Source organism: Lycium barbarum, chromosome 9 (assembly GCF_019175385.1).
Source record: "Lycium barbarum isolate Lr01 chromosome 9, ASM1917538v2, whole genome shotgun sequence".
NCBI classification, from domain to species: domain Eukaryota; kingdom Viridiplantae; phylum Streptophyta; class Magnoliopsida; order Solanales; family Solanaceae; genus Lycium; species Lycium barbarum.
Window position 1 is genome coordinate 30048599 of NC_083345.1, and position 144179 is coordinate 30192777.

General features: G+C 36.6%; 4 protein-coding genes and 1 long non-coding RNA gene across 5 annotated transcripts; 3 read left to right on the top strand and 2 right to left on the bottom strand.

The window, feature by feature from the left end:
* Positions 1-36339: 36339 nt before the first annotated feature.
* LOC132610943 (ribosome-recycling factor, chloroplastic) lies at positions 36340-43357 on the bottom strand. Its single transcript, XM_060325350.1, has 11 exons — positions 43127-43357; positions 42944-43058; positions 42185-42254; positions 42014-42109; positions 41279-41376; positions 40777-40888; positions 39139-39180; positions 38115-38171; positions 37992-38042; positions 37644-37700; positions 36340-36952 (listed from the first exon to the last, which is right to left on the bottom strand). The coding sequence occupies exons 1-11, from the start codon at positions 43206-43208 to the stop codon at positions 36935-36937; spliced, it is 798 nt and encodes a 265-aa protein (XP_060181333.1). The 5' UTR covers positions 43209-43357; the 3' UTR covers positions 36340-36934.
* A 5870-nt stretch (positions 43358-49227) lies between these two features.
* On the bottom strand, positions 49228-76682 carry LOC132611374 (uncharacterized). The gene is made up of 3 exons (XR_009571610.1): positions 75771-76682; positions 66064-66134; positions 49228-49702 (listed from the first exon to the last, which is right to left on the bottom strand). It is a non-coding gene; the product is annotated as an uncharacterized LOC132611374 (long non-coding RNA).
* A 7696-nt stretch (positions 76683-84378) lies between these two features.
* LOC132610072 (chemocyanin-like) lies at positions 84379-86485 on the top strand. Its single transcript, XM_060324323.1, has 2 exons — positions 84379-84744; positions 85885-86485. Exons 1-2 carry the CDS (start codon positions 84555-84557, stop codon positions 86313-86315), a joined length of 621 nt encoding a protein of 206 aa, XP_060180306.1. The 5' UTR covers positions 84379-84554; the 3' UTR covers positions 86316-86485.
* Positions 86486-86992: 507 nt separating this feature from the next.
* On the top strand, positions 86993-88887 carry LOC132610607 (mavicyanin-like). Its single transcript, XM_060324922.1, has 2 exons — positions 86993-87381; positions 88342-88887. Exons 1-2 carry the CDS (start codon positions 87210-87212, stop codon positions 88722-88724), a joined length of 555 nt encoding a protein of 184 aa, XP_060180905.1. The 5' UTR covers positions 86993-87209; the 3' UTR covers positions 88725-88887.
* Positions 88888-131262: 42375 nt separating this feature from the next.
* On the top strand, positions 131263-133527 carry LOC132610951 (probable inactive patatin-like protein 9). The gene is made up of 2 exons (XM_060325358.1): positions 131263-132451; positions 133094-133527. Exons 1-2 carry the CDS (start codon positions 131531-131533, stop codon positions 133313-133315), a joined length of 1143 nt encoding a protein of 380 aa, XP_060181341.1. The 5' UTR covers positions 131263-131530; the 3' UTR covers positions 133316-133527.
* Positions 133528-144179: the final 10652 nt, after the last annotated feature.

Genomic DNA, 144179 nt, shown 5'->3' on the forward strand with positions numbered 1-144179 from the left:
TGTCAACTGCACAGATTCAGTTTTGAAGGCATGAATAATGCTCAATGTTCTCAACATCTCATCAATAAACCCTTGTGGGTCTTCATCCGGCTTTGACCCGAAAAACTCCGGAGGATTCAAACTCATAAAATCACGGGCTCTAGTACTAGTTGCCCGATCACTTGAACCCGTAGTCTGCTGCTGTGCCTCGGCGGCAACTAACTGCGTCAATAAATGGATAGCCTCGGTCATTTATTGACCCCAAGCAACCGGTGGGGGAACTAGAGCTGAAGCTCCTCCTTGTTCTTCTACATTGGGCAGGTTGGAGGAAGTATTAGATGGGGCCTCATGATATGACTCGCCCTCTTCTACATTTATTGACGGCTCTCTTTCTACCTGCCTTTTCGTCATAGTCTTGCCCTTCTGGGCGGCTGTAGCTTTTCCTTTTGGCGGCATTTCTGAAATCATAACACACTATTAGGGAGGAAAGGATCTTATAATACAGCTCTATCGCACGATATCGTAAGATGAAAGATGGTCATTTTTCCTAAATGCCCTGTAGCCTCCTGTTTATTAGTGTGGCGCGCAACACACTATAAGCAAGACTCTACTAGACACGGCTCATAGACACTTCTTAGGACTGAACCGCTCTGATACCACTTTTGTCACGACCCGGCTAGGGGCCATGACGGGTACTCGGGGCTAACCACCGAGCACCACTTATTCTACTACTCATCATACTCATTAAGCGTTCCTTTATCAAATTCATACACAAATCATAGAAAAATCATTTTTCGTTGGAAACATAATTACTTTATATATACATAAGCCCTTCGGCTATCAAAATAATACATACACAATAGTAGCATCGTGAGACCATACTACCCACACATGCGTATCTACGAGCCTCTACTAGAGTGCTAGACATATGGACGGGACAAGACCCCGTCGTGCCCAAAATACATACATATATATACACAAAAGAATCAACCAAATAGCACCTTCGGAATGATGGAGTGCTCCTGTAGATCTGCTGATGACTTCTACGAGTCTGGATCACCTCCCTGTCTACCTGTGGGCATGAACACAGCGTCCAAAGAAAACGGACGTTAGTACGAATATTGTACTGAGTATGTAAGGCATAAACAATAATGATATATCAATGAAATACGGAGACATCGAGCGAAGAGCAATTTGTAACTGACTGTCACTTACAACTGAAATAATGCATGCTAACTTACTTCATAATCATCATCATATCATGTATGTATATATGTATAAGCTGCCCGTCTATATAGGTACGGTGTGATAATCAATAGCCTGCGTCCAGGCCTCCTGCGTCCAGGCCTCCCGCGTCCGGGGTACCATCTCATGCCGCCCACTAGTTGTGTCTGCCCATGCCATCTAGACATGGTGTATACGCTGCCCGCCTTAGCAGTGTCTACCCGGCCATATAGGTGCAGTGTAATATCATCAACATGTACTCATCATAATGCATGCATAGGAACTCAAAGACAGTTATACTTTATCGAGGTGACATAAGGTCGTGAATCCTCGATTCCATTATGGAACATTTATAAGCATTCTGCCTCACCTTGAAGGAAATAGTATATAAGGTGAGTGTATACCATAAACAATATCATTAACTTTATAGGAACATCATATCTTGAACTCTAGAATCTTTAGACTTAAGATCATCATCATCATTATTGGGCTCGTAATGCATCTCTTATCTCATTTGGCTATTCATGAACATAGACTCTTAGTTTTCCGGAATGTAGGAGATTCATAGAGAAGAAGGAAAAATCATGCCATAGAAAGAAAGGACTAGCCTCACATACCTTTTCGTCTAGCTACTCTATCGCTTGAACGTTCTTCTTCAATATTCACGTTACTACCTTCAAGAAAGTTCATACTTGTATTAGATAATCAACAACATAAGCGTGTTTGAATTAAAGCTATAGAAAATTGAGCAGCATCTCCTTTGTTTCTACTACTTCTCCATATAATATATCAACTCCCAAACGTCTATAATAACATTCATAATATCATCATCGATGACTTTAGTCAAATTCATCGTTATCCAATTCCTACAATTTCCTCTCAAGGTCACCCATAATCATAATCATACTACCACGTTACATTCATTCTCATCTAATGTTTCTCTCATGCTCTTAACATCATTCATAACGTAACTACAATCAAAACATATCAATATTCATGATTCGTTTTAATCTACTATTCACAATTGCAACTAATCTTATCTTTTGTAATCCATTTTCCATCTTCTTCCATAAGACACGTGTTTCAACTTTTCCATACCTTAAACAACATGGAATAATCATGAAACTCACCTTTGAATGCGTAGGAACGGGTTTTGGGTGGCAATACTTTACTTGAAGAAAACCCTAGCTTCAACTTCCAAGAAATTTCTTGACTCTAGCAACTCCAAAGAGCTTCCTTGCACTCTATTCACTTGAATTTATGGTATTAACCTTTGATTTCCCCTTATATTCTTGAAAATGATATGTATGGAATATTCTAGAAGTTTGGAGAGAAGTGGAGAAGTGGAAAAGAATGAGAAAATAAAGTCGGAACATGTATTTATAGTTGCAACTTAATCAGTCCGTCGGGACTTATACAGACCACTTATACGGTCCGTATAACATTATACGGTCCGTATAAGTGTACGTGGTTCGCCACCATGGAAAACATTGTTGATGTTGGGTTATACGGACCATTATACGGTCCGTATAAAATTTCACGGTCCGTATAATGTGGTCGTGTAACTCACAGTTTTTCCGAAGTTGTTCTCGTCGTTTCGTTTGATCTCCAATCCTTACACAACCTTCTTAACACTTGTTTAGTACTTCATTAATGATCTAAACATCCCTATAACTCGCCTTCAAGGCCTTACCAAACAATTCTTAATGCAATAATTTACGAAACCTTTCCTAAACCCCACTTGTACTTCACTTGTCCTTATAAATCCTTATTTCATCAATTCACATAACTTCAAAATCTTAACGTATGCATTCTAAGACCATTAATTATTCGTCTTATAGTCTTAAGAACTTCCTGTTATCCTTAAGCTCGCAGTGGTTCATTCACTAGACGACGACATGAAATTTCCAAGGTGTAATAGAAAGAAGACCAAATGACCCTAGAGAAATTCTTATTGGTGAAGTTAGTCCAAATCTGGGCTTTGATGAAACTACTACTCCTGATATAAGATTGAAAGGTAAGGTTGCTGGGGATGAGCCAGTGTATGTCAGTTCTGATGCATATAGTGTTAAATCAAATACAAATGATGTGTCGGGGTCAAGAAGGGCTAGGAGAAGGATAGCTACGGACTTCTGTAGGCGTCGTAGGCCTTGGCCAAGTCTTCACAGCTTCAATTTTCTGAGTGTCAACTCGAATGCCATCATCTGAAATAACATGACCCAGAAATGTCACAGAATTCAGCCAAAACTCGCACTTTGAAAATTTTGCATATAATTCTCGGGTTCGAAGAATGCCAAGAACAATACGTAAACGATCGACACGTTCTGATTTTTTGCTAGAATACACCAGAATATCGTCAATGAATACTATTAGAAATAGATACAAGAGGGGCCTGAATATATTATTCATCAGATTCATGAACACTGCCGGAGCATTTGTCAACCCAAACGACATCACTCGGAACTCATAGTGGCCATATCTCGTTCTGAAAGCTGTTTTGGGAATATCTTCTTCTCTAACTCTCACTTGATGATAACCCGACCTCAAGTCTATTTTAGAAAACCACTTGGCACCCTGTAGTTCATTAAACAAATTATCAATCCTTGGGAGAGGACATTTGTTCTTTATTGTCACCTTATTCAACTTTCTATAATCGATACACATTCGTAGGGAACCATCTTTCTTTCTCACGAACAAGACTGGTGCTCCCCATGACGATGAACTGGGGCTAATAAACCCCTTCTCAAGCAAATCTTTCAACTGTGCCTTTAATTCTTTCAATTATGCCGGAGTCATTCGGTAAGGAGGGATAGAGATAGGCTTAGTGTCCGGCAACACATCAATAGCAAAGTCAATCTCTCTTTCGGGAGGAAGGCCTGGAAGTTGATCTAGAAATTCGTTCACTACCGGAACGGATCGGAAAGTTGGCGACCTTGCTTCGGTATAATGAACTCGGACTAAGTGATAAATATAGCTCTTAGCTATCATCTTTCTTGCCTTAAGGTAGGAAATAAACCTACATTTTGGAGATGCTCTGTTACCCTTCCATTCCAGCACGGGCTCCCTCGGAAATTGAAATCGAACCACTTTCATTCGGCAGTTAACATTAGCATAACATGAGGCCAACCAATCCATACCCATAATCACATCGAAATCTAACATTTCCAGCTCAATTAAATTAGCTTTATTCTGGCGGTCGCATATCACAATTATGCAGTTTTTATACACTTGTCTAGCTATCACGGGATCACCAACCGGAGTAGATACCTCAAAAGGTTTTATTGACTCAGGTTTCACCCCAATACGACCGGCAACATACGAAGTAATATAAGATAGGGTAGAACCCGGATCTATCAATGCATACACATCATGGGAAAATACAGATAATGTTCCTGTAACCACATCCGGGGAGAACTCGAGATCCTGTCTTCCAGCTAAAGCATACACACGGGGCTGAGTGGCACCTGAAGTGGATGCTCTACTTCTGCCTCTACCTCGACCTGCTGAAATCTGGGGAGTCTGCCCTAGCGGGCGCACTGAAGAAGAACCAGCCGTTGATCCTATGGGCTGAACCCCAACTCTACCACTCACTGATGGGCAATCTCACATCATATGCCCAATCTGGCCGCAGGTATAACAAACATCTGAACCTTGGCGACACTTTCCAGAATGTAATCTACCGCACTGGCTACATCGCGGTACTGGGGGTCTTCTCTGGCTATAATCTCCCCCAAACTGAGAATTTGAGACCCTCAAACTCTGACCCTGTCCTGAACGAAAGGAGAGATCAAATATCCTACCTGCAAACCGTGCAGGTGCACTAGTCACCGACTGGCCTGAGTGTCTAGAATGTGTCTGCCTTGATGCCCCTCTATAATCACTTCCTGCCCCCATAGATCTGGCCCTCTTGCTTTGCCTTCTAGCTATATCACGATCACCCCTTTGCGGAGGTTGTTGTCCTTTTAAATTCTGGGCATGGGCTTGTATTCGAGAAATATCCATCCCATCTTGCAACGAAGTCGTCAAACAATCCTTAAATACATGTGGCCCTAAGCCACTCACAAATCGGTGCACTCTATCTCCCATATCCGCCACCATAGTTGAGGCGTATCTAGCCAATGAATTAAATAGAAGGCTATATTCCCGGGCACTCATATTTCCTTGTTTTAGATTTAAGAACCTATCCGCTCTAGCTCGGCGGACCTCGGGTGGCAAATAGTGGCGGATGAAAGCATCTACAAATTCTTACCACACGGGAGGAGGCGCATTTTCTTTTCTTGATGCTAGCCAATTATTGTACCACAATACCGCTACATCTCGGAGTCTATAAGATGCCAACTCCACAGATTCAGTTTCGAAGGCATGAATAATCCTCAATGTTCTCAACATCTCATCAATAAACCCTTGTGGGTCTTCATCCGGCTTTGACCCGAAAAACTCCGGAGGATTCAAACTCATAAAATCACGGGCTCTGGTACTAGTTGCCCGATCACGTGAACCCGCAGTTTGCCGCTGTGCCTGGGCGGCAACTAACTGCGTCAAGAAATGGATAGCCTCAGTCATTTGTTGACCCCAAGCAACCGGTGGGGGAACTGGAGCTGAAGCTCCTCCTTGTTCTTCTACATTGGGCAGGGTGGAGGAAGTATTAGATAGGGCCTCATTATATGACTCGCCCTCTTCAACATTCATTGGCGGCTCTCTTTCTACCCACCTTTTCATCATAGTCTTGCCCTTCTGGGCGGCTGTAGCTTTTCCTTTTGGCAACATTTCTGAAATCATAACACACTATAAGGTAGGAAAGGATCTTATAATACAGCTCTATCGCACGATATCTTAAGATGAAAGATGGTCATTTTTCCTAAATGCCCTGTAGCCTCCTGTTTATTAGTGTGGCGCGCAACACACTATAAGCAAGACTCTACTAGACACGGCTCGTAGAAACTTCTTAGGACTGAACCGCTCTGATACCACTTTTGTCACGACCCGGCTAGGGGCCATGACGGGTACTCGGGGCTAACCACCGAGCACCACTTATTCTACTACTCATCATACTCATTAAGCGTTCCTTTATCAAATTCATACACAAATCATAGAAAAATCATTTTTCGTTGGAAACATAATTACTTTATATATACATAAGCCCTTCGGCTATCAAAATAATACATACACAATAGTAGCATCGTGAGACCATACTACCCACACATGCGTATCTACGAGCCTCTACTAGAGTGCTAGACATATGGACGGGACAAGACCCCGTCGTGCCCAAAATACATACATATATATACACAAAAGAATCAACCAAATAGCACCTTCGGAATGATGGAGTGCTCCTGTAGATCTGCTGATGACTTCTACGAGTCTGGATCACCTCCCTGTCTACCTGTGGGCATGAACACAGCGTCCAAAGAAAACGGACGTTAGTACGAATATTGTACTGAGTATGTAAGGCATAAACAATAATGATATATCAATGAAATACGGAGACATCGAGCGAAGAGCAATTTGTAACTGACTGTCACTTACAACTGAAATAATGCATGCTAACTTACTTCATAATCATCATCATATCATGTATGTATATATGTATAAGCTGCCCGTCTATATAGGTACGGTGTGATAATCAATAGCCTGCGTCCAGGCCTCCTGCGTCCAGGCCTCCCGCGTCCGGGGTACCATCTCATGCCGCCCACTAGTTGTGTCTGCCCATGCCATCTAGACATGGTGTATACGCTGCCCGCCTTAGCAGTGTCTACCCGGCCATATAGGTGCAGTTTAATATCATCGACATGTACTCATCATAATGCATGCATAGGAACTCAAAGACAGCTATACTTTATCGTGGTGACATAAGGTCGTGAATCCTCGATTCCATTATGGAACATTTATAAGCATTCTGCCTCACCTTGAAGGAAATAGTATATAAGGTGAGTGTATACCATAAACAATATCATTAACTTTATAGGAACATCATATCTTGAACTCTAGAATCTTTAGACTTAAGATCATCATCATCATTATTGGGCTCGTAATGCATCTCTTATCTCATTTGGCTATTCATGAACATAGACTCTTAGTTTTCCGGAATGTAGGTGATTGATAGAGAAGAAGGAAAAATCATGCCATAGAAAGAAAGGACTAGCCTCACATACCTTTTCGTCTAGCTACTCTATCGCTTGAACGTTCTTCTTCAATATTCACGTTACTACCTTCAAGAAAGTTCATACTTGTATTAGATAATCAACAACATAAGCGTGTTTGAATTAAAGCTATAGAAAATTGAGCAGCATCTCCTTTGTTTCTACTACTTCTCCATATAATATATCAACTCCCAAACGTCTATAATAACATTCATAATATCATCATCGATGACTTTAGTCAAATTCATCGTTATCCAATTCCTACAATTTCCTCTCAAGGTCACCCATAATCATAATCATACTACCACGTTACATTCATTCTCATCTAATGTTTCTCTCATGCTCTTAACATCATTCATAACGTAATTACAATCAAAACATATCAATATTCATGATTCATTTTAATCTACTATTCACAATTGCAACTAATCTCATCTTTTGTAATCCATTTTCCATCTTCTTCCATAAGACACGTGTTTCAACTTTTCCATACCTTAAACAACATGGAATAATCATGAAACTCACCTTTGAATGCGTAGGAACGGGTTTTGGGTGGCAATACTTTACTTGAAGAAAACCCTAGCTTCAACTTCCAAGGAATTTCTTGACTCTAGCAACTCCAAAGAGCTTCCTTGCACTCTATTCACTTGAATTTATGGTATTAACCTTTGATTTCCCCTTATATTCTTGAAAATGATATGTATGGAATATTCTAGAAGTTTGGAGAGAAGTGGAGAAGTGGAAAAGAATGAGAAAATAAAGTCGGAACATGTATTTATAGTTGCAACTTAATCAGTCCGTCGGGACTTATACAGACCACTTATACGGTCTGTATAACATTATACGGTCCGTATAAGTGTACGTGGTTCGCCACCATGGAAAACATTGTTGATGTTGGGTTATACGGACCATTATACGGTCCGTATAAAATTTCACGGTCCGTATAATGTGGTCGTGTAACTCACAGTTTTTCCGAAGTTGTTCTCGTCGTTTCGTTTGATCTCCAATCCTTACACAACCTTCTTAACACTTGTTTAGTACTTCATTAATGATCTAAACATCCCTATAACTCGCCTTCAAGGCCTTACCAAACAATTCTTAATGCAATAATTTACGAAACCTTTCCTAAACCCCACTTGTACTTCACTTGTCCTTATAAATCCTTATTTCATCAATTCACATAACTTCAAAATCTTAACGTATGCATTCTAAGACCATTAATTATTCGTCTTATAGTCTTAAGAACTTCCTGTTATCCTTAAGCTCGCAGTGGTTCATTCACTAGACGACGACATGAAATTTCCAAGGTGTAATAGAAAGAAGACCAAATGACCCTAGAGAAATTCTTATTGGTGAAGTTAGTCCAAATCTGGGCTTTGATGAAACTACTACTCCTGATATAAGATTGAAAGGTAAGGTTGCTGGGGATGAGCCAGTGTATGTCAGTTCTGATGCATATAGTGTTAAATCAAATACAAATGATGTGTCGGGGTCAAGAAGGGCTAGGAGAAGGATAGCTACGGACTTCTGTAGGCGTCGTAGGCCTTGGCCAAGTCTTCACAGCTTCAATTTTCTGAGTGTCAACTCGAATGCCATCATCTGAAATAACATAACCCAGAAATGTCACAGAATTCAGCCAAAACTCGCACTTTGAAAATTTTGCATATAATTCTCGGGTTCGAAGAATGCCAAGAACAATACGTAAACGATCGGCACGTTCTGATTTTTTGTCAGAATACACCAGAATATCGTCAATGAATACTATTAGAAATAGATCCAAGAGGGGCCTGAATATATTATTCATCAGATTCATGAACACTGCCGGAGCATTTGTCAACCCAAACGACATCACTCGGAACTCATAGTGGCCATATCTCGTTCTGAAAGCTATTTTGGGAATATCTTCTTCTCTAACTCTCACTTGATGATAACCCGACCTCAAGTCTATTTTAGAAAACCACTTGGCACCCTGTAGTTGATTAAACAAATTATCAATCCTTGGGAGAGGACATTTGTTCTTTATTGTCACCTTATTCAACTTTCTATAATCGATACACATTCGTAGGGAACCATCTTTCTTTCTCACGAACAAGACTGGTGCTCCCCATGACGATGAACTGGGGCTAATAAACCCCTTCTCAAGCAAATCTTTCAACTGTGCCTTTAATTCTTTCAATTATGCCGGAGTCATTCGGTAAGGAGGGATAGAGATAGGCTTAGTGTCCGGCAACACATCAATAGCAAAGTCAATCTCTCTTTCGGGAGGAAGGCCTGGAAGTTGATCTAGAAATTCATTCACTACCGGAACGGATCGGAAAGTTGGCGACCTTGCTTCGGTATAATGAACTCGGACTAAGTGATAAATATAGCTCTTAGCTATCATCTTTCTTGCCTTAAGGTAGGAAATAAACCTACATTTTGGAGATGCTCTGTTACCCTTCCATTCCAGCACGGGCTCCCTCGGAAATTGAAATCGAACCACTTTCATTCGGCAGTTAACATTAGCATAACATGAGGCCAACCAATCCATACCCATAATCACATCGAAATCTAACATTTCCAGCTCAATTAAATTAGCTTTAGTCTGGCGGTCGCATATCACAATTATGCAGTTTTTATACACTTGTCTAGCTATCACGGGATCACCAACCGGAGTAGATACCTCAAAAGGTTTTATTGACTCAGGTTTCACCCCAATACGACCGGCAACATACGAAGTAATATAAGATAGGGTAGAACCCGGATCTATCAATGCATACACATCATGGGAAAATACAGATAATGTTCCTGTAACCACATCCGGGGAGAACTCGAGATCCTGTCTTCCAGCTAAAGCATACACACGGGGCTGAGTGGCATCTGAAGTAGATGCTCCCTCGCTGCCTCTACCTCGACCTGCTGAAATCTGGGGAGTCTGCCCTATCGGGTGCACTGAAGAAGAACCAGTCGTTGATCCTGTGGGCTGAACCCCAACTCTACCACTCACTGATGGGCAATCTCGTATCATATGCCCAATCTGGCCGTAGGCATAACAAGCATCTGAACCTTGGAAACACTGTCCAGAATGTAATCTACCGCACTGGCTGCATCGCGGTACTGGGGGTCTTCTCTGGCTATAATCTCCCCCAAACTGAGAATTTGAGACCCTCAAACTCTGACCCTGTCCTGAACGAAAGGAGAGATCAAATATCCTACCTGCAAACCGTGCAGGTGCACTAGTCACCGACTGGCCTGAGTGTCTAGAATGTGTCTGCCTTGATCCCCCTCTATAATCACTTCCTGCCCCCATAGATCTGGCCCTCTTGCTTTGCCTTCTAGCTATATCACGATCACCCATTTGCGGAGGTTGTTGTCCTTTTAAATTCTGGGCATGGGCTTGTATTCGAGAAATATCCATCCCATCTTGCAACGAAGCCGTCAAACAATCCTTAAATAAATGTGGCCCTAAGCCACTCACAAATCGGTGCACTCTATCTCCCATATCCGCCACCATAGTTGAGGCGTATCTAGCCAATGAATTAAATAGAAGGCTATATTCCCGGGCACTCATATTTCCTTGTTTTAGATTTAAGAACCTATCCGCTCTAGCTCGGCGGACCTCGGGTGGCAAATAGTGGCGGATGAAAGCATCTACAAATTCTTACCACACGGGAGGAGGCGCATTTTCTTTTCTTGATGCTAGCCAATTATTGTACCACAATACCGCTACATCTCGGAGTCTATAAGATGCCAACTCCACAGATTCAGTTTCGAAGGCATGAATAATCCTCAATGTTCTCAACATCTCATCAATAAACCCTTGTGGGTCTTCATCCGGCTTTGACCCGAAAAACTCCGGAGGATTCAAACTCATAAAATCACGGGCTCTGGTACTAGTTGCCCGATCACGTGAACCCGCAGTTTGCCGCTGTGCCTGGGCGGCAACTAACTGCGTCAAGAAATGGATAGCCTCAGTCATTTGTTGACCCCAAGCAACCGGTGGGGGAACTGGAGCTGAAGCTCCTCCTTGTTCTTCTACATTGGGCAGGGTGGAGGAAGTATTAGATAGGGCCTCATTATATGACTCGCCCTCTTCAACATTCATTGGCGGCTCTCTTTCTACCCACCTTTTCATCATAGTCTTGCCCTTCTGGGCGGCTGTAGCTTTTCCTTTTGGCAGCATTTCTGAAATCATAACACACTATAAGGTAGGAAAGGATCTTATAATACAGCTCTATCGCACGATATCTTAAGATGAAAGATGGTCATTTTTCCTAAATGCCCTGTAGCCTCCTGTTTATTAGTGGGGCGCGCAACACACTATAAGCAAGACTCTACTAGACACGGCTCGTAGAAACTTCTTAGGACTGAACCGCTCTGATACCACTTTTGTCACGACCCGGCTAGGGGCCATGACGGGTACCCGGGGCTAACCACCTAGCACCACTTATTCTACTACTCATCATACTCATTAAGCGTTCCTTTATCAAATTCATACTCAAATCATAGAAAAATCATTTTTCGTTGGAAACATAATTACTTTATATATACATAAGCCCTTCGACTATCAAAATAATACATACACAATAGTAGCATCGTGAGACCATACTACCCACACATGCGTATCTACGAGCCTCTACTAGAGTGCTAGATATATGGACGGGACAAGACCCCGCCGTGCCCAAAATACATACATATATATACACAAAAGAATCAACTAAATAGCACCTTCGGAATGATGGAGTGCTCCTGTAGATCTGCTGATGACTTCTACGAGTCTGGATCACCTCCCTGTCTACCTGTGGGCATGAACAAAGCGTCCAAAGAAAACGGACGTCAGTACGAATATTGTACTGAGTTTGTAAGGCATAAACAATAATGATATATCAATGAAATACGGAGACATCGAGCGAAGAGCAATTTGTAACTGACTGTCACTTAAAACTGAAATAATGCATGCTAACTTACTTCATAATCATCATCATATCATGTATGTATATATGTATAAGCTGCCCGTCCATATAGGTACGGTGTGATAATCATTAGCCTGCGTCCAGGCCTCTCGCGTCCGGGGTACCATCTCATGCCGCCACTAGTGGTGTCTGCCCATTCCATCTAGACATGGTGTATACGCTGCCCGCCTTAGCAGTGTCTACCCGGCCATATAGGCGCGCTATAATATCATCAACATGTACTCATAATAATGCATGCATAGGAACTCAAAGACAGCTATACTTTATCGAGGTGACATAAGGTCGTGAACCCTCGATTCCATTATGGAACATTTATAAGCATTCTGCCTCACCTTGAAGGAAATAGTATATAAGGTGAGTGTATACCATAAACAATATCATTAAATTTATAGGAACATCATATCATGAACTCTAGAATCTTTAGACTTAAGCTCATCATTATCATTATTGGGCTCATAATGCATCTTTTATCTCATGTGGCTATTCATGAACGTAGACTCTTAGTTTTCCGGAATGTAGGAGATTCATAGAGAATAAGGAAAAATCATGCCATAGAAAAAAAGGACTAGCCTCACATACCTTTTCGTCTAGCTACTCTATCGCTTGAACGTTCTTCTTCAATATTCACGTTACTACCTTAAAGAGAGTTCATACTCGTATTAGATAATCAACAACATAAGCTTGTTTGAACTAAAGCTATAGAAAATTGAGCAGCGTCTCCTTTGTTTGTACTACTTCTCCATATCATATATCAACTCCCAAACGTCAATAATAACATTCATAATATCATCATCGATGACTTTAGTCAAATTCATCGTTATCCAATTCCTACAATTTCCTCTCAAGGTCACCCATAATCATAATCATACTACCACGTTACATTCATTCTCATCTAATGTTTCTCTCATGCTCTTAACATCATTCATAATCTAATTACAATCACAACATATCAATATTCATGATTCATATTAATCTACTATTCATAATTGCCACTAATCTCATCTTTTGTAATCCATTTTCCATCTTCTTCCATAAGACACGTGTTTCAACTTTTCAATACCTTAAACAACATGGAACTATCATGAAACTCACCTTTGAATGCGTAGGAACGGGTTTTGGGTGGCAATACTTCACTTGAAGAAAACCCTAGCTTCAACTTCCAAGGGATTTCTTGACTCTAGCAACTCCAAAGAGCTTCCTTGCACTCTATTCACCTGAATTTATGGTATTAACCTTTGATTTCCCCTTATATTCTTGAAAATGATATGTATGGAATATTCTAGAAGTTTGGAGAGAAGTGGAGAAGTGGAAAAGAATGAGAAAATAAAGTGGGAACATGTATTTATAGTTGCAACTTAATCAGTCCGTCGGGACTTATACAGACCACTTATACGGTCCGTATAACATTATACGGTCGGTATAAGTGTCCGTGGTTCGCCACCATGGAAAACATTGTTGCTGTTGGGTTATACGGTCCGTATAAAATTCCACGGTCCGTATAACGTGGTCGTGTAACTCACAGTTTTTCCGAAGTTGTCCTCGTCGTTTCGTTTGATCTCCAATCCGTACACAACCTTCTTAACACTTGTTTAGTACTTCATTAATGATCTAAAAATCCCTATAAATCGCCTTCAAGGCCTTACCAAACAATTCTTAATGCAATAATTTACGAAACCTTTCCTAAACCCCACTTGTACTTCACTTGTCCTTATAAATCCTTATTTCATCAATTCACATAACTTCAAAATCTTAACGTATGCATTCTAAGACCATTAATTATTCGTCTTATAGTCTTAAGAACTTCCTGTTATCCTTAAGCTCGCAGTGGTTCATTCACTAGACGACGATATGAAATTTTCAAGGTGTAATAGAAAGAATACCAAATGACCCTGGAGAAATTCTTGTTGGTGAAGTTAGTCCAGATCTGGGCTTTGATGAAACTGCCACTCCTGATATAAGATTGAAAGGTAAGGTTGCTGGGGATGAGCCAGTGTATGTCAGTTCTGATGCATATAGTGTTAAATCAAATACAAATGATGAGTCGGGGTCAAGAAGGGCTAGGAGAAGGATAGCTACGGACTTCTGTAGGCGTCGTAGGCCTTGGTCAAGTCTTCACAACTTCGATTTTCTGAGTGTCAACTCGAATGCCATCATCTGAAATAACATGACCGAGAAATGTCACAGAATTCAGCCAAAACTCGCACTTTGAAAATTTTGCATATAATTCTCGGGTTCGAAGAATGCCAAGAACAATACGTAAACGATCGGCACGTTCTGATTCTTTGCGAGAATACACCAGAATATCGTCAATGACTACTATTACAAATAGATCCAAGAGGGGCCTGAATACATTATTCATCAGATTCATGAACACTGCCGGAGAATTTGTCAACCCAAACGACATCACTCGGAACTCATAGTGGCCATATCTCGTTCTGAAAGCTGTTTTGGGAATATCTTCTTCTCTAACTCTTACTTGATGATAACCCGACCTCAAGTCTATTTTAGAAAACCACTTGGCACCCTGTAGTTGATTAAACAAATTATCAATCCTTGGGAGAGGATATTTGTTCTTTATTGTCACCTTATTCAACTGCCTATAATCGATACACATTCGTAGGGAACCATCTTTCTTTCTCATGAACAAGACTGGTGCTCCCCACGGAGATGAACTGGGTCTAATAAACCCCTTCTCAAGAAAATCTTTCAACTGTGCCTTTAATTCTTTCAATTATGCCGGAGTCATTCAGTAAGGAGGGATAGAGATAGGCTTAGTGTCCGGCAACACATCAATAGCAAAGTCAATCTCTCTTTCGGGAGGAAGGCCTGGAAGTTCATCTAGAAATTCATTCACTACCGGAACGGATAGAAAAGTTGGCGACTTTGCTTCGGTATCATGAACTCGGACTAAGTGATAAATATAGCCCTTAGCTATCATCTTTCTTGCCTTAAGGTAGGAAATAAACCTACCTTTTGGAGATGCTCTATTACCCTTCCATTCCAGCACGGGCTCCCCCGGAAATTGAAATCGAACCACTTTCATTCGGCAATTAACATTAGCATAACATGAGGCCAACCAATCCATATGCATAATCACATCGAAATCTAGGAGATGGCAGGGATTACACAGTGATATCAGACATGTAAAAGGTATGACAAATGACTTTATTTTTCTTCATTTAGTTTCTATCCATATTTTTCTTCATATATAACTGTTTCTTATCATTTGTAGGGGCTTCAATCAGCTATGAAAGAATTGTTACCACTGATGGCGCATAGGATGTGTCTTGCACACATCCTAGCCAACTTGGCAAAAGAATGGAGAGGTCTTCAAAGAAGGAACCAATTCTGGAAGCTTGCAAAAAACACCTTTGAGGGAGAGATGAAGATAAATCTGGACAAAATGAAACAGCTTGGTACTACCCAGCTTGATAAGGATATTGTTGCAGATTTACTCTACTGCCCACCTGAAACTTGGTGTAAACTGTACCTTAGAACTGACATTAAGTGTGATAGTGTGGACAATAATATGTCTAAGAGCTTCAATGCTTAGGTATTAGGACCAAGGCATAAAACCATTATCATTATGCTTGAAGAGATTAGAGTGAAGGTAATGACTAGAATAGGTCGGTTGAGTCAATTTCCAAAAACATGGTTAACCAATAGATCTCCTATGGCACTGAGGGTACTAGAAATCAACATAAAGAAGTCTATGGAATGTAATATTGATTTCAATGGTGAGAGAGGGTTTGAAATTAGTGATGAGCCATATCAACATATTGTTGATTTGAAAAATAAAACTTGCAGCTGTAAGGCCTGGATGCTCAAGGGAATACCATGTCCACATGCCCTTGCTACCATATTATATAAGAAGTATGAACCCATTGACTTTGTTGATAGCTGCTACAGTAAGGAGACTCACTTCAGGACTTACTGTCATTTTCTTCAACCAGTCACCAATATGAAAATGTGGCCTGAGTCTAATAACCTCTATGTTACACCACCAGTTGTAAAGCCTATGCCTGGCAGGCCAAAGAAGGTTAGGAGAAGAGAAGCCAGTGAGACAAGAAGATATGGTAAGTTGTCAAGAAAAGGAGTTGAGATGACTTGTAGCATTTGTCATGGTAAAAACCATAACAAAAGAGGTTGTCCTTTGAAGGTATGAACTTTTAAATTACACTATGTTTTTATACTCTTTGTAGTAATGGTTTGAATTTGACACTATAGTTTTAATACTCTTTGTAGGATTCTGGTAGAACAAGCTTTGGTAATGGACCACATATTGCTACAGCAGCTCAACCAAGCTTTGGTAATTGACTAAGTGACTTTGCTGAATCAAGTGTTGCACCTGAAACAAGAACCAGGACTACTGTTGTTGCACCTGCAAGAGCTAGGGGAAGGCCAAGAAAGCCAACTCCAACTTCTGAAGCACCAACAAGAACTAGGGGAAGGCCAACAAAGTCAACTCCAACTTCTGAAGCATCAGCAAGAGCTAGGGGAAGGCCAAGGAAGAATCCATTAACTTCTGATGCACCAGCAAGAGCTAGGGGAAGGCCAAATACTTCTAATGTACCAGCCAGAGCAAGTGCAATGCCAAGAAGTACTTCTTAAGCACCAGCAAAAGGTATGGGAACAACGAGGACAACCATTACTTCTAAATGGTTTGAAAATGCAACAAGTTATGCTGAACCTGTTGCACCCAATGCACCTGTTCAACCTGATGCTTCTCAGTCTAATGTGAGTAAGTCAAAACCAAGAAAAACCTCTCAAGCTTCTAGTACAACACCTGTTAACAATGAAAGAGGAAGAACAACCCCTTATAAAAGGCCTAGGACAGTTGGAATGGGTATATTTGTTGCAGAAAATGGATTTACAACACACAATGTAAGTGCTGAATTATAGGTAAAGTTTTATTTGGCAAGTGAGTTTACTAACTATAAACAACTATTTTGCTTTGTCTACAGCATGGCTTGCCAAGTAGTAGGATAATAGGCTGGTCCAACAAAGCATATAAGGTCAGCTGATGTTACTAGGGACCTTGGTCACAAAGCAAGGACTGGAGTGAGGTGGAAGGGCAAAGCAGCAATGACATCAAGGCAGCTTGAAGATATGAGGGTAAAGAAAAGGAAAAAAATGACAACAACCCAGAAATCACAAACAAAGGATCCATGAAAGTAGTGTTAATATGTTGGTAGTTGCTAGAACAAGCTAATGTAGTTGGCAGTTTTTGCAATTTTTTTATAAACAAACTAAAGTAGTTGTGGTTTAGATGTTTGTTTTGTGACATTATGCTTCTGCACTTGAATGTTGCATCATCATGAATGTGATGCACCACTTTTGAACAAACTTATATTGGTGCACTGCTTTATATATGCTAAGGTCTATTTGTATTATGAAGCTCTATTTCTTTTTGCATGAACTTATGTTGGTGCACATGTTTAATGTCCAAAATGTGTAGTTAATGGTAATGGAAATGTGGTCAAGCATTTGAACGAATTTAATGGTGGTCACTAAATGTGGTCAATCTTTTGAATGGATTTAAAGGTGCTCAACAAGAGCTAAGGTAGTCGGGGGGTAACTAGTTGGTAATTTAATGCAAAACACATTATAAATATAGGCTTTCACTCACAACTCACACTCACACTCACAAATCATACAAGTCTTCCAATCTACCTCTCACTCACACTCTAATAGTATCAAATTCCCTTCTAGGTAGCCTTTAACATGAGCCTTAATTCGAAAATGATAGCATATTTTGAGAAAAAATAGACCAAATCATATGTCGAAAATGATGATTTCGTAAGGCTTAATTTCAACATCTAATTTATTTTTTATTTTCAATTGTTTTTTTAGTTTTAGTAATAACATGTTTTTTTGCAAATCCTTCCAAGTAATATTTTGGAATTTCTCCTAGACATTGACCATGAAGCTGTTGTAATTTTTGAAAGAGGTGCATATAACATGGAATACAAATTTGGTGCAAATATGCGCCTCTATCAAGGATGGAAAGAATTTACCGACGCTAACAGATTGAGGACAGGGGATGTATTGTGTTTCAAGGCCGGTGACGCTGCTAGCGACCGCATAGCCTTCCTTGTTAAAAAGCAGGAGATCATAGAGATAGATTAGATTAGGTCTCCGTGTTTTCAATTTAAGTAAGGTTTATGTTGGTTCACATGTAACACCTTTGCTTTCTAAATAAAAGGGATTTCATTCATCAACTTTCAACTTACATTAAACACAAAACAAAAGAAAACTACAAAGGACTTCCTAACTTACATTAACCACTACACAAAAGAAAACTACAAAGCACTTCCTAACTAACATTAACCACAACACAAAAGACATTTTTCCAAGCACTTCCTACCTTAAATTAAGCACAAAACTAAAGCATTCAACTTTAAACATACAAGAACCAATATGGCAATTGGTCATGACAAGTCTTTGCATATCCTCGCATTAACCAATTGATCCAACTAGCAAAACAAATCAAGATACAAAATTTTAAAATCATATTAAAGCTAAAGTTGTTGATCCCCTTCTTTTTTACTTTTATCTCTTTTGAATTTTCAATTTCGGGCATATTGATCACACTTGATTGTTCTTCCATCTCCTTCATTTTCTTATCACTTGAGGCAGATTGTTCTTCCATCTCAATCTCCTTCAACATCTCAGCAATTTTGGAACTTCCATATCCTTCTTCCATCTCCTTAATTTTCTTCTCCTTTGAAGCTAATTCTTCGTCCATCTCCTTCATTTTGTTCACCAACTTTGGAATAATGTACTTCGATCTTTCATAAACTTTGGAAAGATCCCTCCATTGAAAATATTTACAATTCTTCGAACCATAGTAGGGGCAAAACCAATATCTTCTTTCAGGATTGTTGTCGGACCAGGAAGTCTTTAATGGGAGCAAGAGACCATGACTGCGTCGCACCTCGGCATTCAACATTGGATCTTCGTTGTTCATACAAAGCTTATTTCAATCCAATCTTTTTTCTTCCATAGCTAACCCTCATTTTTAAACAGAAATTTGGGGAAAGAAATTGTAAAAATACAATCTTACCTCTTCAAACATAAAGAAGATATTTAAACATAAATTTGGGGAAGAACTCAATGTGGAAGAAGACAACAAGCTCTAGCCATTGTGGGGATTTAAGATTGGATTTGGGTTACTAAAAGACGTTATTTAGACAGCCATGTGGCAAATATAGACTGGTCCATTTAGTTTCTAGCTTCTCTTACGCGCTGAAAGAGAGTAGGCTCACTTGCTTGTCTAGGTCACCACATAAAAGCGTAAATAATACACAAAAAATAAGCTCAGGGGGGTCTTTGGTGTGTTATGGAAACTTTGGCCATAGTTTGAGTGTGTTTTGAACCCTTTTCGCTTCTACATACATAAAAACCCCACAATTATTTTTTCTCCTTTTGCCTGCATCGATCGAATTAGATTTGATCCATATAGGTGGTGATTGTTGTGTGACCTTTTTGTGGATAAAGAAAGGGAATAAGTGCACAAATAGCTGATTTTGGGGAATCCTTTAAGCTCTTGAAAGACAATTAGTGGTACTCAACAAATAATCCTATATCTGTGGCAATATGGTGTATGCCACCTAACTATAAAATTCATAGTCCACAAAACATTAGCATATGCCATTAGTGCAGCATTGGATACATAAAAAAATGAGGACTTTCAATATACGATGTTACCTTATTTTGCTCCGGGCAATCCAACACAAAATGACCTATCTTGTGGCAGGAATAAAATGTCATCTTGTTTTATATCAAACTTTTTACTACCCCATTTTTCTCTCTTCCTAAATTGAGACTTACCTTTCTATCGGGCTTATCATATCCCTTCTTCTTCGAAGTCTTCTTTTTCTTATTCCTTTGCTTAGGATTAAAAGTCCCAGCAAATTCAGCTAGAAAGGCTCGCTCAGATGTTCTAGTTGCCTCACAATGCTCATAATCAAGAATAAAATGGTGCTCAAGGTTTTTAAAAGACCTGATATTCATTGTGAGTCATAATGACCTTCGTGTACTGCCAATTAACAGGAAGAGATCTTATGATAGTTTGCACTTCATGTTCATTAGATAGGTTATGACCAGATAATATTAATTCTCTTATTTGATATCTCTCTTAAATGTTGTCTCATTAGAGTGTTTGGGTGCCATTTACAATTGTCAAACTTGATGGTCAACCTCTTAAGTTTTGTCGCACCACCAAAGTTATCTTTTAGTGTAATCCACATAGCTTGAGACGCTTGATAAGATTCAAATTCACACATGAGATCATCGATGATATTGCTTAGCAACGTTAGGTGAGCAATATTACAATTCTTTCTTTTTCAAGCTTGAAAAACGTCAAGGTTTTCTCATGTTATTGGGTGTCTTCACCTGCCGGCTCAATCATCACATGATTTAGAGTCTCCAAAAACTCTTGTTCTTCAAGGATGTATTGAATCGTTTGGTACCAAATGTCATAATTATCACTATTCAGTTTTTCACCCTTTGCCAATTCAGCAAGGATAATCTTTAAAGCTATCTAATAAACTTATCTCTACACACATAAAATACATAACACATATAAGCACAAACACAATATTCATATATGCGACAAAACTACATCTAAATTAAAATTGGTGTACTATAGGTCATGTTCGATAGTCAACGTTTATCTTTGTTCGATAGTCAACGTTTATCTTACTTCCTCACATCAACCTTGAGCATAACAATATTTCTTTAGAGCTAAGTGCATATTAAATGATAATAATTCTAAATGGACAATTTTCCTAGCATTTAATATAATACTATATCTCATAAGATTTTGAACACAAACTATAATCATGAACTTCATATATTTATTTTAGAGAAATAAATAAACATACTCATGGCTTAGTTAAACTCTAAAAGAATTATATGACCAGCATATATCAACAAATATATAATACCCAAAATAAAAGTTTAGCACGACATTTTTTGCTCTATCGATATTTTTCCATAGAACTTTTGAATTCAAAAATTTCAGATTGTATTTTTTCAAGAAACAAACTTTTAACACTCGTATCTCCTTCATTCGATATCGCAAAATTTACAGATAATATATCGTTTAAAATTTTTAAAAAAATGTTTCCAGTGATATATGAATTGTAAACATCATAAGCCTGAAGAGGGAGCATATCGCAAATATGGGCGTTAAAGCCGAACTTTCAGATTTTTTTTTTTCTATGGACAACCAACTTTGGACACTCATATCCCCTTTGTTTGCAGGGGCGGATCAATGATATTTGGGGCCTAAAGCAAAACTTCAATGAGAGGCCTTAAAGTTTTTCACTAGAGAAGAAAATTCATACATAATTTTATTTGACATTAATTTCTTAAGAATATATATTTGATTTTTCACCGGCTTCTTCTTCTTCTTCCTGGATTTAATTCTCGTCTAACTCAATTATATTGGTGATTTGTTCACCTACAATAAATTCTCCCATGTTTTCTGATTTAGAATCGTTTTTGTTTATTAAAAATTATTTATCAAGGGCTCCTTTTCGGGATTGTATTAAAAATTCAATCTTTCTCTGATTTTTTAGAGTTCTGAAATCCAGATTCATATTTTCAAGTTAACATAATTAAATTCTAGAAATAACAAAAAAGACAATATATACCATAAAGAAAAATATAAAAAATAACAAATTTTAAATGCCAAATATTAAAAATATAAGAACAATCAAACCAGTTTCGACAATAAAAATGTAATGACCCTCCCGATCATTATGGGAAATCTAGGATCACCCTATCAAATAAAACCTTCCCAAGGGTAGAACGAGCTGATAGAAACTCAAATGTAGAAGTCTAAGAACTGAAAACTTGACTTGTTTATGATTATTGTTTGGTTGTGTTTAGTACATTAGGGGGTGACATAGGAAATTAGATCTCCATCGGGGATTCTGAGGCCATAGGTGAGTCTGCATGACGTTTGCATGTTTGGTTTTCGCTTGTGAGGCCTCGGATGACGTGTTGCATGGTAGAGTGAAAAATTGTTAAAATTAGCGAGCCTACTGGCTTAGGGGTACCGCTGTGGCGGAAGAAGCACCGCTGAGGTGGGCCACTGTAGCGACGGGCCTTTCGCCGCTACGGTCAGCTGGGAAATGGGGTGTCCGCTATGGCGGGCACTGGACTGCTGTAGCGGGACCAAGCTCGCCACAGCAGAGGGACGGTTTTGGTGTAGTCCGCTACGGCAGGCACTTGCCCGCTATAGCGAGACCGCTTCAGCGACGGTTGGACAGCCGCAGCGGTCGATGGGGACAGAATCTCGGTTTTTAAATACTTAGTTCCGATTCTTTATTCATAAAACTCCAAAACAGTTCCCAACAAGCACATAGGGCGAAATTCTAAGCTAGGCCAAGAATACTCTTGAGAGGTAAGTCTTAACCATTCCTTCCTTCATTACGCTTTCATCTTTAAGATTATCATCTTCTTCATGGGTCTACAATGGTGAATTGGGAATAGTAACCCTAGAACTTAATAGACTTTCAATAGTTGGTGGGTTATGATTGTTGTTGTGGGGTTATCATCTAGAGGCTTGGGTTGTCACATTCTAATCGAGAATTGAACCATTAGAGACATGAACTAAGTGAATTGAGACTTAGGGTTTCATAAAAACGGTAGCTTGACCATAGAAACTGCTTTTAAGAGATAACTTGGCTGAATAACCTTATAAATCGATATTTGTGATTGCTAAGGCCTATGTTAGATTGATTTACACCTAGAAATCATTCACCTATTAGAATGTGGGAAAAGGGAAGGGTGTTCATTGAATTAATTTTTTGACTAGCGTGATTGTGACTTATTTAGCATCTCAATTGCTAGACTTTGAGCGTTCCAAGGTATTACGGAAGGGAAAGGCTATAGCGGAGTAATTTGCATTGTTCCAGTTCTACAGTTGAGGTAAGTTAGGGTCTACTTGAGTTCGACTTTGATTAGTTGATTGTATGCATTGTGAAATTGATAGGATAAAGCATGTCTAGTCTTCAGGCATAATGTGTGTGTTGTCGAAATTCCTATATATTGTTGATTGAGTGATTATGTGGGCTTAGTGCCACTATTCAACATATTGCGACCTACAGGTTGATGATATTTGTGGTGAGAAGTTAATATGATCTTCTTGGTGAAATTGATGTACAAAATGATAAATCGATTATTGAAAGCGATGTGATAACAAATATGTATGTGTGTATATATATATATATATATATATATATATATATATATATATATATATATGGAAAGGCTCATTTGATCGGGGGTGAGGATGAGACCTAGATATGAACAGGCACATTTGATCGGGGGTGAGGATGTGGCCTAGTTGTGAGCTCGTGGTCCGAGGTTCGTTCCGGAACGAATGGTACATAGACACCATGGGTACCCTGTAGGTCATAACTATTGGGCAATGATACCAATTAGAATGTGTGTACACGAGTGGTCAGTGTACTGAGTGTTGAGAATGTTGTCGATAAACTTATTTCCGTTGTTTGCTTCCATTGACTTGATTCTTGATATTATTGGGTGACTTGATTGTTAATATCATTGGTTGACTTGTTGTTAGGTTATTTGATTATGTGTTATTGACTAGTCGGTCTATTTTATTGATTTTATGATTCATGCATGATACTAATCTTAGTCGGCCTATGATATCTACCGGTACGTAGTGTTTGTATTGATACTACCTTGCTGCATTCTTTTGAGTGCAGATCGCGATCTACAGACTGCTACCCGCCCTCATATTTAGCGTTGATGCCATTTGCTGACGGCTGAGTGTGAGTTTTTATCCATGTCAGACAGCCCGAAGATCTTCTTTTTCTAATGTCTATTTCCATTCGAGACATTGATGGTTATTTATTTCAACATTCCTTAGACATGTTTTGGATTAGAATCATTGTACGGTGACTTTCGGATTTTGGGGTTGTAATCGTTAGGGCTTCCGCATTTACGTTATTATTTTATGGCATGACTATTTATTGATTTATCTTGTGTTTAACTGTTATGAATTGGTTAACTAAAAATGGACTTGAATGAGTAGACGGTTAGGCGTATTGGTTCGCCCACTAGGAGTTAGTGTGGGTGCCAGTCATGGCGGGTTGGGTCATGACAGAGTTGGTATCAGAGCTTTAGGTTCATCGATCTCATCATACAAGGATATGTATAGTAGAGTCTTGCGGATTGGTACAGAGATGTTTGTACTTATCTTCGAGAGGCTACCGGACACTAGGAAAATTCCCTTTTCTTTCTTTCTTTCTTGCTACTTGATTCCAATTGGTATTTGGATGATTCGAATTGGTATCTGACTATCCTTCATTCTCTCTCAGATGGCGAAAACACGCGCAGTAGCAACCAGAGGTAGAGGTGGGGGTAGAGGAGTAGGTAGAGGGGCAGCACTGGTTGGGGGCGGAGTCACAGCAGTTGATCTCGTGCCTCCAGTGGCTCTTAATGAGGTCGTGGGAGATGCAGCCGCACCAGCTCCGCCAGGGGCTGCAACTGCTCCAGGTATACCAGATGCGATGGCTCAGGTGTTGAACTGGTTACATGGGTTGGCACAGACAGTAGCGATACCGGTCGCTCCAGCAGGTAGGGGTGCAGGGATAGTAGCCCAGTTCCGGACAGAGTTCAGGCTCCAGGAGTTCAGCATACCGTAGCTGTGGTTCCTCGTTTGGATAAAGTTCCAGGTTTTGAGGTATTTTCGAGGCCAGTTGCAGGGTCGGTGATGACCGGTAAGGAGCATGATTTATTTTGAAGGTTCACTAAATGGAACCTCATGTATTCTATGGTTCTGAGTCAGAGGATGCATACGAGTTCATTATAGATTTTCATGAGAGGCTCCATAAGATGGGGGTCGTGGATAAGTATGGTGTTGAGTTTGTGATCTTCCAGTTCTTGGCTGATGCCAAGTTGTGGTGGAGGGTATATGTGGAGTGCAGGCCAGCTGGGTCACCTCCGTTGACTTGGGTTCAGTTCTATTCAGTGTTTCTAGATAAGTATGTTCCACGTACTCTAAGGGACAGGAAGAAGGATGAGTTTGCTAATATTGACCAAGAAACTCGTCTGTTGTTGTTTATGAATCCCGTTTCCATTCTTTGTCCCGATATGCTCTTCAGTTGTTGCCTACTGAGGAGGAGGGGATCAAAGGTTTCGTGAAGGGATTGAACATTGGACTTCAACTATCAGCACTTCAGCTTGTAGCCACTGGGTCTTCATTCCAGGAGGTAGTGGAGCATGTCCGTGTTGTTGAGGGGATTAGACAGGAGAGACATGAAAAACAGGTAGAGAAGAAAGCCCGAAGGGGCGGGAATTTCAGCAACTCCTTCTCTAGGGGTCAGAGTTCTCAAGTGTATTCAGGGCGTCCGGTTCAGTCCGTTATGCAAGTGTCTGCTGGGGGCCCATCAGGGGCCAATTATTAGTCTTCGGGTCAGAATGGGGGTTATGCCGCTTCATCAGCTTCTGTTCAGCGACCTACGCTGGACCGTTCTTGTTACGAGTGTGGCGAGCCATGGCATATTAGGAGCTTTTCCCCAGACTCAAATAGGGTGGTCAGGGGACTCAGTATCAGGCTCCCTGAGCTCCATTTGCACCAGATAGAGGAGGCAAGGACCGTGGACCGTCAAGTCGGGGCGAACCTATAGCGGGTAGGGGTGGGGGCCAGCCTAACCGAGGCGGTCCTCAGGCAGGCAGAGGTTGACAGAAGCCCAGCAAGGGCGGGGATCATACTGGACAGGGTAATCACAATGGTTCACAGGCTACAGGAGGGCACGATCACTTGTACGCTTTCCCAGGTAGACCCGAGGCTGAGGCCTCCAATGCTTTCATTACAGGTATATCTTAGTTTATGACTGGATGGCTTCTGTTTTATTTGATTCGGGTTCTACCTTTTCATATGTGTCTTCATATTTTGCTGTGTGTTTGGATATGATTTGTGATACTCTTGATGCCCCTATCTATGTATCTACTCCAATCGGGAATTCTGTGGTGGTGGATAGAGTCTACCCTTGTCGTGCGATTACATTTATGGGATATAGTACTTGGGCCAATTTAATGATCCTGGACATGCTAGATTTTGATGTCATCTTAGGCATGAGTTGGTTGTCCCCGTATTATGCAATTCTAGATTGCCACTCTAAAACAGTTACCTTAGCTTTTCCCGGGGTACCTAGGCTTGAGTGGAAAGGTAACCCTAGTCCCCTCCCTAAGAAAGTCATATCATTCATTCGTGCTAAGAAGCTAGTGGAGAAGGGTTATTTAGCTTATTTGGCATATATCCGTGATCCCAGCGCAGATACTCCATCTATTGATTCAGTTCCAGTGGTATGCGAGTTTGCGGATGCGTTCCCCCCGGACTTTCCAAGTATGCCACCTGACCGTGACATTGACTTCCTGATTGATTTAGACCTAGGGACTCGTCTTATCTCTATTCCACCCTATGGAATGGCACCAGCAGAATTAAGGGAATTAAAAGAACAGTTGCAAGATCTTTTAAGTAAGGGGTTTATTCGCCCGAGTGCCTCTCCTTGGGGTGCTCCTGATTATCGTCAGCTGAATAAGGTTACTATTCGAAACAATTATCCCGTCCCTCGTATTAATGATTTGTTTGATCAGCTACAGAGACCTTCTATGTTCTCTAAAGTTAACTTAAGGTCAGGGTATCACCAGTTAAAGATTCAGGCAGAAGATGTTCCTAAGATAGCCTTTTAGGACCAAGTATGGGCACTAGGAGTTCTTGGTTATGTCTTTCGGGCTTACTAATGCCCCAGCTGCGTTCATGGATATGAAGAACAGTGTTTTTAAGCCCTATTTAGATTCCTTTGTGATAGTGTTCATTGATGATATCCTGGTGTATTCTAGAAATAAGAAGGAGCATGAAAATATTTAAAGATTGCCCTTGGGGTAATGCGAGAGAAGAAGTTGTATGTTAAGTTCTCCAAGTGTGAATTTTGGTTGTCTTTTGTGTCCTTCTTGGGGCATGTGATTTCGAAGGAAGGTATATGGTGGATCCGCAGAAAATTCAGGCAGTCAAGGAATGGGCTAGGCCCACATCAGTGACCGAAATTCATAGTTTCATGGGTCTGGCTAGCTATTATCGTCAGTTTGTGAAAGGGTTTGCCTCTATTGCTTCTCATTTGACCTGTTTGACTTATAAAGAGGTACTGTTTCAGTGGACTGATGAGCGTGAGGAGAGCTTTCAAAAGCTCAAGACATTATTGACGACAGCTCCTATTCTAGCATTGCCCTGGAGGGCAAGAATTTTGTTGTTTATTGTGATGCTTCACGCTCTGGTTTGGGTGTTGTTTTGATGCACGAAAAGAAGGTGATTGCTTATGCTTCTAGACAGTTTTAAGTGCATGAGAAGAACTATCCTACTTATGACTTAGAATTGGCAACAGTAGTGTTCGCGCTGAAAATCTAGAGGCACTACTTGTATGGTGTCCATTGTAAGGGGTACACTGACCATCGCCACTTGCACTATGTGTTCACTCATAGGGATCTGAACTCTAGGAAACAGAAATGGATGGAGTTGCTGAAGGATTATGACATCATCATTCTCTATCATCCTATCCAGGTAAGCGTGGTGGCTGACGCGTTGAGCAGGAAGTTAGCTAGTATGAGAAGTCTGGTTCGTTTGATCTCTTCGGAGCGTCCGTTGGCTAGAGAGGTTCAGACTCTGGCTAACAGCTTTATGAGGTTGGATATTTCTAACACGGGCAGGGTTTTGGCTTGTGTTGAGGCTCGGTCATCGTTTCTGGAGCAGATTAAGGCTAAGCAGTTTGAGGATTCTAAGTTGTGTAAAATTCATGATAAGGTGGTGCGTGGTGAGGCCAAGGAGGTCGTGATCGATGAAGAGGGGGTGTTGCGGATTAAGGGGCGAGTTTGCATGCCACGTATGGGTGATTTGATCAAGACTATTCTAGCAGAGGCTCACAGTTCGAGTTATTCCATTCATCCTGGCGCTACTAAGATGTATCGAGATCTGAGACAGCATTACTGGTGGGCTAGGATGAAGCGGGACATAGTGGAGTTTGTTGCTCAGTGTTTGAACTGCTAACAGGTAAAGTATGAGCATCAGAAACCTGGGGGTACACTTCAAAGAATGCCCATTCCTGAGTGGAAGTGGGAGAGAATAGCAATGGATTTCGTGGTTGGTCTTCCAAAGACATTGGGGAAGTTTGACTCTATTTGGGTTATTGTCGACAGGTTGACTAAGTCTGCTCACTTTATTCCAGTCCGGATAACTTATGACGCGGAGAAATTAGCCAAGATCTACATTCGTGAGGTTGTTAGGCTACATGAGGTCTCTATTTTCATCATGTCCGACAGGGGCACAATGTTTACATCTCGGTTTTGGAAGCATTTGCATGAGGAATTAGGTACTAGGTTGGACCTTAGTACAACTTTCCACCCTCAGACTGACGGGCAATCCGAGCGGACTATTTAGGTTCTTGAGGATATGCTTCGGGCTTGTGTGATAGACTTCGGTGGTCATTGGGATCAGTTCGTACCATTGGTAGAGTTCGCATATAACAATAGTTACCACTTGAGCATTGACATGGCCCCATTTAAGGCGTTGTATGGGAGGAGGTGTAGGTCTCCTATTGGGTGGTTTGATGTATTTGAGGTAAGACCTTGGAGTACGGACCTTCTGAGAGAGTCATTGGAGAAGGTGAAGGTGATCCAAGCTATGCTTTTGGTAGCACAGAGTAGGCAAAATGAGTATACGGACCAAAAGGTCGGAGATCTCGAGTTTGGGGAGGGAGAACAAGAGTAGGCAAATGAGTATGCGGACTGAAAGGGCTCCTTTTCGGGATTGTATTAAAGTTTCAATCTTTCTCTGATTTTTTGGAGTTTTGAAATCTGGATTCATACTTTCAAGTTGACATAATTAAATTCTAGAAATAACTAAAAAGACAATATATACCATAAAGAAAAATATAAAAAATAATAAATTTTAAATGCCAAATATTAAAAATATAAGAACAATCAAACTTGTTTCGACAATAAAAATGTAACGACCCTCCCGGTCATTATGGGAAATTTAGGATCACCCTACCAAATAGAACCTTCCCAAGGGTAGAACGAGCTAATAGAAACTCAAATGTAGAAGTCTAAGAACTGAAAACTTGACTTGTTTATGATTATTGTTTGGTTGTGTTGAGTCAATTTGGGGGTGACGTAGGAAATTAGACCTCCGTTGGGGATTTTGAGGCCACGGGTCAGTCTGCGTGATGTTTTTACATTAATGTGCATGTTTGGTTTTTGTTTGTGAAGCCTCGGATGAAGTGTTGCATGGTAGAGTGAAAAATTGTGAAAATTAGCGAGCCTACTAGCTTAAGGGTACCGCTGCAGCGGAAGAAGTCTCGCTGCGGCGGGCCTGCTGTAGCAGCGGAGCTCTCGCCACCACGGTCAGCTGGGAAATGGGTTGTCGGCTATGGCGGGCACTGGACTACTGTAGCGGGACCGCTACAGCGGGACCAGGCTCGCCACAGCGGAGGGACGGTTTTGGTGTGGTCCGCTATGGCGGGCACTTGCCCGCTATAGCGGGACCGCTGCAGCGACGGTTGGACCACCGCAGCAGTCGACGGGGACAGAATCTCGGTTTTTAAACACTTTGTTCCAAATTATTTATTCATAAAACTCCAAAACAGTTTCCAACAAGCACTTAGGGCGAAATTCTAAGCTAGGCCAAGAATACTCTTGAGAGGTAAGTCTTAACCATTCCTTCCTTCATTACGCTTTCATCTTTACAATGGTGAATTAGGAATAGTAACCCTAGAACTTAATAGACTTTCAATAGTTGGTGGGTTATGATTGTTGTTGTGGGATTATCATCTAAAGGCTTGGGTTGTCACTTTCTAATCGAGAATTGAACCATTAGAGACATGAACTAAGTGAATTGAGACTTAGGGTTTCATAAAAACGGTAGCTTGACCATAGAAACTGCTTGTAAGAGATTACTTGGCTGAATAACCTTATAAATTGATAGTTGTGATTGCTAAGGCCTATGTTAGATTGATTACACCTAAAAATCATTCACCCATGAGAATGGGGAAAAAGGGAAGTGTGTTCATTGAATTGATTTTGTGACTAGCGTGATTGTGACTTATTTAGCATCTTCATTTCTAGACTTTGAGCATTCCGAGGCATTACGAAATGGAAAGGCTATAGCGGAGTAATCTGCATTGTTCTAGCTCTACAGTTGAGGTAGGTTACGGTCTACTTGAGTTAGACTTTGATTAGTTGATTGTATGTGTTGTGAAATTGATAGGAGAAAGCATGTCTAGTTTTCAGGCATAATGTGTGTGGTTGAAATTCTTTTATGCTATTGATTGAGTGATTATGTGGTCTTAGTGCCACTATTCGACACGTTACGACCTATAGGTTGATGATATTTATGGTGAGAAGTTAATATGATCTTCTTGGTGAAATTGAGGTACAAAATGATAAATCGATTATTGAAAGCGATGTGACAACAAACATGTATGTATATATATGGAAAGGCTCATTTGATCGAGGGTGAGGATGAGACCTAGATATGAACAGGCACATTTGACCGGAGGTGAGGATGTGGCCTAGTTATGAGCTCATGGTCTGAGGTTCATTCCGGAACGAGTGGTACATACACCATGGGTCCCCTACAGGTCATGACTATTGGGCAATGACACCAATTAGCATGTGTGTACACGAGTGGTCAGTGACTGAGTGTTGAGAATGTTGTCGGTAAACTTATTTCTATTGTTTGCTTCCGTTGACTTGATTCTTGATATCATTGGGTGACTTGATTGTTAATATCATTGGTTGACTTGTTGTTGGGTTATTTGATTATGTGTTGTTGACTGGTCTGTCTATTTTATTGATTTTATGATTCATGCATGATACTAATCTTAGTCGACCTATGATATCTACCGGTACGTAGTGTTTGTATTGATACTACCTTGTTGCATTCTTTTGAGTGCAGATCGCGATCTACAGACTGCTACCCGACCTCATATTTAGCATTGATGCCATTTGCTGACGGTTGAGTGTGAGTTTTTATCCATGTCAGACAGCCCGAAGATCTTCTTTTTCTAATGTCTATTTCCATTCGAGACATTGATGGTTATTTATTTCAACATTCCTTAGACATGTTTTGGATTAGAGTCATTATACGGTGACTTTCGGATTTTGGGGTTGTAATAGTTAGGGCTTCCGCATTTACGTTATTATTTTATGGCATGACTATTTATTGATTTATCTTGTGTTTAACTGTTATGAATTGGTTAACTAAAAATGGACTTGAATGAGTAGACGATTAGGCGTATTGGTTCGCCCACTTGGAGTTAGTGAGGGTGCCAGTCATGGCGGGTTGGGTCTTGACAAAAAAACTTGATATTATTTCACTGTTTGAATACTCTTGATGCAATACTAAAACTTGAGAAAAAAATAAAAGAATTGGAAATTGACTTACTGTAATGAAAAAGGAAAAGTGAAGTACAAGTTTGACGAGAAAGGTAATAAGAGATAAAATAAAGACCAAAAACATTATGGGCCCTATGATAATGATGATTGTGTATAAATGACGAAAGAGGCTAGAGATTCCTAAAATACTTTTTCACTTCCCAAATTATCTCACGGTCCCATCATCTCTTCTTTTTTTTATGAAAATTGTCCTTTCTAATTCTATTTTTAAATAAACGACTATACCTATCACTAACTATTATTACGGAGTACTAGAAATTCTGGGGCCCCTCTAAAGATGAGGCCCAAAGCAGTTGCTTGGGCTGCTTTACCATTGGACTGGTCCTGTTTGTTTGACATCAAAACTTTACAAAATGATATGTTGTGGTCTCGAAAAGACTAGTGATATAGAGCTCGCACACAAAGAAAGCCTGTACAGAAAAATGATGCAGTCGAAAATAGGAACATTCGTCATATTTTTCAAAAACATTTTGGCATGCAACACCTCTAAAATGGAAAGCCTAATGTTTCCTAACTTTTAACCATACAATGGTGGAAGAAAACATATCCATATAGCATATCAATATGCCTTGGCTCTGATACCATTAAAGAAAAAACTTGAAGATTTATGCAAAACTAAACATACCTTCTTCTAGGATTGATGTTATTACCAACGAATGTCCAAGCAGTTTCTTACAAGATTAGTGGTAGAATCTTATAAATTATCCACAGCAACTGCACTTTAGTCTTAGGAAAATTTCAGCTCAAGGGGTGGTTATAATTCACTTTTATAGTAGAACCATGTGACATTTAACTCCTACTTATTAAACAGTTTTATGCTTTAACTCCCACTTTATGGTAGAAGTCCATAACTCTTCTTATCTTTAATTAGGAAGTTACAGTAGAGTTTCATCTTGGTTCATCCATGACCTTCATTCATGAACTTATAACTTCTAGATCATCGATTATGTTGGGCATTAGTTCTAACACTATTGTTAAAGATATAACTAGTATTAGTACCCACGCGATGCGCGCACTATATTTAAGAAAAAAAATTATTAAAGAAATAGATAAAAAAAAATAACTCAAATCTGTACACTTACCAAATGAATATTGAATTATCTTAGAAGATGTCAGACCAAACAGTTAAACTCCCATTTACACGATGTATATTAGTTTAGGAAGTAACTAAAAACATAAAAAAATAATCTTACAAAAACGTTGTCTAAAATGAATGCAAAACTAATATATATCAAATTAAGTACAGGAGGGCTTCTCTTAAACAGAGCCCTGGTTCAATTTATATTGCTGAAAGTAAATATACCAATCACATTTACAAAAACTACCATACGACATCTCCATTGGAAATAGATTATCTGGCTTTTTGCTATCTGGAATCATCCATAATCGCACGACACGAACTTTCAAACATCACAACATCTTTGTACCGGATATCTCACTGATAAAATTAGTCATTTTCTTCAAGGAAGTAATGGCTTCAACGTGTTTTTTTTCTTTTCTATATGATTTAGATGCTGAAGGTTCATATTGTATTATAGGGTTAGAATATAGTACTCTATGTAGATTTTTGTTCTGGAAGGGTTCTTGGTCACTATATTATTTTATCACATATATTCTTGGTCACAATATTATTTTATCACATATAGAATAGGACCTATTATTCATACATGTTCCATTAGTAACATTCCCTTGAGATGTTACTGTGGATTTATTATTAGCTTTCATAGTCACAATTAGTATTTGTCTTCAAAATCTAAACAAAGTAAAGGTAATAACTGCAATAAATAATATGCAGATCTTATTAACTTTGGATCTATAAGGCACGCATAATTGTAATAGCGATACTCAGAAGCCTTTGTTTGGTAATAAATCATTCCAGATAATAACTTTGACTAACTTTGTCTAATTTAACGTTGATTGAAAATTTACATTAGTTTTATTTTACATAAAATACATAATTCTAGCAGATGTTATACAATATTTTCGAATATTAAGCGACATTAGGAACAAATTATTTAGGAAGATGTAGTAGAATATTTGTAACTAAAAAAATAGGAAGTGATTACGGTATATCATTTCAATTACGGTACTTTTACCTTTCAATTCAAAGTTAAATTCAATTTGACTTTTAACCATAAACTAATTATTTTTCGAATCAAATTTAAATATCTCCCTCCGGATCAAAGAGAATGTCCACTTAGTCATTTACACGCCCCTTAAGAAGATACTAACTCTTAGACAAAAATAGGTAATTTAGCTAAACTGCCCCTAATTAAATAGGTATTGGAATTTGATCACATAACACTTAATATGGGCAAATATGGAAAGATAAGATTAATTCTTTCTTGATTTGATAAGTGAACACTCTTTTTGACCCAAGAAAAAAAGGCTAAGTGAACACTTTTTTTTATCCGGGAGAGTAACAAATAACTCTTTTTTTAGAAATATCCTGAGTTTTTAATTACAATAGTGATAATCTATATTAAGAAATTTGTCATAATTTTCATTCGGATTCAACTTTTTTCTTGTTTCAATTTTAATTAGTAAACGTGATAGTTGGTTAATAAATAACTCATTTTGAAAAAGGTACCATTGAGTTTCAAATGTCCTTTAATTACTGTATTGCTGAGGTACAAAATGTACATTAAGTGCTAAATTTGGAAAAGTACGATTAGCTTTAAAGTCAAAATTTAAACTTTTATTTCCAGTTAAAAATTAATGTATCAATTATCGAATCTGATAATATCATCAACATTATTTGTAATATTATATATATATATATATATATATATATATATATATATATATATATATATTGAATGTGGAATTTTGTTTATTTCTGATAATATCATCAACATTATTTGTAATATTATATATATATATATACTCCTTTTGAATGTGGAATTTTGTTTATTTCTCTCATCAAATCCACCAAAATAGGTGAGTACATATTAGCTTTATATAGTGTCAATTAATTTCTTTTTAAAATTAATACAAATAGAATTTGTTATGCCTTTAGCTTAATATCAAGCTAGACTATCCTCCTTTTAATATAAATATAATATGAATAAAGTAAATAAAAGTATGCTCCCTTGAATAGTTTAAGCTTTTAGATAAAATGATCATACACTTCAACATAGTATCTGCAAATATCATCTAGGTTCAATTTTCATCCATCATCAAGAAGAATTTCCACATGCTTGGTATATATGAAAAAGAATTGGGTTTGCACTTAAGAAAGCATATTAAAAACATATTATAATAAATAAAAGAATATTTTCTCTAATAATTTAAATTCTTAAGCAAGATGGTTTCACATTTAACAATTTACTATTTCTAAAATCAACACTCAAAGAGTCCAAACTTCGCATCATTCAAACTAGCCCAATATGAGCAATAATATGGTGGGCACATCGTCATTCTTTTTAAGCTACCAATAAAAAATATCTACATTTTAACAATGTGGCGATTTTGACAAATATTGATGATAAATCCATTAGTTCTCTATATAACCATCAAAATACAGTAGCAAAATTTACCTATATTATATTTCATGGACCAGTTCAATCAAATCGATTAAGATATTGAAATGACCCAATTGCATAATCTAGACATATCAATACTAGAGAGAAGGTGATATAAACGATATTTAACCAGCTTTCAGTCATGCCTTTGTTTTCTCAATTTGTTATTGCAAGTGAAAATTGTTGTTGAATCAGATTGAGAAGTACTGTAGCATTCTATTGTCATATGATTCTCCAATTTGTGATTAAGCAATTCATCATGCAAGTGTTACAGGTTGTACCAAGGTTTTCAAAGAGATTAAATGGTCATGGGTAATTCCACCCTTGCCGGTTATAGGTTGGAATTTGAAATACTATCACATGATATCAGAGTCAAAACAATGATATGCATATTAATTTGCAAAACTGTTTTGTGTATTCATGTTTTATCATTCTGGACTACTCTCTCTCAACTTAGCCCATGGATTCATGCTCATTCATTAGCAGGTTGAGCCTAAACTGACTACCTCCGTTCTCTCTCTCTCTACTTCAAAAGAAAAGGCAAATATTTATTAAAAAAATCCACAAATGAACCAGAAAGGCAAATTTTTACTAAAAAAGAATTCACATGTGAACCGTAAAATGGGATTACACGTCTGAGACGACGACGACGACAACAACAACAACATACCCAATGAGTCCCACAATGTGGGGAGATTACACGTCTGAGAGGATGTCAAATATGCTACACTTGCCCCTCATCAATTGGGTAAGGATTTCCAATAGTGTTTATCGTGCTTTATAAGTTCCAACTCTTACTATTAAAAAAAAAAAAGGGCATTATGGTTTTGGATCTCATGTGCTGAAACTGTGGGAAGTTGAATCTGGACTAGCATTGGCTAAACTTAGAATCTAGACTTCTTAAGTAAAAACTAGACCACTACAATTTCTTCAAATGACTAGTACATAGATGGGGCTCACTCTCTAATATATGGCTTACATCAAGTTCTTACTGAAAGAAACAAACGAATAGAATCAAACTACATGTAAGTGAAATGATAATATTATATTTATACAATATACAACAATGAATTGAATCAATGAGTGATATACAAGCAGACAAATAACTATATGTCTTAAAGGGGGAGGCCTAGATTCGAATCAACAATTATTCAAAGACTTGTGTCGGCACAACATGAAGGACGCTTTGAACAACCAAATGCAACAAGATGTCCACAACTTAAGCCAAACAAATATAAACAAAAAGGAAATAAAGCCCCCAGATTTCTTTGCAAAATAAAGAGAAAGAAGAACAGCGCGAGTAGGTATTGTACCATCGGCAAAGTACGTTTCATTCTGGATCCTGTAGTTAAAAAATCCAGCAGCCTTAGCCAGCTCAAATCATGTCGCAACAAGCAGATTAACTTCTTTGGGAGTAATTTCCAGTAAAACAGAAGTCCTAACAAAATTAACTGGGACCATTCCAGTTCCTGAGTGCTCTTTACGTAATTTCTACAAAGATGAATTCAAGGTAGCTTTTACAAAGGCATGTGACAAGCCTATGCACCAGATGAACCTTCCAAGAAAAGCTTCATTATTGCACAAACTCCATATCAGATATACACATTGAACAGAACTGTTGTCAAATTGTCAGCAGTTCCTGAGAGTCAAACGTAGATGTGTTTCAATTAAAAGTTTACCAAACCTTCATTGGGTAAATAGAAAGGACGCAGGAGGAGTCAAAAGGTGAAGCATGGTAAACTAGGTAGCAAGCAAACCTCGCTACGGAAGAGGAAAAAAAAAAAGTGAAGTACCATCATACTATCAATTGGATAAGACTAACATGGAACAAGGGGAAATGGAAAGGGGAAGCAGCTGCACTAAAATACTTCCATTAACCATAGAAGCCTTTTTCAGAAGATGACAAACTTTTCTATTTATCTGGTGAGCAAATAGAATATTGCTAGACAACATAAGACTAGAACATTTGAAGGGGAAAAAAAGGTAAAACTCTTTCTTTGGGGAGTGCATGAATGAAATTAATGATTCGGTTTGCATTAACGGATTGCGTGTAATAGCCACAAAGTAATGCTAGACTCCCATTCCTGTTATTCAGAGCCTCGTCAATGCGCATAAAGAAACACACACGGTATCTAAAGGTCCTATGGTGCCGGGAAAAAATGAGTATTTCTTTACTGCCCAAATCAGAATTTAACTATTGCCACTCTGTTTTCTGCTTGTTTATAACTTATTAGGAAACAGTTCCCAGAAAAATTTAGAGTCTACCCATATTTCTGTGCATACACATCACATTTTATATCGAACCACATGAATATTCTTGATTAACGTACCTTCTCCTTCTGCTTGAAGACAGTATCAATCTTCTTCATATATTCATCTGTCACTTTCTGTGTAGAAACAGGAAGAATGCTATAAGTAGAATACCTCAGATTGCACTATAATAATGATTATTAATAGTAATTTGAGCTATTTTCTTCAGCAGGTTTGAGAAATTGGAGCAAAAATTGGTATAACGAGAAAACTTGAAAACAATTTTATTTCTTCTCATCCAGTAGAATCCAAATGAAGTAATTTACAGTTAAAATTTAAAATTTATGAGGGAATTGTTTAAACAAATATGAAGAGTCACTTTCTGTTTTTGAACTCTAGTGCCATGAACATCAAACTTTGTCAGTTACCTGTAGATCACCAGATAGGTCCTTCACATTGTCTTCAGAAAGCTTTTTCTCCTGAAAAAAGGTAAGATTCCTCAATATCTAGCATCCCAAAGATAAGGACCAAAAGTTGCCAAGAGCTCAAACCTTCTCAAGTTTTTCATAAGCTTTTAAGGCATCTCTTCTTATATTCCTTATAGCTACCTGCAAAGGTTTTATAAGAACAAGGTAGTAATAGTCCAATGGACATGATTTATAGGCAATATAAGCACTCAACTACTCCATCCCTAACCAACAGAAGGATTCAAAGTAAAAGGGCAAGCTATTTGAGTTATGAATCAATATCAGAAGCCAAAAGATTTTTTTCCATGTAGAATAGCAGTGCTTTTTTTTTTTTTTTTTTTTTTTTAATAACTAAACTCAACGGTTATTGGGTCTGCCCCTCTACCATTCTCCACTTAAATACCAGGCTTTCGATTACGGCAGGGTTCAAACTCGTGATGTGCGCTTAACCCACACATCAAGCATTGGGCTCTTACCATTACACAAACGATACTGAGGAGAATAACAGCGGTATAATATGAACATTCATAAAACTGAAACAATAGTTAAGTTGTTTAGGAAAATCATGGACAGAAAGAAGTTTTATTTCAACAGTAGTTGCGTCACAAATTGGGAGACAGAGTATGGAAAGTAGCTCAACTCAACATCATATACAGACTGCAATGATAATTCAGTCAATCATGTCAGAAATTGAGCACTTTATACAAAGCAAACTAGACATGAAAAAGATCCATCTATCCAATAAAAAGAAAAGGAAACTTAATAACAAACTATTAAAATTGTGTTGCTCACAATCCCAGTTCTAAATGTGTCCTTTAGTATCTATTTGTTGGACGATTGAACTATACCGCGGTTTATCACACCAAGTTTTACTGCTTAATACAATAAGGACCATGGAGAAGGTACCTCTACAAGCACCGAGTAAAGGTATAACTATACCACAGTCATGACCAATTGTAAATCTGAAACCTCAGGTGCTCCAAGACAACTAGGAGCTATTTCTAATAGTAGAGCCCACTTCATTAAGAATAAAGGTTCTTTTCTTTTGGAAAGCAGAAATAACATAGAAAAGGAGTTAGAACAAACTTTTAGAACAGATAAAACTTACCTTTCCTTCCTCTGCCTGTTTAGAAACAATTTTGGATAGCTCCTGGATAAAACAAAGAAAACAAGAGAAATAAAGTGAAAACTCAAATATTCTCAGCGTCACAAATTGAATACTGAATTATTCACATATTTACCAACTCATAAACTTTGGGGAAAATCTCACTATTAAGTACACTTAAGTTGGAATTAGATCAAAAGCTGCAAGTCCATTTTTCATAAAAACATGCTATTGTAAGCCATAATTTGAAATACTTCAAGTCATAATAAAAAAGGATTAATGTTCTTAATCAAATAACAGAATGGCTGCCCACCAATTTGGCAGCAAAGGGTTTTGTACCCGGAGTGTGCCTGTCAGTATCTGTTGTTTATTGTACTTCGATTATCATATTAATTTGTGGTAGTTACGGATCCTTTTTCGGACAGTTTTATCATCCTTTTTTAGTATTTTGCTGTTGCTTTTACCACTGCTTTGAGTTGTTTAGCCTTGTGCAAGCGTCTACCAGAAACAGCCTCTCTACCTCCCAAGGTAGTGGTAAGGTCTGCGTACACTCTACCCTCCCCAAACCCCACTTTGTGGGATTTCACTGGGTATGTAAAGTAAGTAGTTGGGATAAAAAACAATTCGAGTTTGTCAGTCAACTGATTAAAACAAGGTCACTCCAAACAAGTTATTAATCCTAGATGTCTAGTCATTTCGGATGAACTGCATAGTGTACCCAGTGCCCCTAATTTCCTCTGAACAATATAGAAAAGTCACTAAGACCGGATGATGTCAGATACACCACAAAAACTTCACATAGGTAGACCAATAACTATACTTAAAATGTGAAATATGTAAGCAGTGAAAGCTTGATCCCAGTATCAATTCAAACATGAAAGTAAATTATCCTTTCAAATTAGCTTAAGTATGCCAAAGCTAACGAACTGTTGCAGTGATATCTGAACTTACGACCATTGATTATTATAAAAACACATGAAAAACAATAAAAGAGGTGTGAATTATTATTTTTCTATTTCCATCCAACAGTTTAGGAATTGACCCTCTTTGACATGGGTGTCTATTGACAAGAAGTACTCAGCATTGAGCTTGTTTCATTCCACCAAAAAGGAGTGAGCATTCAAGCCAGGTTTCCCCTATAAGCTCTCATAGAGAAACATGAGAAATATTTGTGAATTTGTTGAACAGATTGTAAATGGTATTATACAATTCTTTTTCCATGCATCAGGCAATCAATATACTAACGTAACTAGAGGCTCATAATGTCATATAACCCCATAAAATATCTAAATTCTAGTATGAAGAACGTATTTCAGAAGAGTACATTGGTATAAAAGCTAGAAATCACAGTAACAGGAAAGCTACCCTAACGCAAAAGCTCCTTATATATCAAATCTCGTGTTCCTATTTTAAGGGGGTGATCTAGGGCAGAAAGGAAAGGAGTGAAAGAGATTGGTATTTAGCTTAAAATTCTTCACAGCCTACATAGCTCCCCCACAACCTGAAATGTTCATGATATCATAATACATCTATTTATTAAAAGAGGAAACAACAAACTTACTGAATATTAATGACAAAGATACAAAATATTAACATAAAGCAGATGTAACGAATTTGACTGAGCACTGGAACACTTAATACCTTCCTCCTGTCTGATGTCAACTGGGGTACAGCCAATCTTATTACTTCTCCATCATTATTTGGTGTCATACCAACATCAGAGCTGACAATAGCCTTCTCTATAGCCTTTAAACTGAAAGTTAAGTCAAAAACTAATGCTTAGTGCATTGCAAACATATCCAACGTTGCAACAAAATGGTTCTAAGAAAATTCCTCACGAGGATAATTTCATTAGCCCAAGGCCTAAAAATAAAAACAAATTCTATGACTTGTCATCATGCAAATTATATAAGAAAAGCAGTACAAGGGTGAACAAGTCTGATGAAGTAGATGTCCTATTGTTTTGATGCATCTAAATACCAGAACTTACTCTTTTTCCCACCCTACTTCAAATCCATGTAAGAATTTACAAGTAGTATTGATATCAAAAAAGCATGAGATAATGGTCAGACATCCACAGTATTAGCCCAACTCGATTTTCTTTTCTTTTTCTCTCTTTTTTCAAATGTTTCAGAAGTTCAACCTGGATTTGTCATAGGGCTGCACCAAGAGAGAACTTGCATCAGGAGTGCTAACTTGCGCTATGCTTTTCAAGCTGACTGGAGTGCCATAATAATCCACCTTGTATGAGCAATACAAAACGAAAAAAGAATATCTTTACTTAGATATCTTGAATATAAAAATGAAACAAAGTCACTATGTTTTACCAGTGCAATTTAATTAGCCAAGAAGCAAAGAAGTCAATGCCCACCACGTCTCCACACCCGGGTAGCTACTATGAATAAAGCATGAGAAATACTAACGAAATGCTAGGGGCTTGCAGTGCAAGTAACAAGAAAGACGCATAAGACTCTAGGAGAAAACACATATATCACTTCCTTATTTTAAAAAAAAAAAAAAAAGTGATAATGCACCAGAGGAGCAGGGACATGGTACAATTGATAAGAGAGAGAAAAAAAAAAAAAAAAAAAAGGAACTTCTACTTCCGACAGACCTGAAGAGAATTGGAGAGGAAAACATGTCAGTTAGCAAATTTGCAGAATGCAACATGGCACCTATGAATAACAGGACTCTCAACTCCTTTTTAAGTTACAAATTTGTCAGTAGGAGTTTAAAGGTTTTGCAAGCCCGCCCAGTATGTTCTACTGTATCAGATATGATGTATAATTGTATATCAAAAACTTTGTCATGTTAACCATAAGTAAAGAAGCACAATGTCATATGAAGTGGGGCGGGATTCTACAGAACTTTGTCTTACCTCAATTTTATCTAGCATTGCTGGGCTAGCTCTTCCCGTCCTTATAGAGTTGAAATTTGACCTAACATTTTCAACTGTCTTTTCCATCCTTTCTTTCTGAAGTAAAATAAAAGGGTTATAAAACAGAGAGTTGACATAGCTTTTGATAATAACGAAAATCACTATACTCACCACATCTTTCTCAATCGAAGATTTTTCAGCTTCTATTTCTTCAATGGTTGCACACCTCACAACTCCTCTTCTGAAAAAATCAACTCAAGTTACAATATAAAAAAAAAAAATTAAACCCAAGTTATGCAGATGGAGATCAACAAAGAATTCAATGCAAGCACCACCAAGACAAACAACAACTACTACTGCTACACCTTAATACCAAACTATTTCGGGTCAAGAGGCGGATTTAGGATTTTAAGCTCATGGGTACACCACTGATTTTAACGTAAAATTGATGCTGATCATAAAAAGCTATAGTTTTTTATGACTTCTATTTTGTATCTTATCCTAAGAGATATATACTTTTGGTTAATCTAAAGTGTATTTTATTTCATCAAAATATTATCAGTTATGATCTTCACAAAATAAAACCACAAGGTCTCAGGTTCAACCGTGACAAAAACACTCGGTAATTTCTTTCCATTTGTCCAAGCCGTGGTGGACAGAGTTACCTGATACTTGTTGCTTGCTAGTAATTTCAATATCCCTTCCAGCAGCGGCGGAGCCACAGCCCAGTAAGGGTGTTCACACCCTTGCTAATATGTCAATTATTACGTATTACAAATATATATTACACATTGACAAAAAATCTAGCTCTGCCACTGCATTCTAGACGTTTCATTCCACTACTAAATAATACAAATTAGTGGGAACTTTACATTTTTACTGACATACAAAAACAATGAGCAACAGCACAAGAGTATAAATTTGGCTTGCCTTTTTCCCGAAGATAGTTTAACAAGAGGTTGAAATCTCCTTGCTCCGACACGTAAGCTCACATAATTCGCAGACGCCGCCCAACATACCACATTACCACAAGTACGAAAATTGCCTGCAAGGTGTTTGTTGAAATGCCACAGAGACAGGAGGTAGCCAAATAGAGAGAAGAAAGAGAGATACCTTGAAGGCAAAAGATAGGAATAGGTTGGCGGGTGAGTTGCGAACGTACTACTGGAGTTGAAGGCGATAAAGCTATCGTCATTGTTGAAGGAACAGTGAATTGCCAAGAGAAAAGCTATTTCTTCTTTTTGAGACTTCAGCCTGAACTTTTGGATAAGAAGTTTCTATTTTAAAATTTTCTTTCTTTTGCCTTAGAAAAAATCAAAAGGAAAAAAAATCTTGAACCAAAGCTTCCCCCCGGCCCCCATACTTTAAACAATTGTGCTTATCCGTCCCTTTTATTAAAAATCTTTTGCCAAAAAATATCAAACACAACTAGGGTTGTGCGCAGTTTGGATATATCAGAGAATTCGAACCGATCCACGCTATTCGGATGTCGTACATCGGATTATGGATATTTAGTTCGGATATGGATTATGTTTTTTAAATTTTTTTGAATATATGGATCAAATACAGGCTGGTATATATATATATATATATATATATATATATATATATATATATATAATCTTGGTGTCCGAGCCAGCTTACCTGCACCTCAGCTAATTCCTCGGGTTACCTGTCACCCCCATCAGCAACAGATAACTCTGTCCACCAAAACTATGACAGATGGGAAGAAATCACCTAGTGTTTTGTCTCTGCTGGGAATTGAATTGGAGACCTCACGGTACTCAATCCACTTCATTGAGCACTAGGCCACACACCCTTGGATTTTTAAAACAATCCGACTGAAAATCCGAAATATATGGATACATATAAAAGGTTACACTTTCATTTTAGGTTATTAGACATTTGTTTGGGATTCAGTTTACTTTGTTGATGATTACTATTTATTTTGTTAATGATTTTGTTTAATGAACTTTACTAGTTTTTGAAGATTATAAATTAGGTGTTGTGATGTTGGCGTGTTGCAACAGTGCTATAAGCATCTTAATAAGGCGTACAATTCGGTCCAAAAATCCAAAATGTTAACCCGAACCAAACATAAAAAATCTGATACGCGGAATTGATGTTTAAACCTTGGGGAAGTTACACCAGCGACAAGCTCTAGCTTATTGTATGTCACAATACTTGTTAAATTTTTTGAAAAAGGTCTCATCAGCGTAGTGGCTAATTATCAATCATGCAAGGAGCGAAGAAAGATGTCAAGCTGCCAACAAGAAGAACGGTAAATATAGCACTTCACAACGTCCCCATCTCGTGAAAAGGGTTGGTCAGCATAGCTAGGCGCTATATAGAGCTTGATGGATTTTGGCCGCGTGATGATATCGTAAACTCAGCAATATAAATTGCAAATTAAGTAGGCGTTTGGCCATAAAAACCAAATATTTTCACTTTATTTGAAATTTTGGAGTTGGAGTTGAAAGTGAAATTGTGTTTAGTTATAGTTTTTGCAAAGAATATTTAGTTGTTTGAATGTATAGAAAGTGAAAAAAGTGAAAACAAGGTTTTAATTGTTTTCCGAATTTCAAGTACAACTTCAAGTTGTATTTAGAATTTTCATGATCAAACGCTGATTTCCAAATAAAGTGAAATAATTTTCAGAAAAAAGTGAAAATTTCTCATGGTCAAACGGGCCCCAAGATTCTTTCCCCGTTTCTTTAACTTCTAAGCTAGGGCACAAGCTATTGGAAGGATTTATAGGACCTGTTTGGCCATGAGAATCATTCACTTTTTTTCAGAAATTAGTGTTTGGTCATAAAAATTCCAAATTTGTATTTGAAATTTGAAAAACAAACAAAACCTTGTTTTTCACTTTTATCGTTTTCTATTTCGGACTGTTACTTTTGTTTTTTTGTTTTAAATTTTTACCCTAAAATTTTTTATATTGATAAAAAAGACCCTCAAAATGTTTATTTTTACAACTATTTTTATAAAAGTTTTTCAAGGTGTTTATTTTTACAGCTACTTGGTTTAGTTCTTGTTGGGTTTTGTCTGGAGTATAAGTGCAAGGTGGGGTTGATGGGGCAGTGTCTACGGACTGGTTATGTTTATTAATTGCTTTGGGTGGTTTTACTAGTTTTTAGAAATTAGAGGTATTAATCATATTTCAAGTATTTTTAGAAAAATTACATTTCAACAATCAAATATTATTTGCAAAACTATGGCCAAACACAACTTTAACTCCAACTCCAACTTTAAAAATTCCAAAAAAAGTGAATTTCTTCTTTTGTTTCTATGGCCAAACGCCTACTAAGTTAGTTTAACCATTAAGGTGAGTAAGATATGAATATTTAGTTATTTAATGTATATTAACATGAATCTTAAACCACAAATCACATGATTTGTCTAGAATTTCAAAATCCTTATTTCTCTCAAATCGACGAAGTTGGGACATTGAATCCTTGAGGTAAAATTCTTTAATCAAACATAATATATTAAATTGTTTGTGTAATAATTCGATCCTTTATTTTTAGTATTTGCGTTTCAAATTGAATCTCGAGCATGTATATAAGTTCGTAATACTATTTATGACTTGTTCGGATAATTGGGTGGAGATCCAAGGGCTCGGGATAGTTACGAACAAGTTGAAACTTTAAAAACATAAGCTGTCAAAATCTGAATCTGGTGCATTCATGATCGCGCTACTCCAAGGGCATTCCTATAGTGGGGAAGGTCGACGCTATTGATCTAGCTGATGGCGATCACACAGGAGAAGAACTCACGGGCCAATGCTATCGCACAACTTGGCTGCGATCACGCACAAGGGCCTAGTTGATGATGAATTATCACGATCTCTGAGTATCTGATTAGGTATAAATTCAAATCGTGAAGAAATCAAATCTTAGTTTTTGCCTTTTTTGAGAAATGATGTGCTTGAGGTGATGATCCATTGGAAGAATTTCAATGTAGATAAGGTAATAATTCTCCAACACCCTATGATAATTATACTTATATGAGGAATTTATGTATTATTTTATGCATGATAGAAGATGAAATAACTAATACATGAATAACGAAATTCTACATAAAATAATACCTAAATTTCCTCATAACTAATCCCATATTACTAATACCTGCTTAACTCTAACATCTACCAAACTACCCCTTAAGGCTTCTACCAAGGCCTTTATAAGCAAACTTTCTCAACTGCCACCAACAGTTAAATACAATTATTTGTAAAGAATTGGTTACCAACAAATGAACACACCTCTTTAGAAAGAGCACGACTAATCACATTAATCTTATTCCTATTAATTAAACTAGACAGCCTATGTCCGTGCTGCGCACGGGCCCAACACTTCGGATTATAGTGCATCTATGTATATGTAATTGTCTTTGAATAGTGATTATATATATCTCTCTCTCTCTATATATATATAGTATATATTATGTTCAAAACACGATTAATATAACATTGTAGTTTGTGCTCCGTATTTAAAATTTTATTATATTAATGTTTGCTACGAATACAAAATCGGCAAATTTATTAATATTTTTTAAAAGAGAAGACTTGTTTAAAAGGAAACTATTTTCCTTTTTACCCAATTTTGATTTGGATAATTCTAATTCAAATTATTAAATTAATTTTACATGTTTAAAACGAAACAAAGTAGAAATTGGTTTTCTATTTAAACGAAGAAATACTATTTTTTTTATATTGTTTGATTTTGTTAATATGGGGTCCACTTTTTTTACAGTGAGTTTGGAGATGGTGGGTTCTAATTTTTTTTTTAATTATATTGCTTGATGTTGTTTAGTATGTGGTCCACCCTTTATGGGGTGCACCCTTTTTTTTGTTGGACATTATTAGTTTGTACTATTTTTATGCATATAATATATATACATATATTATGTTCAAAATACGATTAATATAACATTGTAGTTTGTGCTCCGTTTCTAAAACTTTATTATATTAGTGTTTGCTACGAATACAAAGCTAGCACTTTTTTTTTTAACATTATATTTTTTTTAATATGGGGTTCACTTTTTTTTTTTTTTTTTTTATATTGCTTGATTTTGATAATATAGGGTGCACTTTTTTTTTCCCGTGAGTTCGGAGATAGTGAGTTCCACTTTTTTTTCTTTTTTTTTTTATTGCTCGGTGTTATTTAGTATGGGGCCCACCCTTTTTTTTAAGGGACAACGGACGACGAAGCATGGGTCTAAACCCATGCTTTATATAGTTTTTTTTTATTTTTTTATATTGCTTGGTGTTGTTTAGTATGAGGCCCACCCTTTTGGACATTATTAGTTTGCACTATTTTTATGCATATAATATATATATATACTATGTTCAAAAAACGATTGATATAACATTGTAATTTGTGCTCCGTATCTAAAATTTTATTATATTAGTGTTTGCTACGAATATAAAGTCTGCACTTTTTTTTTACATTGTTTATTTTTTTAATATGGGATTCACTTTTTTTTTATATTGCTTGATTTTGTCAATATGGGATACTATGTTTAAAACACGATTAATATAATATTGTAGTTTGTGTTCCGTATTTAAAACTTTATTATATTAGTGTTTGCTACGAATACGCACGTGGCAATGAATCCATCATTATTGACTTAATGAGATACTTTGGAAATTACATGAATATTGTTTGATTTTTTAATACGGGGTGCACTTTTTTTTTGACATTATTAATTTGCACTATTTTTATGTATATATATATTACTACTAATATAACATTGTAGTTTGTGCTCCGTATTTAAAACTTTATTATATTAGTGTTTGCTACGAATACGCACGTGACAATGAATCCATCATTATTGACTTAATGAGATACTTTGAAAATTACATGAATACTGTTTGATTTTTTAATATGGGGTGCACTTTTTTTTGACATTATTAATTTGCACTATTTTTTTAATATTAGTTGTTATTTAATATATATGGAGCTCACAATTGTTTTTTATATTTGTTGTTGTTTAATATATATGGGGCTCACAATATTTTTTTTAATTAAGAATGGACGACGAAAGAACGGACAACTAAAGTGCCCCAAACTCCCTCTTCTTAATAGTAGTAAAGTAACTAGATCGCCCGTACCGTGGCTTATGCCCAACATTATTGTTTATGTTATTTGTGTAAAATTACTTAAAGGTCCCAACACCAAGAAAGTACTTCTACTTGTTTCAAGGTTTTTAACACTCAATAATATTTACATGCATGGATGAACAAAGTTGTACAAGATTATGGAATAGTACATTCTTCATCCACAATGAGAGAACCCATTTACATAATGGACAAAAGAAGAAGATCCCTTTTGAAATGTGACCACTCTATAAACCTTTGTTGTCATAAGCCTTTTTCCCATTTGACAAAAATATTCGAACCTGCATTACAAAACCTAGCCAGAGGTTGAAATTTGCAGTTATCCACGAATTTTAAAGGAAGGATTTCGTAAAAGGAAAGAAATGAGGAAGACACAATGGTGATGCAGGAACATGGTATGAAACTTTTTTTCTAAAATTTATGCAACTACACAGAAATCATAGCAAATTCTAAATTCTGATTCACAGGATTGAAGTGCCAATGTAAACCCAGTGCTTCTAATGTAACGCAAACTTCAAGCTTCCCTTTGGTCATTTCCGTCTTCTTTAATTTATTAAAGTCTTAAAATCCCATCTATATGATGAATTAACATTTTTTTACTTCACCAAAATCTCTCCAACAAAAGAAAAAAGCAGAGGTGGTGATCATGAAGTAAGCTTGAAACACAGAAACATGAAAACAAAGTGCAAATGCTAAGTTTCAGCTTAATTAGCAGCCACTATGTCATCACAAACTTCAGTAATCATGGGCTAAAAGCAATAACGCATAATCATCATGCTTGAAGTCACAACACACAAAAGAGCTATTTTCATAAATTTATGTGTAAATAAGAAAATAGTACAAAAGAAACATCATCATAATTTGTCTAATTAAGGATAAAAGATCTGCATTTTGATTTCACACTCTCCCTCTCTCTCTCACACATACACACTCTCTCTAACAGTAACAAATAATGTAGAACACTTAGAAATTCTTCGTTAAAATGAGGTCTGACCAGTGAGATATTCACCAGACTTTTTTTTTTTTTTTTTTTTTCATAGAGTGAAATATCCACCAGATTTCACCATTAAAAGGCTACAATCACGAGTTTTTGCTTTCTAAGAGGAAATCACTGTTGTAATCAATGTAGCATCAACAAGACATAGATATTCCTCTCATCAAAAGTTCATGCCAGCTTAGAGGAAGCGAGAAAAGAGGCATAAAGGCAGATTGTCACGACCCAATTCGGGATCGCGCGGGCACCTACCTTTCCCACCTCAATAGGGAAACCTCTCATTGAATACACATCAATCAAATAAGGACGATTCATTTAAACCAATAGATATTTAGAAATAACAGCGGAATATCATAATATTTATGTAATAAACTCAAGTGTTCATATGATTAGAACAAATACATGATTACAGACTCAATCCATCTTCCTATGACCTGGTCTAGATTAGTACAAGAGCGACTAATGACTTCAGATTGCTACTACATTCTAAAACTCAACCTCCGTCTCGGAATGAAATGGGAGGAGGCCCTCCAGATAGGCACCGCGTATTTCCACATATGCCTTGATCAATCACCTGAAACAATATACACCCCAAAAAGGGTATAGCAAGTGCAATATCAATACAAACCACGCGTATTGAATAAGTATCATAGACCGACAATGGTTAGTAACACATATCAGTAAAAGAGTTCACATATAAACAGGATAACAACCCAATCAAGTCATACGTCTATCTACCACACATTGTATATCAATAACCTTAAGCATTAAATTCTCTCTAATAATTCACCAGTCAAGCTCACAACGATCTCGGAACTCACGTATCATTAAATCGATCGTTTCAGTCTAGCTAGTAGTCAACTCATCATTAAGACACCCGGTATCCTACATCACATAGAGACCAAACATATAACTAATCTTACAGGCGGTCTATGGGATACCTCAACAAGTTCAATCAATAAATCCAGATCTAAGTACATGTCATTACCTAAGTAAAGCATCTAATCCCAAATGTGTCAAGTCTGAATAAATCAATCTGAATCTATTCATCACAAGTAAACACCAAATCATCTCAAACAAGCCATAATGCAATGCAATGCAAGATGTATCAATACAATGCAATGCAAAATGTATGAATGCAATGCCATGCCATGCAAATGAGGTGTACACATGTACTCCGGACGGAAATATCAACGTCTCGGTAGCACAACCCGGTGTGACTCGCGAAGTCTAAGTGCCACCTGTCATACCCCATTTTAACCGGGTTAAATTAGAAGTACGACATATTGGTGATTCCCGTTTTTTTGTTTATTTGTTTTAAGGAGTCGCCACCTAATTATTATGGTGAATTAGGACACCTAAAGTTTATTAAAGTTATTTTAAAGTTAACTCTGTTTAAGGTCTGCGAAACTTAAGATTCTAGGTAAGGGTTCAATTAGTCTAAAGGGAAGGTATTAGGCACCCTTTAAGACCCATTAACAATGGTTAACCGACTAGACTTAAAAAATTAATTAGGCTAAGTATAAATATGTTATTAAAAAAAAGAAAGTAGTTTTGTAAGTATGACTAAAGTTATAGATAGACATGTAAGAGTGTCATTTTAAAATAGAACTTGTAGAAAAATAAATTATTTGTATAAACAAGATTTTAGATGCTATTTAAAAGTAAGATTTCCAATAGATTGTTTTAACAAATACGCATTTGAAGCGTTGAAAAAGAGTTAAAGTGAAAGAGTTATCCGTTAAATTAGTTTGCCTTTTTATTTCTCAAATGAGTTAGCATTAGTATCAAATGTGTAATGTTTTAAATTTCTTAAGATAGTAAGAACGAATCTTGAATCTTTTAACTCAAATATGTAGTCATGTTATCTGAAATACATTATCCTAATAATAGAAAATGACAGTATAGATATTATAAGTGGCTAAACTTACGGATTTAATAGTTGATTTTCCTCAAATTAACTACTCATGACTAAAACCAAACCCAACTAATTCGCTAAGGTTTACTTAATCTAAGCAAATAAACAAGGAAAGTGTTAGTCATGTAATACAATTGAATGCACAAAAATAGAATAAAAATAGAAGAGTAAAATGGTTCAAATGGGCTCAGCCCATTTCTGGATTGTTGTGACCCGGCTACTGTTGCTGTTCACATTGATTGGGCTTTGGCCCAAATTTTATTTCCTTGCTGCGGACAGAGAGACTGGAACAGAGGGAGAAGATTTTGTTGGGCTTTAGCCCAACGCCGAATGGGAGGTGACGAGTCCCCGCGGACTCGTATGCGATGTTCATGCATAAAATAAAAGACAAGGATTAGTATATAATCAATGGATGAGATTAAACACGTAAAACATAAACGCGAAACAGATTGGTAGATTGCGTATATCTTGTATATTTCCCGTATATACGTGAGTATCCACATAAGGCAAGGCTAAGGATGATAGGCGGCTTTGTAGCAGTGCAAGTTAGGCATATGTCGGATATATTGGACACCAACTCATACTCATGCTAAATACTAATCAGTATACTAGAATATCTATGCATGCACAGTTTTGTCTAAGTTCAACTCATAAGCTTTAACACACTCAGATGGACAGACAAGTAGGTCATACTTTAAACAATACGTGGGATATATCATTATGAATCCCTCAACTTATCAACTTAAACCTCACTGAATCTTACAAGTCCAACCAAGTACTTCCCTTTGAACCTCAAACAATATCCAAAGGGGATAACACATATTGGTAATACATAGGCTGATACGGTTTTGAATCAATCAAAGATAAACACTTGAGCATATCCCATTCTATTCAGAGTGGGCATGAAATAAAAGGATCACAATGCATACAACTAACCATTATCTTCTCAATCTATTAAACTTAAATGGAAACAAACACATTCCATGACCGAGAACCTTTGATAGTTTCATTATGGGAGACATGGCATACAACATATTCAAGATTTAACTCACACTCACAATAACAAGGAAAAAAAGTGTTTTAGTCACCTAAGTTAGGGAGAAGGGGGTTTAACTTAAACTTCATATTTATACAAAACTTAAGGCTGTTATCATGCTAGCACACATCATAAACATGGTATTGAGACATTAGGCTCAGGTCTGGTTCAAGTTAAAAGATCAAGATGAACAAGTTCACAACTACCCATACATTAATCAAGCTACATCAGGTCAAACCAGACCAAGACGAACAATTTATATAGCTTTGACAGCCCTTGAACAAGTACAACCAAAGTAACATACACAAACCTAACTACAATTAACTTACACACGTGAAAAAATCACTGATGCCTTAATAATGACTGAGTCCAAGTTGAAGCCTCGAGAGGATACCTACAACCCTTAATGACTTAAGACTACATTATTAAGCTATGGTCAAAACAGAAATGAAACAATTCTAAATATGCTAGAATCACCATAGCCAGACAGTTTCTATCCTTGGTTAAACCAGAACCAAACAAAATCATATGATCATGGTTAGGCTAGGCAATAATTAAGCTGGGTTAAAGACATACTAATCAGTTAATCATGACAAAGACCATGACAGGATAATGACTTAATCACACTTGGGATCTAATGCTAAACCAAATATCATTATACTAATATGTTAATCAACAGAAGGTAACAGAGACTACAAGAGACTAGACGAGCTATTATCATCTAGCATTAATCGAATTTGATTTAAACCACACAGCGATGACAAGGTAAACTGGCCTAAGTCTCAAACTCATCATTCAACATTAATCTTATCGGTTTAAACAAACAGCCATGATCTTGCAGACCAAATAAAATCAACAACCAATGTCGATATGTCATATAATCATTTCGGCACACCTAAACCCAGGTAAATTACATTCATAACAGTATACATTATCTCGAACAAATAGAGCAAAAGAGGGACAATGCTACATACGCGAATTCATGAAATCTATTCGTATCACCTTTAACCCTTACACATAAATCAGACTCCCAGATTAAATTAAATCATCCAACAGCTACACGAAATAAGAACTGCAAACATGCTTTTGAATCACGACTGGTCATAACAAGGCACTAAAACATGATTTCTCTATGTTAACAGAAATTTTAATAAGACAATAAATCTGAACAGCAACAGAATATACACAGTTTCAGGTCCGAACATGATTTCAAACCAGCATTATCAACTAAAGAAAATAAACAGCAGACGATATTACCTTTTTGTGGTACAGTGAAGTGGGTGCCGACGTCGTCGAATCTACTCGAACACGACGAGCTCGAAATCGATTAAAGTAACTAAAGCTTTAGATTGGAAAGTGAAATAGAGTAATATGTGGCTATTTTTCAGAACGAAGCTATCTTTTCCATGAGGGTTTCAGTCCCAAGTCCTATGTTTCAACAGAGAGGCTTTTCCGATTTTAAAGAAAATCAAGATTAGAGTAGAAACGAAGCTTAAGACTTGAGGATGGGAAACTTCTCCTCTCTCAAACCAAGTTCCGTCCCCCCTCGAAAACTAAAATCATCCCCCTCTTTATAAGATTATGATTAGGGTTTAATAAAGGGAAAGGGAGCGTGGGGGAACAGAGACGACAGAAGCGACAACGGCGTGGGGGACAAGCATGTGTGGAGGTGCAAAGAACGTGGGGAGCAGATGGTGAGTGGAAGGGGTGTGTGGGAGAGAGAGGAGAGTGGGAGCAGAGGTGTGAGGGGTGAAAGGGAGAGAAAGGAAAGTGAGAAAAGAGGCGGAGAAAAAATGAGGGAAAGAAAGGGATTAGGGTTGAAGAGGAGAGGAAGTGGACCGGGTCGGGTCGGTTTTGGTTAATGGGCTGGACGAATTGGAATGATAGTGGGCTGAAAAATGTGGATTGAAATGTGGGTTGGGTATTTAAAAAATGTGGGTTGTTTATTTGAATAGAGAAATAATATTGTATTGGTATTTTGGGCCATTAATTTGGCTGAAAATCGTTGATCCTTCCTCCGTTATTTAATTATTTTTGGGCTTCTAATAACTGGTATAATATATATTCTGTAAAGACAATAATTAATGTGTAAAAAATAAATATTCGCAAAGTGTTGCCTTGTAATTAATTTAACGAGTCCAAACCCGAAAACGAAATGATGACTAACCGTTTAACATTTGTGATAAGGTAATGCTCATAATGTTGAAAATAAAAGTAGTGATATTAATAGTAGTAGCAATAAAATATTGTGAAGATAAAGTATTTAGCTCGTCAGTAAATTTAGAAACTCGAGTAAATTAAATAAAGGAGGGACAAAATTGGGTGTCAACAGATGCCCCTCTTCGACCGGAGATGATGTAAGAATTTTCGGGCGAAGAAGTTGACGTAGTAGCCAATTTTGTTTGGACCCACGAATATGAATTTGTAAGAAAGTACGGTTTAGGAAAATTGATGGAGAATATTATGAGGACCGAAGGAATTATGGACAATCATGGCCAAATCTCAGTTTCGAGTTGCCTACATATCTCGGGTTGCACGAGAATCAGGCCATGTGTAGTTCGAAAGTTTTTGTGGATTCATAATCTTGCGGGGGTTGTAGACAGGTGACGAGAACGTTCAAGAATGGAACATATGATTATAACCTCCTAATTATAAATGTGGCGCGCAACACACCTTTAAGTGGGATTCTACTAGACACGATGTAAATTCTCCAAAAATGCTCCAGTGTTGAGTTATGGAGACGCTGGGGATGTAGAAAGGAATATGAGAGTGTGAAAAGAGTAGATTTAGTAGAGTTTTAGCGGAGGATGTGAAAGAGAATTTAACCTACGTATCACGTGTTTGTGGACATAGGCGGAATTGAGTTCGAGAGTAGATTCGTGACCCTTGCTTGTGAGTTTGGTATTCCTCTTCAGCAAATTTGCCCCAGTTCACTGCGTAAGATAACGTTCCACGTTGTGTTGCGTCCCTGCAGGTTGTATTTTCTGCCAAACTGAAATTCATGTCAAAATTAGTAACAAAGTTGAAATTATAAAGAGTGCAAAATGATAGGAAATATGAGTGTGGGAATGAAAATGAAGCCGTGTGGCCAATGTTGTCTCTGGTTGTCTTCAGGGACTTGAATGAATGTGTGATGCGTATGCCGAGGATGTGATAAGGTCTCTAGTTGCAGTTGAAGATGATAGTGATAGGGCCTCCGGCTGTCTTCCGGGACTTGATGATAAATGATATCTGCGAAATTTAAGGTAAATTCGTTAAAGTAGGTAAAGTAGATGATGAAATAAAGAAATGAAGTAAGGAGTAAAGTAAGTGTATAGCCGTTTGGCTTATGCAGGTGAGGCCGTGTAGCCATGCGATATCTTCGGTTGTCTTTGGGGAGTTGATGATATGTCTCCGGTTGTCTTCGGGGACTTAATGATGCGTCTCCGGTTGTCTTCGGGGACTTGATGCTATGTCTCCGGTTGTCTTTGGGGACTTGATGCTATGCCTCCGGTTGTCTTCGGGGACTTGATGATATGTCTCCGGTTGTCTTCGGAGGCTTAATGATAATTTCTGTAAGGTTCAATGTAAAATCGTTAGCATTGATAAAGTGAATGATAAGGTAGAGAGTAGTGTCATAGTGTAGCCGTCTAGCTTATGCATATGAGACTGTATAGCCGAATGATGCCCCCGGTTGTCTTCAGAGACTCGACGCCACTCCTGTAAAATTCAAGATAAATATGTGAATTCTTATTTTAGGGTAGAATGACCCAATATGTCCTATTTTAGGGTGGATGGACCCAAGTATCCTATTTTAGGGTGGAAGAACCCGATATCCTATTTTAGGGTGGAAGAACCCAATATGTCCTATTTTAGGGTGGAAGAACCCAATATGTCCTATTTTAGGGTGGACGAACCCAATGTATCCTATTTTAGGGTGGACGAACCCACATATCCTATTTTAGGGTGGAAGAACCCGATATGTCCTATTTTAGGGTGGACGAACCCAAGTATGTCTCCGGTTGTTTTCGAGGACATGATGCATATGCCGTGTGAGGCATTTAAAGAAATGATATCCAATTAAAGGCGGACGAGCCTAAAATGTCCTATTAAAGGCGGACGAGCCTAAAGTGTCCTATTAGAGGCGGACGAGCCTAAAGTGTTCTATTCAAGGCGGACGAGCCTAAAGTGTTCTATTAAAGGCGGACGAGCCTAAAGTGTCCTATTAAAGGCGGACGAGCCTAAGGTGTCCTATTAAAGGCGGACAATCCTAGAGTGTCCTATTAAAGGCGGACAAGCCTAAAGTGCAGTGCGTTTGCGAACAATGAGGTTGTCCCTTTGTCGGGCATTTGAAAGTAATAATGCAATGCGATGCGGTGCCTTTGCAGTGCGGGCATTTGAAAGCAGTAGTGCATATGCAGTGCGGTGCCTTTGAAGAAATGATGTCCTATTAAAGGCGGACGAGCCTAAAATGTATAGTTATCCTCGGAGTGTGATATTGATGCCTCCAGCTGTCTTGGGAGATGCCTCCAGCTGTCTTCGGAAACTTAACAATGATTCTTGCAAAGTTCAGAGTAAAATGGTTAAATTATATGATAAAATAATTGATAAAGTATGGAGTAAAGTGGTGGAATAGTCGTCTGGCTTATGACGTTGATGGTATCGTGACAGGCCAAATTCAAGACACGTAATCTTGATTTAATTCGCCTTCAATCTCGTCAACCTACAAAACAGGTATATAAAGTCATAAAATTATTGTGATAAAAAATAAATTAAAAGATAAGGTTGGAAGTAAAGCCGTATGGTTTTTGAGGCGAGGCCACAATGGCCCTGATTGATAGACTTGACTGTTGATCTCGCGATTTTAAGTTCCTACACTCAAAGAAAAATTCTTAGTTTGGGAGGGGGAAGTTGATTCGTGTTGACTCGAAGCTTGACGTTGTTGGCTGCTCCATTCGTCTTATTTGTTTGGATCTTGTGACCTCCGTTCAAACCTCGGTATATGAACAGTAGTGAAAAGGATTGAAAGAAAGTGTTTCATTTAAAAAGTGTATATGTAAGTGTATATATAAGGAAAGATATATATGTAAGTATATGTATATAAGGAAATATATATGTGTAAATATATGTATGTAAGTTGTAAAATATTTCTGCCAACTTCAGATTGTGACACTTCTAAAGTAATTGGTCTATAATACTTCCTATCTGGTAGCCTCAATCTTGTCGATGTCCAACCGTTCTTTTGTCTGTATATTGTCAAAATATTCCCCAGTTTTGGGTTCAGAAGGGTATGTTAAATTTATGTTGTGGTGTGACCGAACCTTGTATAGGTTGCCTACGTATCCCTCCAAGGGAATCAGGTCGGAACGTAGTTCGTTATATAAACGGTAAAAGGTTTGTTGGATTTTTATCTAGGTGTGACGGATCTGTATGTTGATAGTCTACGAATCCCGCCGAGGGAATCAGGCCACTGTGTGGTTTTCTTTGTGTAATGATTTTTGGATTTTCTGTTATAATGCAACCGAACCCTATGTGGGCTGCCTACGTATCCCCCCATGGGAATCAGGTCAGCGTAGTTCGTACGCATAAGATATTTTTGGATCTTTATTTGTTATAAAGCAACCGAACCCTATGTGGGCTACCTACGTATCCATCGAGGAATCAGGTCAGCGTAGTTCGTACGGATCCAAATGGGAAAAATTCTAATCTAGTATGACCGAGTCCCTATGTGGGCTGCCTACGTATCCCCCCATGGGAATCAGGTTAGCGTAGTTCGTAACGCATGCAAATGAAAAATATCTAACCTAGTATGACCGAGTCCCTATGTGGGCTGCCTACGTATCCCACCTCGGGAATCAGGTCAGAACGTAGTTCGCACTTGGTTATTCAAGGAAAGGTTGCAAACTAGGTTGTCTTACCTAATGTCGTCCTTTGATTTCTTCTTGGATTGCTAGCTTTCAGGCTTATGTCATCACCTATCGGCTATTTCAATTTCTTTTGAGTGGAATCTTGTCTTGTCCTCTAGTTTCTTTGTTACTCTCTCGGGATTTGTCTATTCGTTTATTTCATGTCACAATCGTAGAGTTGGCAGATTTGATAAGTAAAGTAGGAAATAACAATAATAGATGATTAAGGAAAATCAGAAATGCATTCATAGTTTTCACGATTAAACTTCCAAAAGATGAAGCAAAGCGAACAAAAGTTTTGAGCATGATTCAAGCCTTTAAAAATAAAAGTTCACTACATGTTCAGTCTACCAAGACTCCTGGCGAATCAGGGACGGAGTACAAGTCCAGTTCTTCAGAGTCTCTCCTGGTTCTGCACCCTGGATGGTTGGTGTCTCAGTAGTTGTAGCAGCAATCTTCACTGGCACTTGTTTTCGGATCATCCCCACAGACGCAACGAACGTTGATGACATGCCTCTCTCCATCTTTTCCAATTGGCGCAACGGCCTCCTTCATATTCTTAACTTTTCGATAATTATCATGTTCACGTTGGCGTTTTCGTGAGTAGGCAAAGGGATGGGGATCCATATCGGGTCGAGCTCCAGTGAGCTGGATTGCTCATTCCTTAATCAAGGTTTCGATTTTGTTTTTGAGGCCATAGCAATCCTCAGTGGCATGCTCGGGAACTCCAGAATGATATGCACAATGCTTGGAACTGTCAAACCATTTTGGAATAGGATTGAGAATTTTCCCTTTAATAGGTTGTACCACGCCTGCCGCTTTCAGTCTTTCAAATAGTTGAGCCAAAGGTTCAGCAAACCGAGTGTAATTACGGGTGTTTTTTAGAACAGGGTTTGGACGGGCTTTATGTGTGATATGTGGTCGATTTTGGTAAGTGGGAACTTGAACAGGTGGGTAGTAATTTGCTTGGGCGTTGTAGACAGGGTAAGGGAATAGCAGAGCTTGGTAGTGCTAAGGGTAGAAAGGCTGTTGTGGATGGTCAAAGTATGCAATGGCTTGGTTTGGTGGGTTTAGAGGAGTAGTTGTAGGTGGTGTATTAGTGTTGGTGGGTAAAGAAATGTAAGGAGTATGACCTAGTGATTGATTTGGTGGGTTGACGAGTGGTGGATCAGGAGCGGCATAGGTAGTGTAGGTTAGAGGTAAGTTGTTGTTGGTAGGTACAGTGTTTTGCGGAGGAAAATGTTCAGGAACTGAAGGTTCAAGTGATGGAAAACGAGGCGGGTTTGATGCGACGTTCCTAGGTTCAGGAGGCGAACTTTGGAGTGTAACAGATGAGTTGGTCATGTTTTTAACCCGATTCAGTTCTCTGCGTAGACCCTCAATTTCTTGAGTTAGGCGGGCGATATGTTCATCCCGTTGGATAGTAGTGCTATGTTCAGAAGTCTTAGGGGGATCATTAGAAACCATGATGTTTTCCGGACCAGTTGAAATAGGTGCGGCTGGATCAGACGTAACATTTGCCTTTCCTTGAACAACCCAGCTGCGTTGAGGTAACGATGATGTCTTTGACCTTGTGATGTAAGGATGGTCGGCCATTGAGTGTCAACACGAATCAACTCTCTGTTTGGGAATAAGATAAAAGAAACATACAGTATAAACGATGTTAGTCTCACGAACATATCTAGGTAAAGTCATGATCACGTAAAGTCAAGTAAGGCATGTAGCAAATAATTTATCAAGTAGAGTCAACAAGTTGTCAAACAAATGTAAACGATCATATAATAACGCGTCCTAATATGCATGTGACCTCTTTGTGCCAGAGGTGGGCCTAACGTTGTTTGAAGGGTAAAGTGTGCCATAATATGTCATCCCGTTGCTTTGATTAATTAAACAGGTTCTATTTCTCAAAAAAAAAGTACAAAATAATGTAATATTTATTACATGTCAAATGAATACAACATAAAGTGTTTCCTAATCTAAATAAAGTAAATAAAATTTCTATGTCTAACTTCTAGCTCCATTTGTGATGCCCTTGATCTTCGTCATTTGTTGTACTCCGATGCAAATGCATACCTGTCATAGAAACGTTAGTCATTCCCTCCTTTCCCAAAGTTTAATTAATTAGAGCAAATAGTCAATATTTAGGCACAGTTATCCTTCAAACATGCATATAAAGTATGATTGGTGTCACTCGGGGTCGTGAACCCGCTAGGACGTTTGGGTAAAGTCATCTAATGGATTTAATACACCAAGGGTATTAAACCTCCTAGGTCATGAAATGTATGCTCTTAATAAAGTGTGTTGGTTTAGCTCTATCTTAGGCTGACTAAGAGTTGACTTCTTACGACACAAGGTTCCCCCAAGCGGACAACTTGGGAGTGGAAAGTCCGTGGCCGTCGACTGCACCGCTGATCGACTAAATCCACAAGATCAATCCAACTAAAGGGGTAATTTAGTAGTGAACGGGCGCGAACCGCGAAACCGTTTTAAGTGTGTGAATATGTGTGAGTTTTCCAGGAGTGCAAGAAATATGAACGGAATGACAGTTTTATCAAAGCAAGTAACACATAAGAAGTTTATATCAAACAAACAGTTTATATCAAACAAACAATTAATAGCATGTAAAAACAGTTAACAAACAAATAAAGTAATTAAAATAAGCACACAAAGCCTATTTAAACTAAGTCCGTTATGGTTAGAACCTTTCTACATCCCCAGCGGAGTCGCCAACATGTCATACCCCATTTTAACCGGGTTAAATTAGAAGTACGACATATTGGTGATTCCTGTTTTTTTGTTTATTTGTTTTAAGGAGTCGCCACCTAATTATTATGGTGAATTAGGACACCTAAAGTTTATTAAAGTTATTTTAAAGTTAACTCTTTTTAAGGTCTGCGAAACTTAAGATTCTAGGTAAGGGTTCAATTAGTCTAAAGGGAAGGTATTAGGCACCCTTTAAGACCCATTAACAATGGTTAACCGACCAGACTTAAAAAATTAATTAGGCTAAGTATAAATATGTTATTAAAAAAAAGAAAGTAGTTTTGTAAGTATGACTAAAGTTATAGATAAACATGTAAGAGTGCCATTTTAAAATAGAACTTGTAGAAAAATAAATTATTTGTATAAACAAGATTTTAGATGCTATTTAAAAGTAAGATTTCCAATAGATTGTTTTAACAAATACGCATTTGAAGCGTTGAAAAAGAGTTAAAGTGAAAGAGTTATCCGTTAAATTAGTTTGCTTTTTTATTTCTCAAATGAGTTAGCATTAGTATCAAATGTGTAATTTTTTAAATTTCTTAAGATAGTAAGAACGAATCTTGAATCTTTTAACTCAAATATGTAGTCATGTTATCTGAAATACATTATCCTAATAATAGAAAATGACAGTATAGATATTATAAGTGGTTAAACTTACGGATTTAATAGTTGATTTTCCTCAAATTAACTACTCATGACTAAAACCAAACCCAACTAATTCGCTAAGGTTTACTTAATCTAAGCAAATAAACAAGGAAAGTGTTAGTCATGTAATACAATTGAATGCACAAAAATAGAATAAAAATAGAAGAGTAAAATGGTTCAAATGGGCTCAGCCCATTTCTGGATTGTTGTGACCCGGCTACTGTTGCTGTTCACATTGATTGGGCTTTGGCCCAAATTTTATTTCCTTGCTGCGGACAGAGAGACTGGAACAGAGGGAGAAGATTTTGTTGGGCTTTAGCCCAACGCCGAATGGGAGGTGACGAGTCCCCGCGGACTCGTATGCGATGTTCATGCATAAAATAAAAGACAAGGATTAGTATATAATCAATGGATGAGATTAAACACGTAAAACATAAACGCGAAACAGATTGGTAGATTGCGTATATCTTGTATATTTCCCGTATATACGTGAGTATCCACATAAGGCAAGGCTAAGGATGATAGGCGGCTTTGTAGCAGTGCAAGTTAGGCATATGTCGGATATATTGGACACCAACTCATACTCATGCTAAATACTAATCAGTATACTAGAATATCTATGCATGCACAGTTTTGTCTAAGTTCAACTCATAAGCTTTAACACACTCAGATGGACAGACAAGTAGGTCATACTTTAAACAATACGTGGGATATATCAATATGAATCCCTCAACTTATCAACTTAAACCTCACTGAATCTTACAAGTCCAACCAAGTACTTCCCTTTGAACCTCAAACAATATCCAAAGGGGATAACACATATTGGTAATACATAGGCTGATACGGTTTTGAATCAATCAAAGATAAACACTTGAGCATATCCCATTCTATTCAGAGTGGGCATGAAATAAAAGGATCACAATGCATACAACTAACCATTATCTTCTCAATCTATTAAACTTAAATGGAAACAAACACATTCCATGACTGAGAACCTTTGATAGTTTCATTATGGGAGACATGGCATACAACATATTCAAGATTTAACTCACACTCACAATAACAAGGAAAAAAAGTGTTTTAGTCACCTAAGTTAGGGAGAAGGGGGTTTAACTTAAACTTCATATTTAGACAAAACTTAAGGCTGTTATCATGCTAGCACACATCATAAACATGGTATTGAGACATTAGGCTCAGGTCTTGTTCAAGTTAAAAGATCAAGATGAACAAGTTCACAACTACCCATACATTAATCAAGCTACATCAGGTCAAACCAGACCAAGACGAACAATTTATATAGCTTTGACAGCCCTTGAACAAGTACAACCAAAGCAACATACACAAACCTAACTACAATTAACTTACACACGTGAAAAAATCACTAATGCCTTAATAATGACTGAGTCCAAGTTGAAGCCTAGAGAGGATACCTACAACCCTTAATGACTTAAGACTACATTATTAAGCTATGGTCAAAACAGAAATGAAACAATTCTAAATATGCTAGAATCACCATAGCCAGACAGTTTCTATCCTTGGTTAAACCAGAACCAAACAAAATCATATGATCATGGTTAGGCTAGGCAATAATTAAGCTGGGTTAAAGACATACTAATCAGTTAATCATGACAAAGACCATGACAGGATAATGACTTAATCACACTTGGGATCTAATGCTAAACCAAATATCATTATACTAATATGTTAATCAACAGAAGGTAACAGAGACTACAAGAGACTAGACGAGCTATTATCATCTAGCATTAATCGAATTTGATTTAAACCACACAGCGATGACAAGGTAAACTGGCCTAAGTCTCAAACTCATCATTCAACATTAATCTTATCGGTTTAAACAAACAGCCATGATCTTGCAGACCAAATAAAATCAACAACCAATGTCGATATGTCATATAATCATTTCGGCACACCTAAACCCAGGTAAATTACATTCATAACAGTATACATTATCTCGAACAAATAGAGCAAAAGAGGGACAATGCTACATACGCGAATTCATGAAATCTATTCGTATCACCTTTAACCCTTACACATAAATCAGACTCCCAGATTAAATTAAATCATCCAACAGCTACACGAAATAAGAACTGCAAACATGCTTTTGAATCACGACTGGTCATAACAAGGCACTAAAACATGATTTCTCTATGTTAACAGAAATTTTAATAAGACAATAAATCTGAACAGCAACAGAATATACACAGTTTCAGGTCCGAACATGATTTCAAACCAGCATTATCAACTAAAGAAACTAAACAGCAGACGATATTACCTTTTTGTGGTACAGTGAAGTGGGTGCCGACGTCGTCGAATCTACTCGAACACGACGAGCTCGAAATCGATTAAAGTAACTAAAGCTTTAGATTGGAAAGTGAAATAGAGTAATATGTGGCTATTTTTCAGAACGAAGCTATCTTTTCCATGAGGGTTTCAGTCCCAAGTCCTATGTTCCAACAGAGAGGCTTTTCCGATTTTAAAGAAAATCAAGATTAGAGTAGAAACGAAGCTTAAGACTTGAGGATGTGAAACTTCTCCTCTCTCAAACCAAGTTCCGTCCCCCCTCGAAAACTAAAATCATCCCCCTCTTTATAAGATTATGATTAGGGTTTAATAAAGGGAAAGGGAGCGTGGGGGAACAGAGACGACAGAAGCGACAACGGCGTGGGGGACAAGCATGTGTGGAGGTGCAGAGAACGTGGGGAGCAGATGGTGAGTGGAAGGGGTGTATGGGAGAGAGAAGAGAGTGGGAGCAGAGGTGTGAGGGGTGAAAGGGAGAGAAAGGAAAGTGAGGAAAGAGGCGGAGAAAAAATGAGGGAAAGAAAGGGATTAGGGTTGAAGAGGAGAGGAAGTGGACCGGGTCGGGTCGGTTTTGGTTAATGGGCTGGACGAATTGGAATGATAGTGGGCTGAAAAATGTGGATTGAAATGTGGGTTGGGTATTTAAAAAATGTGGGTTGTTTATTTGAATAGAGAAATAATATTGTATTGGTATTTTGGGCCATTAATTTGGCTGAAAATCGTTGATCCTTCCTCCGTTATTTAATTATTTTTGGGCTTCTAATAACTGGTATAATATATATTATGTAAAGACAATAATTAATGTGTAAACAATAAATATTCGCAAAGTGTTGCCTTGTAATTAATTTAACGAGTCCAAACCCGAAAACGAAATGATGACTAACCGTTTAACATTTGTGATAAGGTAATGCTCATACTGTTGAAAATAAAAGTAGTGATATTAATAGTAGTAGCAATAAAATATTGTGAAGATAAAGTATTTAGCTCGTCAGTAAATTTAGAAACCCGAGTAAATTAAATAAAGGAGGGACAAAATTGGGTGTCAACACCACCCGTCCCGGATCTTTGCCCAACAGACAGACGGGACCCTAGCTAACTGCTTACAGGGGGAGTCTCACCGGCACCACTCTGGGGGACCCGCAGAGTCCATGCACAAATAAAGATTCCGAGATAATATCGGAATCAGTCATGTAACAACGATGCCAGAATATCTCATCCGACATCGGCCACTTCACAGTCACTCAAGTAAAGAGTTTATCAAAATATAAGTTTCGCTCAATCAACGATACCGAATCATCGGGTATCGGTCATGCATCATGAATATGAGAGAATGTATGCAATGCATATGTCAACGATTTCGAAATTAAACCTCGGACATCGGTCTTCTCACAATCACTCAAGTAAAAGAGTTTGTCAAATACCGGTTTCATATAATTAACGATTCCGGAATGGTTATTCGGACATCGTCCTTTTCACAATCACTCAAGTAAAATAGTTTAGCAAATATGAGTTCCGCTCAATCAAAGATACCGGATCATCACCGGGTATCGGCCATGCATCATGAATATGAGAGAATGTGTGCAATGCATATATCAATCATCAACAATTAATTTCAACATTGCAAGTACCAACAATGGGGTACGCCAACATTGTACCATATCACAATACCAACAATGGTATGCCAACAATATATCAACATCACAAGTACCAGCAATGGGTACGCTGACAACGTATCATATCACAATACCAACAGTGGTATGCCAACAATGTATCTATATCACAATCCCAACGGGGGTATGCCAACAATATATCATATCACAACACCAATAGTGGGTAAATCAAATCTAACCCAATCAGGACGACAAAACAGAATTCGATATCTACCAACTATACATGGCATCAAGCCAATACAATAGAACAATTAAACACAACACAACAGGGTAGCTAGTCCCACACACAACACAATTAGGGACACGAATCTCACCCTACACTCAAAATCCCTCGTCACAACTCATTTTGGACTCAATCACAATTATTGGTACATTTTATCCTCCAATTTATCCACTAGATTCACTTTTAATAGCATAACACAAGTAATCACATATTACGGGAAATTTTCATCATTAGTCACAAAAATAAGTTTCGTCCGCTACTCCCAAGTCACATAAAATCCACCGATTTTGAAGGAAGCCACATCATACATCCTACATAATCTACAGGCTACAAGCCCAAACACACAATCACACATCAATACCATCCTAGGATTCCATCCCAAATCTCCAATTCCTACACATGCATTCTCAGTTCCTTCTAATATACGAATATGAGAAACTAACCGGAGTCTACCAAAAGGGGAAGCCATAACATACCTGGCAGTCGAACAGGTACCACGAACCCACATGTTGCCTTGTCTTTCGAAGCATCTCCAAATAATCAAAATCTATCACATATGAATTCTATGTAAGAAACCATGAATAATGATATCCATATTGGCTACTTTCTATTCGGGTCAAATTCCAACCCTTAATTTAGGAAAAACAGGCCCAAGGGCAAAACGGGAATTTTATGACCGAAATACCAAATTCAATACTAAAAAGTCAAAACCCATTACTTTAATCATAGGAATACTAAATTAATACTCAAAATCATTATTAATATGAAAACCCCCAAATTTGGGTCTAAGAACCCTAACTTTGATTCAAGAATTTCAACTCTAGAATGGAAGATTAATGATTAATAAGCCTAGATATGACATTATCTAGCATGAACAATTACAATTTCATCATTAATCATCATCTAAGAATCAATTGCATTTTTAACCCTTCTTCACATGAAACCCATAAAAACCCTCTTTGACTTTAGTGATCACAAGGTTGAAATCATGTTAGAAAGATCATAATGGATAGATATAAGGTTAGGACACTTACCCTAGGAATAAAATGTCTCTCTAGACCTTCAAGTCGCCTCCAAGAGTGCTTAAAATGAGTTTAGAAGTTATGGGAAATGTCTAAGGGTTTTGAGGGTTATTAAATTGAAAGTCTAGCCCGTCGGCTGCTATGGCGGTCACCCTACCGCTATGGCGCTCTACCGCTACGACGGTCACCCTACCGCTATGGCGGTATATTGCTACGGCAGTCACCCTACCGCTATAGCGGTCACCAGACACCAGAATTTTCTGGTGTCTTCCAAACTTGAAATTGACCCTCATAACCATCCCGGAACCTCCCGGACACAAACCAAATATGCAGATATACATAAAAACACGCTACGAAGGCACTCGTGGCCTCAAATTCCCATCATATATCTCGTTGACCGAGTCAACCCCCAATACCTCAAAACTAACTTTCCAACCCAGGTCCCAAAACGCAACCGAGTGCATTAGGAACCGAACCAAACCCACCAATCAATCGCAAATGGTTATCCGGACCTCTCAGAATCGACGGATTTTCGAAAAAAGTTCGTTTGCCAAAAATTCAACTCTCGGTCAAATGATTTCCGTTTAGAGCCAAATTTTTCTAGAAGACATCTCTAAAGCCCAAAACGATGCCTAGGAAGTCATGCCGACTATCTCCTCGGGTCCAAATATTTCTTGTTACACCTCATATTTTCAGAGCATGAGCATGCCACGTACTTCACCGTATTAATGGAGTATCAGAGACGTCCCATGAAGTTTTGGAAGGTACAGGCCATGGGAAGTTCGTAACAATGAGGTAAAGGATGAATTACGATCTCGTAAGTCGTAACCGGGAAGGACAACCTTGAAACCAAAGGAAATGACCATTATCAAGTATGCTTAATGATAAATAACATCTGTGGAGAGTTTCGGAAGATTCCGGGACCAAGCAAATCGAAGAAAATAAGTTTGTCGAAAATTTGAAAAAAAGTTGGCAGAATTTTGGACAGAATTTTGGGTCAACTTTAGAGGGGTATCTCTCTAGGTATATTAGGAGTTTTAAGGTGTTTCAAAATCCTAAAATGAAATTCGTCGAGTCTAGTTTCTAACGCAATAAACCGCTCGTCAAAATGACATCGGAGTAGGAAGTTATGACCATTTTAAGATAACTAATCCAAGCTGCCATATGGCCTCCGCGGGTCCTACTTGGGAAGGTCGGTGGAGCAGACTTATGAGGGGTATAAATACCCCTTCCCCCTCTCCTCCCCCCCCCCCCCAAAATCAACCCCATTTTTTCAGCATTTTACACTCTTATGAGTTCTATAAATCTCCTAACACATCCCCCAAACATTTATAGCCCATTAATCAAGAATTTAACAAGATTACACAAAACTAGTCCATGAAAGGTGGTTGTTCTTGCTTCTACTTGATGTTGTGGTGAGTTTGGTCTTGAAGAAAATTTGTGTGGCTAAAGATCTTCAAGTATAAGGTATGTTATCGTGGTGAGTTTGGTCTTGAAGAAAGTTTGTGTGGCTAAAGTTCTTCAAGTATAAGGTATGTTCTTCATCCTATCTCTTATGTTGAGTTGATTTGAAGGTTTAGCAAGTATTAAAAGTGAAAATAGTGATGGTGGAAAGGTCATTAAGTGTTGTGTTGTAGTTGTTGTGTTTATGGACTGTTTTGAGCATGTTGTGGCCGTGTGGTTGGGCTGATTTACATGTATATGTATGGTATCTAATGTTGTTGGTGTGTTGATGAGATTATGCTCCTTGATTGGGAAGAAATGAAGTGTATATTGTTGTTGTATGTTGAAAAACATCTTGTGGGATGTTTCATGGAATATTTTGGTATTGATGATGATGTGGTTGATATTAGTATTACTATTGTTGTTGTTTTGTTGTTATTATGATTTTGGGCTAGAGATATAAACAGGGGAGATGCTGCCCGAATTTGGGCAGATTTTAAAAGGAATTAATTTGAGGGCTTAAGACAAGCATATGACGATAAGCCTAACGATAATATGAATTCTCTCGAATGTATTTTTACGAGCTTGGGAGGATAAGCGTTAAATAGTTAATGTTAAGGCAACCGAAAAGGTATGTTAAGGCTAGTCCCTTTCTTTCAAAAAGGCATGATTCCTATGTTATGATTCCATAACCTTCTTACTTCCAAAAGTTACAAGTTCATGATTCTTAAAAGCTTTTTATGATACTAAAGATGAGATGTTTTCTATGATGAACATGATGATGATGATTTTAATTCTCGAAATTCCAAAGCTTATGATTTTAATGCTATTATGAGATTATTGAGCTTATTTCATGATTTTCTTGATTTTATTCGTTGTTGTTGATCTCACCTTATGATAATTGTTCCTTCAAGGTGAGATATAGCGATGATGATTGCTCCATAATATGAATCGGAGGTTACCGACCATACGTAACTCCAATAAAGTAGTAGCTTTTAATTGGGCTCTCTTGCATGCTATATGTATATATATATTTCACCGCGCCTTAAAGGCCGGACAAGATACTAAATATATTTCAGTGCGCCTTAATGGCCGGACAAGATACTATATATATTTCACCGCGCCTTAAAGGCCGGACGAGATACCATATATATATATATATATATTTCACCGCGCCCTAACGGCCGGACAAGATACTATATATATTACCGCGCCTTAAAGGCCAGACAAGATACCCTATATATGTATATATCGAAAAGTCTTTTTTTAAGAAGCTAAGCATGTACGACGTCCGTCTTAAAAAGGCATTCAGAGGCACGGCCTGATATCTTTTTTATTGCTTTATCTTCATACTTTCATTATGTTGTTATTTATGCCTTACATACTCAGTACATCATTCGTACTGATGTCCTTTCTTGTGGACGTTGCATTCATGCCCGCAGGTAGACATGTAGATGGAACTGACCCATAGGAGCTTGATCAGCGGAATCTCAGGAGCGCTCCAATTGCTTCGGAGCTGAAGTCTATTGGTATTAGTCCTTATTGTCACTTGTATTCTATGTAGAGGCTCGTAGACAAGTGTGTACAGTTAGACATTTCATAACTTTATCAGTTCATATTGTTGTGTAATATTATGGTAGCCTTGTCGGCTGGTGACGATAGGCATAGTTGTTGACGATTATATAGAGCTGTGCCGTTATTTTGTGATATATGAACCCTTATAGATTATGATATCCGTGAGCTATCTTTATGGTCCTCCTAGAAATGATTATGAGATACATGTTTAGAGGTACTCGGTGTGTTAGCTCCGGGTACCCGTCATGGCCCTCTGGTTGGGTCGTGACAAAAGTGGTATCAGAGCAGTTCGTCCTAGGGTATGTCTATGAGCCGTGTCCAGTAGAGTCTTGTTTATGGGTGTAAAGTGCGCCACACTTATAAACAAGAGGCTGCGAGGGCATTTAGGAATGATTGACCTTTATTTCTCATCTTAGATCGTGCGATAAAGCTATGTTATAAGGATTCCCTTTTTTCTAATCGTGTGTTATGATTTCAGCGATGCCTGTGAAGAGGAAAGCTACAACAGCCCAAAAGGGCAAAACAGCAGTCGGAAGGCGGACTGAATGGGAGCCATTGGCAGATACGGAGGAGGGTGAGTTCCACAATGAGGTTCCATCTCAGACCTCTCCTACTTTACCCATTTCGGAAGAGCAAGAAGAGGCCTCAGCTCCAGCTCCAACATCCTTAGTTCCTCCACCGGATGCCACGGGCCAGGAGATGAGACAGGCCATCCTTTTACTGACCCGGTTAGTAGCTGCTCAGGCTCAGCGACAGGGGGCGGGCCATGGTAATAGGGGTCAGAGGAAGAGGGTCAGGTCTTCAAGGTTTGACAGTGAGTTCAGAGGTGACCCGAGGCAGTAGATCATTAGGCACTCAGCTCGTTCAACAACTAGCGCGCCTCCACAGTTTCCTGGACCCAGGTTTGATAAGCCCACTGTTACAGGTATATTGTCAGTATTTTCTTATGATGTGTATACATTGATTGATCCGGGTTCTACATTGTTATATGTTACTTCTTATATTGTTGGTCGGATTGGTGCGAAACTTGAGTAGACTAAACCTTTCGAAGTGTTTCATTAATGAGATGTCAGTATGATTAGATGGGAGTTGTAACTTCTTCCCGAAGTAAGAAGTGGAAGGGGATAAGTATATGTTTAAATATGAACCTTGAGTATAAATATGCTAATGATTTAAGAGTACAAAAGGGTAGAAGAGATAAGAGAATGATATAGGTTACTAAGCCAGATATCAACAAGGGCCTTTTTATCATATAAAATGTATTGCCTGGGATGTTGTACGAAGGTACGAGTATAAGGAGTTATGAATATAAGACAAAGGTAGGACAAAGGTACATTCTTTTTCAAAAGCTCTCTTGTCACAAGATTATTGAGTTGGTAATATAAGGCCGAATAGCTAATGGAGGATGTGGATGATGATTTGAAGGAATTGGTTATATGATGGTAGATGAATGAGTTTGAAGTCGTGAGTTGATCTGCGATGTGTTCTCCATTAATAAGATGAAATTGTAGTTTAAAGGAGGCTTGTCTAAAGACCGAGTGCTTATGTAGTGAAGAAAAGGAGGAATATTAACAATTAGGGCAGATTTTGAGAATAAAATTTGCGCTAGATACCATCACGGTGATGAAATGGGGAAAGCGAATAATAAGAGCAAGGTGACCTTGAAAGAACAGTAAAAACAACTATGAAGATCCTTTTGATGAAAGCTTAGGCCCATCTAGGATCAGCACTTCTACGAGAATATGTGACTCGTTAAAAATATGTGCAACCGACCAGATAAACTTAGACGGCGAATAGTCATGACTAAGATTAGTTACGAATTTGCTGAGAACATGTACTTACAAGGAAAAAGAGAACTACTGGGATGTTAAGTACAGAATAATGGGCTAACACCCTAAGGGGGGAAGATGAGACAAACAAGTATTGGATCAGGAGTGTGCTTTTTTAGAAGTTGGAAAGGTAGCAACAAAAAGTAATCGGAAACCACCACAAAAGGGATAAGGTTGGGAGATAAAATTCCAAGGAGAGTCTTACCTGAATTTCTAAGATAAAGATGCTACGAAAGGTCCAGTAATGAAGAAACAAAGAAGGATTGGTTATGACAACATGGGAGCAAAAGCTTATAGATGATACGAGAATCGTAGGTACAGACGATCCAGGAGGTAAAGGAAATTAAAGTCACGTTGCAAGTAAGATGGAACCAGATAGACTTACATGAGGAATTAAAGGCTAGTAGTGGAAATGGGGAAGGATAACGATGAGTAACTTCGCGTAAAATGGTTTGGTTGTACTAAGAATAATTACGGAACAAAAGGAGCTAAGCTAATGAAAGGACGAGTCGTGGGAATGGATGGTGTGGAAAATCAACTTTTAACGATATAGTATAGACATGAATCGGAATTGGGAATCCAAGGCAAGGAGAATTTCAAGGATATTAAGAAGATAGTTGTGGAGAAAGACTAGGATTAAAGGAGCATGGTATAGTCGGACACTCCGTAAAGGGCCTAATGAATTCTGATGTGCCCATTAATTCATTAGACTAGAGGATTACTAGTCATGAAAGGTAGAAGTGATAAGACAATAAAGAAGGCATTTGAATTGTATTCGATATGTATAAGCATTTTGATTTGATACAAGAACTCAACTAGAAAAAAAAAAAAGGAAAATAAGTTAAACCATGCGATGAAAGGAACTCCGGCATTATATGGAATAGATGAGTTGAAGGGCCACTAAAGTCAGCCAGATGACTACTAAAGACGGTTAATACTCGAAGAATAATAGTATATGAGAATATCCTTTAGAAGGGGGAAAGAACAAATTCAGTTCTAAGTTGAGCTACAATATTCCCAAGTTCAAAAGAGGGAAATGTACTGGCTTGAAGGAGCCAAAAATTTGAGATGAACCAATACATCAAGATTGCGCTAAAGAAAAGTGAGAATGGATTAAATGTAGGTATATCATGAGACAAATCTAGGAAGGAGAATGAGTTTCATCAATGCGACATGTTATGTCTCCGGACTATGGTTCGAATTGCTCGTACCAGAGAAATTTTGGTTACATTTAAGTGTGTAGTAACGTACTCCGAGAGGTAACCAAAGGACTAAGAAGGGTCTGTAAGCTGACCAGGGAATAAGTATAAAGGGCAATCTGGATTACAAAAAGGGAAATCTTAGCACTAGAAGAGATGAAAGTTTTAACAAGAGGAATAATTATAGGGAGTTCAATGATCTCCAAAGGAAAGGGAGATACTGTCCCTATGGATAGCAAGACAGCAGTGCTGCCTGAGACTAGAAAGTACCTCGCAAGTCGTGGAGTCACAAGTCTCCGGTCATATCAAATGTGAGAGTATATGTTATAGAACCATATAGACAATTGTCATGATGCAATGGCCGACAAAAATGGTGTAAGGACAACGATAGGAAGTCAAAGAAGAACATAGGCTAATTTAAGTCTCAAATGATCACTGGTACAAGAGAATCAAGGACTTAAGAAGAAAGCATAATCGTATCAAAAGGAAGTTATGATTAAGTAGGATTTTATCTTAGTTCTATGTTTATGAGTTTATATGGCAATTATGCTAAAACTGAGGAGAGGAAACTGTAGGAAAAGTCCAAGTATGAATAGGATGATATTGTAAGGAATTAAAGAGTCCAACCAAGGAATTAAAAGGAGATGGTATGGTATGTATATAAGGTCGACGAGTACAAAAAGGGATAATCTAAAATAGCACCAAAGAAGCAAGCAAGGAAGGGTGTCATATCTGAACAAGAGAATTTGTCTACTAGTAGAGAAATAAGGATCAAGGCAAAAGAGTACAACAATTAAGAGTGCTCACATATTGGAAGGTAGCCGTAGCAATCGTGAGTTAAGACCATCTTAATGGCAACAGATCCCAGGACAGTAACTAAATATCAGTTGACCACTGAGTACATACATAAGAACATGAGCATATAGAACAAATGAATGAGTTCGACAGAGAATTGGGAGGATAAGAAATAAGACTAATGAGCCCATAGTATAAGAGCATGGAGATCATGAACTAAAGGAGGACAACTATTTCCATAAACTAATAAAAGTGTCATAAGCTCGCAAGCTACAACATTCGAGGACGAATGTTCCTAAAGGGAGAAGGATATTACACCTCGCATTTTATGAGCATGAGCAAGCCACTCACTTCACCGTATTAACGGAGTATCGGAGACGTCACATGAAGTTTTAGAAGGTACAAGCCATGGGAAGTTCATAGCAATGAGGTAAAGGATGAAATACGATCTCGTAAGTCGTAACCGAGAAGGACAATCTTGAAACCAAAGGACATGAACATTACCAAGTATTATTAATTATAAATATCATGTTTGGAGAGTTTCGGAACATTCCGGGACCAAGAAAATCGAAGAAAATAAGTTTGTCGAAAATTTGGAAAAAAGTTGGCAAAATTTTGGATAGAATTTTAGGTCAAATTAGAAGGGTATATCTCTAAGTATATTAGGAGTTTTAAGGTGTTTCAAAAGCCTAAAATGAAGTTCGTCGAGTCTAGTTTCTAACGCAATAAACCGCTCATCAAAACAACATCGGAGTAGGGAGTTATGGCCACTTTAAGATAACTCATCCAAGCTGCCAAATGGCCTCCGCGGGTCCCACTTGGGAAAGTCGGTGCAACCGACTTATGAGAGGTATAAATACACCCCCCCCCCCCCCCCCCATAAACCCCATTTTGCACTCCCATGAGTCCTAGAAATCTCCTAACACATCCCCTAAATATTTATACCCCATTAAATCAAGAATTTAACAACATTACATCAAACTAGTCCATGAAAGGTGATTGTTCTTGCTTCTACTTGATGTTGTGGTGAGTTTAGTCTTGAAGAAAGTTTGTGTGGCTAAAGTTCTTCAATTATAAGGTATGTTCTTCACCTATCTCTTATGTTGAGTTGATTTGAAGGTTTAACAAGTCTTAAAAGTGAAAATAGATATGGAGGAAAGGCCATAAAGTGTTGTGTTGTAGTTGTTGTGTTTATGGACTGTTTTGAGCATGTTGTGGCCGTGTGGTTGGGCTAATTTACATGTATATGTATGGTATCTAATGTTTTTTGGTGTGTTGATGAGATTATTCTCCTTGATTGGGAAGAAAGGAAGTGTATATTGTTGTTGTATGTTGAAAAACATTGTGTGGGATGTTTTATGGAATATTTTGGTATTGATGATGATGTGGTTGATATTAGTATTGATATTTTTGTTGTTTTGTTGGTATTGTGATTTCGGGCTAGGGATATAAATAGGGGCGATGCTGCTCGAATTTCGGCAGATTTTAAAAGGAATTAATTTGAGGGCTTAAGACAAGCATATGACGATAAGCCTAACGATAATATGAATTCTCTTGAATGTAGATTTACGAGCTTGGGAGGATAAGCGTTAAATAGTTAAAGTTAAGGCGACTGAAAAGGTATGTTAAGGCTAGTCCCTTTCTTTCAAAAAGGCATGATTCCTATGTTATGATTCCATAACCTTCTTACTTCCAAAAGTTACAAGTTCATGATTCTTAAAAGCTTTTTATGATACTAAAGATGAGATGTTTACTATGATGAACATGATGATGATGATTTTAATTCTAAAATTCCAAAGCTTATGATTTTAATGCTATTATGAGATTATTGAGCTTATTTCATGATTTTCTTGATTTTATTCATTGTTGTTGATCTCACCTTATGATAATTGTTCCTTCAAGGTGACATATAGCGATGATGATTGCTCCATAATATAAATCGGAGGTTACCGACCTTACGTCACTCTGATAAAGTAGTAGCTTTTAATTGGGCTCTCATGCATGCTCTATGTGTGTGTGTGTATATATATATATATATATATATATATATATATATATATATATATATATATATATATATATATATATATATATATATTTCACTGCGCCTTAAAGGCCGGACAAGATACTATATATATTTCATCGCGCCTTAATGGCCGGACAAGATACTATATATATTTCACCGCGCCTTAAAGACCGGACAAGATACTATATATATATATATATATTTCACCGCGCCCTAACGGCCGGACAAGATACTATATATATTATCGCGACAAAACGGGTCGTTACATGAATGCTCATGGAGAACTTTACTTACTTTGGAAGACTTCATGTCAGCTGGAAGCAAGAGCTATATTGCACACTTCAAAGATTGCAACAACGTGATTTTTCACATATATCTTATATGGGAGCCTAAGAGCTTGAACTCCAACATTAAAGTGAACCTGCTCATTCCAATCACAAATAAGAAAAACTCACTCATAAGATAGTATAAACACTGCATTACAAATCAAGAAAGCAATTTATCTCTAAGTTGTCTTTGTCTAATCACTATACCTAAGCAAATTTAGAGAAAAGAGTCTCACACTTGTGCAACACATAAATTAATCTGCATACAAAATTTAAATTAAAAAAGGATGCACAAAATGAATTACAAAAATAAAGTTGTGCATAGAATGTACTTTTCACTTAATAAACTATCATAGCAATCTCAATTTACTATTTCTTCGTCCCAAGCTCCTCCAAAATAAATAAGTAAGAATTAAAAATAAAATAAACTCCCCGATCATGAAAAATAATCAAAAAGGATATTGCTAATGTTATGTATAAGAAGTAAGGTGCCATCCGAACCTTTAACTTGGAAAGGTTAATACATTCTATTAACATAGTCTTTTGGTTTGTAAATAACTATTTTTATCCTTCTCTAAAAAATAAATCCATATTGCTCTTAACAAGTAAAAAAAAAATCTGGTTGTTCTCTTGCAGATTTGAAAAATAAAAGAAAACTATGAGTATCTTTGCAGCTATCAAAAGAATTTAAAAATCTGCAACTTCCTTTCTAGTATAAATTGTAACAGTTTCACTGCTACAACATACCCTTTTACTCAACATTCTTGGTTCTGTTTCATGTTTTCCTGGAGCACTGTTAATTTTTCTTATTCGAAGAGGGTTCCAAGTTTTAAGGAGGACATAATTGAAAAGCTTTTTTTCTCCTGCATAGCTTACCAATGACAATGACAATTAAGTGAACAGTTGTGTTAAAGATTCCGGAATTTGATATCTCAAGATATGTCCATGTTATGTTTCTTGGTGGTTGTCACGACCCAAGTTACCTCATAGGCGAACCCTTACCAACCAACCTCTTCTCTTAAGTTTTTTTGAAAACAAATGTAACCAACAATAGTAAGAAAATGAACATCACCAAGACATTCTTTAATTATTTAGAACAATTCAACTTTTCCAAGGATCTAGTCTAGACAGGTACAAGAGCTTCTAAATTACGGAGAGATAACACAATTAAAAAGACAGCTTCCGCCTTCGGAATGAGATGTACAAAAGTTGTAGGAAGATATCCGCCACTACAACTAAGGAAACCTTCAAGCAACAATCTGAAACACACCTACAGGATGTAGCAAGAGTAGTATCAGTACACCACACATACTGGTAAGCATCATAGGTCGACTAAGATTAGTTCACGCAACACGATATAAAATCAAACAGAATAAACGGATGAATATAGTCATAACACCCTTTTAAATCCTACCCGTACTTAAACAGTTCTGACATAAACATGCTCGTATCCCACTACCATGTCAACGCAACACTAGGAAGTAAGGACCAACAGACAACAATAGTTACATTCAAGACAGATTCCTGGACATATTAGACCCCAGCTATTATAAAGGACAGACCTCAACCTCACTATCAACTGACACTCAGTGGGACCACTAATTCTTACCTCTTTCCTCCTTACTTTAACATACTCGTAATTTAACGATTAGATTCAATCAACACGAAACCCGCAATAGACACCAGACTCAAATCACTTATCAAGTATCGAGTAAGAACAAGTACAGCAATGCAATCAATGATAGCAAAATCAACACACTCCCAGACACTTAGCCACGCTAATGAGGTCAACTCAACCTACCTTCCTTTATTTATCAACGGATTTTGAGGTTACTTGTAAACGCTTCACGTTCACAACCATGAGGAAATCAATTGTGACTTACCAGAATGAACCATGACTATATGTCATCCAACCGGAATCAGCTGTCACCATCACAAATATGAACACCCAAGTATATAATGAAATCAATGTTAGTATCATATTCGTACACACATGCTAAATGGTAATGTTTTCCCAAATAGCCATCAGTCCGATGCAATGCAATAAATAATAAAAGTATCTCAATCGTGTACACACATGCTAAATGGTATTATTTTTTCCAGATAGTCATGATCTGCAGGGGACCCATGATGTCCATGTACCACTCGCTCCGAAACGGACCTCGGATCACGAAACCCTAACTAGGCCACATCCTCACCCCCCGTCAAATGTGCCTTTTCATAGTTATATTATCTTTCTCATCACAATGTATTTCCGTTCCATAATCAATTAGGAATATGAGCAATCAATGCATCAACATGAAAGAACACAAGTCACCATGCCACAAGTCATATCAAGACTCAAGAGTTCAACCCTCTAATAATGTTGATGTTCGACGAAGATACATACAGAAAGAATACAAATCATCATACAACAGCCATATCAAGACTCAGACTCGACTCATCAATCTAATCTAATACTAGTCTCTTTTAGGCCTAATGCCATAAGGAAGTCGTTACTTGTGCTGAATGATGACCTAATCGCTTGTGCCAAAGATCGAACCAATCGAATGTCTCTGCCTTCATAGCTTGTATCCGCGGTACATTCTAGAAATAGTAAAGTCCACCTCGACGCTCACCCACTCCAAGAAGCTTTCTCGTGGTGGGGTCCTATATAGCACACATAATTTTGTTAAATTTTACATCACAATCTAAATGATCAACAAGTTGTGACACATAAATTAATTGCATGTTAAATCTGGAACGTAAAGAACATCCTTCAAACAAATCATACTATTTAGCCTGATTATTCTTTCTCTCATGCCCACAGAGCTACTTCCATCCGAAAGCCCATCCAAACACTTTGGAATGTCCTACTGATTGCTCAGGTCCTCCAAATTACCTGTCACATGGTTGGTAGCTCCGGAGTTAATAATCCAGGATGAGTTTTCGGTCTTATCATCCATCTTGCCGTTCGGATTCATTTCCTTGAAATTCAACACGTGAATCACAGAATTCCGGATCTCATCGCTTAAATTGCGAGGTCCTGTTCCACGTGTGTTCATTGGTCCTGTCTCCACCTAAGTTCCTTTTTTGACAACCATAGTGTTAGCCCGAAAGTTGCCTCTTCGACGACTGGATCTTGATCCACCTCTCTGATGTTGTTGCCCTCTTCATATTTTTCCTCTGGTTTTCTCATTTTTTTTTTTATTTATTTTCTGGCCAGTAATTCGGATAACCAATGAGTCAAAAACATCCATCCACAACGTGTCCGGATTTCTTGCTATGTGTCCAGAATGCACCATCATTTTACCCTTTACCTTGGGCACGCTAAGGGTTTCTTCCTTGTACGGAAAAAGCCATGATTTCACTCTGGTCCTCCATTTTTCGTGCGATTCCTCTCAATCGTTCTTCTTGCACTATCTTCGAATAGACCTCGTTCAATGATGATAACGGTTCCTGAGCCCGTATGTTTGACCTCACCATACCATACGTTGTCTCATCTAATCCCATGAGGAAAAGATGCATTTTTTCTTCTTCTCTTTTAGCTTCTAGGACCGTTTCAGATTGCACGTGCACTTTCCGCACGTACGGGTTGTAATCTATTCGTAATTCGGCAATTCTCCCACAACTTAGTGAGCTTTCCATAGTAATCCACTATGGTCCTTCTCTTCTGCTTGCACTCGTCAAGTTCTTCCTTAAGTTGTTGCATCTGAAGTCCATTAATAACGACAAACCTCTCTCGGATGCTCATCCATAATTCTCCCGCTTCCTCTTTATGTGAAAATTTTAAGCGAAGCTTTGGTTCTATGGTGTTGCGAATCAAAAACACCAACAGTGAGTTTATAGTCCATCAGTCTTCCAAGTCCAATGACTCTTCCTCCGGCTTTTTGATTGTATCGTCAACGAAGCCGAATTTCTTCCTAGCTCTTTGGGCTGTCCTCATGGATCTAGCCCATTCTTCATAATTGTCACCCTTCAATTGAACCTCTGTCACTACAATTCCAGAATTATCATTCGACATAATATCATAGAGAGAGAGAGATTATTTTTCTTAGGGTTTTATTTTCTTCATCGGCGATTCCTTTACCTTTATTGTCGGTTTCTCCGTCACCTGCGATTGTTTTAGGATTTTTTATGTTCTTTCTAACCTGGCTCTATACCATGTTAAAATTGAGACAGGGAAGAGAATTTCGAGAGACAAGAATAATGGGAGAATTCTTTCTGCTTTGTATTCATCATACTAACCTCCTTATATACAAGTAAGGTCTTCCTTACCCTAGTCTAATAAGGTAACCCTATTCTAATATAACTACAAATCCTATATTACCATAATTACAAATTCACCAAAAATAGACCAAACCTATTACAATTAGACTAGAATAGGGTTCCCACCGACATAGGGATTCACCGACTCACCGACATGACCGGACAAACTGATCCGGTCACATCCGGTCTCAATTTTTTTTAAAATGAAAAATAATTTTAATATGTAAATTTTTTTTGGTAACTATGACAACTAAGAAAAACCGACGGGAGTAGTAGATTTGTTTTATGTGTAGATTTCTAGCTTTTGTTTTGTTCATTTGTTGGTACAGTTGTATCATTTTAGCGGAGCTTTTTTTAATTTGTCTCAACTCTCAAGCCAAACATTAAAGACATTAAAATCTACAAGAGAGAACTTATGCAAATATTTTTTGAATATTTGAATTAGGGGTAAGCCCGTTAACCGGGTTAACCGGAACCGCACCGGTAACCGGTTAGGGAACCGGCCGATTTCCGATTAAAAAACCGGAACCGTTTAACCTGTTCCGGTTTACCGGTTTGAAACCTCGAACCGGAACCGGTCCGGTTCAAAGTCTCCAAAACCTTTTTTGTTTTTGTTTTTTGTATTATATATATATATATATATATATATATATATATTATAATATTTATTAGTATATTGTAGGTATATTTACATATGTTATACAAGTTTATAAGTAAAGTTTAAATATTTACTGACTAACAGGCTAACAGCAAGTCAGCAATACAGAATATACATGTATACATATATATATTAAGTTATATGCTTAAGTTATAGTGTTATGAGTTGTACAGAAATAGTAGAATAATAAAATCACCAATTTTGAACCATTTAGTTAATTTCCCCCACATCATATTCGATCATGAAAATATCTTCAAATTCTTCCATTTGGTTCGGTCCACTAGCTATCAAATCTTCAATTTCTTCCTCTTCGCCTTCCTCCGCTTCTAAGTTTTGGTTGCGTCGCTCCGATCTTATCCAATCGCGAATGCACACTAGTACTTGCAAGCTAAAGCCGGATAATGAATGTCTATGGTCTCCAATTTGCTGTCTTCCTTGGCTAAATGCGCTCTCCGAAGTCACGGTTGATACTTGAACCGTAAGGATATCTCGAGCCATTCTTGAAAGTACCGGATAACTTGCCTTGTACTTCTTCCACCATGCTAAGACGTCCAAGTCATCCAGTTCCTTGATATCCACATTTGGCTGCATCAAATAAAAGTTATATTCATCAAAGTTTGCAGTACAAGAAGAAGTTGGCTGTGAATGTAAAACTTTTAAACCCGACAAGCCCTTTTTGCTACTCTGAGAAGTAGTAGGGCGTGGAGCAACGGGTGTAGCACGTTCTTCCAAACTAGAATAATGAGTAAAAACTTTTCTAAACTCATCATCAATAGCGAGTTCCGCTTCAGCTAAAGATGGTTGAACTCCCTCTTCAATTTCTAAAAATGTATAAATTTGACTAACCAAATTTTTAGTATAAGACACTTTTAAACAAGGATTTAAAAGAGAACCCAATATAAATAAAGTTGGGATAGGAAAAAAATACTTTTTAAATTTGATTATCATTTCAAAAATAGCCACTTGATAACCGGGTTTATATTTATACTCTTGTAAAACTCTAGCTATTTCCGCTAAGTAGGCTAAAATTCCGGTTACCGTGGGATAGAATTGTCTAGAAAAAGCAAGAGTTGCATTATAAAAATTTTCTAAGAGTTCAACACATTCTTTAACATCTTCCCAATGCGAAAAATTTAACCAATCATCACTATCAGTATTATATTTGTTGTGAACTTGTTGTATGAGAATCCTATACTCATATGCTTCTTGTAGCATAATGTAAGTGTAGTTCCACCTAGTCTCAATTTCTACTTGAATTTTTCTAGGTCTAAGGTTATTTTCCACACAAGCATTCTTAAAATCTCTAATTCTTCCCCTATTAGCATTACAAAAAAGAAACGCAACCACATCTCTAACTTTTTGAACAGAATCTTCAAAATGCACAAGACCATCTTTAACAATTAAGTTTAAAATGTGACAACTACATCTTACATGAAAAATATTTCTTAGCGGAGGGTTTAGTTCGCTTTTTATAAGACCTATCGCCTTTGTATTATTAGAAGCATTATCTAAAGCAATACAAAGTGTTTTTCTATAAATATTAAAAAATCTCATAATAGTAGACATTGAATCCGCTAAAAATTTTCCATCGTGACGACCTTTTCCTTCATCATATAAAAAAGCTATAATTCTTTTTTGCATAACTCAGTTGTCATCAACCCAATGACATGTAATAGCAAAAAAATCTAACTTGTTAAGACTAAGACCCAAATCAGCTGTAAGACAAACATTACAATTTAAAGAATTAAATACATGGCGCAAATAAAATCTATATTTTTTAAACAAATCTATAATATCGACTCTACAAGTACTTCTAGGAATACCCTCAAATAACAGATTATAACAATGTTGAATGTAAGTAACAAACCCCAAACCCGAGGGAAAGGAAAATGGTAAACAATCATAAGCTACCATTTTAGCTATTTCTACACGCTCTTTTTTCTTGTCATACTTAAAATTTCTACCGGTTCGTGGGTCTATCGTCATTTGAATACCCCCCACATTTGAACCCGTTTGCTCTCCCCAAACATCCATATGTTTGCTTCTCATATGACCATTTAGTGTACCCGTTCCACCATCCTTACCAGTTCCTTGCTTAAAACTAAATACTTGTCCACATAGGGTACATGTAGCTGATTGGTTTTCCCTATTCTTAGTCATAAATTTCCAAACTTTAGCTGTTGGCTTACGAGTTCTCGGCGGTTTGTCTTGTGTATGTGATTGTGCAGGACATGTATCTCCTATGGGATTTTCGGGGGGTTGTGTTTCATCATCATCATCATCTTCATTAAAGTGTCGGTAAAATGTTGTTGCATTGCCTCATGACCTAAAAGTGGATTATTTCCACCAACATCAATACCTAAATTAGGTGTTTCTTCCACAAATGTTTCCTCATTAAGCCCACCCCTAACAATACCACTACTACTATCGGCACCACGTCTAAATCTCTTTGCCATTATTAAATAGAATTAATTTAAATCACAATCAAATAAATAACAAGAAAATAAATTGCAACAAATTAAATTGCGTAAATTAAATTGCGAAAAATAAAGATAGAGTTGGAACGAAGGTACCAAATTGCCGGATTAATTTCCAACAAAGTGAAGGTGGCTAGAATTGCAAATCCACCAAAGCTACTTCGGATTGTTGCAAAATCACCAACTCCACCAACAATATTATAATTGTAAAATTAATAATTGAAACTAGAATAAGACTATAATATTTATTTGAGAGAAAATTAAAGTGGCTAATTATTGCAAAGTAACTATAATTGAGAGATTGAGATTTGAGAGAAAGAGAAGAGTGAATTGGTGTGGATTAAAATGAAAATGAAGAAGGATTTATATAGGGTTGGGGAATGGGTTAAAGTGTTAAAAAAAAAGTTTGGGGGGTTGGGGGAGGGGGGGGGGGGATTAATTTATGGCCGTTTGGCAACGGCCATTTTTGCAAATGGACCGTTGCCAACGGTCCAATAACGTCCATAAGCCCAGCACCGCAACGGCTATATTTAATTTTTTTTTTAATTTCACCGGTTTTACCGGTTCCGGTTTCAAAAAAACCGGAACCGAAACGGTAAGAAATAAACGGTTAACCGGTTTTACCAGTCCGGTTACCGGTTTTACCAGTCCGGTTACCAGTTTGAACCGGTTAAACCGGACCGGTTGACACGTTTAACTAGGGGTAACTGTATTGAATTCGACGCAAGCTAGTTATACATGAATAGTTTAAAACTTTACATACATTATACTCGATCTGTTCGCTCTTTTTTTTTACTTGTACTTTCTTAAGAAAATATTAATTATGTGTTTAATTTACTATTATCCTTATTAATGGTGGTGTGGAAATCTTAATTAATAATACTGATAAAATTGGAGAAAAACAATTAATTCTCTCTCAATTTACTAAAGTAAACAAGTACAATAGAAAAAGTATTTTTCATATACTTAACAAATAGTAAAAGAAAACAGTTGGTGTAATGTAATCAAGTACAAGAAAAAGTATTATTAAATCTAAACTCCTTGAAAAGGAAAAAAACAGTTGGTGTAATGTAATCACACTGACCAAATTTGAATTCGTCTCCAATTTTGAATGGGCATTTGAGATACTGTATCTGTACAAATGCATATATCTCGCATGCATACACAACTCAAGTATCATCAACTCACCAAATTCACGCAATCCTACATAGACCCATTCTTGGCTTTTTCTTCACTCAGTCTACATAAACGTTATATATAATGACACTGAGAAATGCATGCCCTACCCCCACCCATTAAAAAAACACTTGTCTAACTCCACCTTTCATTTGAATTCTCCCTAAGTTAATTACTTACTTCTTTTTAAGTCATGGTTTTTTCAAAGGAAGCTATGGTTTTCCTCTCAACAACTGTTGTTCTTAGTTTCTTTACGGCCACTCTTGGTGGTGCCGCCGTGTATAAAGTTGGTGATGCTGATGGTTGGACGATAGGTGTTGGTGCTAACGTTGACTACCATACGTGGGCTGCTTCGAAAAATTTCAGGGTTGGTGACATTCTTGGTAAGTCCGCCTTGTTCGTTACGCTTATGTTTTTGTTTCATGAATTTCCAAGTCCTTACAATCATTTTAGATTTTCTAGCTATTGGTGAGATTCGATGACATTCACCAGTCACGACTAACAATTTGTAACACATGATTGATTAGCTCGGGGGTGTCAGATGGGCGGATTGGACTGAATTGGAGGTGTTAAACTAAAATGAACCAATAATAGGTAGATCATCTGGATGGATTGAAAGAATCATGTTTTCATGGACTAACCCCTAATTTAGCTAATTGATTGACATCACAGAAAAGAAAAAGAAAGATTTCACGATTATTTATTTCAGATATAGTTAATAGAGAGTATAAAAAGATTAATTGGACAATTAATGGTTGAGATTTGAAATCAAGAAATTAGATGCTATTGAGCCGTCCCCTTATGATAAAATTTAGCCCTAAATTTTGTACTTGAAAACATTTTTGTCGAATGATGACTAAATAAACTGTCCCCTATGAGTAGAAGCAGATTAAAGATTTAAATTCAGCAAATATGTGTGCGCCTTGACCAGAGGTTTGGGTTCGACCATTGGGAATGATTTCTTTTTCGTTGGGACCATTGCCCCCAAAATAGGCCCTGTAATGCGTGGTCCGGAGTTAGTTGGGCTCCAATGAAAGTACCGAACATCGGGTGGGAAACCAAAAAGAAAATTATATGTGTGTGTATGTGTATGTGTATCAATGTATATGATTAGATTCGAAGAGTATGGATTTAATCTACAAGAACTGAGCAGTGTAATTGCTAAAAATGTTACCTTTTTTTAAAATTATTATTATTACTTATTATAAGTAGCAAAATAAGTCCATTTCGAATAGTTCAAGGGTAAAATTGATCCGTTTTCCCTTATTTTGGAGCAACCTTTAGTAGGAAGAGTATTTTTTAACTTATTGGCTAGTTGGAGGGTATTTGAGCTAGCTGGCTATAAGCAAGGACATATTTTTATCAAAAACGTAATAGAGGGTAAAATTTATCCTATTTAGATTAGTCTTTTTTAGCTATAGCATGATTACCTGAAAAATTCATAACATGTGAATTCACAAAAATCGAAATTTCCTCCTATATGGTAGCATTTTTCATTAATTTTCACTTTAATGGTACTGCAGTTTTCGAGTACAACAAAACACAAAACAACGTACTACGAGTGAGCCTTCCGGATTACCATTCGTGCAACGCTGGAAATCCCATCACTTCTTACTCTTCCGGCAACGACTCCATCACCATCAAGGGTCCGGGCCACTACTACTATATATGCGGTTTCCCGGGCCACTGCCAGGCCGGACAGAAGCTTGATGTTAGGGTCCTTAAAGTTTCTAAGCCCACTGATTCCCCAAGTGGAAGACCAAGCCCAATCCCAAGCCCAAGCTCAAGCCCAAGTCCAGGTCCTGAAGCAGCCTCATCTACTACTAGTGGGCATGTTATTGCACCTAGCCCAGCAACCAAGAGCAGTGCCTCCTCATTGTTCTTAAATAATGAGCTTGGGTTTTGCTTCACTTTGTTCATGATTGTTATAGGTGCAGGTTATTTACTTTATTAAGTGTATTGGCTTAATCTGACGTTGTAGTGTAAGGTTTATGGACTGGAGAAATTTGGGGATATACCCATTGGTACATTGCTGATGTCTTGGGTTTTAATTTGTGCCTGTATGGAAAAGATGATAGATTTTAATTTATTGATAGTTAATTTATCAGTTTATCTTATATTCGACCCCATGCACGGCGGTTTTATTTGTAGTCTATTAACGGTTGAGTTGTCCTCTTGGAATGCTATAGCAGCTATACTATAATGATAGTGTAAAAACAATTTTCACGTTATCTAATCATTGAAAGATAGTTACAAGTAATCGTCTAATATAAAATGGAACTAGTGACTTAGACTAGTTACTTAGGTTGAAATACAATGATACTATAAAAAGTATTTTACTCTATATGTTTGTGTATATAGGTAAATCCTACTCCCCGCATCCAATTTTATGTGACTATTTCACTGGGCAAAATAAAGACTTGAAACGGATATTCTAAAATAGGCCTTGTATGGTTATAAAAATGTAAACTAAGGTAAACTAAGAAGTTTGAGGTGCATAAAATGTAACCCCTAAGATAAACTAGAAAATAAAAAACATGCAAATTAGTTATCATAATGGTCCGTTGGAATGACAGGTGTAACCAATTAACCATTAATATGTTGCGTCGGTATCGATTAACACTATCAGGAAAAAAGGCAACGAAATCATGGATTGAATAAGAATTGATTGAGCTACCATAAATCACATTTGCGTAAATGGAAAAATTCTAATAGAATCTGTTCTTTTCCAAAAAACCGATAAAATTGGTTGTTATATACACAACTAGTTAGACGCCCTCATTCACCCACCCCTAGAAACTTATTCTTATTATATTGGTGCCTCCCAATTTTTTTTTACTAATTAGCTATGATTCTTCCAAAGAAAACCATGTTATTGTTCTTGATGGTTCTTGTATTATGTGTTGTATCCATGGGTGAAGTGTACAAGGTTGGTGACTCACCTGGATGGACAGATATTGGACACTTTGACTACAAATCTTGGTCTGCCTCTAAAAATTTCCGTGTTGGCGATTCCATTGGTAAGTACTTATATATATATACACTAGAAGGAATTGTAGCACAAGAGTATTCGAAATCAAAATATAATGAGATTTAGGATCTATGCCTTAAGAATATTTACATCTTTTTTTTTTTTTAGTTAGAACGGAGTAAATAGTAATGGTAGATATGATTTTTTTTTCACCCAAGAGGTTTAAGAACAAGAGAAAGGATTTATGACATAGATGGATCCCTCTTTTCCCTGTCCTACATCAAGTTTAGGTATACTTATATGAACATGCAAGTGCCTAATATCCGCTAGTCGCTTCAACTTAATTAAGAGTGGTGGGATTCTATTCAGATTTTGTCCTAAGTAAAATCACGAAACTAATATTATTAAGATTTTTTTTTAACTTTTCACATGTATTACGGTGTTTCATATGAAAACTTATTGTTAAAGTATCAGTAATCATAATTTATCAAGGAAAAAGGAGAATCTTATTTACTACTCTAATGCGAAACGTTGGCCTACTTCGTTATAACACAAATTTTTTCTTAGGAAAAATTCTTCTATTTTGGTCATTTTTTTGCATTCCGTCGTTTTAAACCTTAAAATTACATACTTAATTTTTAAGAGAATGATTTTAATTTATATGCGCTGATATTATAAAACTTTTTTACAAGGTTAGAAATTAGTAACATTTATAATAGAGAAATTTACCTATAATTGTGTTATTATTTACATCACCAATGCATAGAATTGAAACCCTCAAGGCCTAAGGGATGTGTTCCGACTGAATGAAATATCAAGATTTCTTCTTTTTGAGAATAATTTCCTATTGGGATAATAAATTAATGCTAAATGTTTTCCTTCTTTAAAAATGATATTTATAACCAATTACCAATATAATTGAGATATTTTTGGTCCATGTTCATGTATATTACTATATATTTTTGCTTCCGCGTTACCCCATTAATTATCGTTTTCTTTTATGGGACAGTGTTTGAGTACAACAAGCAATTCCACAACGTGGTGAGAGTGACACACAAGAACTTCAATGCATGCAATGCCACAACAACTTATGCCACATTCAACAGTGGCAATGACACTTTTGTGATTAGAAAACCAGGCCACTTCTACTTCATTTCCAGCTTCCCTGGCCATTGTCAAAATGGTCAAAAAGTTGATATCAGGGTCCCTGGCCCCACGAAACAATCGCCCTCTCCTTCGCCTTCTCCTTCGGTGCCAATCACTCCGCCAACAACACGGGCACCTTCACCATCTCCTGCTGCAGGTGATAACAAAAGTGGATCCTCAGAGATGTTGTTTTCTTTCAAGCTTTGGTTGTCCATGCTTCTACTAGTAGTAGTCGCTATGGTTTAGTTTATTTCCCACGTACTATTTATTTTTCTAAGACGTTTTTTTTTTCCAATTTTAAGTAGGCATGCATGTTATGGTTTGATAGCTACGTTTCTGCTTGGTAATTCTTAGTGATATTTATAGTTAGATGTTTATAGCTCGTTTTGTGGGATACTATGTTGTTGCTTTGGGCTATTTCAATTTTAAATAGTATTGTTTAACCTTAAAATGGAGAACAATTAAATTTATGCGTGACGCCAAAGATATGTGGCTAAATTCAATCCAAGATTGAATTGCGAGATAAGCCAATAAATGAATAGAGAAGCAGATCTGACCAACTATTAAGTACATCTGGCCTCGGGTATAGAAACTGAGGTCGATACCTTCTCTTAAAAACTTACACGAAGTATAAAGAAAATGAACTTAAGAACAGATGGGAATGGTTTTAAAAATATTCTTATGATTGTTGATGTGAACTCTTTCTGTCCTTGCTATTGCCAACCCCTTTAATGGATGAGAACCTCCTCTTTATATAGTAGAGGAGTTTCAACCCTAGTACAATTCTAAATAAAGAAAATAAATCTAGTGACAGATGTTGTACCGAAATCGATGCCGAATAATCCGGTTGAGGGCGGATATTTCGGTCTTTTCCTTATGACAGTCAACTGCCCTTCCTTTATCGTCTCATCCCGGCCCGAACTCGAAGATGTGTTCCCGGTAAGACGGTCGTATCGTGACCGAGCATAACCATGACCACGGGAAACCGAACATGCCCATAACCTCGGTTTTACCCGTATACAGATAGTCCCCCCATTTCCCGAGGTACAATTACTGACGGCGGGGAATGGACCTAAACAAGCTGAACAGCCGCCTCCAATTTCCTAGGACAAGACCTTTCAGTCAACTCTCACTCTGCCCGATGCTAGGTAATCATTACCCAGCCGCCAAATCCTTTTGGGGAATCCTCCTTGTATTAGAGTCCTTGATACGCTACAGGATCTCTTGATTCTCTTTCTCTATAAAACCCATATCTTCCTTCTTTTTCATGCATCTGCACTTCTTCAAATCTCACTTTGCTCCACCTCAAAACCTACTGCTATTTTTGTATTGAGCCCGTAAGACTTCTCGGATCTTCAATCTTCTTTTTCCAGGGCGTGACCACTTACCGTTAAGGAAAACCTTCCACAAACATGGCTTACATACCGTTACTGACTCAGGGTGAAGATCAGCATTCATTCACGCCATCAACTGGAGCCGCTGTTACGCCCTATTTTGAACTGGGTCCAATATAGTTTGCAACTTCACGGTTCTTCTAACTGGTTTTAAAAGGGTTAGAGTCGCCACCTAATTTTTAAGGAAAAATAGGAAACATATATGTATTTGTGTGTCTACTCCATTTTTAGTCCACGAAACCTATGAGATTCTAGATAAGGGTTTTATTTACTCCGAGGGGAAGGTATTAAGCATCCCTCAGAGTCTGTCTGAAGACAGTCCTTAAACTTAGTTTAACTGAATACTAGAGGGGGATTATCTATCTGTTTATCATTATTATTACCTGTTTTCAAAATGTTATGACTTCATCAAAAGCTACACTAAGTGATAATATACTAAATATATACAGTGTATAAAAAATGTATTTATATCAAGTATCAAGTATTCATAAAGAATGTATAGTAAAAAAAGAATATATAAAAGAGTATAAAGAGAATGTACCTCGTAAGTATAAAAGTATATCTGTTAGTACAAAGAGTGTATATATATGTTAGTGTAAAGAATGTGTAACTATATTAAGAATATAAAAAAAATATGTAAGACTATGTAAAAAATAAATATATCAAGGATATAAAGAATGTGCGTCTATGTAAGAATGCATGGATATTAAATAAATAAAGAATGTATTTTCAAGAATAAAAGAGTGTATATCAAACATAAAATGTCTAAAGAATTGTATAACTAGGTATATTAGTCCATAAAGAATGTAAAAATAATCTACGAATATTCATTCGTGTAACGAGTTTATATGGCAAAATTATTCAGAAAAGTAAAGTTTATTTGATTTGTTTTTCTACCGTTTAGTTAAAAAGAGTGTTTGTTTAATGAATATCCCATCAAAAGAATAAGGAACAAAATAATTATAAAAAGTATTGGTAAAATTAAGCATAAGGAATTGTGGATAAAAAGAGTGCTTGGATTTTCAATAACTGTATTACAAATGAATTAAATCTACTGACAAATACTTGTTCTACTAGGGATCACAATACACACAGGAGCGTGATTACAATTCAATTTTCCTAATTACGAAAATACCCAATCATTGCTCAAAATTCACATACAAACATGTTGTGAAGTAAAAATTGATGTGATATTGAAAAATAGGTCTTGAACAGTCAATAACTGTGAACTAAATTAAGGACCACAATACACACAGAGGAACTGTAATCGCAATTCAATTTCCCTAATCTACAAAAATATCCAATCAAAGAATAAAAGATTTGTAAATGGACGACTTAATATTTTCCTAGCGTCAAAAAGTGGACTTAACTTAATTAAAATATGTATTAATGTACACGAAACAATATAAAATGTGTGTTGTATTAAAAGTGTATAAACAGTATAAAATAAAGGATGGACTAATATTTGTGCCTAAACGCCAAAAGTGTGAATTTAATTAACAAAGTATTTATATCGAGTAAATCTAATCAATTCACGAAAGTGTAGACCGCCTAAGTCTTGTCTAAAGCGAATGACAATTTTAAGTTTAACAAACAAGGCGACAAGTAAATTGATATATCAACCCGTCATTTCAAAATAAAGTTTTCACTATACTATGAGTTTATGTTATGTACAAGTTTAAAGAACGCAGGAAGTAAATACAAACAGTGATTCGGTTGCCTTTCGGATGTCGTCTTCGAGATATGTCTCCGGGTACCTGTATAAACACTTAGTAAAAGTGTTAGTAAGAGAATAAATAACTATCGAATGAATTAAAGAAATAATGAATATACTTAAAATAAAAAACCCGTCTTTTGTACATGGGAGGCCTTGGAAATCGACGAAAATTTCTTCATCGGCCATTTGGGCTTAGTATTCGCCCAAATGAATTTAAATAAATTTGACAAAATTGTAACAGTACAATTAGCCGTCGGAAGTATTTTCTGGGCACAGAACCAACAATGATATTTGTAAAAAACAATGCAAAATGTGTAAAATCAGTCCAAATAATTAGCAACAATGCGACAGTAGTAAAACCATTGAAAACATGACAGAGGTTGTCCGGGAAGTGTCACAAAATAGTCAACAGAGAATAAAATCAATCCCCTGTAGAGCAACCATCAATCAAACAGAACAACAACAACCCAACATTAATACCAATAGGCAGTAACGGAAATATTAGCAAAATGAAGCAGAAAACACAGTAGCAAAATGGAGTAGAAAACCAACGCCCGACAAATGCAAAGAAAACGCCAATGATTTTCCGAAACAGTTAAGGCAACACAAAAATTATTAAAAGACAATAATAGACATAGCAATGGTTTAATGTAACATAGCAGTGATAGCAAACGTAGTAAAAAACGGGCAGCCATGGTCGTCGGAAAACACCCAGTCGTCGGAGCACGACGACTCCGACCAGATCTGTTTCTTTATTTTTTTTTAGGGTGTTTTCGTGATGGGATAACAGTGGGGAGAAGAGGGGAAAGGGAATGGGGTTGTGGTGGTTGTGCGGTGGTGTTTGGTCGGAGATGGACCAGCTCGTCGGAGCTTCGACAGTTATGGGAGGAAGAAGACGGGGTTGGTGTTGTTGGTGGGTTAGAGCGTCGTTGTGGTAGGGGGTTTGGTTTTCACGTCTGCTCCGGTTTACCGGAGCTAGAGCTCCTCGCCGGAGCAGTGGAGGGAGGAGAACGAAAGGGGGGAGAAGAAGTGGGAGATGGTGGTGTCGTGGTTGTAGGGGTCGTGGTTGGGTGGGTTGGTGTTTGCCGGAGCTCGAAGCTCCGGCGTGGAGAGGCGGCGACAGCAGTTTTGTGAGAGAGAGAGGGGAGAGAGAAATATTTATAGAAAGGAAAAAAAATCTGATGTTGTGTGTGTTGTGTAAATATGTGTGGAATGAAAATAAAATTAAACCCCTCCCCTTCTTTTATAAAATAAAGTGATCCATTTTATTGTCCAAAAAATATAGAGCCATACCCCCTTGTCCCCTTATCTCTTTTAACTAATGTGTAAAAATATATTAACTAATGGATCAAAAACCTAACTCATCACCTCAAATGTCAACTTTTTTTAAAAGGTGACGAGACCTTAACTTGATCGAATTTTTGCTCTGCGTTTAAAAATCAATTGCTCCGGTTTTCTCTGCACTGACGGACTGTACTAAAATATAGTTAATTAATACATGTATAAATAATAATGTAAGTATAAAATATAAAGAATGTATAAGATACGAAAATGTACTGCTATAAATTTAAGAAACAATTATTAATTGCACAAAATGATTGTATTACGCTATACATGTGCAAAAATAATGATTCTTGAAAAAATGTCAATAAATTGATAAAACTCCTAAAATGAGGACAATTATCAATAAATCATCAAAAAATGTAAAAATGTGTAAAAAATGTATTTCGCGCTCTTTAACGAATTAGGCCCCCCAAAACGTTAATTTTAAGCATGTCGAGCCAAAATTAGGTGTCAACAGCCGCTGGTTTTGATAGGGGGTTAGAATCCATCGCTGCTGGTATTGTTCTGTCGGGTTTTATTTATACGAACGACTGTAAAGTTCTTCGTCATCTCGACCCGGTGGAGAATTTCAAATCTTGTATCGGTGATAGCGCCATTACTACGGTCAGGGAATATTGCCGTCTAGGCGCAGACGTCGATATCCTCCCCGTTGGGGATGGTGTGAAAACAAACCATCATGTTGCCGGTTACTCGTTATCATATACTTATCCCTTTACCATAGGGTTCACCCTCCTGTTCATAGAATAATCGAGGACTTCTGTCGTCGGTATCGAATATGTATCGGGCAGATCGCCCCGCAAATTTGGAGGCTCGTTTACTGTATTGAGAGGTTGGCCAATTTGGCTGGGGTCGCTTTCACCCTCGATCATTTGCTTCATTTATACGTACCTCGGGTGATCCGAGGGGGAATTGTTCAGATGCTTCCCAGAGGAAGTCGAAGCCTAATCGACCCCGAAGACGATTATGATCGAGGATGGCTTCACCGGTTCGTGATGATACGTACGGTTCAACTTCACCATCCATCGTCTGCCAATTTTCCCGAAGTGTGGAACCCTTCACCGGATCCGGTTGAACCCACGCTCGAAACTGCTATTTTTGAATGGGTGATTGCCCTTCTCCGGGCTTCTCGTAGCTTAGGCCGTTCTTGGAGAAGAATGGCACCTGAAGGGTGGAAAGGTAAAGGCCATGGTAACTTCTTAATCTGATCGCGTCGACCCTCATTTCCATGTATTATGTCCTAACTCAATACCTTTGGTTTCCAGGACTTCAGACGAGGAGGGCTTCCAAGGGAAAGTCGGTAGTTGAGGACGTACTTCGGGGAAGAAGAACGCCTGCTCCATCGAGGCCATCTCGACGCAGGGAGGCTGGAAGATTTCCTATTGTGCATTAGGGAGTTGGATCTCGATTTCAAACTCGTTATATCATGGGCACCCGTCGGGCAACGCCTTCGGGCGAAATTCCGCCAACAATCGTGCTCGATGAGGAAGATTTACCGGGATTGGATATCCCCGGGTCATCCACCTCTGATGTAGGTCACGGGGATATCTAATAGGTATCACCCATCGTTGCCGCATCCCGTGGATATGCTCGAAGATCTCATCCTCCAATTTGTTAGTTTGATTAAGGATGTGGTTGTCTTACTTTTGTTTTCCAATTACTGGTCATAGAATAGGGTTTCTTATGCTTTTCCTGATGTACTGATGTATCTGACATAGTCGGAATTTTGTGGAATGGAAAAAATCTTTAATGGGATTTCGCAATTTGGTTGTTATCGGTCTTCATTGAGCATTCCATCGTGTATTGTTTGTACCCAAACCTTTGTTTTTTTCCCTTGTTATATTCGATCAATAATCACTTACTCCATAATCCGTAAAAACCCGACATGTTTTGCTGCCGGCCACCGTAGTCGAGCATCTTGTTATTAAACTCGGCCACGACTGGTTCGAAACCATATCCTTTGCGACCTATTCGGAAGCTTTACTCGATCATAGAGCTGTTAGCACGAGGTCCTGATCTAGGTCTCTTCGGAAGGTCGACCCATTTAAGCACGATCTGTTGGTTGAATGGACGTCCCGGTTCCTTCTCGCGTACGCTTCCAATGATTAGATAGGATCAAGGTCACATCTGTCAGACATCGACATGTGTCGAGGCCCTGTTGGCTATGAAGACGGTTGCGGAAGGCAGAGCGTCTCGGTACCACTCTATAAAAGCAAGTTTTTCCCTTCATTTTTCACTTTCCAATTTTTACCAAAAGGAATTTTACCTTTGTGTGCCTTGAATACATTGATCTTCATATATTCATATCTTCTTATTAGTTTCCTGTTCAATCTTCAAACCTCCATTCAAAACCTTCTTATCTTCGTAATTCCGAAATGACGAGCAAATCTTCAAAGGCTAAAGCTAGTGAGACCTCTTCGACTCCTAAACCAGAGCTACTGCTGATTGACTTTGTTCCTCAATACTATTCGACCATTCGGGACTTCAAAGTCGAGAAACCCTCTCAACAGGGCGATCGACGTGTCAAAATATCAACCTACTTGTGCACGATACCCCCGAATAAACTCGAGCAAGTCAAAGAAGATTGTAGGTGGAAAGGTAAGGAGGTCGTTATCCCTGACCAGGATAAAGCCATAACGACCCACGTGGAAGGGTATTTAAGTGTTTATACCTACCCTTTCACACTCAGCACACTCGACCCTGTAGTGGTCGATTTCTGCAAACGAAATGAGATTACCCTCAGCCAATTTCACCCGTCATTTTGGAGAATCGTTGTGCTCCTCCATTATTTTACAACAAACGTGAACATTTCGTTCATGGTGCACCACCTACTCCGGCTATATAGCCCCCGTGTCTTCAGAGGGGGGATGATAAAACTCTCAAAACGAGCTGGAAAAGTGCCATTCTCTGGTCTGGACGAAGATAGAGACCGAGGCTGGCAGGGCAGGTTTGTCCGAATCAGGACAGTGGATCTGATTCCCGCTGACAAATTGCCATTTCCCGAGAGATAAAACCAAAACCGTAAATAACTTTATGTTGATACGATCGGCCATGTGCTTGCACCTATACTGAACCTTTTATTTGTTCGTGTGTATACAACGCTTATTCGAGAACTCGGTGCGGTTCCTAACCTCGACCAGTGGATTGGGAAAGTCTATTCCCAACTTACTTATGCCGAACGTAACTGGAGACATTTGTCCCTATCCCGTTGCGAGGCCGGAACCCACGGTAAGTCCTTCCCTTAGAGCGTCGTCCTTTCTTCTCTACGCAACACGCCACATTAGTTAGGTAAGGACCGTTCTTATTTTTTGCTTCACAGGTTTATCAAAGGCCACCAGAATTCGAGGCCAGGAAACTGCCAAGGCCTCAGCTGACAAGTAGGACATCGAAGCTCCCAATCAGGGAGATCTAGTTGAAAGGAGGAAAAGAAGATCCTCCGAATCATCTCGAGCTCCTTCTCAGGCCAGAAAAAAATCGAGGATCGTTATTCGAGAGACCTCCGCGGAAGATGTCTCGGCCCGTGCTTTGGACGCTAATGTCGTTGGTCAATTGTTGGACCATGCTGACGATGATGATCAGGCGTTGGGTGGGCATCGTCTTATTGACGAGCTCCTCGAGCATGATCTGACCGGTTCTGCTGCAATCACTCCACCATTGGTGGAAAGCTCAAATCGAATTCCGACTAGGTCGAGCGGCATCTCGAGGCCGACAGACGCAGGGAGCATCGGGTCAAAGGTCGGGGCATCCGATCACACTTCTACTCGAAGTATTAAAAAACTGCCAGCCGCAGCCATTGGATCGGAGGCAACTTCATTAGTATCAGGCTCTAAGTTACCTAATATTTCGTGTCACGACCCGACTAGGAGCCGTGACGGGTACCCGGGGCTAACCACCGAGCACCACTCATTCCCTTACTTATCATACTCATATCATAATAAAATCATTTCTCATTTGGAAACATAATTACTTTTCATATACATATATATACATAAGCCCTTCGGCTATCCACATAATACATATATACACGTGGAAAATGGTGAGACCATACTACCCACACATACGTATCTACGAGCCTCTACTAGAGTACTACACATATGGACGAGACAGGACCCCGTCGTTCCCAGAACAAACATGTACATAAAATAGTAGATCAATGGCACCTCCGGAATAATGGAATACTCTAAAAAATCTGTTTATCGGCTTCTATAAATCTGGGTCGCCTCCCTGTCTACCTGTGGGCATGAACACAGCGTCCAAAGAAAACGGACGTCAGTACGAATATTGTACTGAGTATGTAAGGCATGATCAATATCAATATAGAAGCATAATAAGCAACATAAGAAATAGTATAAGATGGGAGATAGTAGAATCATCGTCATAAGCACTTACTTGCCTTTCGTAGGGACTTTCCATTTCTAAGGCGAGGTTGTTTACATACATCCATAATAATATTCATATGGCTATTCTTATTCATATTAGTATCATGCCCGTATTCATACTCATATCTATATCATATACATATCCTTATCATAGACATATTTATATCATATACATACCTGGCCAACCAAGGCTTCAGGGTTACACATACCTGGCCCTACCAAGGCTTCAGGGTTACACATACCTGGCCCTACCAAGGCTTCAGGGTTACACATACCTGGCCCTACCAAGGCTTCAGGGTTACACATACCTGGCCCTACAAAGGCTTCAGGGTTATCCGTACCCAACTACAGAGGTGTGCGCGCGTTACATAAATATATACATATTCTACCCGGCCGTATAAGCTCGGGGTTCCGTAATAGACATACATAGGCACATATATACATAAAAGCCCATAAATATCTTTAGCGTCATCACTATTATCATCGTCATCAATATCGACATCGTCATTATTATCATCATATATATCTCACAAACTTATCATAGCTTTTCATTGAGCATACCTTTGAATTTACAAACAATCTATGAAAACCATATCATATTCGTAGCATGAACTTCGTATAAATATCGTATGATAGACTTCGTAATCTCTAGACTTAGGCTCATCATTACAATTATCGTTTCTATAGCATATCTCTTACCTTCATCTCATATGAAATCCTCTATGAACATAGATTCGTAACTTTTCGGAACATTGGTCATAGGACATGCATTAGAGCGTATAGACAACCTATAACAATGTCGGGGTGACATAAGGTCGAGAACCCCCAATTTCATTATGGAGCATTCATAAGCATCCTACCTCACCTTGAAGGAATTAGCATATAAGATGAGTATATTCAATGAACAACATCAATGGATCACAATATGGATCATTAGCCTTGTAGAACCATGATATTATAGGCCTTAGAATCTTTATACTTAGACTCATCATCATCATTATCGCATTCGTAACATACCTCTTATCTTATCCCATATGGCTATTCATGAACATAGGCTCTTAGTTTTCTGGAAGGTAGGAAAGTCATGGAGAGGTAAGAGGATAATATTATAGGAATCATATAGGGATCATTAGCTTTGTAGGAATATCATATCATGAACTTTATGACTTCTAGACTTAGATTCATCATCGGTATTGTCATGTTCGTAACGTATCTCTTTTCTTTATGTCGTATGAAGTTCTTTATACTCGTAGATTCATAGTTCCCAATATGTAGGAAAATCATGAAGAGATAGGAGGATTCATACCATAAGATTCATGCCTTAGAAAGAAAGTACTAGCCTTACATACCTCTTTCGTTTAACAAATTTCCATCGCTTGGTTGTTCTCCTTCACTGCTCATGTTTCTACCTTCAAGAGAATTCGCATTCACATTAGCTAATCGATTATCTGAACGTGCTTACTAAAGCTAGAGAAAATTTGGCAGAATTTCCTTTGTTTATACAACCTTTCCCATATTGTATATCAACTCCCAAACATTCATAATAACGTTCACAGTATCATAACCAACAATCTTCATTCATCTAGATTACCCTCGTTTCACAATTCCACTTCAATTCATCCATAATCATGGTCATAGTTTACTAGTACGTTTTCTTGCATATAATACCTATACCGTGTTCTCAATATCATTTATAACATACTTATAATCACAACATATCAATATTCACAACTCATTTCAAACTACTACTCAAAATCTCATTATTCTCTTGTTTATGACCCATTTCCTATATCCTTCAATAATCCAAGTGTTTCAACTTTAAAACACCTTAAACAACATGGGAATACCATAAATCTTACCTTAGATGGTGTAGGAGCAAGTTTTGGATGATAATCTTTCACTTGAAGAAAAACCCTAGCTTCAATCCAATGGGGTTTCTTGCCTTGGATGAACTCCAATGAGTTTCTTACACTTGATTTCCTTGGTTTGATGTAGTTGATCACAAATATCCCTTGAATTATTATTGGAGAAGTGTAGAGAGATGTTTTAGAGAGAAGGGGAGTGAAGGGAAAATGAAATGAAATGAAACTTGGTCCCTTATTAAATACACAAATCTGTCCCGACACATTTATACGGACACACATACGGTTCGTACAATTTATACGGTCCGTATGTGTGACCGTATAATGGTTCCAGTGAAGGTTGCCTATCTTGGATAAATATACGGCCAAACATACGGCCAGTATAATTTATACGGCCAGTATGTTGGGCCGTATAATGCCCAGCTGTTCCTATGTCGTTCTCGTCGACTCGTTTGATCTCCAATCCTTAAGGAACCTTCTTAACACTTGTTTATCACTTCATTAACAATATAAGAGACGTTATAACTCTTCTTCAAATCATCATACATCGTTACTCGTAAATCCTTTCTGATACATAACGTATGTCTTGTCTCCTCTTGGCAAACTTTCTTCTCTTACATAGAATGTTTTTGAAATCTCATTTGAATCATCAAATGTTATTTCTTACTTATCAAAACATCGTATACGTCGTGCCCTTCGTCAGTCTATTCACTGTGCATGAACGAAAACATTTTCGAGGTGTAACATTCTTCCCCCCTTGGGAACATTCGTCCTCGAATGTTAAGCTATCCGGGATTCTACGAAAATTTCACCATATATTTTCGTTCAACTGACCCAGAGTATCATAAACAGACTATTCTTGCTTACCTCTTACTCATCGTTTTAGGTACCCACTTGGTTTCATCGGCGACGTATAAATACTTGCAATTTACATAATTGTTCTTGCGTGATTCGTGTACATACATACTTATACATATACATGTATCCATATCCATCTCTGTATTCATAATCGCACTCGTTTACATATCGTATCCATAGTCATATTCATATGCATATCTGTTATATCCCGCATTTTTCGCATTCGGATAATTTAAGGTAATTGCGGGAGATTAAGAGCAAGATTATAATTTTGATTTTGTTTGGTGTACAAGTTGTTTATAAAAATTTAGAAGTGAAAATAATGAGAAAGGTCAAGGGCATAAAAGGAAATTCGCAATATGACTCGTGGAAATATGGAGGGAGACGAAGGGCAAATTTGGAAGTTGGAAAAATATTTCATGAATTACATAAACTAGCCAAAATATAAGTGGGCTTGAAAGTCCTTTTTGGACAAAAATTAAGGGCCCAACCGGCCATATGGGGTCCAAGCCCATAAGGGATTCAACTTGGTCAATAAATAAGATGACTTAGTCATCTTTATCATATTAACTTCTAGAGAATTCAAGGAGAAGCAAGAACAAAAGAAAGAAGGGAAAAACCCCAAGGCCATTCGGCCATAGTAGAAATTCCAAGGAAAAATTGATAAAAAATTTCCAAAAATCATTTCCTACCAAGCAAAGGGTGATTAACAAGGTAGAGTTGTTGTTGGAGCAAGAAAGATTCAAAATCATATAAGTTTCCAAGAGATAAGCAAGTGAGAAGTTGAAGAATAAAGGTAAAATTCTAACCTTGTTTTATGTGTTATACATGGTTTATATGTGTTGTAGTATGCAAACAATGAATGAAATTCATGAAGGAGAGAAATATGATATGTGGCCGTGTACCTATATGTATGTGTAGAAGCCATGCTTCAATTGTTTTAACTAGTATTTGGTTGTTATGTTTGTAAATGATATGTAGAAAATGAAAGTTGAATGAGTTGGAGAATATTGATGTTGTGTATGGCCGTGAGGTATATTAATTTTATTATGTGTACATGGCCGTGTATATTGTATGTATGGCAATGTATATGTGTTGAAGAATGAAGAATAATGAGCAAGTTATATTCGATGTTGTAGTTGTTGTATCGTAGATTTCATATCGCAAATACAGGTTTGGTGACCTTGGTGAAGTATTAGTAAGTGGGAGATTATGTATATTGGAGGACAATGTTCTTGCATGGATAGTAAGTAATGGTATTAGTATGATGTTGAGGAAATATATATTACAAGGTTGCTATCGTGTTTATTGAAGTTGGAAAGTTTTGAAGAAAGTAGCAAATTGATATCACGTGTCTTGAATTAAATGTGTGGATCACTAGTGTGATTATTGAGCTATGATAATAGTTTGGCCGGGTTTGAATTCCCGGATTGTGTTTGTCAAGAATTTGGTTATATTGAATGTCGAGGATGGTGTATTTACAGAGGAAATGCTGCCGAAATTTCGGTAGCCAATTGTTTCCTTAAGGTGTTAACTCTAAGTATGCTAATGAGAGTTTTGGTAAAAATGACCAAATCGCAGATTTTGACGAGATTGTGACTCGAATTTCGAGTAGCTAAAGGAGCGGAAAGAGGTATGTAAGGCTTCACCTTTCTTTCTATAGCATGTCTTAACTAAACGAAGTTGGGCACGAGTCTCGGGGACAACCCTAATCCTCGGAATCCGCACCTAAAGTTTTCAACTTTTCCTTCAATTGAATTGAAGTAAAAAGTGTGCAAAATGATGAAAAGACCTTCTAGACCCCTATAACTTGCCTAAGTGGGACCCGATTACCCTAAGACTCATACAAGTAACGCTATGACACGTAAGATGGGTAAATTGTATACGCTACCTCATCCGGCCCGAGGTGGGCCCGTTACTCTCGGATCTTCCTATAATCTTGGTTAACGTACTTGAAGTGAATCCAAAGGGGGCCTTTGATCCCGATTTCGTCACCAAGTGATAAGTACGACCGGAATGACTCTACGACTAAGCCAAGTACTTCATATAAACATGAAAGCGATAAACTAATTGTTCAATCATATTTATATTTTCTAGTTATAACTTTATTTTCTAAAATACCTAAGATTTCATTTTCGGTTACTGTAACACTATTTTCCGTTGATAGTTTCGCCTTAAAATACTTGTTCCTTCAAGGTGAGACAAAGCTATGTAATCGGAGGTCACCGACCTTATGTCACTCCGATGGATACATGATTTTCCTTGGCTCTCTTGTGTGCTCATATGATATAGGTACATAAAACGGGTATACGTGTATGGGTATGTATATATATGGTAAAGTAAATGTATATATGACATGTATATGCATAAAAGATGAGTAAATGTATATGTATGTGTATGTGGGGAAAAAGGGAAGGGCCACTGTTATATCACCACCTGATTCAGCTGGATTCCATCCTGGACGCGGGATGCCCGGACGCGGGATATGGGATGAGCCGTACGCGGCGTCTGTATATATATATATATATATATATATATATATATATATATATATATATATAATGTGTGATGCATATGTGATGTAATATGTTGGGTCATCGTTGGGGAGGGGGTTGGGAGAGCCGATTGTATTCGGCGTCTGTAAGTGTAAATGAAAGATACTGTCTACTGAATTGTACTGTTTTCTGTATACATGAATAAGGGACACCGAGGGGGGGGGGGTTGGGAGAGCCGATTGTATTCGGCGTCTGTAAATGTGAGCAAAAGATACTGTTACTGAAATGTACTGTTTTCTGTACACGAGGATAAGTAATATAAAAATGTTGATTCCTATGCCTATGAAAAGAAACGTTTCAAAGATGAAAAGACAAGCCTACATGACAGCCGGCCTAAAGAGGGGCCTTCCTATGTACAGGTTACGTTCTTGCCTCGTTATATGCCGTATGGCTCCGTGATATTATTATTGATCGTACTTTATGTTACTGCTTGCATTGTTTTCCATGCCTTACATACTCGGTACATTATTCGTACTGACGTCCCTTCTTGTGGACGCTGCGTTTCATGCCGCGCAGGTCAACAGGTATACGGACCAGATTCCTAGCGCCCTATCAGTAGCATTCGACAGCGCTCCAGTTGTTCCGGAGCCTTATATCATCGGTACTATTTTGTGTATGTATTTTCGGGCGCGACAGTACTCGGCCCTTTCTCTGTATAAATGTACTATGTCTAGAGGCTCGTAGACAGATATACACAGTCAGCTATGTACAGTTTAATGTATTTTATTCTGAATGGTTCGCGTTCTGGTGTAACGCGATATTAGAAAGTTTACTGCAGATGTTAATGTTTAGAAAAAAAAATGGCACTGTTTATACAGGATAGCAAAGGGGTGTTCGGTACAAGTATCGGGTACTCGTCACGGCCCCTAGTCGGGTCGTGACAGAAGTGGTATCAGAGCAGTTCGGTCCTAGGGTTTGTCTACGAGCCGTGTCCAGTAGAGTCTTGTCTATGGGTGTGTAGCGCGCCATACTTATAAACAGGAGGCTACAGGGCATTTAGGAAATGTGACCTTCTTTGTATTCTGAAATCGTGCGATAGAGCTATGTTATCAGGCTTCCATGCTCCTTTTCTAAAACCGATGTTATGGTTTCAGTAATGCCGCCGAAGAGAAAGGCTACGACGGCCGAGAAAGCGAAGGGGGTGGCGGCCCGCAGAGTTGAACGGGAGCTAGACGAAGAAGAATCTCACAATGAAGCTCCCCCTCAGACTGTTCCTGTTCCCCCTGCACCGGCAGAGCAGGGAAGAGCTCCAGCTCCAGCCCCCGCACCTCCAGTTCCACCGCCAGCAGTTCCGGGCCAGCAGATGGCAGAGGCCATCCAGTTATTGACCCAGCTAGTCGCCGCACAAGCTCAGCGGCAACATGTGGACACAGGCGACAGGGCGGTAAGCGCAAGGGCCCGAGACTTTATTACCCTGAAGCCGCTAGAGTTCTATGGATCGAAGCCAGAGGAGGACCCGCAGGGTTTTATAGACGAGATGCTAAGGACTCTGAGAATCATACATGCTCGGATACGGAGTCCGTAGAGTTGGCTTCATACAGGCTGCGGGATGTGGCAGTTCTGTGGTACGGTAACTGGATATCATCGAGGGGAGCAAATGCACCCCCTCCGGTTTGGCAGGAGTTCACTGAGGCTTTCCTACGACATTTCCTACCGCCAGAGGTTCGACGGGCTCGAGCCGATATGTTCTTGAACCTGAGACAGGGAAATATGAGCGTTCGGGAATACAGTCTTCATTTCAACTCGCTAGCCAGGTATGCCCCCGCCCTGATAGCTGATAGGGGAGACCATGTGCACCGGTTTGTAAGCGGGCTAGGGCCACATTTGGTTAAGGAGTGTTTGACGGCCTCACTCCAAGACGGGATGACTATTACCCGCATCCAGGCCCACGCCCAAAATCTGGAAGAGCAGTATCAGACACGGAGAGAGGAGAGTTATCCAGATAGGGGTTCCAGAAAAAAAGGCAGATTTTCCAGGGGTAGGGGCGAGTATAGAGGGGGGCAGGCACAAGAGCAATCTGGGTATTCGGGCCAACCAGCGGCCAGTGCACCTCCTCGATTTGCAGAATGGGGATTTGACCGACCTACCAATTTAGGAACAGGACAAGGCTCTAAGGCTTCAAGACTCCAGTACAGAGCCGATTCTAGCAGGACGGGGCTTCCCCCACCACGATGTGCTCGGTGTGGCAAGCCACACTCTGGGCAGTGCTACCTAGACACCGGTGGTTGTTTTGCCTGTGGACGGACTGACCATTTTGTACGTGATTGCCCACTAAAGGGTGAAGGAGGCCAAACTCAGCCAGCCGGATCAGCGATCGGTTCGTCGTCGACCGTGCGCCCTCGTGGACAGACTTCTCAGGCTCCAGCAGGCCGCGGCCGAGGTAGGGGAGGAGCACCTAGTTCAGCCGGTCCTCCGCACCGCCTATATGCACTGACAGGACGACAGGACATTGAGCCTTCCGCAGACGCGACCACAGGTACTTTTTCAGTATCCTCTGTGATAGACGTGTGTTAATTAATTCGAAATTTATTTTTGTTCCCTATACTGTCCTCTGTATTACTGAACACATTGAGAATTTGGAAATTTCGACGGAAGGTAGCCATACGCATAGGTAAAAGGCGAACACCCGAAAATTGCGAAGGTTAGAACTGTAAATAAAGGAAAAGACGTGTTACGCGGACGTTTCGAAAACTGCCGAGACCCCAACTCGTTCCATATTATGCGGCATAAGTAGTACGGGGAAGCGGAAGTAAAACTATTGACACCGAGACATCGAAATGCATTAAAGCTTCAAGGTTAAGCGTGCTCAGGTGGGAGTAATCCCATGATGGGTGACCCCCTAGGAAATATGCTGAAAATTCTATAAATGCGGAAATAAGAGACGAATGTAAAAGTAGGTACCCCAGAGTAAACTGGGATGTGGAAAGTGGTTAGAAACCCCACACGAGTCACATAGGCCGAGCCGGACGAAACTAGCAGAAAAAGGGGAAGTCATGACAACAGAAAGCTTTGGGAACGAAGGGGAAAAGTACAGATGTCATAGGGTGAGACCAATATTGAGTCCACACTAACTAAGGCAAGGAATCCCTAATATGGCGATGTACGGGAACGTGTCTAGTAAGAGAATAGACTCGGGTGATGCCACGAAAAGGGATCATAACCATGAAAGATCGCAACAGGCAATCTAAGCTCCTAAGATGAATATGCTAAGTGGCGTGAGGCATCTACAAAGGAAACCTCCCCGAAATAATATGCTGCGCTATGAGGCAAGTTTAACATTCGAGGACGAATGTTCTAAAGGGGGGGATGATGTTATATCCCGCATTTTTCGCATTCGGATAATTTAAGGTAATTGCGGGAGATTAAGAGCAAGATTATAATTTTGATTTTGTTTGGTGTACAAGTTGTTTATAAAAATTTAGAAGTGAAAATAATGAGAAAGGTCAAGGGCATAAAAGGAAATTCGCAATATGACTCGTGGAAATATGGAGGGAGACGAAGGGCAAATTTGGAAGTTGGAAAAATATTTCATGAATTACATAAACTAGCCAAAATATAAGTGGGCTTGAAAGTCCTTTTTGGACAAAAATTAAGGGCCCAACCGGCCATATGGGGTCCAAGCCCATAAGGGATTCAACTTGGTCAATAAATAAGATGACTTAGTCATCTTTATCTTATTAACTTCTAGAGAATTCAAGGAGAAGCAAGAACAAAAGAAAGAAGGGAAAACCCCAAGGCCATTCGGCCATAGTAGAAATTCCAAGGAAAAATTGATAAAAATTTTCCAAAAATCATTTCCTACCAAGAAAAGGGTGCTTATCAAGGTAGAGTTGTTGTTGGAGCAAGAAAGATTCAAAATCATATAAGTTTCCAAGAGATAAGCAAGTGAGAAGTTGAAGAATAAAGGTAAAATTCTAACCTTGTTTTATGTGTTATACATGGTTTATATGTGTTGTAGTATGCAAAAAATGAATGAAATTCATGAAGGAGAGAAATATGATATGTGGCCGTGTACCTATATGTATGTGTAGAAGCCATGCTTCAATTGTTTTAACTAGTATTTGGTTGTTATGTTTGTAAATGATATGTAGAAAATGAAAGTTGAATGAGTTGGAGAATATTGATGTTGTGTATGGCCGTGAGGTATATTAATTTTATTATGTGTACATGGCCGTGTATATTGTATGTATGGCAATGTATATGTGTTGAAGAATGAAGAATAATGAGCAAGTTATATTCGATGTTGTAGTTGTTGTGTCGTAGATTTCATATCGCAAATACAGGTTTGGTGACCTTGGTGAAGTATTGGTAAGTGGGAGATTATGTATATTGGAGGACAATGTTCTTGCATGGATAGTAAGTAATGGTATTAGTATGATGTTGAGGAAATATATATTACTAGGTTGCTATCGTGTTTATTGAAGTTGGAAAGTTTTGAAGAAAGTAGCAAATTGATATCACGTGTCTTGAATTAAATGTGTGGATCACTAGTGTGATTATTGAGCTATGATAATAGTTTGGCCGGGTTTGAATTCCCGGATTGTGTTTGTCAAGAATTTGGTTATATTGAATGTCGAGGATGGTGTATTTACAGAGGAAATGCTGCCAAAATTTCGGTAGCCAATTGTTTCCTTAAGGTGTTAACTCTAAGTATGCTAATGAGAGTTTTGGTAAAAATGACCAAATCGCAGATTTTGACGAGATTGTGACTGGAATTTCGAGTAGCTAAAGGAGCGGAAAGAGGTATGTAAGGCTTCACCTTTCTTTCTATGGCATGTCTTAACTAAACGAAGTTGGGCACGAGTCTCGGGGACAGCCCTAATCCCCGGAATCTGCACCTAAAGTTTTCAACTTTTCCTTCAATTGAATTGAAGTAAAAAGTGTGCAAAATGATGAAAAGACCTTCTAGACCCCTATAACTTGCCTAAGTGGGACCCGATTACCCTAAGACTCATACAAGTAACGCTATGACACGTAAGATGGGTAAATTGTATACGCTACCTCATCCGGCCCGAGGTGGGCCCGTTACTCTCGGATCTTCCTATAATCTTGGTTAACGTACTTGAAGTGAATCCAAAGGGGGCCTTTGATCCCGATTTCGTCACCAAGTGATAAGTACGACCGGAATGACTCTACGACTAAGCCAAGTACTTCATATAAACATGAAAGCGATAAACTAATTGTTGAATCATATTTATATTTTCTAGTTATAACTTTATTTTCTAAAATACCTAAGATTTCATTTTCGGTTACTGTAACACTATTTTCCATTGATAGTTTCGCCTTAAAATACTTGTTCCTTCAAGGTGAGACAAAGCTATCACTAGCATTCTGTAATGTAATCGGAGGTCACCGACCTTATGTCACTCCGATGGATACATGATTTTCCTTGGCTCTCTTGTGTGCTCATATGATATAGGTACATAAAACGGGTATACGTGTATGGGTATGTATATATATGGTAAAGTAAATGTATATAAGACATATATATGCATAAAAGATGAGTAAATGTATATGTGGGGAAAAAGGGAAGGGCCACTGTTATATCACCACCTGATTCAGCTGGATTCCATCCTGGACGCGGGATGCCCGGACGCGGGATATGGGATGAGCCGTACGCGGAGTCTGTATATATATATATATATATATAATGTGTGATGCATATGTGATGTAATATGTTGGGTCATCGTTGGGGAGGGGGTTGGGAGAGCCGATTGTATTCGGCGTCTGTAAGTGTAAATGAAAGATACTGTCTACTGAATTGTACTGTTTTCTGTATACATGAATAAGGGACACCGAGGGGGGGGTTGGGAGAGCCGATTGTATTCGGCGTCTGTAAATGTGAGCAAAAGATACCGTTACTGAAATGTACTGTTTTCTGTACACGAGGATAAGTAATAAAAAAATGTTGATTCCTATGCCTATGAAAAGAAACGTTTCAAAGATGAAAAGACAAGCCTACATGACAGCCGGCCTAAAGAGGGGCCTTCCTATGTACAGGTTACGTTCTTGCCTCGTTATACACCCTATGGCTCCGTGATATTATTATTGATCGTACTTTATGTTACTGCTTGCATTGTTTTCCATGCCTTACATACTCGGTACATTATTCGTACTGACGTCCCTTCTTGTGGACGCTGCGTTTCATGCCGCGCAGGTCAACAGGTATACGGACCCGATTCCTTGCGCCCTATCAGCAGCATTCGACAGCGTTCCAGTTGTTCCGGAGCCTTATATCATCGGTACTATTTTGTGTATGTATTTTCGGGCGCGACAGTACTCGGGCCTTTCTCTGTATAAATGTACTATGTCTAGAGGCTCGTAGACAGATATACACAGTCAGCTATGTACAGTTTAATGTATTTTATTCCGAATGGTTCGCGTTCTGGTGTAACGCGATATTAGAAAGTTTACTGCAGATGTTAATGTTTAGAAAAAAAAAATGGCACTGTTTATACAGGATAGCTAAGGGGTGCTCGGTACAAGTATCGGGTACTCGTCACGGCCCCTAGTCGGGTCGTGACAATATCATTTACATAGCATGCCCGACCACGTAGGTTCGGTGTTTCGCGTACCCGACCATAACTAAGCTCGGTGATCATTCATACCAAAACTCTTTTGTCTATCCGTAGTGACTCATCTCATCATGCCCTCTTCCTTCCTTTATTTTTCCCTTGATTATCGTATCTTATGTTCTACTATAGAAAACCTTAGGTCCCTTTCCTAATTGTCGCTTATAAATCGCAATATCATTAACTACGACTTTACCGTTAATGCCTTTTGCCTCTATTCTAGTATAGCATCGCTATCTTTTACAATATCACTTGAGCTACCTGCTCTCCATGTCACGTGGTTCAAGGTCTTTACGAATGATTTCCAGTACACTCTCAGACGCCTGCTCATCTCGTGTTCGTTTATTTACTAGGTATTAAACTCATTTCTGCATAGCTCTCGTTCTTTGTTTTTTAGTCCATATCTATCACCTCTTAGGGTCCATCGTTTCAATCTCTACACTTGTATTCTCTTTACTCGCTTCCCCCCTTTAGGGGTTTTACTTGTACCATTCTCAAATCCGTTGCCTCACCTTCAAATCTTGAATTCATATATCCCTTACTATACTACATCTCATTTATGATGTTTCCCATAATTTATAACTACGATAATTCATGTGGGAGGTCTTAACATACTCATCTTGCAGTTTTGAAATCAAGTAATACAACCGGCATAGCAATCCAAACAAGAATGTATTTTACTTAGCTCATTTGGTTGTTATAAGTCAATGTGTAAATCCGCTCCAATTAACAACTTTTTTTGCCCCATAGGGATGCTCACAATAGTAGTAGGTCTAGTTATCCACACCATCCATATAATTTCACTTGCCCTCTTCTTCGGTGCTCAAAGTTCACTTGTAATGTCATATTTGTTTTCCTAGGCCAAAGTCTCATGCGTAACTAATACCCCTTATGCCTCAAACTCTTTTACTCTTGTTTTACGCTCAACATTGGTTCCAAAACCAATCATAATCATATTGTTTTTGTCGTTAATGATAGCTTTACTCTCTCGCTTTATCGTCGTACGGTAAACTCATAACTCCTGATCATTTGTTTTCCTTTCAACTCATTACTTCATATACTTTACTCGTTCTAACTTGGTATAGGATATTCGTAGGAGATGCATCTTCTTTTAATCATAACACGACTACTTCTTAAGTGTGCGTACTTTGCGGTGCATTTCCTTCTCTTTGTATTCCCATTCTTATTCCTTTACATTCCTTCCCCCTCGATTTATCTTATTTCCTTCCGTTTTATAATCCATCCTTTATTATTCATACGAGGAACCCTATTCTCAACTTAGTACCGCTTTGTCCTTTAGAATATACTACCTTTGTACAATCCATTCTTTGCTTCAAAAACTTATTCTGTTCATTCTGATCATCCCCTCTCATCCTTATTGTGTTGATCCTTTTCCTAACAATCGTCCTGTTTCGTTCTTCATCTTTCTGTAGTCTTGATCTTTTACATCCAGCTAAAGATATCACTCATACTCTTGACTATACCAATCACAAACTACCACTACTTTGCCATATCACTTTTCTCTGATTTCTTTTTTTTTTCAAGTTGACTTCCCCCTTTTTGCTTGCTATCATTTCTGTCATTGAGGAATCCCTATGCTGGTTTCCCCTAACAAGGTCTTTTTAAGCTTTCTCATCTATTGCCCCATCGCTCGCTTGCTGGTTTTACACATGCATGCACTTTTTATTCATATAGAACATGTCACATCCTTAGTCGTTTCTTCCTATACTTTGTATTACAATTCTCGCCACGCTCTCATTATATCGTAATCATAATCAACGCTATAGAGTGCCACTTCCTTACCTTGTTCGCAAGTCTGCTCATAAAATAAAATAAGCCTTACAAAGTAAGCATACTCAACCCGTTACTCCTTCTAATCAGCCCTCTTACACTTTACCATATAATTTGTTTTACCAATGGATTCACATTCGTTATACCCTTTCGTATTTCATACCCCTGTCTCAATCATGTTGTTACTCTATTTTGCCAATAAACTTGTCGTATTTTACTCGTGCTTATCCATCAAATCAATACTTCAGTATCACACTCTATTGGAGTTGCACTTTCTCTTCCATGTCATGTTTTAGTGCTACCGATCTCCTTAATTTACTCTAGCATTTCTCTGTACCGTATCAATGTCGATTTCATAACTATTGTTACTATCAATTCAATAGTATTTAACTCATCTCTTGTAGTTGGTAACGATACACTTAACTTAATCTCGTCTTGCCATTACTTTTTGCACAACATTTTTTCCCATTGGGACATATTACAAGCTTATGTCTTATCTCCTTTAGATCCTAGGAAAATTTCGGCAGAGTTTCCTCTATATTTCTTACTATCTCAAAACCTGCACGCAGCAAATACCAACAATGCCTCACAGGGCTAATATATATATATATATACGACATATCTCAGCCACACAGGGCTCCCACTTTCAAGTAAAAGCTCAAAGATGTCGAAACTTGCCTCATATATCGCACTTCGAGATGTACCTGATCCTTTAGCGATCTGCCCTGTTATCCCTTCCTATTTACTTTCTCTTTCATCCTTCAGCTTTATATTTCAATCATATCTTAATATTCTTACTTTATTCGACACATCTTTCGTACCGTCGCTTACCTTTTGTTCTGATTCATTCAATTTGCTGAGTTCTCAACTTATAACTGAACTTATCATCAATAGACACATTTAATCAATTCCTCTATCATATGAACACTGAGTTACCTCTGTGACAACCAATCCATTATCATATGAATACGTACCTTGATAACGTAGTCTCTATGAAGTGACTTACCTCTGTAACTTCAACATCATCAATCAATTTCTTCTGTCATTACCGTTCTTCCGCTGCAATCAGGGGTTAGTACAAGGAATCTCATTTCCTATGGCTTAGCTCTATCGCACGATCTTAGAGATGAAAGAAGAATAACCACCCTAAATGCCCTGTAGACTCCTGTTTATAGATGTGGCGCGCAACACACAATAAACAAGACTCTACTAGACACGGCTCGTAGACCCTTCCTAGGACTGAACTGCTCTGATACCACTTTTGTCACGACCCGACTAGGGGCCGTGACGGGTACCCGGGGCTAACCACCGAGCACCACTCATTCCCTTACTTATCATACTCATATCATAAGAAAATCATTTCTCATTTAGAAACATAATTACTTTTCATATACATATATATACATAAGCCCTTCGGCTATCCACATAATACATATATACACGTGGAAAATCGTGAGACCATACTACCCACACATACGTATCTACGAGCCTCTACTAGAGTACTAGACATATGGACGGGACAGGATCCCGTCGTGCCCAAAACATACATGTACATAAAATAGTAGATCAATGGCACCTCCGGAATAATGGAGTGCTCTAAAAAATCTGCTTATCGACTTGTATAAATCTGGGTCGCCTCCCTGTCTACCTGTGGGCATGAACACAGCGTCCAAAGAAAACGGACGTCAGTACGAATATTGTACTGAGTATGTAACGCATGATCAATATCAATATAGAAGCATAATAAGCAGCATAAGAAATAGTATAAGATGGGAGATAGTAGAATCATCGCATAAGCACTTACTTGCCTTTCATAGGGACTTTCCATTTCTAATGTGAGGTTGTGTACATAAATCCATAATCGTATTCATATGGCTATTCTTATCCATATTCGTATCATGCCCGTATTCATACTCATATCTATATCATATATATATCCATATCATGTACATATCCTTATCATATACATATTTATACCATATACATACCTGGCCAACCAAGGCTTCAGGGTTACACATACCTGGCCCTACCAAGGCTTCAGGGTTACACATACCTGGCCCTACCAAGGCTTCAGGGTTATCCGTACCCAACTGCAGAGTTGTGCGCGCGTTACATAAATATATACATATTCTACCCGGCCTTATAAGCTCGGGGTTCCGTAATAGCCATACATAGGCACATATATACATAAAATCTCATAAATATCTTTAGCGTCATCACTATTATTATCGTCATCATTATCGACGTCGTCAATATTATCATCACATATATCTCATAAACTTATCATAACTTTTCATAGAGCATACCTTTGAATTTACAGACAATCTATGAAAACCATATCATATTCGTAGCATGAACTTCGTATAAATTTCATATGATAGACTTCGTAATCTCTAGACTTAGGCTCATCATTACCATTATCGTTTCTATAGCATATCTCTTACCTTCATCTCATATGAAATCCTCTATGAACATAGACTCGTAACTTTTCGGAACATTGGTCATAGGACATGCATTAGAGCTTATAGACAACCTATAACAATGTCGGGGTGACATAAGGTCGAGAACCCCCGATTCCATTATGGAGCATTCATAAGCATCCTACCTCACCTTGAAGGAATTAGCATATAAGGTGAGTATATTCAATGAACAACATCAATGGATCACAATATGGATCATTAGCCTTGTAGAACCATGATATTATAGGCCTTAGAATCTTTAGACTTAGACTTATCATCATCATTATCGCATTCGTAACATACCTCTTATCTTATCCCATATGGTTGTTCATAAACATAGGCTCTTAGTTTTCCGGAAGGTAGGAAAGTCATGGAGAGGTAGGAGGATAATATTATAGGAATCATATAGGGATCATTAGCTTCGTAATAATATCATATCATGAACTTTATGACTTCTAAACTTAGATTCATCATCGGTATTGTCATGTTCGTAACATATCTCTTTTCTTTATGTCGTATGAAGTTCTTTATACTCGTAGATTCATAGTTCCCAATATGTAGGAAAATCATGAAGAGATAGGAGGATTCATACCATAAGATTCATGCCTTAGAAAGAAAGGACTAGCCTTACATACCTCTTTCGTTTAACAATTTCCATCGCTTGGTTGTTCTCCTTCAATGCTCACGTTTCTACTTTCAAGAGAATTCGCATTCACATTAGCTAATCGATTATATGAACGTGCTTACTAAAGCTAGAGAAAATTGGGAAGCGTTTCCTTTGTTTATACAACCTTTCCCATATTGTATATCAACTCCCAAACATTCATAATAACGTTCACAGTATCATAACCAACAATCTTCATTCATCTACATTACCCTCGTTTCACAATTCCACTTCAATTAATCTATAATCATGGTCATAGTATACTAGTACGTTTTCTTGCATATAATACCTATCCCGTGTTCTCAGTATCATTTATAACATACTTATAATCACAACATATCAATATTCACAACTCATTCCAAACTACTACTCAAAATCTCATTATTCTCTTGTTTATGACCCATTTCCTATATCCTTCTACAATTCAAGTGTTTCAACTTTCAAACACTTTAAACAACATGGGAATACCATAAATCTTACCTTAGATGGTGTAGGAGCAAGTTTTGGATGATAATCTTTCACTTGAAGAAAAACCCTAGCTTCAATCCAATGGGGTTTCTTGCCTTGGATGAACTCTAATGAGTTTCTTACACTTGATTTCCTTGGTTTGATGTAGTTGATCACAAATATCCCTTGAATTCTTGTTGGAGAAGTGTAGAGAGATGTTTTAGAGAGAAGGGGAGTGAAGGGAAAATGAAATGAAATGAAACTTGGTCCCTTATTAAATACACAAATCTGTCCCGACACATTTATACGGACACACATACGGTCCGTACAATTTATACGATCCGTATGTGTGACCGTATAATGGTTCCAGTGAAGGTTGCCTATCTTGGATAAATATACGGCCTAACATACGGCCAGTATAATTTATATTGCCAGTATGTTGGACCGTATAATGCCCAGTTGTTCCGATTTCGTTCTCGTCGACTCGTTTGATCTCCAAAGATATGTGGCTAAATTCAATCCAAGATTGAATTGCGAGATAAGCCAATAAATGAACAGAGAAGCAGATCTGACCAACTGTTAAGTACATGTGGCCTCGGGTATAGAAACCGAGGTCGATACCTTATCTTAAAAACTTACACGAAGTATAAAGAAAATGAACTTAAGAACAGATGAGAATGGTTTTAAAAAGATTCTTATGATTGTTGATGTGAACTCTTTCTGTCCTTGCTGTTGCCAACCCCTTTAATGGATGAGAACCTCCTCTTTATATAGAGAGGAGTTTCAACCCTAGTACAATTCTAAATAAAGAAAATAAATCTGGTGACAGTTGTTGTACCGAAATCGACGTCGAATAATCCGGTTGAGGGCGGATATTTCGGTCTTCTCCTTATGATGGTCAACTGCCCTTCCTTTATCGTCTCATCCCGGCCCGAACTCGAAGATGCGTTCCCGGTAAGACGGTCGTATCGTGACCGAGCATAACCGTGACCACAGGAAACCGAGCGTGTCCGTAACCTCGGTTTTACCCATATACAAGTATAGCACCGGATCATTTAAACCTTGTTATAAAAGTGAAAGATAATTACTTAAACTTCCAATTATCGCTCCTAAAGGCAAGGTTTTTAAGCAGTCAAGTGACTAAAATTAAACCTCACCTCAATATATACAGTCAAACCTCTCCATAACATCTTTGTTTCGATATTTTGAGGCTGCTATAGCAAAATATTGTCATAAGAGATTGGTTCCACTGAGCAACATGACTATTATAATGAAGTCTGGTCATATAAGAATATCGTTGTTATAGAGACGTTTGAGGTAGTAAAAGAAGCTTTCAGAAAAGATCCAGAGAAAACCGTGTAATAATGTTTAACATTTCACTTATTTTACTAATTGGAAATTTTAATTGTTCATATTATAGTATCATTTGTTTCGACAAACAGTGTGATTGATTAGTTGTACGATCAGTACTCTCATATACTCTCTAGTCTCTACAAGTCATTATCCCGACAAATGAACCAAAGTTTATCTTTTTGGCCCAATCTAAGGCCCGTTTGGACATGGTTTGAAAACATGATTTCAAACCATGATTTTAAACAATGTTTGAACATGCAATTTGAATATTTTAAGTTGTATTTTCTCTTATAGACATAATATAAACTTATGGGTTAAATTTTATATTTAAAAAAGTTGAAATCATGGTTTCAAACCCCAAATTATGCCTTTTTGGATGATTTAAGGTTTGAAATTATGATTTGAAACCATGAGTGAAAACGCATGTCCAAACGCTGATTTGGGGTGATGGTTTGAAAACACGTGGTCAAACGCCTACTAAGCTTGTTTATGAGCCCAAGCCCAGCTCTATATCATCTCAAAACAACTGTTTCACTCCTTACCAAGGTTTTCATTTCCATTAGACTATTAGAGCAATATCATCCTTATTAACATAGCCTATAGGTCACTACAAAATAAACAATTAACCGCCCAATGGTGCATCTATTTTTATACTATAAGGTTTGAATTAATTAGGCGCAGCAGATATGTCAGAATCAGCAACGTTTATTCTAGATACGCCACTTACAATGTCACGAGTTAGGATTTAGCGGTGTTTAATAAACATAAAACTTAGTTGGATATCTCATGGTATCATATTAATTCTGGTAAGCTAGGAATATCGATCTTATAAGGAATCATTTAACCAAGATACGAATGTAATTCCAAGTCACAGTTTCCTGAAGTAGTCTGCCAAGACTCGAGCACTAAGGATCGGATAGCTATGGGCCAGTATTTTGCTAAAAGGTTTACGGGCAATTTGCACGATTGTCCTTCATACGGACTGGTCTTTAATTTTTGGCCCTCAATTAGATGGTCTTTAATTTTTATCCTTCACTTAAAAAGGTGCCCAAAAATACCCCAAGATTCTAGGTTCGAAACTCAGCAAAGTCGAAAATAATAATAATTTCACAAGGCATAGGTTTCTATGAACCTATGCCTATTCGGGCGAAGTTACACAGAACTTATGCCGGAGATGACAGACTTTGCCTTGTAAGACAAACTTTAGTCTCCGGCAAACTTTTTGCAAAAGTCTTGCCTTGCGACTTTTTTTTTTTTTACTGAGCGGGGGTTCGAATCCAGAATCTCGAGATATTTTCGGCCACCTTTTTAAGCAAAGAGCAAAAAATTAAAGAACAGCCATTTGAGGGCCAAATATTAAAGACCACCCCAAAAGAAGGACAATCCGCGCAAAAAAATGAAGGTTTACTCGAGGACCCAAGGGTTTGGCCTTAAATATCATGAACATCGTGAAAGCCCAAGAATTAGCCTACTTCTCAGCCTTTTAATAACGGGCAATTCGCAGGATTGCCCTTCCTTTGGGATGGTCTTTAGTTTTTGCCCCTCAAAATGTTGGTCTTTAATTTTTGCCCTTTGCGTTGCAATTCTGAGCTTCGTGTAGAAATCATGGGTTCTGGGTTCGAACCCCACCTCAGGCATAAATTTTTTTAAAAAAAAATCACAAAACAAGGCTTGGGTTGCATGTATGTCGGACCCGGCATACACTTCTTAAGGAATAACTAAAGTTATGCCGGACCGGTCATAGCTATAAGTTCCGCCTTATAAGGCAAAGTTTGTGCCTTAAGGAAAAGTTCCGCCTTAGGGGCATACTTTTAGTTATGCGTTAATTAAAGTCTGCCCGTTAAGACATAACTAAATGTATGCCTCATAAGGCGGAACTTTTCCTTAAGGCATAACTAAAAGTTTGCCTTATAAGACAAAGTCTATGTCTTAAGGAAAAGTTATGCCTTATGGGGCATACTTTTAGTTATGCCTTATGGGGCATACTTTTAGTTATGCCCTAACTAAAAGTCTGCCACATAAGGCATAACTAAACTATGTCTTAAGGAAAAGTTCTGCCTGATGGGTAGACTTTTAGTTAAGGCTTAACTAAAAGTTTGCCCATAAGGCATAAGTATGTCGGGTCCGGCATAACTTTGGTTATTTCTTTACAAGTGTATGTCGGGTCCGGCATAACTTTGGTTATTTCTTTACAAGTGTATGTCGGGTCCGGCATACACGCGATCCAAGCCTTGCCTTGCGTTTTTCTTTTTTAATTTATGCCTGAGCGGGGGTTTGAACCCAAAACCTCAGGTATAAGGCCATTTTTTAAGCGAAGGGCAAAATTTAAAGATCACAAATATGAGGGGCAATATTTAAAGACCATCCCAAAACAAGGGCAATCTGTGCAATATTTTGTTTAATAACACATTAAAATTTGGAATTGAAAACATTACTCCTAACCAATTCACGATTTTCACCTTAATTTGAAGTAATCACAACATAGTGACACTACTAAAAATATATCATATGAATATATGTATTTTCAACATTAAACGATTTTCCTTCGTTATGCAAAGTGTGATTAAGCATAGAGTTGACAATTAAAAATGAAAATTAAATTTTATGCATCTTGTTTGCCTATAACAACGAAGTATTAATTAAATGTCAAAACTGTTAGAGGTGTATAACAGTCATTCTCTATAACAGTCGAAAAATTTCAAACGCAACGATGCTGTTATGGAGAGGTTTACCAGTATATGAAAGTTAAACATTGAAGGCTAAATGATATTGATGCTTAAGTTTATTATGGACTGGCAAATAGATCGACCCTTTAAGAGGTGTGAAATTTGGATTTCTGTCTTACTAAAATTTTTATGAAATCATGCCCAAATTTGCAAAATCGTACCTTTTGTTGTTACTGTATCCAAATTTAAGTGCCTCATTTAGTTCGGACACGATTATTAAAGTCAAGGAATTTTATTATTTTCAAGCGAAAACAGATTCAAATAAATAACGTTGATTGTTTGTTAATTAGAATTATTTTATAACAAGAATGAATCCCAAGGTATCTTTTTTTGTTGAAGATTTTTTTAATGAAAATCATAACAGTGAAGAATTTACCGTTTGATATAAATAGTGAGGCTAATTATCACTTTGATTGCCATCCAAATGTTAGGTCCAATAACAATTTTGGATATTAAGGGTCTGTTTGGAAAGCCACCTGGTGATTGGAATTGGTGTAATTACTAGGGTAGTAATTACCCGGACTAGTAATTACACAATATTGTGATTACAACGACTTGTTTGTTTGTTATAACATAATTATACTGTACTTACAAGCGTACTGTTTGATGCACAAGTTTATTATACAGTTAGTTTAATTTCAAAATAAAATTTAATTATCAAAACTTAAAAATTAATATTTGAAAAATGTGTGCCTTTTTAAATAATATTAAATTAGGTATTTAACAACACATTGTTTCTTGAAAATATATTAATTAATACAAATATTAATTATATTTGCAACTAATATTGTAAAAAATAGTAATTGATATATATTTTTCAAATTATTAATTTTAATTAATTATAAACATTAAAAGCAAACTTTTTTTGTGAGAACGTCATGGATTGGATGTTTGACCCAAAAAAAATTAATATTTATAAATATAATGTCATAACATTATTCAAATGTTTGACAAAAAAAAATGTATCAACTGTAAGTGAAAATTAAACACCATGCAACGTGAAAATAACAAGTCAATAGTACTAAAACAAATAAATTAAAATCGAAAATGTACTACATTCAAAATCCAAAAAAACAAAAAACTAACATAATACTCTTATGTCATACTCCAACATTACATAAGTGAATTCCAACGTAACTTACGTAAATATAATTCAAAAGAAAGGGAAAATATAAGTCTACAACCGAGTCCGCGACTTTTGTAGGACAAAAAAAAAAGTTGAACCAAACTAACACACAAAAAAAAAACATAAGTAGGTTTCACGCACTAATTTAGTGCGTGAAAGGACCAACTACAAAAATAAAAGTTTGGCCTTTCACGCACGAAATTCGTGCGTGAATGAGGCCAACAAAAACTCCTGCTTTGATTGGTGTTTACCACACATAAGATAACGGCTTCCAAATGTGAAAGCTTAAACGTTCATGCCTATAATTGATGTTTACTATGTAGTGTGTAGTGATTACAAGATAACCGTCAGATGTTGGAGGCAGGCACGATTAGTACTAAAATGAGAATTATTTTTTGTTTAACTCATTTTTTAACTTCTATTTTTAAATTTTTAGTAAATATTTTTGTTTAACTCATTTTACTTGTCATGTTGTTTTTTACACGGTTTTTTAAAGAAACGTCAATTAGAATTATAATTTCACTAATTTACCTTATTAATTATTTGATATCCATTTAATATTATTTTTTCTTTTATAACATTAATCTCTTTTCACATTTATTAGAGTAAGGAAAAAATGAAAAAGTAATTAAATTCTATCTTATTTTAATATATAAGTATTTTAAGTATGTTGTTGTACAATAATTTCATTTGCTCTCACTAATGGATTGATACGCATGTGACAATGAATCCATCATTATTGATTTAATTGTTTGATTTTTTAATATAGGATGCACCTTTTTTTTAACATTGTTTATTTTTTTAATATGGGATTCACTTTTTTTTTGTTTTAATATTGCTTGATTTGTTTAATATGGGGCTCACATTTTTTTTAATATTAGTTGATGTTTAATATATATGGAGCCCATAATTTTTTTTTAAAATTGGAACGGATGACGAAAAGATTGAGCCAACCGGCTCTTCTATATAGTACAAAAATAGAAACTAGAAAGGATTTGCCCGTGAAAGCACCGGCCCAACCACTATAGCGAACATGATTTTTTCTTCTCTAATTTTTGTTGTCATGGATGAATAATGAAGGAACAAATTTTAAAAAAATAATTCTTTTCTCATCAATTTTTGTTATTACTACAACATATTTTATACTTTTTGGGAACACATTAATATTTTTTAGTGTGATGGCCTTGCCATTGCTTGATGTTTAAAGGGAGCCATGCTTTTCCAGTAAAAAAACGTATAGGGAACAAAAGGCCTTCAAGTGTCATTATATCTTTTCTCTCACATTTGCAAGAGCACATATTGCATTATAGCAATTAATTGCAGTGGAATTGAAATTTGATTTAGTTAAAATAATTGTAATTTTTCAAAGAAGAATTAAAAAAGTTCTAACGTGAAATCCTAAAATTGGTGACGTTCTGCACCTTCTACGACTTCAGTGGTGAATGGAAAATACTATATCTGGGACCCACGCATTAAAGAGAATAGCAAACAGATGCGAAGCGAGGTCAAGAAATGACTGTCAAATGGGACCACCACAAGTGCACTTCTTTTGGCGGCAATAAAAGGAATTAAGGGCAAATTAGTCAATTCAGCTGAACGGGAAACTCCTCCATTAAGGGTAGTTTTACCCCTCCTTTTGCAATCTATATAGTAAACATCAATTATAGGCATGAACGTTTAAGCCTTCACATTCGGAAGCCGTTATCTTATGTGTGGTAAACACCAATCAAAGTTCGTGTGTGAAAGGCCAAACTTTTATTTTTTTCAGTTTGGTCCTTTCACGCACTAAATTAGTGCGTGAAACCTACTTATGTATTTTTTATTTTTTATTTTGTGTTAGTTTGGTTCAACTTTTTTTTTTGTCCTACAAAAGTCGCGGACTCTCTATAACCTCATTCACAATGAAATTATACTTTAATAACATCACTCATTATATGTCAAGTTTGTTAATGACCCATTTTTTCTAATATTAAGAGCTGTAGTTTCAAAAATTAGAATAATAACACAGTTATACGAAATAAATAAAATATAAAATAAAATACGATCAATTACACAGAATTAAAGGTTGGGAATGAGAAGAAATCAAATGAAAGATAAATAATATAAAGGAAAATATTTTTTTAAAATAATAATTAAAAAGAAAAAAGAAATTAAATAAATTAAAAAAGAAAAGAAATTAAAATAAAAACAAAAAGAAAGAAAGTAAAAAGTAACCATATAATTACAGGGTGTAATTACACCCAATTCTCAACCCCCCACACCCCTTGAGAATTGAAGAGTGTAATTACACCCTCTCAATTACATCAAATTCCCACCTAACCAGTAATTACTTGGTCAAACAACCATGTCAAACATAGCAATTAGTGTAATTACACCAATTCCAATTACCTGGGTGACTTCCCAAACAGTCTCTAAATGTGAACCTCTACTATTAGTGCCTTTTACTTTTACGTACTAGAACCACTTCGAAATTTGTTAAAAGGAAGTTCTTGAAAATGTATACATCCCAAATAAACCTCCCTTTTGAGCGATCTATAATTATGTTTTCGAAATGCTCACACTTGATGTCGATCTATACTAAATTAATGAATGAACGGCAATTATTTTTATCTACATTTATTAATCATGGTTAATTCCTACATACTCTCAACTTAATTTTTTCACTTAACGGTAAGTATGTTTGTTTTTTTCTTTATTTATAAAATAGGGTATGGTAGGTTTTTGCCAATCATATCTCAATGAAACTTTTTATTATTTTTCTTGTTAGATTAATTATATCCTTTACTACAATTGAGAAATGCTAATATTATGGCGTCAACAACATGCATTTCGTTACGCAATTAAAGTGAAAAGTTAAATAATGGTTAATAGTTAAGCAATACTCTAAATAAAGCTTGCTTCCTGTCTTTTTGTCCAACTTCCACCATGAAAATTGTCTTATTCTTAGGAATCGCCATAGACCATAATTTTCGGATTGAAAAGTGATCTTTAAAAAATGAAAGTGACAATTGTCTTATAAACATACTTGATTGTGAAGAAACAACAAAACTAATGTAATTATGCAGTCCCCTATATGCGTACTCCTAGTAAAATTTGGTCACGCGCAATTAATAATGTCTAAGAATGAGATCGCTTTCATATATTAGTTAGTTAAATGATGATTCGTAATCACCATAACAATTGACACTAACACTTCTACTAATTATTGCACGCATGAAAGGCCAAATATTACCTAACAATGCATGATAAACATCAACTAAAAGACAAGTGTTGTCAAAATGAAACGGTTGCTAGACTTCAAATTCTTTTTCCTTTTAAATAAAGTTAACGAGAAAAAGAGGAACTAAACAAGGTATCAGTGGCATAAGAGCCATTAATATTTGTACTCATAGCAGTGAAATTAATATTATGACCTTTAACCAAATTTTACCGAGAATTGGCTTTAGATTTTGTAGAACTTGCAATGACTCCTCACTCCCCAGTACAAATAATAGATTTGTGTCGTAATTTGAGAGAATTTAAATTAGTTGGATTAGTAAATTTTATAAATTGAATACGCAAAAAAAATATTGCAATATAACTTTTCCATAAAAACGTAAGGGTGGGAAAGAGGCAAAGTACGAAGTGTGGGGGGAAGGGGGGGGGGGGGTGTTGTGGTGGTGGTTTCAGCCTACATTAAAAAGGTGAGTTTCACAATGGTATTTAAGAATAATTTTTGATTCGTATATTTTTTCTCCAATGTAGGATCAATTCATAAATGTAGATTTTAGCTTAAAATTATGAAAACAGAAAACTGAGAAGGAAAGATCATATACATGGATTTATCATTTATAAAAACAAAAATATAACGTCTTATGTACAAGAAATTTAATCTAGATTGTTTTCAACTACCAGCCCAAAGGAATAAGAATGTAAAGATAACTGCGGTAAGAATTTATTCACATCAAATATTTATATCAAACCAATTATTACCCGTCCTAATATATGTGACACTTTTTACTTATTGAATCAAATGATATGAATTTTGACCAACATTTTAAATTGTATTTTCCATCATATTGACATGAGAAGTATTGCATCTTATAATACTTTTCGTATAGTTTTTTAATATCTAAATTTTAAGTTTAAAATATTGAATTGACCTGATTCAATTTAGCTTCAAAAATTAGTTAAATTCACTCTTGATAAGTGAAAAGTATCACATATATAAATTGGGATAGAGAGAGTAAATACTCCCTCCGTTCACTTTACTTGTCCACTTTGGACTTTTCACGTTGTTTAAGAAAATAATAAATGAATCGCATAATTTACCAATTTACCCATATTAATTGGTGCATATTTTTATTGGATTAAAAAAATGATTTGAAGTGAGTATTTAATAACTATGGGTAAAACAAGAAGAACAAAGTTGTCTTATCTTGATACGCATAAAATAACAAGTAAAAATGAAAATTTATTTTTGAAATAGTGAACAAGTAAAAGTGAACAGAGGGAGTATATGATATGTATATCCATTTATTTACTCTCTCTCCGTCGCATATTTGTCCACATTACGATAAATATCCGTCCCAAAATACTTGTCCATTTACAAAATCAAGATAGAATTTATTAAGTTTTTCCTACTTTGCCCTAAACATTAATTATTTTTTTAAGTAACCAATATTGATTAGAGTGTAATTAATTAGAGAGAGATAAGGATAATGTAGTAAAAAATACACTTTTATTTATGAGTTCTTAAAAGGCGTGTAAAGGAAAAAGAGCCCGTTTGACTTAGCTTATAAGTTGCTGAAAACAGCTTATAAGCTGTTTTTAACTTTTTTGAGTATTTGACTGACCAGCTTATAAGCCATTTTGTGCTTAAAATAAGCCCAAAAAAATAAATTGGGCTATTTGATTTATAAGTTATTTTCAGCTTATAAGCTGCTTTTTTTTTTTTAAGCTAAGCTAAACAGGCTCAAAGTTGGACAATTAAGAAGCAATTTCTCGCTTTTGTCATTTTCTCTTTTTTTTTTATGAATAAATAAATGACAATCAATTCAACTCCTTTTTGCCAGTCCAAATGCCGAAATAGTCCAATTAGATAATTTAATCAGTGACCAAGACATTACTGTTCAATTGCTGATGTAGTTCTAATGGAATAACTTTCTCAGTGACTTTTTTATCACTGCTAAACTGCATTAAAACGTGTTACTAATTCACATGTTGCCGCTTTTTTAACAGTTTTTTACTCTATGTTCAGAGGAAAACCACCTCTAGTACATATTTTTGGATAATCATTCGGTGGCCGGAATTCGTTCACCCATTTAATTCGAATTTGCATACTAGGAAGTCCACTTAAAGGGGTTTTAGCGCTCTCCACAAAAATTAGATTTTATTTTCTAGGTTCAAATCTCAGATTTCTAATTAAAGGGACACTGTTAGAATATACTATTAACCATGCAGTTTGATTATAATATTATGTTTTATTTTTTTTGAAACAATTATTTATTTATTTATTCAATTCAATAAATTATTATTTTAAATAGATCATTCGTTCATATGTGTGCCCTTTACTTATATAATAGACGATTTGGTGTATGGAGTTTTAGCTTATGCGCAGAAGATTAAATTGTCGGTTCTTATAAGTTATAAAGTTAACGTTCACAATCAAAGATGAAACTGGGCAAAGTATCTTGATGATTGTAGCATAAGATTAAAATATAATCTATCTTGACTATGGGAATGGTTTTTGTTCCAACTTCTTATGCTAGTACATTTTGTATGTATTGAAAGGACCAAGTAGAGTGGTTTTGTACTGAATATATAAAACAACCTCTCTAGCTCATTAAATGTACTTGTACTCTTAATCTTGATGTGATTGTTATGATCAATGTGCTTCGTTCATTATTTTGATTTATTAAAAGGTACGACTCAACTGCGAGTTTATGTATTCCTGGTAAATTGAATAATGGCAAAGTGCATTTGTGAAATAACAATTAGTTGACAGAATCCATGTCTCGACCTTGAGATTGATGATACTCCTTTATGGATGCTTATAAGTTTTCATGTGAAAACCCTGCAAGTGGATTTTGTATCCGTCACATGAAATAAGTTAAGCGGAAGTATAAAGGATTAAATTAGTCGATGAATTAAATTGTCAGTAATTTAATTTATTTGATTGGTATATGTAATCTTAACATGGGGAGTTAAATAAGTTTTAATGAATGATTTCGAAATTAAACAGAAGAGTGCAATTACAGTTTTCTAGTGGACTAAATTGTAATTTATTGTGGTAGGATTAATTCACTTATATTCCGAATTAATACCGCAATAAGAAGCCTCGTCATTAAAATCTGTGGTCCCTGCTGTGCCTGAATATTTTAGAACAAAGAAAATAAAAAGAAAAATAATATCCTTGGTGGGTAAGGAAAGGGCTACATGTTTTTGGCTAGGGTTTACCCTAAAAACGTGTGTATATAAAGAAAGTCATTCAACCCTAAGTGATATTCAATTCTTTAGCCGCTTCGTTCATAAGTTCAGGATACACAGTAGAAGATCATAGACCTGGACAGTACGGACACTATTGAAGACTTATGCAACAGCCTCAAAAGATTAGTGTTACAATCTCGAATTTGATTATATTTATCTAGTTTACATGTAAGAATATGATCTTAATTATTTGCTTCCGCAGCATATATATATGCCTATTTTCCATCAGACACAACCATTAACATTCAACCACATTCCTGTTGGTAAGGAGATACCATATTGAACGAGCTATTTACAAATGTATATTTTTCCAAACAAAATAAGTTACTGCTAGCTTGTTTTAATGTTATAGCACGTATTTAATTGTAGTACATCGGGACAAGAAAAAGTATAAAGGTCAAACATATAAACAATACTAGTAGAAACAACAGTGAAGACAATAAACTAATGAAAGGCTGTGTCACTCAACGGAATCCGATGAAAGCACGTCTTTTGGACGTGCATCCTCCGCGGAAACACGTGATCTTTATTGTTTTTATATCAACAAAAATATAACAACGCCAGGGACGCCCTCAACTAAAAATTTCAATTCTCCAATTAATACCGGTCCCAAATAAATTAAAAAGAAAGATAATTAATAAATTCTCATAAGGGACCTAGAGTTCGAATGGGTTCACAGCCAGATATCATAAAACTTACTTTAGATCTACTTGAATATGTAATTAAACAATAAAAACAAAAAAATACTCGAAACCATAGTTAAATGAAAAATAGTTTACTGCCAAACTGAATTGTAATAGTGACAAGCAAAAACAAAATGTAAGCTTAGACATTAGTGGATTCTGAATCGATACTCATTTAAAGCTTATATTTTTATCACTTGTGTATGTTGATAATCCAATTGAAGATGTGCGAGTAACGATAAATATCTTATCACACCACACTTATATCAACTCCCTCCCTCCCATATTAGTTGTCAACTTTTACTAAAAATATTTATCCCAAAATACTTATCATTTCACAAAATTAAGATAAAATTAATTGTTTTTATATCATTTTATGTTCAATATTAAGTGTTCCAAAAAATAATTTATATTAATTAGAGTGCAATTTATTAAAAAGAAATAAAAATTAATAAAAATACACTTTTTATTTATAATTCTCTAAGAACATATAAAAAGAAAACATGATAACTATTATGAGACGGAAGGAGTATAACTTAAAAATAAAGGTGGCAACCGGTTCGGGCTAACCGGTTTTAACCGGTAACCGGACCGGTTAACCGTGTAACTGTTTACCGGTCCGGTTCCAATATTTTGGAAACCGGAACCGGACCGGTTTAACCGGTGAAAATTAAAAAAAAAAAAAAAAAAAAAAAAAAAAAAGGAAAGAGCCGTTGGGCCTTAATGGACCGTTGGCAACTGTCCATTTGCAAAAATGGTCGTTGCCAAACGGTCAGTTTTTTAATTTTTGGCCCCCAATTTTTTTTTTTTAACACTTTAACCCATCCCCACCCCTATATAAACCCTTCTTCATTTTCATTTTAATTCACATCAATTCACTCTTCTTCATCTTTCTCTCAAATTTCAATCTCTCAATTATAGTTTCTTTGCAATAATTAGCCACAAAGTCTTATTATAGTTTCAACTTTCAATTATTAATTTTGCAATTATAATATTGTTGGTGGAGTTGGTGATTTTGCAACAATCCGAAGTAGCTTTGGTGGATTTGCAATTCTAGCCGCCTTCACTTTGTTGGAAATTAATCCGGCAATTTGGTACCTTCGTTCCAACTCTATCTTTATTTTTCGCTATTTAATTCTAGCAATTTATTTTTCGCAATTTAATTCTAGCAATTTATTTTGTTGTAATTTATTTTCTTGTGATTTATTTGATTGTGATTTAAATTAATTCTATTTAATAATGTCAAAGAGATTAAGACGTAGTGCCGGTAGTAGTAGTCGTACTGTTAGGGGTGCGCTTAATGAAGAAACATTTGTGGAAGAAACACCTAATTTAGGTATTGATGTTGGTGGAAATAATCCACTTTTAGGTCATGAGGCAATGCAACAACATTTTACCAACACTTTTAATGAAGACTTAGATGATGATGATGAAACACAACCCCCCGAAAATTCCATAGGAGATACATGTCCTGCACAATCACATACACAAGACAAACCGCCTAGAACTCGTAAGCCAACAGCTAAAGTTTGGAAATTTATGACTAAGAATAGGGAAAACCAAACAGCTACGTGTACCCTATGTGGACAAGTATTTAGTTTTAAGCAAGGAACTGGTAAGGATGGTGGAACGGGTACACTAAATGCTCATATGAGAACCAAGCATATGGATATTTGGGGAGAACAAACGGGTTCAAATGTGGGGGGGGGATTCAAATGACGATAGACCCACGAACCGGTAGAAATTTTAAGTATGACAAGAAAAAAGAACGCGTAGAAATAGCTAAAATGGTAGCTTATGATTGTTTACCATTTTCCTTTCCCTCGGGTTTGGGGTTTGTTACTTACATTCAACGTTGTTATAATCCGTTATTTGAGGGTATTCCTAGAAGTACTTGTAGAGCCGATGTTATAGATTTGTTTAAAAAATATAGATTTTATTTGCGCCATGTATTTAATTCTTTAAATTGTAATGTTTGTCTTACCGCTGATTTGGGTCTTAGTATTAACCATTTAGATTTTTTTGCTATTACATGTCATTGGGTTGATGACAACTGGGTTATGCAAAAAAGAATTATAGCTTTTTTATATGACGAAGGAAAAGGTCGTCACGATGGAAAAATTTTAGCGGATTCAATGTCTACTATAATGAGATTTTTTAACATTTATAGAAAAACACTTTGTATTGCTTTAGATAATGCTTCTAATAATACAAAGGCAATTGGTCTTTTAAAAAGAGAAATAAACCCTCCTCTAAGAAATAGTTTTCATGTAAGATGTAGTTGTCACATTTTAAATTTAATTGTTAAAGATGGTCTTGTGCATTTTGATGATTCTGTTCAAAAAGTTAGAAATGTTGTTGCGTTTCTTTTTTCTAATGCTAATAGGGGAAGAATCAGAGATTTTAAGAATGCTTGTGTGGAAAATAACCTTAGACCTAGGAAAATTTAAGTAGAAATTGAGACTAGGTGGAACTACACTTACATTATGCTACAACAAGCATATGAGTATAGGATTCCTATACAACAAGTTCACAACAAATATAATACTGATAGTGAGGATTGGTTAACCTTTAGGCATTGGGAAGATGTTAAAGAATGTATTGAACTCTTAGAAAAAATTTATAATGCAACTCTTGCTTTTTCTAGACAATTCTATCCCACGGTAACCGAAATTTTAGCCTACTTAGCGGAAATAGCTAGAGTTTTACAAGAGTATAAATATAAACCCGATTATCAAGTGGCTATTTTTGAAATGATAATCAAATTTAAGAAGTATTTTTTTCCCATCCCAACTTTATTTATATTGGGTTCCCTTTTAAATCCTTGTTTAAAAGTGTCTTATACTAAAAATTTGGTTAGTCAAATTTATACATTTTTAGAAATTGAAGAGGGAGTTCAACCATCTTTAGCTGAAGCCGATCTCGCTATTGATGATGAGTTTAGAAGAGTTTTTACTCATTATTCTAGTTTGGAAGAACGTGCTACACCCGTTTCTCCACGCCCTACTACTTCTCAGAGTAGTAAAAAGGGCTTGTCGGGTTTAAAAGTTTTACATTCACAGCCAATTTCTTCTTCTACTGCAAACTTTGATGAATTTAATTTTTATTTGATGCAGCCAAATGTGGATATCAGCCAACTGGATGAGGTGAACGTCTTAGCATGGTGGAAGAAGTACAAGGCAAGTTATCCGGTACTTTCAAGAATGACTCGAGATATCCTTACGGTTCAAGTATCAACTGTGGCTTCGGAGAGCGCATTTAGCCAAGGAAGACAGCAAATTGGAGACCATAGACATTCATTATCCGGCTTTAGCTTGCAAGTATTAGTGTGCATTCGAGATTGGATTAGATCGGAGCGACGCAACCAAAACTCAGAAGCGGAGGAAGGCGAAGAGGAAGAAATTGAAGATTTGATAGCTAGTGGACCGGACCAAATGAAAGACTTTGAAGATATTTCCATGACCTAATATGATGTGGGGGAAATTAACGAAATGGTTCAAAATTGGTGATTTTATTATTCTACTATTTTTGTACAACTCATGTATTATTTGCAAGTTAAAAAAATACAACTTGCAAATAAATGTTATCCAAGAATGAATAAAATATATGGCTCATTGAGCTTTCTTCTATTTACTTGTGTTCATATTTTTACTTTTATTAAGTTAGAAATATAACTAAAATATACTAAGAATATACTTATAAGTATATTAAGTTATATAGTATACTTAAACATATATAAGTATATATAGTACATATAGAAAAAATAGTATATATAGTATATAAGTATATATAGTATATATAATATATAAGTAAGTATATATAGTATATAGTACATATATATAAGTATATATAGTATATATTATATATAAATATATATATATAGTATATATATTAAGTTATACATATATTTGTATATAAGTATATGTATGTTATACATATATATGTATACGAAAAGCACTATTCTGTATTGCTGACTTGTTGTTAAGCTGTTAGTCAGTAAATATTTAAACTTTAATTATAAAGTTGTATAACATATGTAAATATACCTACAATATACAAATAAATACTATAATATATATATATATATATATATATATATATAACAAAAAACAAAAAAAAAAAAATTTAAGCACTCCAAACCGGTCGGTTAACTAACCGGTTACCGGTCCGGTTCGGTTGGAACCGGTTGCCACCTTTACTTAAAAATAAATAATTAATATATGTACATCAGTTTATCACCACTAACTATAGTAAACTGATGTATAGTCCATACCTTCGTCTCCAAATCCCAAAAATGAATAAAGAATAAAGAAAAGACAAAAACAAGTACTAGCAGTCAAAAGCAAACGTGGAAGCAGTAAAAAAATACTTGGAAGTGCTAAACTTAGTTATATATAACGTACAACCAACTCTGTGTTGTGACTTGTGAGTGTCCTTCTTTCCCCCTTGTTTTAATAACTCTCCATCACACACTCTCTGCATTTACCACAGAGCATACTGCACAGATTATATTTGTGTCAGTCAAAAAAAAAAAAAAACACACACACACACATAGCAATTTCTCATCATAAATGCCTCTCAGAAGAAAATCGTGAACTTAACTGTTCCATTATAAATCAAATCTGATTGCATCTTTTTTGCTGTTAATTCATCAGTGATGGAGTTCAGTAAAATATCGCTAGAAATCTTCTCAAAATTGGAGCAAAAATGGCTGTATCACTACGAAGGAAAGAAAACTCGTATTCTTAGCATTGATGGTGGTGGTACTACTGGCATTGTTGCTGGTACTTCATTAATCCATTTAGAAAACCAGATCTGTGCTAAAACTGGTGATCCTCACGTTAGAATATCTGATTTCTTCGACATTATTGTCGGTACTGGAATAGGTGCTATTTATGCTACAATGCTTGTTGTTAACGGAAGTGACGGACGTCCGTTATTCACTGCTAAAGATGCCGTGAAGTTCGTAACGGAAAATCAAACACGGCTGTTTCAGTTGAAAAATGTCGGTGTTTTCCGAAGAAAAAAGAGGTTTTCAGGTGAGAGTATGGATAAGGTTTTGAAAGAAGCGTTAAGAAGAGATGACGGGAAAGTTTTAACGTTAAGGGACACGTGTAAGCCTTTACTTGTTCCATGTTTTGACTTAAACAGTTGTGCGCCTTTTGTTTTCTCAAGAGCTGATGCTATCGAATCCTTAAGTTTCGATTTTGATCTATGGAAAGTATGTCGTGCCACGTCAGCTAATCCGTCAATGTTTAAGCCGTTTAAACTTAACTCCGTTGATGGAAAAACATCGTGTCTTGCTGTTGACGGTGGTCTTGTAATGAATAACCCTGCTGCTGCTGCTGTTACTCATGTTTTGCATAATAAACGGGATTTTCCTACCGTTACAGGTGTCGATGATCTATTGGTTCTCTCTATAGGTAACGGTCCACCGACAAAGTTGAAACTGAGAAATGATGGATACTGCTCTCCGTCTTCTGTTGTTGGAATTGTGTTTGACGGCGTTTCTGAAACCGTTGACCAAATGCTTGGCAATGCCTTTTGCTGGAATCCAAATGACTACGTTAGAGTTCAGGTATCTGTAAAATTTTCCAATTTCTTTGAAGCTAAATTAATTGAGACTAATTTAATTCTTTCAAATTAAAAACTTAAGTAAGTGCTTCCGTTCCAATTTACATGGCACAGTTAGAATCGATCAAGTTTTTCTTTAACTGGATTATCTTTATATGTCTTATATGATACTTTTCATCTAATTTTCAAATAGAAGTTTTCATGTCCAAAATCGTGATTAAAGTTCAGAAGTTTAATCTCAAAATTTTAATTGTGCCTAAATTAGACAGAGGAGTATTAAGGGCCTGTTTGGATGGCTTATAAGTTAGGATCTTTTGTGACTTATTTTCGTTATTTTAACTTAAAAATAAGTGAGTAAAACACTTGTTATCGTACTCAAATACTAAAAAATAATAAAAAAATAATTTGGCTTAAAAACACCTAAATTAAACCAGTCCAAACAGGCTACAAATTGTAAGTTTGCTACATCAAACTGCGAAAACAGTATGCTTGAAATTATCGGTCCAAATTAAATTCGTTGCAATATACATTAAAGGTATTTTTTGGAGAAAAAAAAATCAGATTTTCTTTCCTTTTGATGAGAAATATGAGATTGAAAAGTTTGACGTGTGTCAGCGTTATTTACGGGACTTATGTTTATCAACAGGCAACCGGCTATGCAAGTGGAGGAGTGGGACCAGGAATTGCGGAGTCGTTGGAAGAAAGAGGAGTAGAGTCATTGCCATTTGGCGGTAAGCGGTTACTAACGGAGACTAACGGACAAAGAATTGGCGGTTTGGTGCAACGCCTTGTTGCTACTGGAAGAACTAGTGTGCCACCAAGTCCATGCAAGGAAACTGCCGTTAGTCCTCTTAGAAACGGACGTTAAAGTCAATTCTCATTTTACTTACTGTCCATTTTGTAATACTTTTTGTCAGTTTAAGCCTTTAACTGTGATGATCAATGCTGGAGTTAAATACTACTAGGCTGTTTAATAGTTGTACTAGTACTACTACTTGTAGTACCATATATGTTTAGATCTCTAATGTTTTGAATCGAATGAATCGTTTTAAAATTTGCAGTTTCTTTCGGCTGTTTGATTGCCTGAAATCTAGCTAATAGAGTAAGGACAAAGCTGAACTTACTAGAGTGTTAATTATTAATTAATGCCATTAAAGGTAGTGGAAGTAGGTGCTTATACCATTTAAAGCATCCAAATCTTGTAAGCCCACTTACAGTTATTGAATTTTGGTAAAATATCAAACGAATTTAGTTTTTATTGAGAGGTGTCAGTGTCACGATGCTTCATTAATTATTTTAAAATTCCTCTTCAAGTGAGTTTGACTTAAACCTTGAACACAGTAACACACTTCGGGAAGAAGAAAAATTGTTGTTACGGAGTTAGAGGGAACTCTACTTAATTTGAATATCAGTGCACAGCTAAGTACTCCATCCGTTTCAAATTATTTGTCCTGATTATTAAAATTAGCTGTCTCAAATTATTTGTTATTTTAGAAGTTTAAAGCATAAATAGTTATGGTTTCTCCATTTTACCCTTATTAGAATTTTGTCATTAATGGAGAAAGATTATAACATAGATATAAATAAGGGTAAATAGGTCAAATACCTATCCCAATTAATAAATTTTTAAGGCATGTGTAAAACTAAAAAATGACAAATAATTTGAGACGGAGAGAGCATTGAATTTTGTTAAAATATCAAATGAATTGACTTGTCACCAGGAAGCTTCATTAATTTACCTTAATTTTATAATTCCTCTTCAAATGAGTGTGACTTAAACCTTGAACACAGTAACATACTTCGGGAAAAGAAAAATTGTTGGTGTGGAGCTGGAGGGAACTCTAATTAATTTGAATCTCAGGCCGGTGCACAGCTAGGTATACGATTTCGTATTAATTAGAGTAGATCATATACATTTTCTATAGTGTTGGCAAGATGCAATACCAGTTAAATATTGCAGTTAGTAGGAATTCTCATACGATCCACTATCAACGCTTGAGATCTAGCTCCCAGAATATTTTCTCTAGTATTGTGAGTCAAAATTAGAGAAGGATGAGCAGAAACCCCCGTGCCTAAATGTGACTCCTCCGTTTCATTTCACGTGTTTTATTAGTTTGACTGAACACGAATTTTAAGCAGGAAAAACTTTTTTATTTTGTAATACTAAATTAAAGATGTTTATAATGTACATAGATTATTTTTGAGTCTTGTGATCTTAGGATGTATGAGCTCAAGAGTTCTTAAATATGGAAAGTAATATTATTATGTTTACTTACTTAAATTAAAAGTAAGACATATAAATTAAAATATACTAAGAAATATTCCCTCTGTCTATTTTTATTTGTCCAGTAGAATAAAAATAGATGTCTACTTTAACTAGTCTAATTTGAAAAACCAAGAGATAATTTACCATTTCATACCTATTTTACCCTTATTATTAATTATTGGGATTGAAAACTTCAAGTGTCAGCACAACTTTTAAAGTATGTTTGATTGGTTTCAATTATTTAGATGATTTATACTCCGTCCATTTCAAAATAAGTGTTCTTTTAGACTTTTTATTTTGTTCCAAAATAAGTGACGCTTTAGGATTTCAAGAAGAAATTAATCCTATTCTTCCAAACTTACCCTTATTTATAATCAAGAATCATTAAATAACTTTTCTTTTTCTAAGCATTAATTAGGGGTAAGTTGGTAAAAACACTCCTAATTTTCTAGGAGTGAATAATTTCTTAAGGGGTGTGCATGAGCTAAAAGAGACACTTATTTTGGAATGGAGGGAGTAATAATTAAAGGTATTATAGTAAAATTATTATTTTATTTGCTGTTTCTTAAAGAGTGTGTCAAGTTAAACATGGACAAGTAAAAATAGACGGAGGGAGTAGTAAAATGAGTGAGAGGTTGAGGGAGATGCAACGTTGAAATTTCAATAAAAACAAAGAACATTAAGTTACTTCTTTTTATCTAATTACTAGATGGCCTATGCCTGTGCTGCGCACGGGTCCAACACTTCGGATTATAGTGTATCTATGTAAATGTATTTGTGTTTATATATATATATATATATATATATATATATACTATGTTCAAAATACGATTAATATAACATTGTAGTTTGTGCTCCGTATCTAGAACTTTATTTTATTCGTGTTTGCTACGAAAATTTATTAATACTTTTTAAAAAAGAAGACTTGTTTAAAAGGAAACTATTTTCCTCTCTTTGAGATAAAACAATAGCAATATTTAAGCATCAGTTGATACTCTCAATTTTAATTCGATTAATTTAAAGGTGTAAAATACTTATTATTTTTTATCAAATTTTGATTTAGATAATTCTAATTCAAATTATGAAATTAATTTTACATGTTTAAAACGAAACAAAGTAGAAATTGATTTTCTAAATTGATTTTCTATTTAAACGAAGAAATACTATTTTTTAATTTTTGGTAAATATTCTCGGTTTAACTCATTTTACTTGTCATGTTATCTTTTGGATGGTTTTTTAAGAAAACGTCGATTAGAATTATAATTTGACTAATTTACCTTATTCATTATTTGATATATATTTTTTTACGACATTAATCTCTTTTCACATTTATTAGAGTAAGAATAAAAATAAAAAAGTAATTAAATTCTATCTTATTTTAAAATATAAATATTTTAAGTATATTTATTTTAGTAAACATAACAAATAAATGACATGGCGGAATAACAAATACAACAGTTTAATATCTACATTAGATCTCAGGCTAATATAAAAAAAATAATTATATGATTTGACTACTTAACCTTTTGAAGAAAAGTAATTTCATTTGCTCCCACTAATGGATTGATACACACGCGGCAATGAATCCATCATTATTGACTTAATGAGATACTTTAGAAATTACATGAATATTGTTTGATTTTTTAATATGGGGTGCACTTTTTTTTGGACATTATTAATTTGCACTATTTTTATGCATATATATATATATATATATATATATATATATACATACATACTATGTTAAAACACGATTAATATAACATTGTAGTTTGTACTCTGTATCTAAAACTTTATTATATTAGTGTTTACTACGAATACAAAGTCTGCACTTTTTTTTTACATTATTTTTTTTAATATGGGGTTCACTTTTTTTTTAATATTGCTTGATTTTGTTAATATGGGGTCCACTTTTTTTTACCGTGAGTTTGGAGATGGTGGGTTCCACTTTTTTTTTATTTTTTATATTGTTTGATGTTGTTTAGTATGGGGTGCACTTTTTTTTTTGACATTATTAGTTTGCACTATTTTTATGCGCATATATATATATATATATATACATACTATGTTCAAAACGCCATTAATATAACATTGTAATTGGTGCTCCGTATCTAAAACTTTATTATATTAGTGTTTGCTACGAATACAAAGTCTGCACTTTTTTTTTTGACATTGTTTTTTTTTTAATATGGGATTCACTTTTTTTTTTTTTTTTATATTGCTTGATTTTGTCAATATGGGATACTATGTTCAAAACACGATTAATATAACATTGTAGTTTGTGCTCCGTATCTAAAACTTTATTATATTAGTGTTTGCTATGAATACAAAATCTGCACCTTTTTTTTTGACATTGTTTGTTTTTTTAATATAGAATTCACTTTTTTTTTTATATTGCTTGATCTTGTTAATATAGGGTCCACTTTTTTTTTTTCGTGAGTTTGGAGAGGGTGGGGTCCATTTTTTTTCATGAGGTTGGGGAGGGTGGGGTCTAGCCTTTTTGTTTTTGTTTTTAAGAGTGACTGTCGACGAAGCATGGATAAACCAATGCTTCTATATAGTAGAAAAATAGAAATATAATAAAGTATTTCTATCTACTTTTTAGAAGAGTTGGTAATATAAAGTATAAAACGTCATTTTTTTGCCCTTAAATAAAAAAGTGGGTGGGATCACAAAAGATTTTTTTAATCTTAAATAAAAAAGTAGGACCGAATACGGACGACGATCTTACCTCTATAAACCCGCTCTTCTATCTAGTAGTAATAGTAAAGTAATACAAATAATTTTTTTTATCAAATTTTGATTTTGATAATTCTAATTCAAATTATTATATTAATTTTACATGTTTAAGATGAAACGAAGTAGAAATTTGATTTTCTATTTAAATGAAGAACTTCTATTTTTTAATTTTTAGTAAATATTTTTTGTTTAACTCATTTTACTTGCATGTTATTTTTTACACGGTTTTTTAAGGAAATGTCAATTAGAATTAGAATTTCACTAATTTACCTTATTAATTATTTGATCTCCATTTAATATTATTTTTTCTTTTATGACATTAATCTCTTTTCACATTTATTAGAGTAAGGAAAAAATGAAAAAATAATTAAATTCTATCTTATTTTAATATATAAGTATTTTAAGTATGCTGCTGTACAATAATTTCATTTGCTCTCACTAATGGGTTGATACGCATGTGGAAATGAATCCATCATTATTGATTTAATTGTTTGATTTTCTAAGCACTTTTTTTTAACACTGTTTGTTTTTTTAATATGGGATTCATTTTTTTTTAATATTGCTTGATTTTGTTAATATGGGGTCCGCTTTTTTTTCCCGTGAGTTTGGATGTGGTGGGTTCCATTTTTTTTTTAATACTGGTTGGTGTTTAATATGGGGCCATGTAGAACTTCTATTTTTTAATTTTTAGTAAATATTTTTTGTTTAACTCATTTTACTTGTCATGTTGTTTTTTACACGGTTTTTTAAGGAAACGTCAATTAGAATTAGAATTTCACTAATTTAGCTTATTAATTATTTGATCTGCATTTAATATTATTTTTTATTTTATGACATTAATCTCTTTTCACATTTATTAGATTAAGGAAAAAATGAAAAAGTAATTAAATTCTATCTTACTTTAATATATAAGTATTTTAAGTATGTTGCTGTACAATAATTTCATTTGCTCCCACTAATGGGTTGATACGCATGTGACAATGAGTCCATCATTATTGATTTAATTGTTTGATTTTCTAAGCATTTGTTTTTTAACATTGTTTGTTTTATTAATATGAGATTCACATTTTTTTTTAATATTGCTTGATTCTGTTAATATGGGATCCACTTTTTTTTTCCCGTGAGTTTAGATATGGCGAGTTCCACTTTTTTTTCTTCCTTTCTTTTTTATTGCTTGGTGTTATTTAGTATGGGGCCCACCCTTTTTTTTAAGGGACAACGGACGATGAAGCATGGGTCTAAACCCATGCTCTATATAGTTTCTTCTTTTTTATTTTTTATTTTTTATATTGCTTGGTGTCGTTTAGTATGGGGCCCACCCTTTTGGACATTATTAGTTTGCACTATTTTTATGCATATAATATATATATATATATATATATATATAGTATGTTCAAAACATGATTGATATAACATTGTAATTTGTGCTCCGTTTCTAAAACTTTATTATATTAGTGTTTGCTAAGAATACAAAGTCTGCACTTTTTTTTTTGACATTGTTTATTTTTTTTAATATGAGATTCATTTTTTTTTTATATACTGCTTGATTTTGTCAATATGGGATACTATGTTCAAAACACGATTAATATAACATTGTAGTTTGTGCTCCGTATTTAAAACTTTATTATATTAGTGTTTGCTACGAATACGCACGGTGTTTAATATGGGGCCCATAATGTTTTTTAACATTGTTTGTTTTTTTAATATGAGATTCACTTTTTTTTTAATATTGCTTGATTTTGTTAATATGGGGTTCACTTTTTCTTTCCCGTGAGTTTGGATGTGGTGGGTTCTATTTTTTTTTTTTAATACTGGATGGTGTTTAATATGGGGCCCATAATATTTTTTTAATATTAGTTGTTGTTTAATATATATGGGGTCCACAATTTTTTTTTTACAATTTTTTTTATGGGCCTGTTTAATATGGGGCCCAATTTTTTTTTTTATATATATACTATGTTCAAAACACGATTGATATAACATTGTAATTTGTGCTCCATATCTAAAACTTTATTATATTAGTATTTGCTAAGAATACAAAGTCTGCACTTTTTTTTTTTGACATTGTTTATTTTTTTAATATGGGATTCATTTTTTTTTTATATATATTGCTAGATTTTGTCAATATGAGATACTATGTTCAAAACACGATTAATATAACATTGTAGTTTGTGCTCCGTTTTTAAAACTTTATTATATTACTGTTTGCTACGAACAGAGGCGGACCCAGGATTTTGAGTTCGGGGGTGCTGGACTCAGGAATTTTGATTTCGGGGGTGCTCTATTAACTATTTATATCTGTTTCCTTTATATTTTCTATACAATTATACACTCCGTGATTAAGTTTAATGGGTGCCGGAGCACCCAAACTTTACACATGGGTCCGCCCCTGACTACGAATACGCATGGTGTTTAATATGGGGCCCACATTTTTTTTTTAACATTGTTTGTTTTTTAAATATGGGATTCACTTTTATTTTTCAGTATTGCTTGATTTTGTTAATATGGAGTCCACTTTTTTTTTCCCGTGAGTTTGGATGTGGTGAGTTCCACTTTTTTTTTTTTTAATACTGAATGGTGTTTAATATGAGGCCCACAATTATTTTTTAATATTAATTGTTGTTTAATATATATAGGACCCACAATTTTTTTTTTTTACAATTTTTTTTATGAGTTTGTTTAATATGAGGCCCATTTTTTTTATGGGGGGTCCACAACGGCCGACGAAAAAGGAGCACCAACCGGTGCTTCTTAATAGTAGTAAAGTAAAATTTTGGTAGCACACTAATTATCCGGTACTTGTAGTGAAAAGTATAAAATAATAAAGAAAATAACTACTGAATTATAAAATTGAAGGAGATGCAGATGGTTGGGGGGGGGGGGGGGATGGCTGGTGAACAGCATGTTTCGCGTGTCAATTAACTAATGGCGTTGAGGACTTTTTGGATTTTATATGGTTAAAACTTAAAGCGCGGACCCTTTTTGTCATTTGATATAATCTGGTAGTCCTATTTTTGAACTGAAGTTTGCAGCAATGCTGTAAATTGTAATGGCAGCCAGTAGGTGGTTTTCAGTAAAAATAATGGTGTTACTGCTTGATAGTACAATATTACTGCCTTAGAATAGGCTACAAGCAGAACTTTAGATGTTATAAATTCTGATGTACCAAAACAAAAGTACAGTAATATAGTAGTAGTAAATTTTATCATGCCAAACGGTCCGTGGTACTTCTTCTTCCATAAAGGATGTTGAGAAATTGATTTTTTTTTTCTCCTTTTACTTTTCTAGGGATGCTGAATTTAAAATGTTGAGTCAAAAATCCTATCAGAATTATTTCAGGTAGTTTGTTGAGTGACAGCAGAACCTTCAACTTCAAGCTAGTCAGTTGCATATTGCATACAATGCGTGAAAATTGGAATTCACCGATTGGTAGTAATATTTTCTACCCTTTCATGTCAAAGTGATGTTGCAGGGGTACCGGTGAATCATAGTGGAAATTAAGTTAATTTCATTTCATGGATAATAATTTAATTTTTATTTTACTGTAGTAAATTCACTATGTTACATTTTATAATGGAAAAATCTCAGTTTTACCTAAATATCAAAAAAGTTACTACAAACTGATTTTTGTAAGGAAAAAGTCATAACTGGACATAAGTCTCAAAGAAAGTCAATTGGAGGAAACAAAAAAAAAAAAAAACATTAACATTTTACGTGATATTTAGGCAAATTTGAATGATCTTTTTAATACAAAATAGTGTTTTGTTCTACATTTATGATACTTTGGCAAAATTGGGTGATTTTTTCTTACAAAAGATAGTTTGATAACTTTCTGTGATACTTTATTAAAATTGGGTTATTTTTTTGTCATCTAATATATTGACTTTGGTATAATAAAATAAAAATTGAGTGATCATTCGTGAAATTACTGTAGCTTTTAGTATTGACTGCACGTGTATTCAACGCTTTCAACACAAATTTAATTTATAACGTGTTAGAGAATTTGTATTTATGATAAGATATTACCCGTTATTATAAAGGGTGTAGAAAATAAAATTATGGTAAAAGTTTATCCGTGATGTTTACTACAATAATATTCTACCTAAAATGTTACATTGACCTCCGGTGAGTCAAGGCACCCAAGCAATCTAAGAGCAACTTCTTTACTTTTTACCATTTGAGTGAAAATATTCTAAATGCATAGAGAAGTAAGGATACTTGTGGGCCTTCTATTTATTGGTTTAATGTAAAATTTTCACAAACAACTACCTTTTAGGTCCTTCCTTCTAACAACCTATAACTATATGTTCTACATTTACAATTCATAGCTGGAGGACCTATATTTAGCTAATAGACGCATCGACTTAAATAATATAACGAAAATACACACGCTAAGAAAACTGAAAGTGCTATATTTATGGAAACAAAATCTATTCCAATTTAAATTAAAATCAGTTTTTAATGTTCCCTGATTCACGCAAATATCCTCCCATTCCATATCTGATCTCATATCTCATTCAAACAGCTAACAAATTAAAAAAAAATGAATTCAAAAAGTACATTCATATTTTTAACCAAAAAAAAAAAAAAGGTTCAAAAACTAGTTCATCAAAAAACTTTGAAAAATAACAATATCAAACCAGTGAACAGAGCTCGTTTTAAACGACGAATATATATTTGAATTCATCTATTGAAATATCGAATTAAAGTTGAGTTCATAATTGAGGTAACAACGTTTTCACTGCAACTTTTTTATTTTTTTGATTTTTCTGAAATTTTGAAAAATATATGAAAAATATATCTGAAATATAGTCAACAGAAACCAGAGTAAGTAATATTGAACATAATAATCAAAATACAATTAAAATATAGCCAAAATATAGTCATAATTGAGGTAACAACGTTTTCACTGCAACTTTTTTATTTTTTTGATTTTTCTGAAATTTTTCTAAATATAGTCAAAATATATGAAAAATATATCTGAAATATAGTCAACAGAAACCAGAATAAGTAATATTGAACATAATAATCAAAATACAATAAAAAATATAGCCAAAATATCTATGAAAAACAACTATTAAAATATCAATCCAAAACATTAGGAATTGAAAATTCAGGAAGTAACGAAAAAAAAACAACGAAAATATAGGTTAAATACACGGTGAAACGTAAAAATCAGTATAGAATCTTACCTTTTTTGGGAATTAGATTTGAATTATGAGTGAAATTAATGAGTAGTTAATTAGAGATAAACAAGGAAGTTGAACTATTATAAAACTGATTTGAAATTGGAGGAAATTAAGGGATATTGGGCATAATGGTGTTTATTTAGGGGGATAGGAGAGAGGGACCTTTTTTTTGGCTTAAATTTAGGGGTGTGGGAAGTTACCAGATGAGTGGTAAAAAAGTGATAGCTATAAGAAGTAAATATGTTATATTTTAGCTACTAAATATAATTATTGTAAAGTTTAGTTATGTTTCATAAATAGGTAAAAATGTAAGCTATGCCAAGTAAATTTTACTTTATTGTTTTAGTGCGTCTTCTATTGTGCCACCAATTGGAACTTATACATATCGGTAAAAATCCTAAAAAGATTTCAGTTTAGTTGCAGTAGTGTATACGGTAAAAACCGGACATGAGTCAAACCGGTGAGACGAGAAGCCGAAGGGAGAAGGGGACAAGAACATATATGAAGACTTTCGTTCTGAACCGGAGCTGAGCAGGGGCACCGTTTGGTCCGGTCACTTCATCACCGGGTCGGTCGAGGCCGTTAGTCCGATTATTCGTGGGCGTTGGTCCGGTAGAGCCGTTGCGCGTGAGCCACGCATCGGTGACGTCCTGCCATGGTCAACCACCAACCATGCGTGTGTCAGACAGTACGGCCAACTAGATCCCACCAAATCCGTTCAGAGCTGTCCTTATTATGATTATTTTTATGATTAACATTGTATGAGGCCCATAGAAGCACCACTATAAATAGGGCTCACCCCCACCTTTGAGGGGGTTGGCTCCTCCACTTTCAAGAATTCTTGTAATAACAAATTTCATACATACAATCTCTCTCAAAGCATCAGATTGGGACCATACCAATCGCTTTTGTATCTATCATATTTCTCCAATCAATTATTGCACATCATTTACGAACGTTCATGTCCACAGCAAACCATCGACTATAAACCTCTTATTTGCAAAACATTCATACACTCGTTTTCCCTATCAAATATACATTAAGATCCAAACGCATATCCTATACCCGTTAACAAATTTAATTGATTATCCAAATCCGGGGTAAACAGTTTGGCGTCCACCGTGGGGCTAGGATAATAGTGGTCTTTGGTCTTGATTTCTATCGTATTCGTCAAAATAAAAAACATCTCCTGCCCGTCTCTGCAAAAACGAACTAAATGGCTGGCATCGAACAATCTGGCCATGTCAACAACACCGAGATTGTGGCGGAAAATGAAGGCAGCGGACCACGGGGATTACCAAACCCCGCTGACCCGAATCCCGTCGATTCGAGGGAGGGCCTCAACCGGCAAAACACCGTGGACCCGGAGAATGCAGCCCTACCGGCCACTGATCCTCTAAATACTCACTATTCCGTTACATTGTCCCGGACCCAGGGTCGGAGAGAACCGGACGCACCAAACGATAATGTTAACTTACGTTTAATTTTTGAAATGTTACAGGAACAAAGGGCGGCAATCGCCGAGCAAGGAATCGCGA

Coding starts and splice junctions, on each gene's coding strand:
- LOC132610951 (XM_060325358.1), top strand. CDS start 131,531: ATGGAGTTCAGTAAAATATCGCTAGAAATCTTCTCAAAATTGGAGCAA. Junction 132,452..133,093: donor ATGACTACGTTAGAGTTCAG/GTATCTGTAAAA, acceptor GTTTATCAACAG/GCAACCGGCTATGCAAGTGG.
- LOC132610943 (XM_060325350.1), bottom strand. CDS start 43,208: ATGACGATAGCTTTATCGCCTTCAACTCCAGTAGTACGTTCGCAACTC. Junction 42,110..42,184: donor CTTCGATTGAGAAAGATGTG/GTGAGTATAGTG, acceptor ATTTTACTTCAG/AAAGAAAGGATGGAAAAGAC. Junction 38,172..39,138: donor AACAGGCAGAGGAAGGAAAG/GTAAGTTTTATC, acceptor AAACCTTTGCAG/GTAGCTATAAGGAATATAAG.
- LOC132610607 (XM_060324922.1), top strand. CDS start 87,210: ATGATTCTTCCAAAGAAAACCATGTTATTGTTCTTGATGGTTCTTGTA. Junction 87,382..88,341: donor CCGTGTTGGCGATTCCATTG/GTAAGTACTTAT, acceptor TTTATGGGACAG/TGTTTGAGTACAACAAGCAA.
- LOC132610072 (XM_060324323.1), top strand. CDS start 84,555: ATGGTTTTTTCAAAGGAAGCTATGGTTTTCCTCTCAACAACTGTTGTT. Junction 84,745..85,884: donor CAGGGTTGGTGACATTCTTG/GTAAGTCCGCCT, acceptor ATGGTACTGCAG/TTTTCGAGTACAACAAAACA.